The sequence below is a fragment of the Lepidochelys kempii genome, chromosome 21, assembly GCF_965140285.1.
Source record: "Lepidochelys kempii isolate rLepKem1 chromosome 21, rLepKem1.hap1, whole genome shotgun sequence".
Lineage (NCBI taxonomy): Eukaryota > Metazoa > Chordata > Testudines > Cheloniidae > Lepidochelys > Lepidochelys kempii.
The window spans coordinates 7,717,230-7,839,125 of record NC_136400.1 but is presented as its reverse complement, the minus strand read 5'-3'; the positions used below and the strand labels follow the sequence as shown (position 1 = coordinate 7,839,125).

The 121,896-nt window shown below is 49.3% G+C and overlaps 2 protein-coding genes and 2 non-coding genes across 9 annotated transcripts; 2 read left to right on the top strand and 2 right to left on the bottom strand.

Moving 5' to 3' along the window:
• Positions 1–4,024: 4,024 nt before the first annotated feature.
• PIK3C2B (phosphatidylinositol-4-phosphate 3-kinase catalytic subunit type 2 beta) lies at positions 4,025–82,464 on the bottom strand. Of its 3 annotated transcripts, XM_073319542.2 has the most exons (34): positions 82,277–82,464; positions 78,684–78,869; positions 53,961–54,981; positions 48,788–48,888; positions 47,272–47,426; positions 46,199–46,319; positions 37,857–37,968; positions 36,896–36,975; positions 36,583–36,646; positions 33,178–33,324; positions 32,261–32,294; positions 31,546–31,741; positions 28,269–28,391; positions 24,340–24,507; positions 23,594–23,699; positions 20,664–20,812; positions 16,718–16,906; positions 15,934–16,027; positions 15,725–15,819; positions 15,293–15,473; positions 14,548–14,655; positions 13,742–13,834; positions 12,765–12,894; positions 12,148–12,284; positions 11,275–11,444; positions 10,759–10,915; positions 10,020–10,129; positions 9,553–9,754; positions 8,833–8,957; positions 8,041–8,158; positions 7,478–7,559; positions 6,971–7,077; positions 6,735–6,863; positions 4,025–6,276 (listed from the first exon to the last, which is right to left on the bottom strand). In XM_073319542.2, exons 3-34 carry the CDS (start codon positions 54,891–54,893, stop codon positions 6,088–6,090), a joined length of 4,905 nt encoding a protein of 1,634 aa, XP_073175643.2. In that variant the 5' UTR covers positions 54,894–54,981; positions 78,684–78,869; positions 82,277–82,464; the 3' UTR covers positions 4,025–6,087. The 3 variants fall into 3 exon arrangements, with proteins under 3 accessions (XP_073175643.2, XP_073175642.2, XP_073175644.2); XM_073319541.2 differs by lacking the exon at positions 82,277–82,464 and having other exon boundaries at positions 78,684–79,016; XM_073319543.2 differs by lacking the exons at positions 53,961–54,981; positions 78,684–78,869; positions 82,277–82,464 and adding an exon at positions 48,099–48,201 and having other exon boundaries at positions 48,788–48,869.
• Positions 82,465–83,064: 600 nt separating this feature from the next.
• On the top strand, positions 83,065–83,137 carry TRNAK-UUU (transfer RNA lysine (anticodon UUU)). The gene has a single exon. It is a non-coding gene; the product is annotated as a tRNA-Lys (tRNA).
• Positions 83,138–83,438: 301 nt separating this feature from the next.
• TRNAK-UUU (transfer RNA lysine (anticodon UUU)) lies at positions 83,439–83,511 on the bottom strand. The gene has a single exon. It is a non-coding gene; the product is annotated as a tRNA-Lys (tRNA).
• A 2,270-nt stretch (positions 83,512–85,781) lies between these two features.
• MDM4 (MDM4 regulator of p53) lies at positions 85,782–119,914 on the top strand. Of its 4 annotated transcripts, none has more exons than XM_073320261.2 (11): positions 85,783–85,947; positions 93,887–93,993; positions 98,501–98,575; positions 101,764–101,897; positions 104,309–104,358; positions 107,807–107,874; positions 108,654–108,753; positions 110,197–110,357; positions 111,002–111,139; positions 111,712–111,792; positions 113,665–119,914. In XM_073320261.2, the coding sequence occupies exons 2-11, from the start codon at positions 93,919–93,921 to the stop codon at positions 114,223–114,225; spliced, it is 1,443 nt and encodes a 480-aa protein (XP_073176362.1). In that variant the 5' UTR covers positions 85,783–85,947; positions 93,887–93,918; the 3' UTR covers positions 114,226–119,914. The 4 variants fall into 4 exon arrangements, with proteins under 4 accessions (XP_073176365.1, XP_073176364.1, XP_073176362.1 ...); XM_073320262.2 differs by having other exon boundaries at positions 85,784–85,947; positions 108,657–108,753; XM_073320264.1 differs by lacking the exons at positions 107,807–107,874; positions 110,197–110,357; positions 111,002–111,139; positions 111,712–111,792; positions 113,665–119,914 and having other exon boundaries at positions 85,782–85,947; positions 108,657–108,732.
• Positions 119,915–121,896: the final 1,982 nt, after the last annotated feature.

The following is a 121,896-nucleotide window of genomic DNA, read 5'->3' as shown; positions in this document are numbered from 1 at the left end:
AGAGTAGGGCTCCATGGGTTAAAGCAATTGGCAACCCACACTCCTTGTTTTTATCCTGGCTCTAAGAGGAGAGATGGGGTCATTACTTACTCTTGTGAAACCTGAATTTGTTCCCCCAGTGTCTGTTGCTTTTGTCTGCACGCCAGATGGGTTGCAGGAGCACCCTTGTATGCTACAGTTAATTGTTTTTGGGCAACTTCATGTGTTAACACATCAATTCTAGCTGTTAAATCACTCAATCTCAGTTTTTCACTTTGAAATTCTTTATTCACTCCCCTGAGATTAAGTCACAACTCCTGTCTCCTAATGTGCTCTGTGAATTGTTCCATTTTTCCCTTTATCTGATTTACCAATCCAGTGAGAGTATTATTTGCTACTTCTCCCTCCCGTGCACTTACTTTTCCCATTGTGACAGGCACCAGTCTAGGTCTCTGTTTCAGTTTTACCAGAATCTGGCTTGTATCGTACGGTAGTGGTTCCAATGTGGTGGTCCCTGTTTCATTTTTTAATTTTGCTAGGGCCACCGTCTTCCATTTCTGTCCCCATTCTTCAGGCACTATATAGGTACCTGAAGCCCGTTGTTGACTACCAGTATTTATAACAAGGGACGCACTTCTCTTTGTTGCAGATTCTTTACAGCTGTTCCCAGTGGTTTAGTCTGTTCCTGTGCTTGCGGTCTCTGGCCTGCTTGCCACCCTGCTAGGAGAGTGGGAGCATTCCAGGGCTCTGTGGCTTCTCTTGCTTCTTTTAACTCTATCTTTGTTTCTGTTATTTGGCCTGCCAATTTTATGGTGTGTTGTCTTAACCATTTAACAGCCAAGGCTATATAGTTTGCAATATTCTACATTTCTTACACTTGTTTTTCAAGGCTACAGTCTCTGCCCTAGCCTTACAGATTCCATTCCATGTTTCTTCCCCACTACCTTTTAAAATTCATATGGACCTCCTTTGCTGGCAACCCAGTGCAGCGTCCATACCTTATTAAACTCTATAAGGATTTGCAAGGAGGGATTAAGGGAGTTCCCTAGCTCGTCACTTTCTGCCAGGTTAGATTGTGATTCCTACAGAGGACGGCTCACTTACATTCAGATCAGCGGTCAGGATCACCAGTCTAGTCAGTCATTGCCTGCATTTGGGTTCTCCCTGCGTGCTTTACTGGCTCAGGCCAGATAGTTCGTACAGCAGGCTCCAATCGAACTGCCCAAAAGACCACAGACTCTGTTTCTGTAGTGAAGGTACTCGGCCAGGTTTATTGGCCACAAAGCAGAATCCTTGCTCCCCGGATCAGTGTCTACAGTTATACTAGGACATGTATGCCCATGACAATGGATGCAGCTCAGTGAATGGCAGGACTTTCCATTCCCCCCTTGTTCGGACAAAGACACAGACCCTGTGACCTCTCTTTTATACACTGATACGAACAAGTTACTTATTGCCCCTCGGAGGTGATTAGTTACCACCCTTTATCTTGTACATGTAAGTTAGATCAAAACATCTATAGTCATCACTTTGTCAGCCTGACATTATCTTTAAGAGGGGTCAGTGTGTCCTTGTATCGTCTTTGGAGAGTGCGTTCACACATAACCCTGTATGTTCTGGTGCTACCCTCCTGGAATGGGTTTATGTGAATATGTTGGGTTTTTGCAACTCCAGCCCTATTCTTGCCAACTTCATGTATGCGGCAGGGCCTGACTTCTGCTCACAGCTTGACTTTTGCTCACTTTGCTTTATATTGGCATGGCCTACTTTAGTTCAGGCCTTAGGCCTTACATCAAGCCCCTTATACAAGGCCTTATGTCTTAGGCTCCTTCTTTCTACACACAGTATCAATAGAGTCCACTAATTTTGGGTGGCCAAATTATTTTTGGAGGTACCAACCATATGCAGCTCCCGCTGACTTGAGCTAGACTAGTGGGTGCTCAGCATCTCTGAAAATCAGGCCAAAGCCATCTCACATTGAGCACCTAGAAATTAAGGTACCAAACTGAGTGACTACTTTTGAAAATTTAGGCCTGAAAGACTCTCTGCCTCGGTTTCCCTGTTTATAAAACAAAGGATGATACTTATTTATAGCTCAGGTGTGTGATAAAGCAGCTACAGCTCCACAGGTGAAAGGTGCCGAGAGTTGGTTCTCGTTAGCTCTTCCTCTTAAGCTTCTGGTGTATTTTCAAGGACCAAGCTGTCACTGCTGAAAGAACATTATGTATCTGCACTAGTGGAGAGACTGCCCTGCTACTCCTACGGAAAGAATAGTCTCTTTGTTCATCCTCCCACAGACATAGTAAAATATATATTACTATAATTTCCCCACTAAAACTCATACTGATGGGGATGACGTTTAATTTTTGTTAGTGAGCAAACTGAAAGACAGGCAGTTACAATGAAAATTCCAATACTGACACAACAAGTCCCAGTGGACAGGAAATAGCCAGTTAATTTCCTTATTTTACCAAATAAGTGACCAGCCAGAGCATTAATAATCCTCGTGTCAGCTGTAGTGTAGGGAGCGGCTAATGTTGAGCCGTGTGTTCATTAAAATTGTAACTGGTAATTAAGAAATTCTACCCTTCAAAATATTAATTTAGTAAGGGTGAGGCATTCAGGTCACTCCAAAGCCAGCATTTAGCAATAGGTGGGCTGGAGAACATCATTAACCCAGCAATCATTGTTTCTTAGGTGTGCGAGGAGAAAAAAAGACCCAATTAAACTATTACATTGTGTTCTCTGTTTGCTCAGTGTCTTTCAACTCCTTGCATGTAAGCGCACGCTTTGTAATCCACATTGCTCCGCTCTGCTAGTGGCACTCTCTGCTGAATCACAGACATAACCTGACCAGGCCTTAGACTCAGCCTGAGGTGCAGGATTAATTTAAACCTTGTTTTTTTCCTGACAGATGAAGGCATAGGAGGACGGAGAGTTGGTGTGGAAGTACACCATGAGGCCTTGAGCTTCTAAGGGTTAATTTGCTGTCTCACTTCCCTCAAAGGGTTAAATCTGTTAGCAGTATCTTGCCGTTCACACTCCTGCAAGCCCAACCCAAGGAACAGCCATCCTCAGCCCCAGCCTCCCTGCAGCAGCTAACATGCATCCCGGCCTGGCATCATGGTAACAGCAAAAGGTTCCTCCGCATTCCAGTTACGCATGGGAGCATGCTGTAGCTATGACTGATGCAGCCCCTCGGCAGTTGTAATTACAGGTGGTAGTTTAAGAACTAAGTATGTTTGTAACGTGGATTGTGTGTTGCTGTAGCAACAGTGTCGGACAATAATAAAGCCGCTTCAGTAAGTGCGGAAGCCTGTGCTGGCCTTTCCATTCTCCACCCAGCACGCTCACAAGGAATGGATACTGTGAGCGAACTCCCATTTCTCCATGAGAGTGGTTTACTTTTTCCTCCTCTGCTCCGTGCCCTATGTTAGGTTTTCATCTTCTCTCTTTTAATATGGTTTCTTTAGACCCCTTTTACATTTTGATTTAGTGTTAGTGAGCACTGGTTTGACAACTAAGGGGACTGGAATCCTCTCTTTATAACAGGCAAAACAGCCCCAGGGCAAGATCCCATTTCCGGGCCCCATCAGTGTGCCTCAACTCTGACTTAGAGGGATGAAAAGGGGCCTTCAGTCCTTGGCCTCTCTGCTGAGATTGCAAGCAAGAGAGCGAACAGCAATGGCAGTTCTGTGATAGGGTCCTCTCCCTAGGAAAGTGGGCTGAGATCCACCAAAATCATTTCGCAAAGGCAAGTAGGTAGCCATCCCTTGGTATCTAGTTTCATTCACTACTGAGCTGGTCGGGATTTGATGTCATAGAGGCAAAAGGCTCCCTACCTCATTCCCATTCTCCAGCGTGTCCCAGAAACACAGAGATACGGTGTCTGCCCCCCCTTCGCTGGGCTGGAGTGCAGTACAGCCACTTTCACAGAGTAGCAGCCTCACCGGCGTGATTCTGAAATGCCAAGATTGCTGCTCAGTGGGCAGGTCCACCCTTATGACACTGGCTTTGGGGATTCATGAGGCCACACGTTCTTCCATTGTATTTCATTTCCTTTTATTTTAATGCCACTATTTTACAACCGAGCGAGATGCAGGTATCTGAAAGGTGCCTCTTCAGGAGCCCGAACTGCACCCCAACACAGATTGTGGGGGAAAGAGCGTTGACTGAAGAACTTGGCTATATTTGAGGACATCTCCTTAATGCACCTCTCCCAAACCCACCGGTGGAGGTTCAGAGATGCCACCGCCCGACACATCTGCAACTAGTCAATACCATGGCATGGAGGGGGGGATCCTTTCCTCAACCCCAGCTTATTTAAACCCATTCACCTACTAGATACAATATTTAAAACTTTTAATATAAAGATAAGTTCATATTCTCGATCCTGAGAAATGTTTCATCTGTTTACGGAATTCTCACTGTAAACAAAGCACCATTGACACCTCGGGGGGGAGGGAGAGAAGAGGGGACAGGGGAGGGAGACAGCTGCTTGGGGTGGGAGGTGCCTGAGCTCTTGAACTCTGCAGTTTAGGGCAACCCCACTATTCTGCCTGCCCCATGGACGGAGCCCTATCGCCTGCTCTCCCCTCTCTGACACCAAGTGGAAACAGGCATCCTTTAAAATCATTTTTACAATGGGAATTAGATCTTTAAAAACCAAAAAAGGTTAAGAAGGGGGTATTTCCTTTCCCCTCTACACAGACACACACAATATGAATGTAACAAAAACAAAAAAATCATATCTTCTACAAATGTTTCTCTCCCCTGAAAGGCTGACGAGAGGAAGAGCAGAGCCTCTCTGCTCTTTGCGTGACCATCAGTGGCTCCTTCTCCTCCAGGCATGGAAAAGTCTCAGTAGAAATGGCATCGTGCTCAATACCAGCGTAATTCTGATCAGTGAGCAAGCCCCACCCTTCCCAGAGGGGCAGATTGGCATTGCACAAGCCCCACCCCTATTTGGTACAAAGTGGTGGAGCTCCAAGTGACCAGCTCCTTCATGTGGAATCTCAAGCTCCAAGGAACAATTTCCAGAAGTCACCTGAATGAAGGATAAGATCATCTCCCGCTTCCAAGATTTGACTGCCTCTACCCCTAAGACTTAGCCCAGCCCAGCCCCTCGCAAAGTCTCCGCTGCTGCTTCTCCCTTGGAACAATTCAATCTAGTGAGCAGGGGACCCGGGGGGGGGGGGGGAAGAAAAACATGGACAGCCAAGTATGGTAAAAGTCATGCTTCTGAATGTCCAACATCGCCACAAGGCCAGAGTAAAGGGCCTTGGGGAGTGAAGCACAGCTGGAATTGAAGTGAATATTGCTGGCATTTTTTCAGGGGGCAGGGGAGATAATCAACTGTGACAGTCATTCCCCAGGAGCAAGGTTCACAGACTTGCATGCTCTCTGGCGGGAATCCAGAACAGAAGGCTCTACACATTCACAAATTATACAGCTCTCCTTTGGAAGCAAATTCTCTGAGATGGACAGAGGAGGCAGCTTGGATCCTAGCATACCACCTCCTAAACCAGAGACAAGGAGGGCTTATCTGCTGCTTGTGGCCTTTAGGTCCCCCCTGCCCCCAGAAGTTCCTATGGATATATACATTCTTTTAAACAAACTCCCTAGAGACAGTCCAATAAGAACCTTACTGATGAAGTATCTCTCCTCCCTCCACACCCACAGGTCTCTTCTCATCAAAGCCTCATGTCCCATCTGGACACAAATTACTTTTCATTATTTTTTAAAAATAAAAATCTCAAAAAAAAAAAGTGTCCCCGATATTCCCCCCTCCCTCATTGTTGCTCCCTTGACACAAGGTAAACTTAAAAAAAAAAAAAAAAAAAAAAGACTGCAGCCTTTTCAAGTCACAATAGGATTTCCTATTGCGATGTTGAGTTCCCAGTTTCTACAGGGAAAATGTAACAAAAAACCACCCCCAAAAATGAACACCTTCATCTGCAGAGAGAGGGTTTGTCTCTAGGTCCTGCTTGCAGAAAACAAAATCCATCTGGATCCAGGATACAACTCCTGGGACTCGCGCCCATTCCCACGGCCTAGCACTGCAGGGCTGACGTGGTTCCAAAGACACTGCCACTGCTGTTGCTCTCCTCACATGGTCCCTTGGCTCCTGGAGCCCAGCTCAAACCAGCCCATCTTCTCTTGGGTCAGGTCCAGGTCCCGTAGCTTAATGCAGACCTCCCCGAGAAGGATGTTCTCCCAGAAGCTCTCCTCGCTCAGGATGCTCAGGCGCAGTTCCCGCTGCTGAAGGTCTCCTCTGGGAATCCCGTCGTAGACGAGCTGCAAGACAGAGAATGGGGAAGGCCCTTACCGGTCCGAACGCGGTACCTTGGCAGCCTGGAGAAGGAAGTTCTCGGTTACGGAATGGGGAGTCCCTGCTGTTGCCCCAACCATGCTCTGGAGGGAGAGTGTAGCTCAGTCTCCATGAGCCATTCAGTGCTTGGCCTCTCCGCTGAGAGGACCAGATAGGAGATGGGCCCTTTTCCCTGGAAACTGGTCTGAGACACCAGCTCATTTGACAAACTGCTGAACGTTCCTCAGTCAGCGGCGATTTTTGATCCCTACTGACCCAAGCAATCCAGCCAGTGCACTAGTAGTGGCAGGCAACTGGAGTCCACCCTCGTCCGGGAAAGATGACAAAGATTCACTTAGCTGGCCCTAGATCTAACCTAACCCCATCACAGCTGAATGCTCTTTCCATGAGCCCTATATGAGGGTCAAAGGGAATTGGACGGTACCATTTCATTGTAAGTGGGGTTGCAGGTTTTCCGAGCCACTTTGGTTTTTCTCTTGGTGGTTTTCTGGGGGTCAGGCAAGAGATAGATCTTGACGTAAGGGTCAGGGTCATTCCCATCCTGGAGAGGCTGCTACAAGAGGGAGAGACCAAAAAAAACCCCAGTCATTTCCACGGCACCAGGATACAGACAGAGCCTGCGCAGCAGCCATGGCTGCTGCTGGGATTACAGGCACCTACCAGGCCTCGGATGTGCATCACCATGATGAAGAGCTTGTTGTTCTTGTAAGAAATGGAGAGCTTCACCTCCCCTCCCACCTTCCCGATGGGCCGGGACCACGTGGCATCTGGAAAGAGGCAAAGGAAAGAGATAGGGCGCAGTGCCTACCAGCACAGGGGGTGAGCTACAGAGGCCAGCACAGGTTAGAAACCGAGCAGCGACACAGCGGTGCAGCAGCAATTCGAAACCACATGCCAGCTTCTTAGGAAGAAGCGTAAAAGTCGTGCTTCTAAATACCCAACATCACCACAATGGAATCCCCTGGAGGGGCTGTTTTTCCTTTAGGTAACCACTACTTTGACCCTCATTCTCCTGCTCCATCAAGGGGTCAGGAAGGAATCTGCCGCTGTGGTTTAGTACAGCATAGTACAGGTACATTGCGTGGGTGTGTTACACCTTCCCTATGACACGCCTGATATTGGCCTCCATACCAGACTAGATGGACCATATACAATGAATAGTGATACCTGCGGGCTTTGGAGCTGGATTGGTGCCTGCAGCCTTCTCATCCCGCGGGAGTGGTTGGAAGAACGTATACACAAGATCACACTGCAAGGCAAGAATAGCACAAGTCTGGCTTGTATTACACAACAGAGGTAACAGGCTCTTTTCTCCATCCGTAAGCATGTTCCGCAAACTTCAAAGCAAGATATGTAACGCCACCACCAGTTATGAATATAGCACCTTCCATCCTCCAGAATCTCAAGCCAGAGGAACAACTCACCACTTCGATGGCGTGTCTGATCTTCAAATAACTTTACAAACTGGAATTAAGTTAAGACTTGCAAGCTCCCTGAGATCAAAGCTCATGTTCCTGTCCCCGTTTTACAGATGGGGAAACTGAGGCACAGAGAGACATGACTTGCCCACTTCTCACTAACACAGTCTGGAAAAGGGCCCAGGAATCCTTTCCCTTAGTCACTTGCTATACTCACTAGATAAGTTCTAGAAGGGAGTGTTATCTATTAAGCCGTGTATGCTAGATCCCTTCTCCACCGTAGACTGAGAGGCGCTGAGAAGAGAATCTTACCTCAGCCACCTCTGGGGCTGAGTGGATCAGATGCCAGATGTAGCCATTCAGCTCCTCTTTCCTCCTGTCGGCCATTGCCTCGCCTCGTGACCGGCCGATCACAAACCTACTGGGAAAACTGACCAGTTGTGTGGGTGTAGGCGAGAGAGAGAGAGAGAGAGAGAGAACAGTTAGCAAGTCCCCAGTTGAGGGCAGCAGAATGCACTGCTGAAGCAGTAGTACCCCTAAGTCAGCTGCTCTTGCCAGAGGCAGCCAGTGTTGCACTGAGGCACATCACACCACAATGGTGCCGAGTCGATTGTTTCTCAGCAACAGAATCTAGAGGACTTTCCGGGCCAATCTGGACAGGTGCTGCCAGCAAAAACTGGAGGATGGGTGGGCAGGGAATACTGGCAGGGTGAGAGGGCCCTAAAGCCAAGGATAGCTGGATCCTGACAGGTGTCTCTCAGCACCAAGAGAATCAAGAAGGGCTCAGTCTGGGTGGGTGCTGTCTGGAGCCAGGGACAGCTGTAGTGGGCTGAGTCAAGTTACAGTGGTCTGGGAAAGCCAGGAAGCAGCATGGGGGAAAAACAAACAAACAAACAAACAAACAAACAAACCACGGGGAGACTTGTCATCGTGGGTGCTGCCTGGAGGCAGGCAAAGCCCATGAGGGAGGTGCATCCCCTCCTCCCAGCATGCACCTGCCCAGAGATGAACCAAGCCCCAAACCAGCTGCAGAGCACAGCCCCTTTTCTCTGGGGGTGGGACAAGAAGTGGCGCTGAGGAAGAGAGGAGGGGCAGCAGGGCTACCTGGGCAGGTGGGAGGAGGGGAAGATGAGGCGTAGCTTGTTGTGCAGCTCCTGGAACTCCTCAAAGGTACGCTGGACATAGGTGACCTCGCAGGGGCTCTCCCGCTGCACCTTCACAACGTACGTCTGCAAGACAGGGAGGCAGAGCCTGTTACCGCTGGCATGCCTGCGTCTGATCTAACTTATTACCAGGACAGATCGGGAGTAGCCCAACTGACATCCAGATTAGCTCAGAATCAGACCCACCGTGCATGCACTGAAATGCAAGAAGTTTGAAAATCAGACAGAGGTTAAATGGTTTCTTTTGGCATCACTTCAGACCCTGTTAAAAGCTGGGGAAAGTTTTCAGGAACATGCGTCTGAAGGGAGGCAGACATTCAAGTCAAGTCACCTTTGAAGGCCTCATGGAAGGGTAAGTGGAGAGACCTGGGTTCTAATGAAATCATACATGTGAGGGCAGCCATCCACTGATAGGTCCCACATTTCCCTTCCTCCAGAGGACTGGGTTTGCCCCCTCTAAACCACTAAATGTTCCTAGTGAGGCCAGAATCAGGAACCACTGCAGCAGCCTTAATTTGGTTTGTCTCTCTGCCCCTAGGACTCCACTGAATGGCAGTAGACCGGGCCTTCCTCCAAACCCACCCCCCAGCACAGAATCCCTCTCCCAGATCTCTCATCTCCCCCGGCACGTATCCGGAAGAAGCAGAGCTGCAGTGCTCACATAGCCTTTGCTGGGGTTGAAGACTTTCTCATGGCGGCAAAGGAAGACGTCGCGGATCCGGCCAGCTGTCTTGAGTGTGTGCATGCGGGGGGCGAAGGAAAGCACAGGGCGGGTGTCCGAGCCTGTGAACTTCATTTGCGCCAGGTTGTGGATGAAGAAGTTGAGCTTGGTGGCCACGCTGCCCAGGCTAGACTCGATCAACCTGCAATGAGGGAGGGCAGCGTCACAGTGAGAGAGGGGGGACGCCATCCTGGGCCAAAGGCAGCTGCCATTCTTGGCACCCAGGCCCCTAAACTCTCCTGAGTGCACAAAGGCCCCTCAACCAGGGATGCTGAGACACAAAGAGCCGGGCTCCTTTCCTAGGAGTGGGGTGTACAGCCACTGAAGGCCCTTCCATCTCTCCCTGGTGACAGAGGGGCGCCTTCCCCTTCCCCACCTGTCGCCCAGCACCAGGTGCACTCTTTTACCTGGTGAAATAGGTGGTGGCATCAGCCTCGGAGTCCTGCGGCCGCAGGGCGTCGTAGACATACTTGAGGTCCTCGAGGTCGGAGAGCTCCGGGATACCACAGGACAGCATCTGGGGAGCAGGGCAGCCAGGTCAGTGCCAGGCGCCCAGAGGTGGGGAAGGAGCAGGGAGAGAGAGATGGACCAGCCGATCCTGGGGCCTCTATGCTAAACATGGCCCAGGTGCGGGTCAAGATGGCCTGTCCAGCATCCCCACTGAAGTCTCCTTCAGTGGAGAGGGACAGGGGCCTTCTCCCCATCACTCACATCCACACCCCATGAGATGTACTTAGCGAGCCCAGCCCAGCGCTGGGTGTGTCTGCCTGGATCCAAGTCACTCATGTGGGTGAGGACAGCGGCGTGAGTTCCGTATGATCAGGCAGTCATTGCCGCACTTCAGACAGCTGGAGGGGGGCTTGCATGACACTAAGCACATGCCTCCCCCCAAGGGTGGAGCATGCTGCTTTCATAGCGCTGTCAGATGGGACCCAAGAGCCCAGGGTAGGGGGCAGAACCCGAGAGGCCAAGGGGCAGCTGTAGACTCAGAGGGGGAAGGGAATTTTCCCAGCACTGAGGGTGGGAGGCATCTCAAGGCCTGGGCACGGAGGGTGGCCTGCTCTTTGGAGATCCTTTGGTAATGAGGCCCAGCGAGAGCAAAGCTGCCGCGGTGCCTGGACCAGGGCAACCCTCCCGTGTTCTCACCAGGCCTAGCAGGTTGAGGAAGAGGTGGGTATGCTTGCGGATCAGGTTGTACGCCTGGCAGCAGAGATCCACAAAGTCATGGAAGCGGCTGGAGGGCTTGTCACCACCATTAATAACATAGGCCATGTCCGAGGTGAAGACGAACGGGGCCCGGTCCCTGCACCAGAGAAAGAGACACGCATGCCCAGATCAGCACAGGGTGTGGAGCAGAGGGGTCGACGATGGGAAATGGAACAGATAGCCACTCCAGTCTGTCCTGCATCCGACAAAAGACACCCTGATCCAGCTGGGAACAGCCAGGCTCCCTGACAGCCGCACAGCAGACCTTCCAAACCACTGTATCCACAGTACAAACTGTAGCCCTGTAGTCTCACAGAAACATGGCCACCCCGAGCACAACAGCTGCAGGGAGAAGATATTTGGTAAAGGGAGCCAGGGCTAAGTTCTGCTCCAGCGTGCACCTACAATCCCATTGTATTATCACCCCTCTGCCAGGCGCCTGTGGGTGACACCCACCTTTTGATGTTGCCAAACATCTGGGCATGGCCCAGGAACCTGCCGAAGTCGATGTGGAACATGTGGCCGGTGGTTTTGAGCATGATGTTGTCATTGTGCCGGTCGCAGATCCCCAGCACATAGGTGGCCACGCAGCACCCGGCGCATGAGTAGATGAAGTTCTCCACTGCCTGGGAGAGGGAGAAGGGGTTAAAGCAGGTGAGAGGGGAAGAGAGGGAGAGATACTTCAAAAAGGAATTGAGAGGAAGGGGAGAGAGCATGGGAATGTTTAGTCACTCTCAGGAGCAAGCTTGGTCCGTGAGGTGGAGGGGGGCACTTAATGCTGCTCAGCTCCCCCACCTGCTTTCACCAGGAACTTGTTTTAAGTAACAAAGCATTAAAAAAAAACAAAAAAACCTTTGCACTCTTGCTGTAGGTCCTACATATAAACAAACCTGTGGGTACAGAATCACAGAAACGCAGGGCTGGAAGGGACTTCAAAAAGCCATCGAGTTCAGGCCCCTGCACCAAGTCAGGACCAAGTATATCTAGACCATCCGTCCAGCTTGTCCTTAGATGCAGGCACAATCCAGGAGCACAGGTGCATCTGGCTGGCTTGCTTTATGCAAAAGGTCAAGATCAAGTTCACTTACCAAAGGGCCTAAACAAAGCCCAGCGCCATGCCCGAGCCAGGCTCAGGGTGCATCTGTCGGCCATTGTTTATGTGGAGGGCTTACAAGAAGTTAAGCATATTGGAAGGTGCATTCGTTTGTGCATCATCCCAAACTGCAGAGGCTATTTGCCTCCCTCGGACCCCTGCTCCCTTCCCTACAGAGGGATTTGTACGACCCCTTTCCATTCCAAAGTCACCCCGCTGCACTCCCACGTCACTACCTTCTCGTACTCATCCTCCGTGGGGTTGTGCTTTTGCAGCCAGTCTGCCAGGGGGCGATCCTTGAAGGAGCCCGTCACCCCATGCTCCACCTGGATCTTGCGCAGAGTCTCTGCGTTGGGGATCATCTCCACCATGCCTGGAAGGGGAGGCAGCAGGTACCAGGGTCAGCACCCAGAATCGCCACTCACTCTGTCCGTCCAAACCCTCCCCCTGCCCCGGGTGGCACAGAGAGATCCCAGCCTGGGTCCTCAAAGTCTCAGCAGCCCTCTGAGAGGTCAGCGTTCGGGGCCAGCCATCACCAATCTGCATGCCTTCATTTGAGAGCCTGACTTGAGGCACTTCGGGCCTGATTTGCAGAAGGGCTGAATGTCTGCAGCTGCACGGACCAAAATCCGCCTCTGAAAATCGGGCCGTAAGAGTCTTCCGCAGCATCTCCCTCTGGTGGCAGCACAGAGACACCCAAAGGGACAGTTGCTGGGTTCGAGCACTGTTCATCCTGGCTCTGCAGCCGCTGGATTCCCGACAATGGCCCCATGCCGAGAGCATCACAGCCCCAGAGGAGCAGCAACTTCCTGGGAGGGAAGCGGGAGACAGTCACACCCGGGCTCTGACTTACCCCGGCCCCGGCCAGTGGAGAAGCAGCGGAAGATGACCATGCGCATGTCCAGCCCCTCCTGCACCCAGATCTTATTCATAATCCGGATCATCTGCAGCGTCAGCATGTCCTGCCGGAGGTCGTCTCCACACTGGCAGTCACAGGAGGGAAGGTGCATGGTCACAACTGGCGTGTTTCCATGAAGGCAACAGCTCACTGTTCCCTCTCTGGGGTTCCCTCTCCCAGGAGCGATCTCGCACCCTCCCCACAGAGGCTCTTCTCAGATTTAAAGAGGGCACTGCCAGCTCTGTCCCTGCCCAGCAAAGCCTTCCCAAACCCCACGATTTATGAATGCAGGACCAGTCTCTTCCACCATGTGTCTGGGGCTAAGGGGGTTCACTTTTTTCGGGGACAGATGCGATTCTGTGGGAGCTGAGCAAGTGGGAACATCAGGGAGAGGTGCCAACAGTCAGGTCCAGATTGTGGAATAGGGAAGGGGTGGAAGCCTCCTCACTTGGGACACTGAAAGCGGGACTGAGCACCAGCCTGGGGGAATAGATTGTAGGGAACGACACTGCCCATGAGCTACATGATCCAACTGGCTTTTTAAACCTTCTGTGGCAGGGACTTTGTGGGTGAAGAACTAGACTCAAGTGCCTTCCATTGACGGTATCCAGAGGGCGCCCCCCCATCTTGCTATTTAGTGAGGGCATTTCTCGGGGAACTAGGTTCGTCACGCAGCCATGGCTTGCGGTGGAGCTGGTTCCCATCACCGTTCGGAGACCTTTGCTCACTTTTTGCTTGACAAGCGGCTGGTCTCACAGCTGCTGCAGGGATGGGAGCAGCCAGAGAGGAGGACGTGCCCTACTGGCTACTACTCTGCAATGAACTCCTCCGCACTTTGACCCAGAAGCCTCAGCAATGGCTGTTTGATCAGAACCGCGTGCCAGAGGTGCAGACACAGAGCCAACCGGATAAGCAGCGGCAGCAGGGCTCACCTTAAAGATCACGCGGATGTTCTCCCCGAGGGCATCCACGTTCTGGAAGGAGAGCTTCAGGGGCACGGCGTTGGAGTTGAAATAGGAGCAGTCCTGCCGCCAGGGAGGGAAGGAGGAGACTGTCAGAAAGAACCAGAGCTACCTGGGGATATGAACATTGCTGCAGCCCTGAGCATCCTAGGGTTATGATCTCAGTCTGCCGGGGGACACAGGCTCCCACTGGTCCATTGCCTGTCAGTAGGCCAGCAGCATCGATCAACCTGCCCGCTGCAGGGATCACCACCTCTGGGCCCTGGCTATCTGTGATGCGTAGAGCCACCAGGCCCAACACTCGGGCCAGAGGATTTATGCACTAGCCAGTCACCAGGCTTCTCTCTGCCTCGCTCATGCAAGGTCCTTGGAGGCATTTGACTTACGTCCCCAAATCCACACCAAGGTTCAGCTAGATTGGCACTGCTGCTCGGGGGAGGCAGAGAGCTGGACACACCGCACTGAGGCAGGTGCGGGTGGGTGCGTGGGGATGGGGTGCAGATCAGGAGACAATCTGGAATGTTGGGGCAGGTGGAGAGGAGACACAGGGCTGGTGGTCAGGAGCACATGGGTCTGAGGTACGCGGGCAGATACTGGTGCTCTTTGCGGGGTACGTAGATTAGGGGGAAGAGCTGATGGATGGACAGTGCAAAAGGTCTTCTCATTAGAATCCGTTGTCTTGGAATTCTGTGCCTCTGGGGGAATTAGCCCTACTACAGCAGGTGGGCCAGCAGCCCGGGTCCTGATTCCCTTCTCACCCCGGCTCAGTCACTCACCCTGGGCACGATCCCCTTCACCAACAGGCTGGGGCTAAGCGGCAGGCGGCAGGAGCCATTGGCACTGAAGAACTGTTTCACATGGACCAGCCCGTCTCGGAGAATGGCCTGCCGGAGACGTGGGGAGGGGTGGGTCACAGCCTTGCATGCACATCCCTGCCAGCATGCCAGCCCTGCCAGCAACCCACTCCAGCATCAATGCCCCCCGGAGGGATCGACTGGCTGAGGGGGAGCTGCAGCTCTGCAATCCCTTTGCAATGACAGCTTCTCACTCTCCAGCTGCAATGCGGATGCACCATGCCTGGGAACCCTGCTTTGCGCAGTGACCCCTGAAGGAGCGGCGCTAGGCAGGCCTGCCTAGTCACCCTCAACTGGAGGGAGGTGCCCGTGACCTCAAGGAATTATGGGTGAGGAGGTTGGGGGAGCCTCGGCACATGTGTAGAGTATGGAAGGCCCCTCAGTGGGGGATGGGAGTTGGAGGAAAAGGGGGAACAACGCTCCTATCCCATGACCCTTCAGCAACTCCGGAAGGGTGGGGCTGCAGCCAGCACTCCTACATGGCTCCCGACAGCGCCTCCCACTGGGCGAGGTGGGAACTGGGGCAGCTGGGAGGTCCCCTGACAGCCAGCGCTCTTGGCCTGCTCCCTGCAGACAGAGGAGTGCTGTCCGTAAGCAAAGCAAGCAGCTTTCAGTCGGACCCCCCTGCCGCTCATGCCCCTCCCAGAGGTACAGGCTAAGCACCAACCTGTCGCGAGGACGGAGCGGCCTCCCGAACCTGCTGGGCCAGCTTGGCCAAGGTGTTGACCAGGCAGCACTGCCGGTCGAACTCCTCTCGCAGGCCTTTGCCACAGCAGCAGAGCAGGGCTGCCAGCAGGTACTGGTAGCGGATGCTGAACTGGGAGTCCTTGAGTCCGTCCTTCAGCAGCCTGGGGGAAGAGGGCAGCATGGAGATGTCAGGACAAGGGGCCCCCAACCCCTCTCATTCCTACTCTCCCCAGTGCAGGAACTCCAGGGTGGGGAGCTGGGGCTTGTACCTCACAGGCTAAGAGGGGGACAAGTCATGGCTGGTGATGTTAAATGGTGGGATGCCCACTCCCCAGGCACCTCCCATCACTTGGGCAGGCCTCAGCTGAGCACAGACCCCTCCCAAAGGCTGCAGCACCCACACCAACATTACCAGAAGAAGTAGTGGGTGATTCTCAGGTCACAGATGGCTCGCTTCATAAGGAACCGCACCAGGGGGCTGTCGAGGTAGCACTCATACTTCAGGGCCTGGGAGGGGAGAAGCAAGGACATTTCTCCATCAGCAGGCAGGACAGTCGGACGGGCCTGGCCCTAACCATAGGCCATGCTGTGCACATTGGGCCGAATGACTCAGTGACTCACCTGCACCAGCTGCGGCAGGTAATCCAGCAGCTCTGCATCCGACATGGAGTCGATCCAGTGTACAGCTGTCCTCCTCACTTCCTGATCCGGGAACCTACAGCCACAAGCCCCGCATCACTGGGAGGAGGTCACAGCAGGCTCTCTCCAGAGGACCCCAGCCCACCTGCCTGCAGACGAGACCGCTGGGGTCCCTGCAGAGGGTCTGCTGCTGCCATCACAGCATCTCATGGGCGCATTGTGGGGAAAGCACAGCCGCAGCCTCCCAGGCAAACCACATCATCCCACTGGGAATGCCACAAAACATGGGAACGGAGATGCTTGGCCCATCTCCAGAAAGTCTTCTGGTCCTCTTATCCACCCTCTTATTTTCTGGGAGGGTTCCTGTTAGATCGGTTCCCCCAGCTCCCCTACTGTGCTCACTACCAGGCAGTGGGTCGTGGCTGCCATATGAAAGAGAACACTAGTAGGCAGTCGCCAGTCTGTGTCCACCTCCCCCATGCCCAACCTGTGGGCAAAGATTCTAAACCCATGTGCTAGATATGCCCAGCCCACGCCCCATGTCCCCCCAAGCCCCATTCTTCCCCCTCCCCTCCAGCCTGACACAGCACAGCTTTAGGACTGTTTGGGGTTCAGATGTTCACAGGATGTGCCTGCATCTTAATGCGGCGACTGGCTGAGAGGCAGAAGCCACAGCCCTCAGTGAGTGGCTGGGGCGAGGGAAAGGAGGGATCTCTGCCCACTGCACCTCCACCCCCCGGGACGGATTCCCCAGGCAGTGGCTTACGTTGCATGCAAGAGCCCGAGGGCATCCTGGTGGTGCATGTAAGTCCATTGCTTCAGCAGGGCGTAGATGTCAGGCAGGCAGGCCCACTCCCAGCTGGGGGCACTGGTGAGCAACAGAGGCAGCGATCCAGGCTGCTCGTGGCAGAAATAGCGCTTCTCCCACAGTCTCTTCCGGTCGGCGTCCGTCAGCCTAGGGCAGCAAAGGTCACAAGACACAGACCTCAGTCCCCTGGGAGAACAGTGTGTTTCCATCCTGGCTGGACGTCCCAGGGCCCTGAGGCCTGGAGCGGGGGAGTCAATTGCCCAGGGTCAAAGTGCCCGGAAGACAGGGCTTGACACTGGTGTTACTGGGAACAGAGTCTGGCTCTAGGAATCTCAGGAGCGGGACAAGAAATAAAAGGGTCAGTGCTCTGAGTGGCCACAAGAGAGCAGGAAAGTCAACCCTGGGACAGCCACTTTGGCTCCTGTTACTCGGGCTGGGTAGGGCTGCCTAAGAGGAGACCTGCAGCTTGTCGCTTTCACCTATGGAAACTGGTCCTATAAAAGATATTCCCTCACCCACCTTGTCTCTCTACTGTCCTGAGACGCATGCGGCTTAGTGGCTTCTGAATCAATCCCGTTTTCTGAGGAAGGCAGCTGGATCAAGTCCTGATCAAGCAGCATAAACCCTTTCACCTCAAGCCTGAGAGATCCAGGGGTCAGCTGGCTGGGCGGAGGCAAGTGACATGGATTCCTCCGGACACATCTCAGCTGATTTTCAGCTTGCATTGAAATTGAGGAAGGTGAGACAAGGGGAATTTCAAACCCCCTCTGTTCTCTCCCCCTGAAAATCCTGATCAGCAGGGTAGCAGCCTGGAGCCTCTGGGCTGCACACGATTTTCCATTCCAGTGACTGCAGGGAGTGACAATCCCTCACTCCTGGGCCTGGATCTTACAGAAGCACTAGTGCATTGTGGCCCCGGTGAAATGAGTTGGGCAGGTCTCAACTTAAGGTGTGTCTCCACTACAATCATGGGGTGCGCTTGCAGCTCTCGTAGATTTACCTGAGCTAGATTCGATCTAGCTTGGGTCCCGGAGCAGTGAAGCTGCAGCAGCGTGTGCTTTAGCCACCTGAGTAATTTTCCGGCTGCAGGCAGGATTGTACAGACCGTGCTGCTGTGGCTTCAGCACTCTGTTACCCAGGCTAGCTGGCAGACATAACCTGCGTGCCTAGTGGACATTTCTCCATATCACAGACCAGTGCACAGTCCAATGTGACTGGCAGCTCCGGAGAGCTAAGAGCGGCAAGAGGGCAGGCTGGGGGCTGGCACTGAGGTGCATCGGCAGAGCCTGTAGGGGGGAACTCAGGGCTGGGGGCTGCAGATCGGTACTGAGGGGCATCAGCAGAGCTGGAGGTGTGGGAAACCGACCCTCCCAGCTCCCAGGCCTGGGTCCATTCCCAGACACTCCCTTTCACGATGACTCCAGCGCTCGCCCCAAACAAACAAAGGCAAAGGAAAGCGAATGCACTGCCTGCGTAGGAGAAGGTGGGAACGACCCACCCTGGCAATGAACCTGCGAGCTGTGGAGCAGGCAGGCCGGGCACTGCCCTCCCAGAGCACAATGCCAGGAAGGGCTGGGTGCCTTCTGCCGGTTCCCAGCACTGCGCCCTGTTCCTCTAGGAAGTGTCCCGTTTCAAGCCAACAGCTGCAGCGTGTGTGGGGTGACCACGTGGCCTGGATCAGCTGGCAAAGGAACAGGGACAGCAAGGCCCCTTATTCCCATTCGGTCCGAGACTGGAGCATACCTGGCTGGCAGCATTCCGGCCAGCAGGAGTGGGCTCGGACGCCTCATGTCCAGCCCTCCAGCTGTTCTCTGCTGAGCCTCTGTCTGTCTCTTCTGCCAGAGGGGGAGCACCCAATGCCACCTGGAGTCGGGACTCCGGGGGTGTTTTGCAGGGGATGGGGCGGGAAGTGCAGCCTGTGGGTTTGGGACCCAGCTCCACAGCCCCAGCTGGGAGTGACGAAGATGGAGGATTGAGCTGGGCCTTGCTTGCCCACTTCTGGCTTTTTATTGCTCTTCTGGACCCAGCTGCTCTGGGAAGTTCGTCCCTGCACTAAGGCCCAACCCGCCCCACAGCTGGGGGACGGGGTGCTGGTAGAACAGTCTCTGCAGAACTTAATTCCTCACCCTCCTACTTCTCTCTCCCAAGACAATTGTCTCGGTCTCCTCCTCCCAGCACCAATATCAAGTTCTGCTGCCTCTTCCCCTCTGATGTCTCCAAACCCCCCCCTGCCCCAGCTGCTCCCAGCTCCCTAGTCTCTCGCTTGCCTCCCCCGCCCACCTCTCCCGGGCCTTGCTTAGCCCAGACGCTCTGTGAGCACCTCTCTGTTCGCAGAGCACCCGGGACAGCGATGGTCATAAGGATCATTCCGAAGAAGAAGAAGAAGAAGAAGAAGGCTGAAGCAGACGCTGTGCCCAGCACAGGAGCAGCTGGCAGAGAGTTTGTTGCCTGTGGGTGCCAGCAGGAGGCGTGTGGCTGTGGGGCAGATATCGCACCTGGCAACCGGGATGTGCCTGTGTTCTGGATTTGGCCTTAGGGGGCGGAGCTATTGTAGAGGGCACACAAAGGCAGGGGCAGGAGCCAGGGGTACATGCCTACAGGAGACTGTGGGGAGGGAGCAAGGATGCAGAATGGCCCCTGAGCTTGGGGAAGAGTCAGCTCCCCAAAACCACAGGGATTGGGGGGGAGCAGGAGAGATGAGATGGGGTTGGGGGGGGGTGCCAGGGCTCTGTGGTGCTTAGAGATGGAGAACTGGAGGAGAAGGAGGGAGAGGTGGGCCAGGTGCCATATGAGACAGGGGCTGTAATGAACCTTAGATTGGGGGTGGACCTCCCCGCTTCAGCAGGCACATGCGGGGCAGCCTGGCAGGAGGTGTGGACGCCCTGTGGAGCCATGTGTGGGGATGACTGACAGAGGGAGAACGTTGCTGGCTCTTCCCAGCCTGGCTCCAAGACACTGGGCCCTACCAGGTCCCCTGGGACCTTTCCATTTCCCACGGTCCATTAAAAAAGAGGTACAGATACTGCCCCCCTCTCCCTGCTCTGCTGGTCGGGATCATGCCCTAGGAGTGAGCTGCCTTGCGGGTGGCCAGCGACACCCGATCCTTCCTGTTTATAGACATGTCTGTGATGCAGAGGCATGGGCCTCTGGGCGGGGAGGGGGGGAAGCGAGGTGAGGAGGAGAGACGGCTGGAGACACCTTCCTTGTACACACGTCTGGAGAAGGCAGTTTCTTCCCTCTCAGCCATCTGCCAGAGCACGAGGCAGGGGCGCTCCGGGGAAGGACAGGTGAACAGCCTGCGAACAGCTGCCTTCAGACAGGGAGAATGGGGGGCAGCCGCACACGCGGAAGCATCAAACCTGATCCCTGACCCTCAGCCCTCGCCACTCGCGAGGGAGCTTCCCAGCTCCTTGTGTGGTTCTCAGGACCAGCACTGCCAGTATTGGGGCCCCAGCCTGTCAGAGATGAGGGTCAGGTCCTCACATGACTCCCCTCTGGTCCTGCTGCTGACAGGCAGCACATGTGTGCAGGGCAGGGGTGGGGGGTGGGAAAGAGTGTGAGATCGGGCTGGCCTGAGAGTCACAAACCTGCCTGGCCACAGACCCTGATCCAAAGGCTATTAAGGCAGAGGGAGCTTTTCTGTTGCCTTCAACTTCTCGATCAGGACCCAAGAGACCCCTCCTCCCACAGACAGACTTCTGAGGACAAAACCCAGTGGAGATCCACCCACCCCAGCGGGCCCCCCAGTCATGGATATCCACGTGTGACTGCTTCGTTGTGCAGTGCCGTGAGCTACAGCCCCCGGCAGCTGAGCTGGAGACACCATCTCGGCTGAGGTCTCGCCTCCCCATATGTCATCCCTGTGGAGTGTGCATCCCCCCACCACGCGGGCACGGCCTCTCACCAGTACAACGATTCCTTCTGCATCACCTCCTTCAGCTTGCGCTGGTCCTCCTCGCCCAAGCTGCGGAACTCGTACTTGGGGCTGAACTCGGCAGCCGGTGGGCTCGTGAACTTCACGTTGAAGGCAGAGGCTGGGAAATCGATCTGCAGGTCGGGAGGAAGAGCAGGTCAGAGGTCACCCAGAAGGCTCTGTTAAGATGCTGCTGCCCTCCTCAAGGGCACCTGGGACACTCGGGATGCTCTTGCCTCATATTACTGACCCCAAGGCACATGGTGTTCTCAGGATACCTGCATCCCCCACCCCATGTTACTGCTCCCCCACGGCAGGTGGGATTCTGGGAAGGCCGACACCCCCTCGCCCTGTGCTTCTGCTTTGAAGCAGATGCCCAGGCTTCCTGCAGCCCCACGTGCAGTGCAATTGCTATGTATTCTCTCAACTGGCCATTGCAACGCTCATTAGTAAGGCTGTGAAACTCGTCACACATGGGGCCCTCCCAGAGGGGAACGTGAAGCCGACAGGGGCGGGATTGCCCTTACGCCTGCCTCACTGCCAGGCCCTACTGACCCAGTGAGCCACGAACTGGGAAGTGTTGGGAAACTTCCAGGCCAGGTGCACGAAGGGCCATTAGGAATAAGGACCTGTGAGAAAAGAGACACACCGCTCACCCCACTCTGCGCAGTCTCTCAGTCTGGAGCCCAGTTAGCCAGGCCAGCTGACTTGGTCCCTGCCACTCCCAGCATTCCCTACTCTGGATCCAACAGAGCAACTGCTTCCTCTCCCCTGCATGTTCTGGATGCCACAGGCGGGTGAGGGGCACACAAGGACGCACAGCTGGCTGTCCCCATCTGATTGGCGTGACCAGACACAGAGTCCCAGCTGCATGGCTAGTGACTGGCTGGTGCAGTGAGATGGAGGACCAGTCCTCTCACCCCTCTGCTGTGCTAAGACATTGCCCTGGATTTGAGGGGTGTGTATACCCCAGAATGTGAGCCAGTTAATTGCAACTATATTATGTGCATTCAGCCACCCTGAAGTAATGAAATAGAACACCACATAGTGAAGAGTTAATTTGGAGACAAGCTCTCAGAAGCAAGGTCATATCGAGCTGGCAGTTTCTATTCATCAGAATAGGAGGAGGGGACAGACAAGTAAACAACTGAGACTCAAAACCTTGGTGGTTGGAAAACCTCTATTCTAGATGCCTCTGAGATGAAAAGTTTATTGAAAGTTAGAAAAGTGACGACATAGTAGGAGTCATTATGACCTGTGTGTTTTGTAGACGTTAGTTATAAAAGATTAGTGAATAGAGTCTGCTTGGGAGTAGTCCTCTGAAGCCATCTTGAGAGACCTTTTCCCTGACACCCTTTTTCCCTGGGGGGTGAGCAACTGGCCACTGCGAACCTGCTGTTAATTACTTGAGACCGTTCCGGATGTTCTAAACCTATTGCTTATGTCTGTGTGTGCTTAAATCTAATGAACTGCCGTGAAAACACACTGACTTGCATGAATCTTATCAAAGGGAAGTGCTGTGTTCCTGTTGATTTATTCCTTACACCGCCTGGAGTGAAATAGTTACGTTGCCCCTGTTGGGGGTTCTGAAAACCCCAGGTAACACTGCCATTGCCTGTTGGGCTCGGTCAGGTTAAGGAGAGGCTCCTGCTGGGGGATCCTCTCCTTCCTGGCCTGGAAGAGTTTGGGGGAAGAGTCCCACTTTCACAGCTGGGCCATCGTCTGCTGTGGCTCTAACACATTCCCTTCTTGCACTGAACGCTGGTTCACCCCAAGACCAAGCTGGGACAAACGGGGCCAGTTTCCATTCTGATCCTTCCTCAGGGAGGAAGAGGAGGTGAAGCTGCCCCAGCCCTGGAAAGCTGCAGCCTCACCCTGCCATTCCTCCTATCTGCAAGAGGAGCCGACGGGGCAGAGCAGGAACATGCTACAGCCAAGGCAGGCACCTTCACCGACAGGTCACGCAGGACCCACCCAGCTGCCCCATTTTCAGTTGAAACTGTGATGGATTTGTCAATGGCTTTGGGGAAGCCCCAGTGGCTTGGACACTGAAGCAGGAGAGAGAGGAAAGACCAGAGCCGTAAGGACAAACAGAGCAGAGAGAAGGCAGGGCCGAGCGCTGTTTGCACTGCAATCCTCCCCCTTTAAGGCCAGCCCCAGCAACCCACAGGGAGGAGATTCTCAATCCATCCCAGCTGGAATATTGGTCTTCCAAAGCTGCCTCCTTCCCCTCTGCTCCGGGCCACAGCTGGCGCCTTGTGTGCGGGGCTGGTTTTGCCGCTGAGCACTCAGCCGAATCCTCGCCAGCACTCACAGGAAAGAGAGAAAGAGAGGCACAGCCGAGGGTGGAGGGAATGCAGACACAAGCTGGAGGGGGGGAAGAAGAAAGGAAACAGCCCAGGGGAAAATACAGAGCATCTATGGACCTGCCAAGAGGGTTTTTTTCCGCCCCCCCCACGGATGACGAGCTATTAGGTTGGCAGCTCCTATCACAGGTGACATAGTTATGTTTTGTATCTGACTATTGACTTGGCAGAAGCCCAGAGCATAGCATCCACTTCCTAGCCCACTCTGTGATTGGGCCACCACCTCCAGGTCCCTGACCAGGCCTTTGGGACGAGCAAAGAAGAGACCGGCCCCCACAGCATCCACCCCAGGTTTCACACCGAGCCCAGCGCATGTTGGGACAGGAGTTTTCAAGAGTGGCCAGAGATGGGAGGATGTCCAGCTTGAGACCCCTTGGGCCTGGTTAGCAGAGGAGAGTGCTGAGCCCTGCCAGCTCTACCTGATTTCAATGCCCAGCTGCCTCCGAGAACCAGGCCCAGGGCGGCTCTAACTGAGTCCCCCAAAACTGAGGGATCCAAAACCCAGAGTCCCATTTGGAAGATTTTTGGCCCAGAGAGTCAGACACTCACCTGCAGGATAACGCTGTCGGGCTGGTTGAAGTTGGGGGCACTCGACCTGGCACTGGAGTTGTCCTGAGTTGCTGGCCACAAGCCCAGGAGCTTCCGCCCACACGTCAAGACCCTGGAGAAAGGAAGGGGATAGGGTGTTATGACCTTCCCTAGCAGAGAAAAGTATAGCACCATCCAATGGCTGGAAGTTGAAGCTAGACAATGCAGATGGGAAATAAGGTGTACATTTTAAACAATTTACCAAGGGCTGGGGTGGATTCTCCATCACCGGCAATTTTTAAATCGATATTGGATGTTCTTCTGAATGACTTCCTCTAGGAATTATTGTGGGGCAGGTCTCTGGCCTGGGTTACACAGGAAGTCAGACTAGATAATGACAGTGGTCCCTTCTGGCCTTTGCATCTATGAATCTAGAGCCTTGGGCATTAGAACCTGCTTTGTTGAGGCTAAGAACAAGGAGAGGACCCAGGGGACGGTGGTTTCCTGAGTACGGGTGGCTTCATTGCAGAGCCCCTCCAGGATGGGAGCAGCCCATAGTGGGTTGGGTTTGACAGCTGCTGCCAGGCTCAGCAACAAGCCTGACACAAGGGCCAACTCAGCGACCTTGGTGCCAGGCGGGTGGGGCTCTGGCACCAGGAGATCCCCTGGGTTTGGTATCCCAGCTGAGTCGGTGCATTCGGTAAACACCCTCCAACATATCCTTTGTGCCCAGCCCCTTGCCCAGGGGATGGGGACAGGGAGGGTGCACGTACTGCCTGAAGTTGAAGAGCGGGGTGGTGACCCAGCCCAGAGCCTCAGGGACCCGCCGCTGCTTGTTGGTCTCAGAGGAGCTCCCCGGAGGCGGGATGGGCACAGCATAGAGCGTGGCGCTCAGCAGCGTCTCCCGCGGTAGCCGGTTCACTTGGATCGGAAAGCAGATCCTAGAAGAAATCACCCGGGGAGCTGCGAGTCAGAGCCTTGGCTTCACAGCTAGGGGATCCCTCTTCTCATAGTCAAGGGGCTCATTGTGCGTTATATCAGCATACTGCTCCTGGTAGCGCATCCCAGCCTAGTGCAGGCAGACAGTCGCCTTAGCTCCACTCAAGCGAATGTGCTAAAAATACCCAGTGGGTCCATGGTGGCATGGGCAGCAGTGCAGGCTAGCCAGCCGAGTACAAACCCACCTGGCCCCCTGGGTACATACTTCAGTGTGCAAGCTCGAGCAGAGCGAATGCATCTGTCTACCCAGGCTGGGAAGCACCCCCCCAGCTGCTGTGCCCTCAGCAACATCAGGCTCTCCAGAGAGGGAGCTGCCTTTCCCCAGTCTGGACAGGGCTTGCACTACAGTGAACTGCTACAGATTGTAGGGCCCAACCCTAAGACTGCAGAGCAACCTCTGCAGCCACTGAAATTCAGGGGCGTTCGGGCATCGGTGCCTCTTGGTACTGAACCCAGGGGCTGGTGAGGGAATTTCCAGCCCCCGCTCAGAACCAGAGACACCAGATCTGACAGAGTGGTTTCCTCACTATGTATCTAGGTGCTTATACGCTGCCTCCCGCCCCATTACGGTCATGTCTGAGCACCTCATACCAATGCACAGGTCAGGCCCCCAGCTGGTTGAAGTCACTGCAGCGCCATTGACTTGAATTGAGCTGTGCTAGTTCACACCAGCTGATGATGGCCCGATGTACCGATCCTCACAACATGCCTGGGATCTCCATTGTGCAGACAGGGAAACTGAGGCAGGGAGCGGGGCTGAGACCTGCCCCAGGTCATACAAGAGATCCCGACTCCTGATCCTAGGCTAGCCCAACAGAGGTTGCCCTCAGGAACAGGACCCACCAATGGAAGGAGTGGGTTCTAGAAGAGCTTTGAAGTAACATGGAGATGAGGCAGGGTGGAAGGCAGATCTGTTCGGAGAGAGCACGGCTGCTCTCCCACTGTTCATTGGGACATTGGGGATCAGAGACACTCCTGCCTGATCAGCATTGCTCCTCAGCACTGCACGGGGAAGGGCAACAGCGAGAACTGCCATGAAAGCTAGAGCAACAGGCCAACAGCTACACATGCTGCTGTCAGGGGAGAGAACCATGCCGACCCTTTACCTAAGAGAAGGGATCGGTTTAGGAGCATTCAATCCACCCCCTGCAAGGGGGGAGTGTTGGGAGGGAGATGGCCATGGATCCTATGCAGGAAGCAGCTGGGTGGCCATGGTCCCTACTACCTCTTTGGTCTATAGAGGGAAGAAGGGGGTGAGTTCCCCCTCTATAGGGGATTCCTTTAGATCCTGCAGGGGATGGGGAAGAGCATAGAATGAGCTCAGTTGATCTTCTATTGGGGAAGCCCCGCAGGCCCTACCAGAAAGGGCTGATCACTATAGATACCCCATAGGCATCAATGGAGGGGGCAAACGTATTCTATAAGGAAGCTCTGCCAGCCGACCTGTCTTGTCAGATTGCATGCTGGTGGATTTCACCTGGTCCTAGGGGACTGAGACAACAGCTCTGGGGAGCTTTCCTCACACCGGGGCTCAGAGGATCACATTTTACTTCTCCCCAATCCCTCCCCTTCTTTCCTCCCCCATCCTGTTCCCATGCCAAGGTCTGGTGGGGCCACCACCTGCAGGACTGGACACACCACCCTCTGGAGTCTGCCAGTGCTGCTCCAAAGCTTCTCAGCAAGGGGGATAGGGTGGGGGGAGAGGACACAGACACACACACACTAACCTCGACCCAGCTTGTTTGCCCAGCCCATGCAGTCACCTTAAAGGGCGGTGGCCCCCAGGGTCCTGGAGCCAATCCTGCAGGGCTAGCAGAGCCCAGGGGTGTGCCAGACCAAAGCAGTATCATAGCTACCAAGAGGGCAATGCTGGCTGAAGCAGCTGACTCCCATGGCTGAGGTCCCTCGTGTAGCCAGCAAAGGGGACTCAGGGAGGTGGCTCAGAGCCCAGCCCATGCAACCTGGGTGTTAACCCCTCTGAACATGCAGTTTTCAGGGGGCAAAGATCCACACAAAGGGAGTCATCTAATAACACCGCTCCATGCCGGCACTGCTGTGTCTCTCTCCCTGGGTCCTTCTCAGGGGATGGGCTCCTTCTAAAATTAGCCCTTTCCCCTCCCCTTTGTGGGCTTAGTACACATGCCCTCTCAGCTGCTAGGGCTATTTTTAGATCAGATCCCCTTTCTCTGGAGTAGCTAGAGCCCCCAGAACAAACAGCCCCTGCACACAGGGTTAAAGGAGAAGACCCACCAGCAAGAGGTGAAGCAGGGAGCGCTTAGTTCTACCAGGGGATCCGACACCCCTCAGAAGTTATTTCACCAGGACCTCAGACGCTCCCACTGGCTTTATCTTAAAATTCTACATCTGCTTAGTCCCTGCAGGGCTTGTCTTCTGAATCACCCTGGATGCCAGTGCAAAAAGCCAGCACTGCTTTAGGTCATGCTTAGACATGCTGGCAGGTGGGTCCAATTAGCTCCAACCAGGCTATAATTGGGGCCAGGAGTGTCTCTGGGAGCTAGGAGTAAGAAGGAGGAGAGGCGGGGGATGATACACCAACTGACGGTGCAGGGGAGTCCCTGGAATAGCCGGGCTTTGGGAGGAAGCTGAAGCTCATGCTGTGTTAGAGTCACCAGTAGAGAACACCCCAGGGTTGGGGGTGGGTGGTGTAGATACTAAGGGCCACATTTTCCCAAAAATATTACCATATAATCTGGCCACAAGGGTCCCAAAGGGAGCTGCTGGGTGCTGAGCCCTGGGACACCAGGCCCTGAGCTCTTTGGCAAAGCTGCACGCACTCTGTGCGCTCTGCTGAGGGTGGGGTTGGCACTCGCCCCTGTTGTTCCAGAGCTGCATTCACCCCAACAGCAAGGAGTTGGGCTGACTATCGTCAGCCAGCAATGGTTCCAGAAGAGCCCCAGGGGTGATGAGTGTATTGTAGAGATGGTGCTTGTCTACCGGGGGAACTGTGGTGGTATAATTATACAGCTGTGATTATACCAGTGTTGCTCCTGGCGAGGACTATACAGTCCAACTGTAGCAGTAGAATTAGACTGATATCATTTTGCTGGTAACTTTCCCCCTATAGACAAGCTCATGGAACAAAACCTCATTCCCCTGGGCTTCTGGTTTTCCAGACCAGACCAGGGTGCAGTGTGGGTACAGGGTCCATTTCCTCAGTTCCGGGAACTCAGAGTCCCCTGAGTTCCGGGGGAACAAGTGGTTGGTATATGACTTGGGTTTGACCTACCCCACAGCTATCTCCCTGGGTACTCATTACAAAGCTTCTGGTGCTCTAATTCACCGGCAGCATTTCCCTCCAACAGAGGGTTTAAGCCCCAAGTGCTGTTCATGTTTCCTGCTGTGAGGACACCTGAAATGCCATCGCTCCCTGGCAGGGAGTGTTACAAGGGAACTCTGTGAATCCAGTTCTCATTCCCCTGTGAGATCTGGTGGGGCACTGAGCAAGAATGGAGGTAGGACCGAAGGGTGCAGCCGGTTTTCCCTAGCTTCCCCTTCTCCCCATCTCATTCCACGGGTTCAGCTCTGCCTCTGCCATAATTGCCTAGCCATCCGCATTCAGTCCTTGGCAGACTGCATCCAGCCCCCCTTCAACAGGACACCCGGCCTGTTGGGTGTCCCTCTTCTCCCCTCCCCACCGGAGGCCAAGGGAAGCAGGTCAGAGCTAAGCAGGGAGCTGCCTTACTGCTGGTCCCAGATGATGAGGTGGAAGAGGTACTTGTACACATGAGCCTTTTTGGTCTGCAGGGGGCTGCAGAGCTCCTTGCCGCCATGGGTGAGGGAGCAGGAGAGGTAAAAGTCTTCGTAACTGCAACAGGAGAAAATAAAGTGGAGAGATAAAGACATGCCTGCAACTTATAGCAAAGAAACAAAGGGGCCTCACCTCCGCTTTTCTCCAGTCACTGTGAGTGCGTCTACATGGACAACTGGTGCACTGTAAGCTGGGTGTGAATCTACAGCACATTAGCCTGCCACGCACTAACAGGCCATGTGGACCCTGCAACCGCACACTAAAAGTTCCATAGTGCACATTGACCTGCTCCCATTTCCATCTCCCCCTCCTCCAATTCCTCATCTCTTCCTTCCTTCTCTCCTCCCTGCCCCTTTCCCTCCTCCCGTCTCCTAGCAGTACCCAAAGCAGGAGCAGTGTGCGGGGGGAATGGCTTGGTTGATTCCAAATCCAGCAGGTGACAGGTAAACCGAAGCCTTTCAAATGCACCTGACCTCTTTCTAGGGGCCCCAATGGGATTGGACAAGCCATGGACTGAGCTCGGACGAAGATTCAGAGATCTGGATAAGTCTCCCTCCAGACTCGATTCCCCACTACCATGCACCTTGGGTCTGTAAAATGCTACCAGGTCAGACTTTCTCCACTCACTTGCATTGCTGTAGGGTTTGGTGCTTGCTTTGCATAGGGGTAAGTGATACCACCAGCTATGAGGCAAGGGGAGAACCAGGCCTTGGATCCTTAGCCCAGCTCTGGGGCCAAATTCTCAGCTGGTGCAATGCTCCATGGAAATCAGTGGCCCCAGAATATGGTCCGTGGGTCCATGAAACTGGGCTCAGAGATCTGGGGAGGACAGCTTCCCTCACCCGATTTCTGGAGCCTATCCAGAAGGGTCAGCAATGCTGCCCGGGGGTCCCCTGCTGTGGTCTGCGGCTGGAATCCAGAGGCGCGGGCACCTCCATGATAACGCAAGACACTGGGGAGGGGTGACACTGGACAAACGTTTCTCAGATTTGGGTGGCCAGCAAGGCTGGAATTTCAGGCCAAGGTTCATGGCAATCTTACTGTAATCCAAACTGGTTCATCTGCCCTGAGATCAGATGCACGACTCTCCCCAGAGGAGGCAGCTAAATCTGAGCGCAAACTCCATGTCTCCTCTTAGCCCATTCCCCTCCCCAGAACATTTCAGCGCAGGGTGGAGGATTTTATCCCCTTTTCTCCACCGCCTCTCCAGATCAGCCATGGGATCTTTCTCCCAGGCTGTTATCCCTTTGGGAAAGGGGTGGGAAGCTACCGAGAGAAGGCCCAACTCCTTCCACACAGCCAGATTGACATATGCCACCCAATGCCATCACATGGGAGTCTCCCAGAAGGACACGGCCATGTGACAGGTGCTGAGCGTGGATCCAGGGAGGGCCATGGGGTAACAAAGGTCAGAGGATGCCTGGATTTCCCAGGCTACTTCCTTTGTTTGGAGTCAGTCACCAACTGGAATACATTAAGGACGGGACAAAGGCGAGGGGTCCCTGGAGGGGCGGCTGCTACGACTGCTGCTGCCTCCTACCCCCGATGCCACCCCCCTTCGCAGGCTTGTGTTGCTGGAGCTGCAGAGCTCTGTAAGGCGGCCAGCCATAGCCAGGAGCGTGGTTTACCAATGGGCATCCTCCCTACGTTGGGTGAAACACACATATCTAAGCCCAGGCAGCTAACAAAGGAGCATCCCCTTCACCCCCCCTCAGCCCTCCCCACACACCACACACGTCTCATTGTCCCCTTATCCAGCCAGGATAAAAAGCCCAGGCAGCCATTGGCCGCCAGGGCCCAAGCCCTCGCTGAGAACGGGCCCATCTGTCACGGCCTGTAGGGCTGCAGCAGGCAGGAGCTGGGGGGAGCCTGCTGCAATGAGCTCTCCCAGCGCATTCCAGCACAGCCTGCGCAAATGGGGCTGGGCTGGGCTACGGAGAGCGCTGCAGAGCTCAGCTGCCCCGGGCCCCCACGCCGGTGCCACTCGCTCTCCGCAGCCTCTTTCAAGCCCCGCTCTCTGACTCCTCTCCCTGCGGCAAGAGGGAATGCTCAGCTGCCCTCCCGCCCTGCCAGCGCTTCCTCTAGCACCCACCAGCATGGCACCAACGGGCTGAATTTCCGGGGCCTCTGGCCTCCCAAGTTTTGATCCGGCCAGGGCCCATATTCCTGGCGTATTCTGTATTATCATTATGGGCCATGCAGGTAGGGAAGGGAAGGTCTCTTTTTGCTTCTAGATTATGGCAGGGATGAGACAACCATTCAGTGAACTAACTAACAGCTGCTGCAGCCTTTCCAGCTAGGAACGAACCCCTCAGCCAGCTCCAATTCTGTCTCTGACCTGTCTATCCCCAGGAGCCCACTGGCTCTGATACACCCCTCATCAGGGCGCTCTCTGCAGCCCTGCCAGGGCTGTGAGGGATGGACTATGAGCCGATATAGGCCTTTACCAGCTCTGAATTCTATGGTCCACTGCAGTGCCCAGGGCCAAGACACCCCCCTGTGCATTCCCTGCAGGAATCCAGCTGGAGCTCTGTACACATCTCACCACACAGGGGTGAGAGTAACATGGCATGGAAGGGCTGGGGGGAGGGGGTAGACACACATTATATGTTCACTGCAGCCAGGTATCCACATGGCTCAGTAATGCCTAAGCTGGGGCTGGAACAGAGCCCATCAGTAGTGCTTCTGGTCCTAAGAGTGGCCTTTGCCAGAAGGTCCAGAGGAAGTTGTGCTAACCTCTGGCGTGAGATACCCATACTCCACCACAAAGGGAGATATCTCCCTGACCTCAGCTAGTGACGCCCTGGAACATGAGGACCGAGTGTCCTCGTAAAGGATGCTAAAAGCCTGTCATGCCGCCCCAGCTCATGTCTTGTCCCCTCCCAGCCCTGCTGCAGACTCTTCCCAATGCTGCCTGTAGGATCCCGGCCCAGAGGAGGCGAGAGGGCGACAGGGATCGGGGGCAATCAGCCCAGATGCTCTTTGTCAGACTAAGGCAGGGCAGAGAGCCTTAGAATGAGGGCGGGATTCCTTACACTGAACATGCCTTTGAACTCTGGGGAGAGTCCCCATGGGCTAGACGGCCGCAGAGCAGACGGAGTGAAGGGGTATCCTGAGATGTCACTCCAGACAAGGAGCCAGGCGCCAGGGCAGGGATCTACCCCAATCAGCCGTCACCGCCCAGCAGGGACATGCGGCTAAGCCCTCGTACCTTGCTGCCCAGGTGATAGGGATGCGGTGCGTGGCGTAGACAGTGAAGGAGAGGGGACAGGTGAGGAGACAGGCCTCCTGGCTCAGGTGGTGCTTCCTGTTTCCATGCACTGCCGTCTGGAAGTCGGCGTTGAAAGTGTTGCAGTAAAGCTCCACCAGATCCAAGATGGCAGCCGTCAAGGTCTCCACGACCTTCTCTGTAAGGGAGCGCAGATGAGGCATGAAACAGGGATGCTCTGGAAGGCTGCCTCCCCTCGCCCCCCATCTCCCCTTCCTCCATGCTGGGCCTTGGTCTCCAGTAGTGCCAGCCCATGATGAAACCTGCGGTTGCCTCTGTCCTGCTACAGATGGCCATGCCCTACTCACACCCTGCACAGTGACCTGCCTAGGGGCTCAAGCACATTGTGGGACGCTTTAGGGAGCTGATTAAGTTATTTCAAGCCAATGGGACTCTGCATGTGGATCTTTTTCAGGGGGAACAAACTGGGGGCGTAAAACCCCTGGAAACTGAAGAAAAAGAGGAAAGCTTATGTTCTAAGCTTTTTCTCTGGAAACAGAGAAAAAGTGATAAATCCCCTCCCTCAAAAGGCCATTTTTCCATCTAAAAAAGTTTTTTTTTTTTTTTAAAGATTGTCCCACTCTAAATAGGGGGAAAGGGTCTGCAGATCAAAAGCACCAAGAACTCTGCAACAGAATGAGCGGAGAAGAGAAATTACCCCGATTTTCCCTCACGGTCAGAACATTTGGATCCTGTCGAGGAAAAAGAAACCAGAAAAGCAATGTTAAGGTTATTCCAGTGCCCTCAGACACAGCTGGAAGCAATTGTCCAAGCCAGCTACTTTATGTAACAGCCTCCCAGAGCCTATCCATTCCCTGCCACTCAAGCTGCAGCAAGCAAGGAAATACAACAAAGGCAGTTGCACGGTCTTGGCTGTTCAGGAATTTTACATGTGGTATGCTGGCGAGGGGGGGGATAAAAACGGATGAAAAGGGGCCAGATTCCCTTCATTTGCACCCACTATGCTACCTAAATGTGAATAGATGCCTTCTCCAGTCTGGGAAGCTGGGTTCTCACATATGGGCTCTTCACTGTTAGATTAACCAGCTCTTGGGAGTCCTTAAAATGAGACCGGATCTCTGCCTAGGAGATACAGTCCAGTTCAGGGGCGAGCTTTAAGGCTCAGAGTTTTGTAGCAGGGAAGAATGACATCTGCAGTGGAGGGAACCACTAGGTGACACTCTCTGGCCTTGGGCTACACAAGAGGTCCGGGGGATCCTGATCACTAGCTCATGGTAGCCTATCACAGCCTTGCTGGCTTTGAAATCTATGGGCCCTATCCAGTGTCCACTGAAGGACTCCCGCTGACTTTGGATCAAGCCCTATGAAGCCAGCCCACGGAAGGACTGCTCCCCACTGTCCTGTCTGTTATGTAGGGCTTGGCCAGACTCAAGAGACGAGGCTCACACCCTTCCCCAGGGAGATTATTCCACAGCCTAGAAAGATCTCCCCAGCCAGAAGCTCCCCCCGGCTCACATACACCGCTAATGCTCAGCCTCAGTTTCCCTTTAATTTCACCCCTTTCCTCCAAGCTCAGCCCCTGTGCTGAGGAGCTTCTGGGTCCTGGCTTCTTACCTTCTGGATTTTGGGCTGCATGCGAGCAGGGCAGGCTGGCAGCTGGTTCAGGGCTCCAGTGATTTCCTGAGACTCCACAGCAGCCAGAGCATTGCAAATGGCCATGACGGACTGGATCACCCGGTCGGCTTTCAGCTGAAAGTCTCCCTGGAAGGGAAGGCAGGAAGAGGCTTACTGCACTGTGTGGCGACGCAGCCAGATGGCTTCACCTGACCACCATTGCTGAGGTATGCTGACATGACAGTTATCTTAAGGACGTACAGCAAGGGCCATAAGGAGATCCACTGGGACTCTGGCCCAAGGACGCCGGCGTTTTAGCCACCTCTGTTCCACCACAGCACATTCTATCTGACTCCGGGATAGCATCCAGCCAGTCGCAGCTCTACCCCGGCTCAGGCATCCTGGGAGAGACAGACCTCTCTCTCTCTTGGGCCAGGTGAGTGGTGGCAAGGAGGCTGAGCACAGAGGGATTATGCCTGAGATTAAGCAGCAGCCCAGGAGGAAGGGAGTGGACCTGCCCAGAAGAGGTGGAGAGAAGGGTCCCATGGCAAATTGCTGCCCATGCTTCTGCATCCCAGCTACCAAAAACAGAGTTGGGGTGGGGGGAATGAGACCCTTTCCAATCTCTGCACTGTGCTGTCCCCCGTTTCTGTACCCCCTCCACCCTCGGGAGGTACATGTAGCCAGAAGGTGCCAGGAGAGGGCAGGGCGAAAGAGGAGACTCTGTGGCACCTAAAGAAAGTCACATGCAACAGGAGGTGGTGGGAATAATGTCCTGTAGGTACCCATCTGCACCTGCATTCTCGTGTACCCTCCAACAGGACACCCCAAAAGGAAAGACACAGCCACTGCAGAGCAAGTTCCCAGCCCAGTATCTGTTGCCTCGCGGTTCATCGTACGTCCTTGAGTCTCTGCAGACCTGGCTTTCCTGGTTGGGAGCAGGCCTGCTGCTAAGCAGGCAGGATCCTGGCACCTTCAACGTGTGGGTTTGGCGATGGGAGAGCACCATCGGCTCCACAGAATCCCACAGGAGCTTGAGGCTCTTCCTCGCCTGGTCACATGCAAGAGATCCAGTGGCCATACCTCATCAGCTAAGCAAGGCTATGGCTCGTTCCCCAGGTCCCAGTGTCACAGGGAGGTGGGACTCTCAGCACTCTTTAATCAGTTTGGCTTGAGACTTGATTCTCAGGACTGATTTTGGACTGGGTAGGGAGCGGATACCTACACTTATTGAAATGGAGGTGGCATGGTCTAACACTGAGGTTCCCAAGCTGAGCACTATGGACACTCATGATGCTGCCAGTTCCACTCCCTTATATGTAACTCCAGCCAGGACACCTCAAACCATGGAGCTGGAGTTGCCTCTAGGGGCTGCTGCTGTCCATGCTATGACAAAGTTTGGGAATCCTTGGTCTAGTGCACCAAGCTGGGAGCCAGGAGACCTGGCTTCCGCCCATGGCCCTCAAGTGTGACTCTGAGCGGGTCACTTCACTGGTCTGTGCCTCGGTTTCCCCATCTGTAAAAATGGCGATAATGGCCTCTACCCTCCTTTGCCAAGCACTTTGAGATCCACACATGAAAGGTGCATATAGAGCAAGTGCCTGGTCTTCTTATCAATTAAAGACTGTGTAAAAATTAATGACCAAGAATAAAGGGTCAGCTTTTGTTTTGGATCACAGTAATTATACACATTCTATAGCTCCTTCCGTCATGGGATCTCAAAGCACTTTACAATCATTAATGACTTAACTCTCACAGCCATCCCAGCAGGTAGGTAAGTTCTATCTTCATCTTATAGATGGGGAACCAAGACACAGGGAGGTGAAACGACTTGCCTGAGGGGAGTCAGTGGCAAAAACATAAAAGAACCCAGGAGTCCTGACGCTCAGTTCTCTGCTCTAACCCCTAGGTGGGGATCACTCTTCTAGACTTATTTCAGCCTCCTGTGTCTGCGAAGCTGGGCTGGAAAACTGGTGAGCACTGGCTCTGATGAGGAATCCCTGACTGCAATGAGGAAGTAGAGAGTCAACACAATGTGAAATAAGGCGGACAAGGTTCAGGTTCAGGATCAGGTCAGCAATCCTTTTACAGGCGTGGCCATGCCTAGTGAAAACAAGAGAGGCTTATTGGCCCTAGGGTTTAGCAGGAAAAACCTGCATGTGGGTGACTGGCAGACATGCACCAGGTCCCAGAGGACAGGACTGAAAATGAAGTAACTAAGTAACCGCCCCCACCCCAAAAACAGAAAGCCCCATGGGACCTTCATTACAGGAATCAGCATTCCCTAGTGGTCAGAGCAAAGGACTGGAAGTCAGGAGATCTGGGCTCTGGCCCCACTCCCTTGAGCCAGTCCCTTCCCATCTCCGTAGAACGGGGAGAACACTGACCCACATATGGAGGGTGCTCTGAGATCTGTACATGAAACGTGCTATGGAGTGGCAAAGTATTGCTAGAAGCACTAAGACTGGCATTGTGGAGTCCAATCACACTCTCAACTCTGGTCTTCACACACAAATTGCACTGGATTAACTAATGGTGTGGTTTTAAACTGATTTAGTTAAGCTGTTGCAACTGTGTGTGTGGATACTCTGAAACCAGATCTACTCTACAAACTTTTCCTGGCACCACTATGTTGGTCAGGGGTGGGAGAAGATGTGGTCCGTGACTGACACAGCTGTGCAATTTTGCTGGTATAAGCTCTATCCACACTGGGGCCTGGTCTACACTTAAAATATAGGTCAACATAACTATATGGGTCAGGGGGACACAGCTATGCTGACAGAAGAACGCTTGTGTCAACCTAACTACCATCGTTCAGGGAGGTGGAGTTCCTACAGTGACGGAAAAACTCCTGTCGGCAGTGTCACAGAGTAGGGTTATGCTGGCACAGCTATGGCTGTAGCTATGAGTCCCTAGAGTGCAGACATGGCCTAGGAGCGCTTTGCCGGTATATTATACTGACGTAGCTATACCAGCAAAGTCTTCCAAGCATGGACCTGAGCTTAGATCAGTTTAAGAGTGGTTTGTTTTGCTTTAGCTTAACTACAATAAACCCCATTAAGCAGAAATGTGTGTCCACACAGCCGTGTGCACGGATTCAATGAAATCAGATTAAAAACCCATTTAAATTAAGCAGGTGCAACTTTCTCACGTAGACAAGGCCCAGTTTACAAGTGCAAGCAAAACTGCTATACGCCAGGTGGAATCTAATAAGCTTGTCCACACTGGGGTTTGCACTGGCTCTGCTAAAATTGTTTATACAGCTGATTTAAGTTAAACTGGAGCAACTTCTGTGTATAGACAAGCCCAGTCATGCCCCTCACCCCCAACTGTTAAATTGCTGCACTCTGTACCGGCGTGGGTCCAAGTACAGGGCCCATCCTGTCCCAGGCAAGCCACACTCACCTCGGCTGCTAGGAAGGTGTCAACCTCATTGTGGAAGGTGTCGAAGAGGAGACTCAGGGCCTGCCTGGATTGGAGGAGATAGGTGAGAGCGATGGAGGTGCCTCTGCACCATTTCTCACCGGACAGCCCATCCCTCTCACGCAAACGGCATGCAAATGTTTGCAAAAAAAAAAAAAAAAAAGTGCAAGTGCCTTGCTGCCTGGATCCACTTATTTCCCTCCACCCTCCTGCTCAGCACCCCCGCATCCACACCCCTCCACACCCCCAATGGGAGCTGTACACCTCACAGCACCACCTCTCCCCTCCTCTTTACCTGCTGATGGTCTGCTTGATTGGCCTCTCCTGCAGGTGAATGTAGTGGTTGAGCGTGGAAGGGCTCTGGTCATCGTTCACCTTTAGGAGCAAGAGACCTGTTAGGTGCATCTGATCTGCTAGCGTTAACCCCTCCTGGTCAGGGATGCTGGCTGTACCTAGTAGCACTCTCTGCTGATACTTGAAAGACTCTGGCTGACATCTGCAAAGTCACTGAAGTCATTTGAGATACCAACTTCCCACTGAAAAGTAAGTATCTTTGAAGATCTCAGCCGCGAGCTCCATGTCCGTTGAGACGCGTGTAGGGGCTCTTGGGTTCGGTGGGATCACTGAGGAGGGCCAACGGGTTCTAGCCAAGAGTGTTGTGATTAAATTAACATAAGGGACAACCTATGCTGACAATAATCGGGGAACATTTCCTGACATCAAGATCTGCAGGGCTGTGGAGTATTACCCCCAGAGCCCTGTTGCTTGGTACATTTAGAACTAGCAGGGGCCTGATGCAAGGAAGAATCTCACACTTGGCAAGGGATAGACTAGATGTATCGAATGGGTCTTTTCCATCTCTTACATTCATGGTTTCCTCTGTAGAGCCATGCCTAGCAAATCTCTCTGCATTTGGGAAGGATTCAAGGATGAATTGCTGGAGCTTAGAAGCTGTCCCAAAGGAAGCCCTGGTTGCAGTGGGAAAGGCAGGGAGTAGGGAACTTTTAGCTGGTGGTGGGCAGGGGTCGAGGTGGCAAGCAGCCGCAGAACTGAACCTGCTGGAAGGGAACTGGCGAGGCAGCAATTCGCAGGGCGTCACAGTCATAGCCTTGTCCCCTCAAATCAGCAACCCGGGGATAGCTGGTGACCCTCCCCACCCCTGCCCTGACAGCAGTGGAGATCAATGCAACAAGCAGTGGCAACAGCATGCATCAGTTCAGTGCGTTCTCAGTTCCCCCTCGAGAGCAGCTGCTCACCGTCCTGGCAAGGTCACTGCGCACTGCCTTCCTCTTCATCAGCTGCAGCCGGATGTCAATGTCAAACTTCCTGCAGTGCTGGATGTATTCGTGGCTGCCCAGGGCGTGTTTGCTGGAAGGATGAACAGAAAAAAGACAGCTGTGATCCGAGGCCCCACTCCAACCTGTGGCACAGGCTTCAGAAGGGAAAGGCCTGGAAATTCAAGACCTCCGCTTTGATAAGGATCTTCCGGGCCTCTAGCAGATGGAGCATAGCACTGGGGAGCAGGAGGGGCTGGGTTTTAACTCTAGCTCTGCCAATGCCTGGCTGGCTAAACCTGGGCAAGTCACTCCACCCCCCTCCACACACACCCAGTGCCTCAGTACCCTCCCCCACCACTTTAAACCAGATGTTATGGGGATTAGTTAGTAAGTTCTAGAAAGTTGTTATTGAGGCACTTGCCCTCTCAGCTCCTCACCCACCGAAAAATGGGCCATCACTCAAGAGTGCCGTGCTGAGAGGGTGAAAAGGGGAGATTCCCCAGTTAATATACACCATGGGGATGCAGCAGGGGTGAAGAAGAACCTGGCTACCAGGGTGTCTTGGCCTCATTCTTGGTTACACATGGGCAGCCAAGGGATGCATAGCATAAATAAGAGCAGCCCGGAGCTTGCACTAACTTACCGTGGGGGCTGGGCAAAGCCCTACAAGACGGAAAGCCCAAGTGGCGACTGTCACGTACAAACTCAGTAAAGACCAAACTCAGGTAGAACCAAACTCTGGCTCCAGCCTGGCCTGGCTGTAGGGCCTTATCTGGAAGCGACAGGAGCTGAAGTGCTCTGGCGGCAGCTTGCGATACAGAATCTCTCTCTGTCAGCTGCAGCAGAGGATCGCTTAGCACGGCTTTCACTGGTGCCCCCCGAAAGCAGAGTGCCAGGTGCCCAGGGAAGGGGAGACAGAGTTAAAACACCTGCAAGCTCACGGACAGGATGGCCTGGAAATAGCAGGGTGTAGGAAGGAATGTGGAGTAGGAGAGATGGGAGCACATGGGGGCAGTGCAGGTACAGATCAAGGGGGGGCTGGGGACAGCATGCTGGGAGGTGAAAATATGGCACTCAGAGAACAGGGAACAGAGCTACAGATGGGATGGGAGCAGGAGGATGGTGTCTCAGCTCCTTTCAAAGCTTTACGCTGAGGCTTTCAGAGATGCCCAGGGAACACGGATGCCCAGTTCCTATTAAAATGAATGGGAACCAGAGACCGAGCTGGGCCGGGCCCTTGCCTCAAACTCCTCTGACAGAGGGAACAATGCAGGAGTGGGGGGAAACTGCAGCAGGAAGCCCTGCCTCTCCCAGGCTGCTCCAGCAGGAATGGCTGGTTCTTATCTCAGCACAGCCTGCATCCTGACCTGCACCCCACACACAGCTGGTACAACTGCCATAACATAACCAGGCAAGATCAGGAGTGGGGAAGAGGAGGGACTTTGAGGTGGTGAGACAAAGTGCACAGTGATATCACAACCCCCTGGAGGGGGGTTGCGAGTGGGGTCGCTGGGGCAGAAGTGCCCAGACTCTGGTCCTAGTAAGAGGATTTTTAATTCAGGTTCTCTGATTTTCTCCACATCCTCAGCACTTCCAACACACCTCTTGCCTGCACTCTGTCTACAACAATAGATCATTGGTTGATTCTGTTTTCACCAAAAAGGTTAGCGGAGATCAGATAACTAACATCAGTGTAAGTGGGGTAGGATCTGAGTCTAAAATCGGGAAAGAACAAGTTAAGAATTACTTAGACAAGTTAGATGTCTTCAAGTCAGCAGGGCCTTGTGAAATACATCCTAGAATACTTAAGGAACTGGCTAAAGAGATCTTGGAGCCATAAGAGATTATCTCTGAGAACTCGTGGTGGACAGGAGAGATCCCAGAGGACCTGAAAAGGGCAAATATGCTACCTAGCTATAAAAAGGAGAATAAGGACAAGCCAGGGAACTATAGACCAGTCAGCTTAACTTTGCTGCCCAGAAAGATAATGGAGCAAATAATCAAACAACCAATTTGTAAGCACCTAAAAGATAATATGGTGATAAGTAAGTCAATATGGATTTGTCAAGAACAAATCATGTCAAACCAACCTAATTTCCTTCTTTAACGGGGTAACAAGTCTTGTGGATAGGAGAGAAGCAGTACATGTGATATATCTCAATTTTAGTAAGTATTTTGATACTGTCTCACATGACTTTCTCATAAACAAACTAGGGAAATACAACCTAGATGAAACTATTGTAAGGTTCCAACTGGCTGGAAAACCATACTCAGAGAGCAGTTGTCAATGGTTCACAGGCAAGCTGGAAGGACATATCTGTGCTAGGTCTGGTTCTAGCATCAATGATTTGGATAATGGCATAGAGAGTACACTTATAAAGTTTGTGGGCTATACCAAGCTGGGAGGGGTTGCAAATGCTTTTGAGGACTGAATTAGAATTCAAAAAGGTCTTGACAAAAAGGTCTAAACTCGAGGAATGATCTGAAATAAACAGGATGAAAATCAACAAGGACAAATGCAAAGTACTCCGCTTATGAAGGCATAATCAATTGCACAAATACAAAATGGGAAATGGCAAATGAAGAATCCAGAAGAGTACTAATAAAGAGTACTGCAGAAAAGGATGTGGGGTGATTGTGGATCAAAAACTAAATATGAGTCAACAGTGTAACGCTATTGCAGAAAAAGTGAATGTCATTCTGGGCTGTATTAGCAGGAGTGTTGTAAGCAAGACACGAGAAGTAATTCTTCCTCTCTGCTCAGTCCTCATAAGGCCTCCACTGGAGTGCTGTGTCCCGTTCTGGGCACCACACTTTGGAAAAGATGTGAACAAATTGGACAAAGTCAAGAGGTGAGCAACAAAATGATTAAAGGTCTAGAAAACATGATTTATGAGGAAAGACTGAAAAAATTGAATTTGATGAGTCGGGAGAAGAGAAGATTGAGGGGGGGACATGATAGCAGTCTTCAAGTACGTAAAAGGTTGTTATAAAGAGGAGGGTGATAAATTGTTCTCCTTACTGAGAACAATCCACTGAGGACTGGATAACAAGTGATGGGCTTAAATTGCAGCAAAGGAGATTTAGGTTAGACCATCAAAAAAACTTCCTAACAGTCAGGGTAGTTAAACACTGGAACAGATAGATTGCCTAGGGAGGCTGTGGAATCTCTGTCCTTGGAGGTTTTTAAGAGGAGGTTAGACAAACACCTGTCAGGCATGGGCTAGATAATACTTAGTGCTGCCTCGTTGTAGGGGCCTGGACACCCTGGTAACTGGTATGTGTGTGTGTGTGGTTTTGTGACCAGCTTGTTAATTAACTGCAGACCCATCAGGGGAGCTAGCACATTGGTAGCACACTGGGTTCTGGTTTGTGTGTTATTATTTCAACAACAGGTTGTTGATGATAAAAAAAAAATAGAAACTAGTTAGGAAGGAAGGGCGGTCCAGTGGTTCGGGCATGACCCTGGGACTCTATAGATGATGGGTCAATACCAAGCTCTGCCACTGATTCCCTATGTGACTTTGGGCAAGTCACTTAGCCTCTTTGTGCCTCCGTTCCCCACCTATAGAAAAGGCATGATAACCCTGCCCTACCTCACAGGGGCAGGACAAATACACTGAAGATTATGAAGTGCTCAGATGCTATACTAATGGGGCTCATAAAAGAACTTTAGATAGATAGTTACGTAGTAGCGTAGGACCAGAAATAGTCACAGGCTCTGCATGTTTGCAGCGGCCTGACGAGAAATCTGCCATCTAATCTAGGCATTTTTGGGGCATCCGGCATGGTAACTAGGTATGGATTTAAGCACAGCCCATATCTAGCATAGTGAAGGGGCTAATGGTTATGGGGTCTTTCAGTTCAGTATCACTGACTCCAACTGAGCACCGGTGAGTGCTGACGGGAGTGAAGTGAGTTTGCTGAGTCTCAGTCAGCCTGGTGCCTCCTTCACACAAGCCACTATTGAAAGTGGCAAAGTTTGAACAGGCTGTGGAGAAGGAGTTCCCCTCTCATCTCTCCGGATCAGGGGCAAAGGACGTTGGCGACAACAGAGCAGGGGAAGCTTATGTTATATCTTCTGAAGAAGGGACTTCAGTCTTCAGCTAGGCACCCTTCCCCCCCACTGAACACTGCGGGCTCTATGTCCCTTTTGTCTACACCAGTACATCTCCACTGACTTTAGTGGACTTGCTCCTGCTTTGCACTGGGCGTGAGTGAGAGAAGAATCGAGCCCAGAGATTCCAGAAACTGACGTGTCAGTGTAGGATGTTTTCTGATTGCTGAGCAGCCTGTTTGGCCAAAACAGCTAGGGGAGGCTTTGAGCACTCCTGATGTCTACTGCATTTTAGAGAAGGGGGGGCGGGGGATCAGAAACAATGTGGCTTTGTTCATGGGCCTTCCTCCAAGGTCTTTCCAGGAGACCAGTGAGATAGACCACAGCATTCCCACCCCAGCTCATTATGGACCTTTCAGTGTGTGTGTGTGTGCGGGGGAAGATGGGGAATATCTTTGCTCTATCCCCAAGACTGCTGTTCCCTGCCAAGAGGGGACACAGCCCATAGCAAAGACGAGCCGTGTTGTTGCCAAATGTGTGCAAAGACTCGCAGTGATGAGCCGGGCATGTCGATTAGATAGCTGGAAAAAAGGACTTATTTGTATTACTCTAGCCCCAACATGCCTGGGCCGAGATCGGCTCCCCACGGTGCTAGGTGCTGTAAATACACATAAGATACAGCCCCTGTCTTGAAGAGGTCACAATCTAAACAGACAATGGATAGGAGAAAGAAAATATTACAACCTCTTTTATAGATAGGGAACTGAAGCACAGAAAGGGATGAAGTGACTTGCCCAAGGTTACACAGGGAGTGAGTCTGTGGCAGAGCCAGGATTGGAATCCCACTCTCCTAAGTTCCAGCTCAGTGCCTTAACCACAAGACCAGCCTTCCTCCCTCCCTGAAGCAAACCTGACATCAGACACCCTCTTGTGCCTGTGCAAAAGTTTTCAACATTGCCTTTCTCTGCCACCCTCTGCAATCAGTTTGTGCTTTGGATGCAAGGATGAGAGAAAAGCTGTCTTCTCTTTTTGTAACAGTACACCAGATTCTTTTAAGAAAAAAAAAAAGCCCCAGAGGAGCCTGCAGATGACAAGTCGGGAGCATCATTCCCGCATCTGATGTAAATTACTTTTTCAGAGGGAGGCTGCTTCTGGTTAAGGCTCATTATACACAAAGGAAGACAATTTTTCTGCTGACGCTGACAGCATCAGTAGAAAAAGCCCAGCAGCTAATGAGGGGAATTTGCAGCTTGTCTTGGTCCCTTAGCTCCGAGGCTGGAATGATCTTGTCAGTTCTCAACTGGCAGAGTTTTCCCCTCAAGGCTGGCCACACTCTGCCTGGAGAGAGGCATTTCCAGCAATCCACTGCAGTTGCAATGGCAATCATCCGAAGAGTTTTTCTATATAGGTCATATTTCTATTTGCTTTGGTAAATATGGCTATTTAATATATATGGTTTGCACACGGCCCTTTCTAAAATACACACACACACACACACACAATCATAGATATTGGGCTGATTCCTCAGCCACGCAGGAGCTCGGGGCTGATGGAAAACAGGGCAAAGGTGATTCTAAGACAAAGGGCTGCTTTAAAGGGCTGGAGCAACTAGGGCCATTCTGCCAGCCGGGCAAGATTTGCTGGTGCACAAGGAGGACGGCCTCACCCTGTGCCCAATCCTAATCACACCCTTTCTGCAGAGGGCAGGGAATGGCTGGAATGGAGCCAACCAGGAGATGCCCCTGCACAAGGAGACTTCTCCACTGCCCCTTTAGGGCCTAATTCTGTGGCCAGTCAAGTCAATAGCAAAGCTTCCAATGACTTTGTTGAAGCAGAGTCAGATCCTTAGGGCAGCTTGTTCTGGTTTATTGTATGTAATTACCAGGAGATACTTTATTTGCCCATACGGCCATGTATGTTACATCAATATGATTTTGCACCCAGAGAACGCCTTTCATCCTAAGGAGCTTTACAGGTAGCTTATCTACAGAAAAAAACTTCCTCCACCCATGAAATGCAGCAACCTCTGGGGTGGAGGCAATGTCAAAAAGCAGGGAGGGGAAGTTTGTATCAGGGCAAACAGCTGCAATTACAAAAAGCACCAGGCGATCTTTAATGCCCATGTGCAGCAGTCAAGGACCTCAGTAGTACTCAACCCTTCTACCTGGGAAGGCTAAAAGGCTGAGCAGCCCTTGCTGGGGCTAAAACCTGTGGTTTCAGGGAGTCTAGTAATGCCAAACCTGAGACTTTGCTCTCAAAGCCATTTACATACAGACTCATCCCTCCATTACTGCAGAGAAAGCCAGTCTGTGGTTAAAGCTACGGTACAGCCTGCCAGGGCTGCAGAGGAACAGGAAATAGCCCTGAGACTAGAAAGCTTTTATTGCTTTCCATGCTGGACAGCAAACTGGTCTGGGTGGTTTATTCCCTTGGATCTGGTCTCCTGCACGCTCCAAGCCATCCTCTGCTGAGGACTCCATGTGGTTTAAAAGTCTGTTCACTGACAGCCCAGCCAGGATAATAGGGGGTTTCACTTGCCAGCTCGCATTCTCCGGCATCATTACTAGGCCACAAGCTCTGAAGAAGCAAAACTAAAGCCACCTTTAAAGTCCCACCAACTATGAGTAACTCCGTCATGGAGAGACTGACACTTAATGGTTATGAATGACAAGAGGGGTGACCTCAGTCACTGGCCAGCCAGTGCTCCAGTGTCCCCCTGAGCATCCTTGTTTTGCAAAATGAGAGTTAGCAAAGGAAAAAGCCAAAGTGGGGGACTGCAGATGGCTCAGGGGCAAGGAGGCTTTCACTACCAGCTCAGGCTGGTACCTGCAGGCTGTTTGGTGGCCCATGCGAAATCAAGAAGGTGGGTCTCAGTCTAGTTCCCAAAGGATACGTGTCCACATCACAAAAACTAGCCACTAGAACTAACTAGCTACCCCAAGAAGGACAGAATGGGCCATGGAGACTGAACGAAATCTCTTCCCTCCTAGACGTGGTCCCACCAGGTGAGACACGTCACAGGGCAGCATGGGAAATCTTGCATTCACACTTGTCCTGTGGCTACGCAGAGGATGTCAGTCACCGTGGCACCTTTCCCCACAGGATTATTTATTACCTGTGTTGCTGTAGCACCTAGGAAACCCAGTCATGGGCCAGGCCCCATTGTGCTAGGTGCTGTAAAAATACAGAACAGAGACGGTCCCTGCCCAAAGAACTTACAATCTCTTTGTTCCTCAGTCCCCACTGGTTCCCCCTTTCGTTTTACCTCAGACCCACCCCTACACTTTATTTGTCCATATGTTTTGCTGGCCTCTATTTTTTTGTGGGCCTTCATCTCTAATGAAGAGGGAAGCTTTGGGGTCGTTTCAGGTGTCCCAGGCCTTCCATAAAGGTTAAACAGGCTCGCACCACAGCTGGGCAAACATATTCCATTAAAATTTCCCCTCCAAGGATTCTTCTTCTTTAAACAAAAAGTTGCATTTTGTTTGACATTTTTCAGCTTCCTAACTGGGAGGAAGCACCAGCACATTTGGGGGTTTTCATCATAAAAGCAAAACATTGTCAGCAGGAAAATTTGGCAAAACCAAGCCTTTTTCAAAATCCCCTTCCCCTTCCAAATTTCTTTGTACCCTGTTCACCTGGCTCCAGCTGGCAGCCCTTTGCCAGCCACTTAAAAATAAATACCAAAAATTAAGCTCTCAACTTGATTGCCTGCCCCAGCCACTTTGCGGAGTATCATCAGGATTTTTATAAGTATTTCAAGAGCTTTTCTTGGCCACTCTCATATTCTCCAAACATGAGCTCCCCAGCGCATGGGGTCAAGGGGAGTTACTTATATCCTGCAGCAGGAGGATAAGGCTCTTGCCTTTCTTGGCAGGAGAGTCCCCAGTGATGTCGGGAGGCAGGAAACGGAATAATCCAGGGGACTCCTGACTTGTGTTCTGATAAACCAGCTGTCGCACAGCCCCGACCCGTTCAGGTGACGCGCTGCCCCAGGGAAAGTGGGAGGGGCTGGGCCCAAGAGCAACCACAGGGCTTGTCATGTGAACATGCAAAGGAGCATGAAAGGAAGGACAAACGAAAGAGGGGACAGAGGAAGATGTTTGGAGGCTCGCTCCCCTTTCCCTGCCCCTAGCACAGCAAGGATTCGACAGCTCTCCACCACCCACCGCTCCCCCGGACACCAGGGAGTGTTCTGGTTGCACCAGGGCAGGCTCGCTGAGGTCCCTATGTGCGGCCGGCTGGCCACCGCTTGCTCACTCACTTTTGCAAGAACTCTTCCAGGCCACAGAGCTTGAGCACGAAGTCGTCCACATCAATGCCGAGCAGCTCGTCGTACGTGTAGCACAGCGTCTGGTAGATGAGCAGGTCCACCGTGGAGGAGCCTGTGGGGGTGGGGAGGGAACAAACCCAGCAGGGTGAGAGCCTCAGGCCACGATTCTCTGGGGCTCCCCATCCCACCCGCTTCTCTCTGATCAGTGACCGAGACTCTGCTCCCCACAATCCCTCTCTGCGCCTGGCTGGAGGTGGAGTCACGCGAGGAAGTGCACGCTGCCTCCACAGTGCCCCGTTCCTGCCTGGCAAGACACCAGGCAGCGTCTAACCCATGCGGCGAGCCACCGCCTAGGGCAGTGGTTCTCAACCTATTTACCATTGTGAACTGCATATGCAGCTCTCTGTGTGTTATGTGGGCCACATCCACACAATATATATAATACTCGTATGGCCCTGAAGGTGTCACATGGGCCGCAGCTGCGTGCTGATTGGGCCACAAGCAGCCCATCCAAGTCAGTGGAGACACTCCTGTTAACTTCAATGGGCTTCGGATCAGCCCTGTAATTGAAGGCTTATCTGCCTTAGTCGTATCCAAGCAACCACATCCAAAAGAGGACCAAAGACCTTGGTGCACATGCAGTGATGGAGAGTAAAAACGAGCTGAGACATCTGCACCTGGATCTTAACCCCCCTCTGGCCTTCTTGGACTCAGCATTTGGTGCTGTCCATCACAGGGTTTTGAGAAATTCAGAACCCAGGGTTTAGATGTGGGGGCCCCATCTCTAGCACATATCTGCCCATGGGAGCGACACAGACACTCTCTCCTCTGGGAGAGGAGCCACTGTCACCAGGATCATGTCTGTCCCATAGGAGCTGGAAGATGAATTTGTAGGACGAGGCAGAAGACACCACTGCTTTAGCTGCTAATGGCAGCCATCTTAGCCCCCTCGTTGCTGTGGGGACGGGCGGAGGTGTGGGTTTCTCGCCACACGAGGATACCGTGTTCACAGGTGGACACGGGGTCAGCATAGCACCATACTGACCACCCAAGCAGGGACTTACAGTCACAGGTGAAAGTGAGCGGTTCCTGCACACTGTCGCACACCACGGTCACCTTCAGGCTGATGCCGTGGCCCAGGTGCTCAGAACTGAGGTTGACCGTGCTCCAGACAAAGCCGGTGAGGGAATAATCCTTGGTGCTATAGCCGGATCTCAAGCTGCAGGCAGAAGAGGAGTTAGAGATCCCTGCCCCATCCCACAAAGGGCTTTATCCCTCACTGTGTGGTGGATTCTCCCAATCCTCTCTCCCCCTTTCCATAGAGGCACCAGAGGACTCTCTCCTGGCCTCTTCTCCTCCCTTTACAACCCAGCTCCAAGCGATCTCACTGGCTCACAGGGCCAACACCAGTGACTCCCACCATCTACCGCTCTCTCTCCAACTCGCCTCCCTCCATGCAGTCCTGCATCTCAGCCTGACTCTTCGATGTCTCCTCGCGGGTTTCTCATGGCCAGCCTGAGCTTGACCTGGCCCAAAATGAGCTCCATCTCCTCGGGCCCATGCCAGCTAAGTCCTCCTACTCCCCTCTTTCTCTGTCACCATCAGCACCACTTTCCTCCAAGCGGTTCAGGCCTGTAGCTTGGGAGGGGTGTGTCTTGGATTCCATCCTCTCTCTCTAGCTGAGATACCTGCCTCTATCACCTGTTTTTCATTTCTCCCATGAGCCATTGTGCATCCTTGCAAGCCACCCCTTATGCATGGAACACCCTCTCCGAACTAATCTGCAAAGCCACCTCCCACTCCAGAACTGAGGCTGCAACACCACTGGGAAATTGCCGGTTGGCAATGACTAAGCTACACAGGTGGCCAGCAGGGATCACCGATATCATACTTAATATTGACTTGAAACCAACTGATAGTGCAGCTAGCCAGACAGCAGGCCTCTGTTTGCTTGCCTTGGTGCATTCAGCTCCTTATGTCGGGAAACCATCCACCTAAGAGAGTCCTAAATTGTCTTAGTTCCCCCTCTTGCTTCCCCCTCCTTCCCTCACCCACATGCGTCAATCTCCTTTGTTAGGGAGGAGAGCCCTGAATGTTAAGAAGATATTTACCATCTCCCCATGCTGTCCCTCTATAAAGCTCTCCCAGCCCCAAAGTGTTGAAGAGAGCGGAAAGGGGCATCCTTATGCTGTCTCCCCGAATGCCTCTTTTATAGCTTTCAAACACCACTAGGCGCCACCCCCACCCACCTCCACTGCACCGCTCTGCACAGAATTGTGCCAAGGATTCCAATCAGGGCCCAGCACAAATGGGCTTGTTGTTTCTTCATTCGCACCCCGGGAATGACCCTTCCCCGGCGCCACTGCTTGGCTACCACGCAGCACAAACAGCAGAGACAACAAAAAGCATGTCTTCCTTCTCCCACGATTAATTAAGCCACAGTAATTAAATCCCCAGGGCATTTCAGCCACCCGTGCACTGATGGACCTCTGAGTTATGGCCTGTGCTGTAGGACAGGTTAACTCATGGAGACCCCAGAAAGACGGCTTGAATACGTCTCTATCCCTCCCAGATACTTACACATCTAGCATGTGGCAGAAAGCAGCCACCTCTTCATCCCTCTCCTCGGAGACCTCAAACAGCTCATAGCCATTAGCTAAGGAGTGCGGTCGGGAGGCAACCTAACAGGGAAAGAGAGCAAGTGATAGAGAGATAGTAGCAACAAGGCTCACGCAAACAGCAGCCAGTGGAGTGGAAGGGCTCCAATTTCCCACTCCGCTGAGCTCATTTCCAAGTCACTGTGGGATGCTTCTTATTCCCTTCCCCCCCCCCACCCCCGTAACATGCATAGGCTATGTCTTCACAGCAGTCTACCCTCAAGTTGGGTGACAAAGACATGGTTCCTCTCCCTTTTGCTGGATCCAGTTGTGAGAGACGCAAAGATTTCTGGGTGCGCATCCCATGGTTCATGGGGGAGGGATAGCTCAGTGGTTTGAGCATTGGCCTGCTAAACCCAGGGTTGTGAGTTCAATCCTTGAGGGGGCCATTTGGGATCTGGGGCAAAAATTGGGGATTGGTCCTGCTTTGAGCAGGGGTTTGGACTAGATGACCTCCTGAGGTCTCTTCCAACCCTGATAATCTATGACAGCTCACTTGGTCACTCTGGGCTTGCTTTCGCTGAGCATTGTGGGACAACTTGGCTGGCCCCAAGAGGGATTGTGGGCAAAAGTGGTAGAGGCCTGGGAAATTCATCTCCCAGCCAGACACAAGCTGGTGTGGTGTTACCGCCACTGTTGCCGAGACTGTTCCTCTCTGAGCATCGCTGTTACAAACTGAAGAGAGGGGCTAATGCATTTCATGGAAATTCCTAGGAATTTCTCCTTTGACTAGGGAGCAAGGTAAGATGCAGCATGCCAAGGAGGAGTACAGTAATTAGAGTGGGTTGAAATGTTTTCATGGTATGATTTTTTTTAAAAATGGCTTTCCAACCAAAATTAAAGTTTCTGCAGGAAATTTTCATTTGCTTTGAAATTCTAGGGTTTTTTCCAGTAAAAAAGTATTCCCGCACTCATCCCTTTTCCCCCTGGTCACCCCAATTTTCCAGTGGAAACAAAAGTGACCAGGGGAGGAGGGGAACTGAAAAGTGCTCCCATTCACATATATTCTAGGGGCAAAGTGGAGCAAGAAATGGAGTCAGGACTCTTGGAATCTATTCCTGACAGTAATTTGGGTACAGCATTTAGGGTGGATTTTCAAATGTGCCTGTCAGTTTCGGGTGCCCAGCTGGAGACACAATGGCCTGAATTGAAGAGGTGCTAAGTACCCGTTGCTCCCACTGGCTTCATTGCAGGTCCATCACCTCTGAAAATCAGGCCCCAGTTCGCTCATGTTAGGCACCCAAAAACTGAGGGCACTTCAAAATTTAGGCTTATAGGCCTTGGCCAAGCTCCCACAGTGAGTCAGTGGCCGAGCTGAGCGGGGAACCCAGGAGCTCAGGAATGCCCGTCTTTCAGTTTTGCTACAAGACTATGCTCCCACCCGCAGGCTTTGGAGATGATCAGCTGGAGGATGCTAGAGAAATGCAGAATGTTATTACTACTGAACACAGAGAACATCTACTACATGGAGTTATGTAGCTAACACACAAGAGGCTAGATCCTCAGACCTCACAAATGCCCCTGTGCGTTACTGGATCAGCACAGAGGGGATTAAAAGCTGCCTTTCCTTAGGGGAATCTTCAGCTGGCCTAGGACCGGCACCCCAGTACTCCTGGCCAGCGGATGGAGATGCTCTCTGCTGGCATAAGTTAGAACAGTTCTCAAGCTACTCTCACTTGTGCTGCAGGGCAGTTTAGTCTCCAGCAGCCCAACCGGCTGGGAAAGGGCAAGTTGCCTGGCACAAAGCCACCAATGGCCTCCCAAGTGCCATAGAGCCTTGGGCTGGGCTTTACACTGCAGGTATAAGCCTATGAAGTAAGCAGTTCATCCCACCCTGTGCACCAGAACAGTGAATGCTACAAGTGGCTTCACAATTATTTTCACGGTCGTGTTAATACAAAGACAGAGAAGGGGAAGAGAATCAGAGTCACAGCAACTAGGGATAGAAAAGCTCTGACAGGTCCCATCTGACCAGTGGAGAACAGTTCCTCACGAGCATTTTCAGCACAACGGCTAGTCATAGATTCATAGAGTCCAAGGCCAGAAAGGACCACTGTGATCATCCAGTCTGACCTCCTGTATAACACAGGCAAGAGAACTGCCCCTAAATCATTCCTTTGAACCAGAGCAGATCTTTTCGTCTACTTGTAAAAGAGCCAAGCAATGAGGCTTCCCCCGCTTTCCTAGTGGTGACTGTTCCACAGTCCCATATTAGTATTTGTACTATTGTAAAGCCTAGCAGCCCCAACTAAGATCAGAGCCCCTTTACGCTAGGCGCTGTACATACACATAGTAAGAGACAGTCCCTACTTTCAAGAACTTATAATCTAAATAGACAAGATGGGGGAACGAGGCAAAGCGATTTGCCCAGGGTGATGCAGCAAGGCAGAGGCAGGAAGAGACCACAAATAGCCTGGTGCCCTCCCCTCTGGACTACGTGGCCTCTCCGTAGAAACAAAGCACATCCAAACATCAAAAGCTAACGAAGAAAATTCCTGGTGCTTCGAACCATGAACCAAGAGGACCATCCCCCAAAGGGGTATCAGTTCCAGCACGGGCCCCCATTCCCCTACCACCTGTTTAAAATCTCTCTCTCCCTCCCTCCTGAATGCCAGCTGGGCATGCAGCAGCCTGTCGAGCGCCACGCTCAGTCTCACGCCGTGTGTGCGTGTGTGTGCACGGGTCTCAGAGCCTCGCTTGCTCTTTCTGAGCAAACAATGGGCTCGCTGTCAGAGCAATTAACCCGCCAAATAGCGAAAGAGAGGGAGAGAAAGGGAGAGAACACAACCGCCGCTAAAGACAATTTTAATACTCTTTCATGATTAGTGTCTGGCTCTGATTAAACAGAGAGTGACTTACATAACCCCCACGAGCGGCCCCCAGCTGCATCTTTCACTGACTGAGGAGAGAGGGATCCTGCAAGATTTAACAGGGAAGGCGACTTCACTTGTATTTATATCCCTCGAGTCCTGGAGGCATGGTCCTCTGCATCACATCTGAGAAGGATCCTCACTCGCCCCCGCCCCCCCCCCCCCCCCCCGCACACACACATTCCCTGATTAGCCGCTGCCTGCTGATACCCTGTGCTGGGGTGTGGAGGGGATATCCCCAGCCACAGAGTCTTGGGAAGGAATGTGCTGCAGCCCCCTTTCCAGCAGGAATCCAGCTAGGACAGCACTGGGAAGGGCCCGGGAATATATATATTTTAAAGGGGATGGCAGGGGAAGAAAGCAAGGTTGGATCTGAAGGATATTTTAGTACCCTCCTCCACCCCTGGCAGGAAAGCAGTCACACTGCTGCTTACAAGGAGACTCCAGTCTCTTTCCTGAGGATCTTGTGACATTTCACAAGCTGTTAGCCTCACTACCGGGAAGAGCAGATAGAGCTGTCAGGGCTGGAGATGCAGATCCTGCCTGGCTGGGGAAGGCTTTTGCTGGACACCACTTTTAGCTTGGACTTTCCCCCGGACCTTATAAATAGCACAAACAGTTGTAATCTTCAGGGCCGCAGTTCAAGGAAGGACCTAGAGGCCTGTGTCACAACAGGCCACTGACCAGCAGCAATGTACGGGCAGTGCCAAAGTGCCCCGGTCAGAAGCTTTGTTTGTTGGGGTAGCAACCCAAATCAATAGGGATGGATTCCCGAATGATCCTGGGTAGATTTTAAAAGGCATTGTAGGTCTGGGTGCTAGAGACCTGCAGCTGAGTCTTAAAATCAAGGTTTTGAACCCTGGTGGTCAATGGCCCATCAAGGCCCCATGGCAATTTTGCAACAATAAGGATCCCGGCATTCTGTGACAAAAGGTTTATCACCACCGGGTGTGGTGTACCTGGTGGGGGGAAGAGCAGGTACAGATGGGGGAAAAGGACTCTCAGACCAGACTCTCCCCTAGACCCGTGCTTGTCAAACTGCGGCGTGCGGAGCACTTTGCTCAGGATCTGCAAAGACCCAGCTGATCACAAGGTGCCAGTTCCTCATCCTTCTTTCCAGCTGCCATAAGTACAGGAACGCTTTCCCCCTATTGCTTTCTGATGCCAGCAATGGCTGTAGTTGCCCCAGGGAAGTTATGCAAGTGGGAATAGCAGGGGAAGTGGGTGATGGGAGGGGAAGGAATCATGAGACCATCCCTTGGTTTAGCTGCAGTTCACACTAGGGAAGAGTTTGAGAAGCCTTGCCTAGTCCCACAAATTCACTTGGTGGCTGTGGCCACACCCAGAACTGCACAGTGAGGCCCAGACATTGCCTGAACTGAAAGGAGAGAGGGAATTGAGGCTTGGGAAGAGGGGAATGTGCACGAGGTCTCCAGCATCCGGGCGGATCATTTCATAGCAATATCACAACCAGCTGCTGTCACAGGATTTGCATTTCTTCTCCCCTGCTGCTACAAGAGGCTGATCAGCCTCATGATCCAGCACCTCTTGGGCAATGTGTTTTCAGGAAGGAGATCTTATTGACGCCCCCAGGGAAAGGGGCCTGAGCCAGTGCACAGACGTACTTAATAAAGATGCGTAAACAACACATTGGACAACACAGAATGACACCGGGAGCCAGAGTCAAGCTGGTTTCCCTACAGTAGTCAGGGGACAAAGAGAGGGGAGAGAGAGAGAGACACACACACAGATTATTTGCATGCAGAGAAAAGCCTGAGGAGGTCAGGCTGTCTCTGTGCAAGGCCACATCCTGGCTCCCCTGGTATGCATCACTTTCCTGGCTCTTGCTGCCTCGCTGTCATTACGTCTGCTCCCTGGCTATCTATTCTAGCAGACCATCCTCCAGCAGCAGGCCTGGCCTCAGCTGTGCACAGTGCTAGTTCACAGGCATGCCATGAGCCCTGCCCTGCTAAGCCAGCAACTTCTTCCCCCATTGACCCCTGCACAGGGAGCCCGATCAAATCTCACCTCAGACTCAGGTGCACAATGCAGTGAAGACAACCCTGTGAGGCCACTAATGGAGGTGTAACCCACTCCCAGTTGAATCCTAGAGGTCAAGTTTAGAAAGGGCAGTTGTGAATGGGTAGGAGCAGCCTAGGATTGGGGTGGGATTCACACCTGCTTGTCTCAGCCAAGCCTCTAAGGAGAAAGCCAAAAGCCTCTTACCGGATCCACCGAGATCCTGCAGTTCTTGTTGGGCGCCACGTTCTTCCGGTTGCCGAATTTAGAGACGTAGGTCCTGGGAGGGACTTGGGGTGGCATGGTCTTGCTCCGAGCCACTGGCTTTCCAGTGGTCTCCTTCTCAAAGATGCTCCTGCCTTCCTTCCAGCCCCAGGTGGCCTCTCTCGAAAGATCGGTGTCATACGTGGACTTCAGGTTGAGGCGGGTGATGGCGTCATTGATGCCGTCGTAGTCCATGGCGCCATAGGGGTCTTCCTCTGAAATCCTGCGGGCCAGCAGCTTTCCATCAGCCAGCTCGTGGGCCGAGGAGAACATGTTGATGTCTCTGGGCTGGGGCCCTTTGTAGGACAGTGAGGAGCTTTTGAGGGAAGAGTGATTCACCTCAGAGGAGCTCCAGATGGAGAGGCGAGGGGGCAGTGGGGGAGGGGAGAGCTTCTTGGGGGACCCATCTTGGCCCGTGGTCCCGTTGAGTGGCTCGCTGAGGAAGTGTTCCCCTGAGCCATCAAAGATGTACAAGTAGTCACTGGCAAGAGGGCCCTTCAGCCATGGCTGGTTCTCCGGCTCAGGTGGCAGGACAGATGAGGTAGTGTTGTTGGTCCCAGGAGCTCTCGAGCTCCCTTGAACTGAGAGGGAGTTGTAGTTGAGGGTGGGATCCGAGCCAGAGAGACCTCGCATTAATTTGATGCTGTGGCAGTCATTCCTGACAGCGGGTTTGTTATAATCCAGAGCCGGGTCATCCCAGGAAATGAGGGAGCGGTCAGTGTTTTGCTTGGCCTGATTCTCCTCCTTGTCCTGCCTCAGGCGGGACAGAGCGTCATACTCCATCTGCAGGGCTTCAGCCAGAGCCAGCTCCTTCGGGCTGATCCCCACTGACTCCAAAGACTTCCAGTGCTCTCCATTGCCTCTGGTCGCAGACATCTCTCAGGGGAACAAGTGCCAGGGACCAGCTGCTACTTCCTGCTGGGCTCAGGGGTTAGGAACAAAGACATACTGCACCACCAGTGACCTGCAGGAGAGAGCAACAAAGACAGGGTCAGTGTACCAGCACACTGGCTGCTGCTTCACCGAAGGCTTCGCTATAATAAGGATCTCGCGTTTATATAGCGCCTGACTTTGAGAAGTACTAACCACAACTCTGATTAGAGACAAGGGGACAGCCAGGTACCCAGCACTTCTGGAAATCAAGCCCCTGTAGTCTTGGAACCTATAGCGTTGACCTGCCCCGTGGCAGTAAGGGAATTAAGCAGAATCTCAGGGTTACTTAATGGCACTCACTTCCCCTTGCCTCCTAAAGTGCTGTCCAGATTAACTGATCCCACAAACCATAGTGGTGATTCTAGATGGAGGGATTGCTGAGTGGAGGAGAGGCCTAATGCATTCTAACCCTCAAACACTGGGGGTTGATAACTTTGACTCAGACAGAAGTATTATTGCTTATCCACTGCAAATGGATTTCCATCCCCGCTGCAAGCTCCTTGGGGCAGGATTGGTCCATGACTCTGCACAGTGCCCAGCATGAGGCGGCCCTGATCTCAGGCGGTGCGTTATTCCATTGTGAGTTCTCTCGATGTAAAATCCTACCGTGGGGACAAGGCGCACATAGTTTTTGCCTCACCGAAGGTAGCTGAGGCCAACTCCAGACGGAGGGTATAGAGGTGACTTCAACTAGCTACATCGAGGTAAAAACTACCAGAGCCCTGGTCTCCTTTACCTGGATGTAAAAACACACCTGTTGTGCAGTGAAGACTTGGCCCCCACGCACTCCCCCCATACAAATAATGATGAAATGGCTGAGTAGAAGGCTACCTGAGCATCTTAGATAATCACGGATCTCCCACAGTTACAGAAAGCCGCTACAATGGAAGGGAAACGTAACAAGGCCACAGGAGATTCTGGGTTGGCAGGGTTTCTATTAGTCATTATAATCGATGTACAATGTGGGCCTGAATTACCCCTGCGTCACCCTGTACATTGCTACCAAGTCACAATGGCCACTCAGGGAATCCTGTCCTGTAACTTTAGACTTAACCTCAACCCTTCAGCCTGGGGGAAATCTCATGGCTGAAATTGTTCAAAACCACCTGTGGGATCTGGACACTCAGTTCCCAGTTGTACTCAGTGCCACTTTTTTTAAGGGCAGGTTGAATGATCTCAGCTCGTTGGCTCCGTATTGGCTGGAATGTACCTAGCACACTTGCAGCACTCTGTGTCAACCAAGACTAATCAAAGCCTGTCGCTAATGCAGGCTGCTCCCAAGTGTGCTGAGCAGTTTGCACGAGGTGCTCCTTGGATCGCAGAGCCTTGAAAACACAAGTTACTTTCCCAAGTTCAGATGTGAAAGAAGGAGGCGAAAGAGCCAGGGGGGAAGTCAGATGCAAACCACCTTCCTCCTTCTTGGCCCCAGCCCAAAACATCTAAACCACAGTGACCACAGAACTCTGTAGCACAGAGCCAGATTCCCCTTTTCCTCCAACTGATCTGATGCCCTGGAACTCTGGTCTCAGAAGTGCAGACCGCTGAGGTCTCTGCTGGCCAACACGACATTGCTCAGAGGAAGGATATTTCACCTCCTCTTCCCTTCTTAGCAAAATAAATAACTACATGGATGTTAAACAGCAGAATGGAGTGAGACCAAACCTCGGGAGACACAGGCGTCCGGCTTTTTTAATCCCTGGAGCTGACGGCCAGGTCAGTATTTTCACTCTCCAGTCGAGGGAGTCTAACTCTTGATTTCCATAAGGGGAAAGGCAGAGGATCATTAACAGAGAGACTACTATGAAATAGAGCTGCTCTTTATCCACACTCTCACAGCTCTGCAAGGAACAGCATTTGCGGGTAGGTTAGTACAGTTTGAAAAGGGAGAGTTGGATATTTTTCCCTTTATCCTGATTTCTGGGGCACGGGGAGAAGCAGATAATACATTACAACTGGGAGAGAGAGAGAGTGAATGTGAGTGAGAGAGAGAGAGAGAGAGTGTGTGCCCACACAACTTCTACTGGATGGAATCAGCAATTGTGTGTCATAAACCTTACACTGCTGCTAGCTAACAGAGATTCTCCTTTTGCGAAAGCAGTAGGGCCCTGTACTTTTGGAACAGGAGATCTGAATTCTGTCTCCACTGCTTCCATGAAGGTGTAGAGTACATGGACAATTAGGACCTGTTACACTATTTTGTCATGGATTATAGGAAACCATATCACTGAAAGCTCTGAGCCTCTGGATGAGTCACTCCAGCGAATAAAATCCGTGCACATATTATGCCCCTTTTCATGGCTAACCATCGCTTTCATGGCTGGGTGTGCCAGTGAGTCACAGGATGGTCACTCCGCACCCCACCCAATGGGACCTGGATAGTTGGATGGTAACATGGGATGGGCACGTTCTGATGGGAGAGCATTCCCCTGTGTGTCACCCTGTCCCTGCCACACCACCCCAGCACCTTTCCGAGGACATGGTGATGGAACCACTGGAAGGTGGAGGTGCTCATTATGGGGTGAGAGAGCGCTGCAAGTCATTTGAAAAGAGACCAATCCCTGACCACTTTGGAGACAGACAGACAGACAGCCTTCTTATTGCAATGTGCCCATCAGAAGCCTGGGAACAATACTGAGTTTTCATTCTACATCACTATCATCCAAGTTTTAACTACATCCCATTTCTGCTGCCTATAAATTGGCCCGCAGTATACCACCACAGCAATGAGTTTCATTTTGGAGGTGCTAATTAGCCCAGCATAGAGGGAATGTAGCACCTACAGTTTCCCCAATTGCAAGCCCAGCAGGTCCCCATCTCCAAATCCATGGTTCCGTAGTATGGAAGACACTTTCTCACAGCTACATACCCCATAGGGTTGATGTTTTGTTCCCTGGGTCTCCTCAGGGTCATGAGGAAAAATTTTCTTGAAAATCTCATTGCAGCGTAATTCAGTAAAATCAAATACCAGCGGCTCCACTTCAGAGGGCAAAGGCCTGTTCCGGGCTCGCGCACATAAACATGTACATGCAATTCCACACACACATCAGGCAACAGAGCCGACAGGCAGGTAGGGCATTAGGCACCTGAGCCACTTGCATGTGCAATCTTGCTAATTGCATGCACATGTCTTGCACCTGGACCTCAGCTTTCCATTGCTGCAAATGTGGCCCACCCTCTGAAAGAGAAGAGGGCAGCATCATGGAGTCACAGTGTCTTTCAGGCTGATGGGGTTTCTAGGAGGAACAGAAGCCCAATTCTCCTTTCACTTCCAGTAGGTGTAACTACATTGACTTCAGTGGAGTTACTCATGATTTAAGAAGAGAATCAGGCTCAAGGGATCCAACGGTCCAGTGCAGGATGCCCTTCTCAATGAGAGGGGTCCGCTCCCGAGCCTGCTCCCCATTAGCCAACCAGAGCGCCACACACTTTAACATGAACAGACTGCGTTGAGAAAAGGGGCTGGCTGCCATCTGCATTGGAAACAAAGCGGCCATCGTTCTGTGGGTGCCAAGCTCGGAGCGTCTGAATAGGAGGCAGTAACACAGCACCGCTCCCTCTGCCCAGAGAAACCCAGCCAGCCAGCGATTAGCAGCAATGGGAAGAGGGGGCCAAACGTCAGCAGGAAACAAAACCAACAAAAAATATAAAGCAGTGACTGAAATGATCTCACACCCTGCGTCAGACGGGGAGGACGAGGTTAGGAGAGGTCTCCCTCTGGACGCACCAGTACAGCGGTGAAGTCACATCTTGGAAATACTCCTCTTAGAGCTCCTGAAAAGCAACCAGAGGTGGAGGAGGGGAAATCTGGCAATGGCAGTGACCATATGCCCAAGGTATCAGGGATACGTGGGAGCAGTCCAGGGACATGGTCTGAATTTCAGGCCTTGCAAACTCTGGTCAGGGGGAAGCTTGGAATGAAGAGTTGCAGCAAAGAAAGTGGAATAGGTGTGGGGGGGGCGGGGAGAACCCGTCCTGGTGGCAGCTCAGTGTCGTCTGTGCTGTCCTATGAGGCAGGCGGGTGCACCGAGATGAGAGAAGAAGAGAAGGAGAGAAGGGCTATAAAGAGAGGGAGAAAGAAAAGGAAGAGCATATGCAGACTCCCAGGTAAAATACACACACCCAGCCTCATTCCCCTTCCTGGACCCTGCTTCTCAGTGCCCTGCAACGGACGCGGGCTGAGCAAAGCAGCTTCCTGGGCACGTACATAAGCCTTCCCTGGGTGGCAGACAAGCCTGCCCTGTCCCCACAAGATCCCTTGCTGTGGTGAGTGACGCTCCAGCAGGATTTCCACTGAGTTATCGGTGGCCAGCCGGCACCGCGCTGAGCTGACCCCGGGTGGTCAGCCTTCCCTGTGGCCTAAACAAAGAAGCCCACAGACACATGACTACAGCATGAGAGGCGCCAACGACGCTGTGAAGCCCTGCCTGGGCTGCCGTCTGCAGTTCACTCCTACTGTGAGGACAGCTAAGGGGTGCCGAGGGGCATTCAGCCGCCGCAACTGTCATTTATCTAGAGTGCGGATACTGCGAGCCTCCCTGACATGCGGGGCCTGTCCTGTGCGGCTCAGCCCTGAGCCGGAAGGACCCCCGCAGGGTGTCAGAGCGGAGTTCAGTTTCCACAGCCTGCCGAGGCCTGTGGTAACGCCATGCCACTGAAGAGGTCTATCAAAATCAGGCAGGTAATGAGAACCGATGACAACAGCGATATTGAAACCGCAACACCTTTGCCAGCGTGGGAGTGGGCTACACAGGCGAAGTGAGCTAGTCAGTGACACAGAGCTAGGCACCGCCTGCTCCTGACGGAGGGCTTGTTTCCCAACACACAAGCGCTAGATTATCCCATCGCTGCATGAGTTTCAGAGAGTCTGTTTGTTCCCTCTGCCGCCCACGTGCCAGAGTCCTTTCTTTCCATAACGTGCCGCTGAGTGCAGAGCTGCTCAGACATTTTCTGTCATATTGTTTTTAAATGGAAAACGGCTTTTCCACAAAACAAAAGTTCACTATGAAAATTTTCCATTTCGGTTGACAATTTGGGGAGAGAGGGGGTTGTCAAAAAACCGAAATCACAGATTTCTAGATGCCAAGGCCAGCAGGGACCATTGTGGTCATCTAGTCTCACCTCCTGCAGGACACAGGCCAGAGACCTGCCCCACAATAATACCAAGAGCAGAACTTTTAGAAAAACCTCCAATCTTGATTTAAAAATTGCCGGCGAGGGAGAATCCACCACAACTCTTTGTAAATTGCTTCAGTGGTTAATTACTCTCCCCGTTAAAAATGTATGCCTTATTTCCAGTCTGAACATGTCTAGCTTCCATTTCCCGCCACTGGCTCATGTTGTACTTTCCTCTACTAGATCGAAGGGCCCATTATGAAATATTTGTTCCCCAGGCAGATAGTCATAGACTAATCAAGTCACTCCTTAAATCTTCTTTTTGTTAAACTAAATTGATTGAGTCTTTGAGGCCATCACTGTAAGGCAGGTTTTCTTAATCATTCTCATGGCTCTTCTCTGACCCCTCTTCAGTTTATCAACCTCCTTCTTCACTTGTGGGCACCAGAACTGGACACAGGAGTCCAGCTGCCAGCTCTGGAATATGGAACATTCTGGAGCTTTGGCAACTGAAACGTTTTCAATTTTATAGCGAAGAACAATTCAGCCTTTTGAGTTTTTGGGTGAAAACCTGAAAAAAATTCAAAGAAAAATGTTGACCCAAAAAAGTCTGTTTTGTCCCTGTTTTTCACAGGAAAATAACATCTTCTCAGCCAACTGTAGTTGAACATTTCTGAAACAGGAAGCGGGCCAGGCTCAGAAGTGTCAGATGAGCAGCCAGGAGTCTGGATGCTGATCTGAATAAGAGATGGGCAAAACTCCATCAGCTTTCGCTATCAGTTGTATCCTGGGTGAGTGGGGAGGTAAAGGAACCTTCATAATTGGTGTGTAGCAGAGAGGGAGATGTTACACTATCAGCAGGGCTGAGCCCCGGCACCTCTGGGCTTGGCAGTTCAGAGCCCTGGCACCTCTGGGCTGGGCAGTTCAGAGCCCCGGCACCTCTGGGCTGGGCAGTTCAGAGCCCCGGCACCTCTGGGCTTGGCAGTTCAGAGCCCCGGCACCTCTGGGCTGGGCAGTTCAGAGCCCCGGCACCTCTGGGCTGGGCAGTTCAGAGCCCCGGCACCTCTGGGCTGGGCAGTTCAGAGCCCCGGCACCTCTGGGCTTGCAGCATCAGTTATGAATGTAAAAAAATGACTTGAGCCCCAGCCCCTAATTGCATGAGCCCTGGCACCTCTTTCCTTACAAATCGAGCACTGACTACAGGTAGTCTCTTCATGCAAATAGTTGTAGAGCTGTCAGGTAAGGGCTCCTGGAGGACGAGCATGATCTCATTACACACGCGGCCCGCCCTCCTCCCAGGCTGTGGGGTGGCACCCATCAGGCACATATGCTACAGGCAAAGCACAGTGTGAATGACTATGCAGGGGACAGTGGGATACAGTGGTCAGAAAGTCAGGGCTAAAACCTGCCTGGAGCGGTCCTCTGAGTCACAGCCAGGTGCAGCGATGAACTGCCTGCACTTCGACTTGGTGTTGAAGCAGGGGAGAGAACAGCAACCCCTCGAGAAACCCACTTGAAATCATAGAGCTAGGCCATGCCACATGCAGAATAAACTTCCTCCTGCAGCCAGTAACCTGGCCATGAAGAGGATCGTGTGGGATGTGACATAACCAAGACCGTACCCCCCAGCTCCTCAGACTCCAGTGGCTTTCTACGGATGCCTTCTTAAAATAGTTTGTGTAGCAGCTTTCCTCTGCTGCCGAGTCATAAGCAAATGCAGAGCCGGGTCAGTAAGATCAGTGTAAGAGTGTCTGCCGTTCTGTGAGAGGAGCCCTGTATAAAGCAACATGCACATGTGTGTGGGCAACAGCAGAGGATAAAGGGAACTGAAAAGCCAGACAAAAAACTGTTCTAACACCATCTGTGTTCTGGTTGCCTCAGCATCTTTCCTGGTCACCCTCCAGACCGCAGCTAAAGCAGTGCTTAGTATTTATCTGAAGACGCCCGGCACAGGCCTAGCAGTATGGGACAAATCTGGGGGGACTGATCCAAAGCCCACTGCACTCAGTGGGAAAAACTCCCAGTGGCTTCATTGGCCTTCAGATCAGGTCCAGTGAGATCTCACAAAAAGAATCAAGAGAGGAGACATTGCTGAAAGAAGCAAGGTGGGTTCAACCCAGTCACACCTGCCCTCACAGCAGAAACATATGGCCCCCTCTCCTGTTTCATACATTGCTCTGGGGCAGAGCTAGTTGGGAATTTTTTTGACAACACGTTTTTCCATCCGAAAATGCTGATTCATCAAAACCGAAACTTTTCACAGGAAAGGGTCAGTTCTGGTGAATTTTTTGACTTGAAAATGTTTTTGCAAAACATTTTGAAATTGTCCAAGTGTTTCAGTCTGGAATTATTTAGTTCAAAAAGGGATTGTTTTGAGCAAGTCCCCTGGCCTGTGTTCTTCAGGGAATCTGACGAGATGATGACACCAGTCCCTCCAGGCCCTGGAATCTATGAATATAATGAAAAAGTCCAGTCTTCTGGTTCCAAATGACTTTTTGTTTTGAAATTTAAGGTAATTATAACATCCAAAAAATCTAAATAAAAAGTTATCGAATAAAATGAAACATTTCAAAATTACAGAAACATTTCTACGGACCCAAACTGAAGGGTTTGGGGTTGTTGTTTTTTTCCAATTGGTTAGTCTCTAAGGTGCCACAAGTACTCCTTTTCTTTTTGTGAATACAGACTAACACGGCTGCTACTCTGAAACCTGTCTTTTTCCAGATTTCCAAAGTACAGACAGCAGAATGAAGTATTTGAGGGCTGCTTTCAAAAGCCAACCATGAGCCGGTGAAATTCACCCCTGCACAGAGGGCCAGAGTGAGGCCTAAGAACCAGTAAAGTGTTCAGCATAGTGGTGCTTCAGTCTTGTGCGAGCAAAGCCCTCTGCATAGGGGTAGATCTCATTGTTTAAAAGAAGGTGGCCCTAGATAGGCTTCCATTAGACATGGGAGCTGGCTCCTCCTCCACTAACTCCCCTGCTTGCCCCCCATGGAAAGCCAATGCCTTAGAGATTCAAGCAAGTTCTGCACTGCCGAAGTGATGGGCTAGAAAATCTAATAGGTCTTTTTCCACCTCCCATTTCCATTTGTTCTCTCCAAGTCTCAGCTCTGCTGAAAAAGCCTGTCATTTGCCTTGCTTATTCTTTGCCAGTTAGGCAAGCATCCGTCTGCATTTCCATTAGAAACTCTCTCTCCTCCCAAAAAGCTATTTAAAAAATTACATAGGTCTGAAATCTGGCTGGTGAGGTCTCAGCCTAGGAGTGAAAGGAGCTGGAACCAAACTGCAAAGGAACAGAGAAGAACAATTTTTTCCTCCATAAAAGAAAATAACAATAAAAGACTAGATTTCTGACTTTGAATTTCCTAGCATTTGTCAGGGTCACGTCAGATCTAGGAGAGTCTTTAAATCAATACTTTCTGTGCCCCCTCCCAAAGAATTACTCCCCAGTGCTTGCATATTACCATGCAGGCCTGTGGCCTGGCTGAGAAGGGATAGGTACTTAGGGTGAAATTCACTCCTGTGCACTGAAATCCCTCCCACGTCTTATGGTTAAAGTTTAACCCCATTTCCTTCTCGGCATCCGCAGCTCAGAGCCAAGCCCAGCGACTAGGTTTGAATCTCATATCAGCAGCACAAGCACAGCGTTACTGAGATGCCCCATGAGGGTCTAGTCCTAAACTTTCTCTGACGAAAGACTACTGGGAGATAAAGACAAACTAGCCCATGCTGCTATCCAGCTCTTCACATGAACAAAGCATGTTGCAAATGTTCATTAAGATGGTGTCGTACAAACCAAGCCTGTTAGCAGGAGCAAGGCCCTGAGCCCACAAAGCATAGCAATGAGGGGTCAGATTGGGCTTCAGTAGAATTACTTGCATGCTTAAAATTAAGCGCACGCCCAAGTGCTTTGCAAGTTCAGCATCTTAGGACCCCGGTCGAAGGTCTCCAAATTTAGTGTTGCCAACTCTCATGATTTTATCATGACTCCTGCAATAGTTGGTATTTCTCTTAAATCCTCAGTGCCCGGAGTCATGTGATTTAGGTGAGACTCTCAGCTATCATTTAGCGGAAAAGGGAGCTCCTAGCCCTCCTGGTTGTGAGGAAGATCTTGAAAACATGAACCCTAAAGGCTCAAAGCCCAGAAGGCCAATAAAAAGAGCTTAAAATGCACTTTCCTGTGTAACCATGAGAGAATGGCCAATGGCATTTTTGAAGAGACCCACAGGTAGATTTAACCCCTGGAAAGATACATGGTTAAACAGATCAGGCTCAGGAAAAGGGAGAGGAATGGGAGACTTTAGTGTGGGGTTTCAAAATCCCATCTTTCAAGGCCTGGATTTTCGTGGTTTTCAACAGCAGCATTGAGTCTGAAAACAAACATATGGGATTTTAATTGAACAATGACAATTAACGATTACAATAAACGATTGAACGATAACAATAAAACCCTTCTGAAAAATTGTAAAACATGTTTACGTTGATTTGGGTTTTAAACATTTTGAATCAAATCCAGTCCTGGTGTGAACTAGTGCAACTCCAGGGACCTTAATGGAGTTCTGTTCATTTGTATCTAGGATGAATTTGGCCGTTCATGTTTAGAATTCTTATTGCAATTCAAATGCAATTGCTCTGGGCCACCGGGGTGGTGGGGGTGATGGGGAGGAATTACTCATTGGAGCTTTAAACTAAGTCTATCATAGCTTGTCGGCATGCAGAAGTTGTACCGCTTCAACTACGCTGGTGTAGTTAAAGCAATACAATTCCCTGAGCGTGGATGCAATTCTACTGGCATAAAAAAGCATTTACCAGTATAGCTTATTCCTGTACAGGAAGCGGAATGAGCTATGCTGGTATGAGGCATCTTTCTAATCGTGTAGCGGCGTCCTCCCTAGGGGCTGTACTGATAACTATTCCAGTTAAAAAACTAACTAACTAACTAAATAAAAATCATCCTCGCTAATAGTTCTACCAGTACAAAATATGTATAGAGAGCAGGTGTAAGGCTCTTTGTTATGCTATAAAAGGCAGTTGTTTGTTAAGTACCAGCTGATTATGAAGAATAACATGTTTACTGAGGTTTCGAAGCTACTGAACATGTATATTTATGAGCGGGTTGTTAAACTGGAATGAACTGGTGTCACTTACAATTCCTTGATTGAGTGCAATACAAAATAGCACATAACAAACATTCCACTCAGCACTGGGGCACCATCACGCTAGGACCAGTCCGTGCCCGGAAGAGCTTACAGCTAATTTCCCCAGTTATACAATGGGGATATTGATACTAACGTGCTTTGAGATCTATGGATGAAAAATGCTTGGTAAGCAGTAGGTATTATTATTATTTCATATACAATAACTGAAACACACCTAAGTGCTGGGCCAATAACCATACCTGGTACCCTTCGGACGAAGCGCACCTGCTGCCAGGCTAGAAAAGTGTGGGCTTGATCCCCATCTCATTTGAGTCAACGGGAAAAAACAACCAACCCTTTCACTGATTTTAATAGAGAAGGATCGAGACCTAAGTGTTTGATGGTTTTTTGCCCAAGGGAAGGGAAATTTCATTTCCAGCACCAGCCTCTGCTGAACACAACAACAGGTTGAGAAGCAAAAACCAAGGGCACTGAAAGCAAAGTGGATGCTGCTGCCGAAGTGCAGTTAATGGGGACTTTTCCTTTCCAGCCCAAGGGATCCCCGAAATATGAAAACTCTGTCTGCCAGTCAGAGAATACAAACTCAGCCCTCCCATCTGGCCCATTACAGGCCTGCCACAGAATGCACAGGGCAGGGATGCGTTTATTATTACTGGCCTTTCTATTACAAGTGAACTTCCCCCAACAGGGCTGCTACATAAATAGGACCTGATTAAGTGATCCAATGAAGTCTTTCCATTATCAACATCAACAAGCTTTGGATCAGGCCCATAACGTTGCCATGCTGGATCAGGCCCATGATTCATGCAGTCCAGTATCTGCCTCTGATAGTGCCCAGCACCAGCTGTTCATGAAACCTCTTCATGGAGCATTAGGGAATAGACTGCCCAGATGACAGGTTTCAGAGTAGCAGCCGTGTTAGTCTGTATTCGCAAAAAGAAAAGGAGGACTTGTGGCACCTTAGAGACTAACCAATTTATTTGAGCATAAGCTTTCGTGCATCTGATGAAGTGAGCTGTAGCTCACGAAAGCTTATGCTCAAATAAAATGGTTAGTCTCTAAGATGCCACAAGTCCTCCTTTTCTTCTTATTGCCCAGATGGGAAGTTTCTTCCTGACCCCACTCAGTTAGTGGTCAGTTTAGCCCTGAAGCATGAGGATATCTATTTTTTATCCTATCCAGTGCAACTGGGGAGGTTGCTATTATTGGTAGAAATGTCTAATCCAAGGAGCGGAGACCATACCATGTGATTTAGGCAGCGAATAGCGACTCCGAGACTGAAACCCATCGGCATGAACCATTTGTGGCATCAAAATCAAGTGGTTAGATTTTCCAAAGAGTGCAGCCCTCAGCAGCCCGCATTGTTCTCGCTGTGCACGGGTCAGGGGGTGGGTGGATTCTCCATTGTCCTCGGCGGGAGCTGCTGGGGGCTGAGCCCTTTTGAAAATCTGACCCTAAGTCTGTTTGTAGGTAATTAGCGAATGGAGCAAGGGGCTGAGGAATTGTCTAATGAGCTGTTCGCTGCTCATGGTTCACCCAGATCTACAGCAATGTTTGGCCACCCAGCGCCGCGTCACAGGGGACCATCCAGACCCCACCCCCATCCCCTTGCGTGCAGATGGATTCCTCCTAGCACACATGATACTGTAAATTAACAGACAGATACCCTCAAGGGTTGACCAAGGGCATAGGCAGAGGGGCTTGGTGGGGAGGCAGTGAGGCAGACAGAACCATGCTGAAAATCTAACGGGGCAGTGGGGGGGAAGAAAGGCCCAGCCCCCTTTTCTCTTTGCTATGCATGGCTGAACTGATTGCTTTGCACAGCTGGTGTGATGCACAAGGAGGCAGCCCTATGGCTTGGAGCAGCAGGCCTTTCAGACACACGGAGGGGAAAGTTCACCACCACACACCCCACTCCTCTCTCTCTCTTTCTCTCTCTGTCACACACACACACACACACGCTCCAACAGGAGCATTTCCTTTCTACATCTTGGGTGTCTCAGAAGAGTCAGTCCTCTCCCACATGTCCTGCAAGGAGATTTACAGAGAAATCATTTCATGCTGATTAGAGGTCCCAGATCTGCAGCCCTGGGTACTGACATCCTCTAGACCAGTGGCTCTCAACCTTTCCAGATGACTGTACCCCTTTCTGGAGTCTGATTTGTCTTGCGTACCTCCAAGTTTCACCTCACATAAAAACTACTTGCTTACAAAATCAGACATAAAAATACAAAAGTGTCACAGCACACTAGTACTGAAAAATTGCTGATTTGCTCATTTTTACCATGTAATTACAAAATAAATCAACTGGAATATAAATATTGTACTTACATTGCAGTGTATAGTATACAGAGCAGTATAAACAAGTCATTGTCTGTATGAAATGTTTGTTTGTACTGACTTTGCTAATGCTTTTTATGTAGCCTGGCAAATACCTAGATGAGGAGTTGATGTACCCCCGGAAGACCTCTGTGTACCCCAGGGGTACACTTACCCCTGGTTGAGAACCATTGCTTAGCTATCCTCCGGTACAGCACAGATGGCTGCAAGGCAAACTTCCCCCACACCGCCTTCTGCCAATACGCCTGCGCCTTGCACTGCCGGGGAAAATGACCAAGAGGGACGTGCTCCCTCCGCAGCCAGCAGTCATGGCAGTGGCTTTGGTTCCATAATGTACTTATTAGAAATTCGGGGGCAGGGGGGTTGTGAAGATGGGAATTGGACCGACACCTGCAAAGCTGATTCCAGATGGCTCACCCCACAGTTATCCGATGGAAATAATTTTGCTTGCCACCAACATGATCCTGGATTCAAACCAGCGACCTACTGGTAAATGGTTCTAAATCCCCATCACCAAAGTCCAGAATCACCCCATTTCTTTAGACCTATGGCCTGTTCGACGTTCACTTTGATTTTCCTCTCCTGCTCCCTTTTGCTATCAATCAGCCCAACCAGGAGCCACTTTCCCCCCTCATAGTTGCTGTCTGTGGTTGGAATGTGGGTGCATCGTAACAAAGCATTAGGAGCTGTTATCCCACCAAAGATATTGTGTTCACGCTCTCTATTTCAGGACTTTCTATTCCCGCCCCCACCTATAGTATCCAAGCGCATGGGGCCAGGTCAATGGCAGGTACAATTTTAAAAGGACTGGAGAGACACTTTTGTTCTCTTTCAGCCTTTCTTTACACCCTGCTAGCTGCACCTGCTGCATTAGTGATCCCATTGTATGCCATGGCATGTCTGCCTTCCAGTGGGGATTACGGAGATGCCACGGGGGGGAAGGGGGCCAGGGGGGGGGGGCAACACATAGCTGCGTCCCTGGAATAGCAGCAAAGCCAGAAGGGCAGAGGTGGGATCGCAACCGGAGTGACATTATCCGGTTTACCAAGCAACCCAGCTCCTGGTCAGACAGCACAGAACCAGGGAGGATGAGTTTAACCCTGTCCAAAGAGATGAGCATCAGAGGGGGTGGGGGATGAGGATGGGTGTCACCCATCTGGTACACAGACATGCATCTGCACACGTTAAGGGTTAAACCAGCCCAAATGCGAACAGCCTGCTGTGTGCCCGCTCCGCTCCCAGCAACTGAACACCACCTGCTCCACTCCGGGGAGGGACAAGGGAAACCAAGCAGAAAATTGTGCAAAAATCTGTGGGAATTCACAGCAGAGTGAACTCTCTAGCGAGTCCCCACGCCTCTTGCTCAGCCCTGGAGCAGATGCAGCACATACAGCGGATGGAGGCTCTGGTGTAGGGACTGGGAGACGATGCTCATGTTGGCTTAGCTAGGAAGGGGGAGTCAATGCAGGCACATCTGCCTGGAGAGAGCCCCTGGATGCTTGCAGAGCGATGTGCAACGTGGGCTTTCCCCTCTCCCACAGCTGCTGTTCAGAGGCAGAAACGTTTGAAGCATCTGAGAAGGCATCAAACATCCAAGGTCAAGGAGGCAGAGCAGGCCCCGGAGGGAGGCCTGTGGGAGTCAGGGAGATGGAGGCTATGCCTATAAAGAGGGGACAATTCACACCCATTTATAACCAGACAGAGGGAGGAGCAAGCCTGAGAAAGGTGAAGTCCAGTGCCTTTTCCATCAGGCTCCAGCTTCCAGCTATCCTACAACACCCACCTTAACTGCATCCGCGCAGCCTCATTCCCAGCCAGCAGCTTGGAGCTGGCGGCATTCTGCCTTGGCTACTGCATCTATAAGGGTCATTCCCAGGGCAGGCCTCTCGCAGGCAGTATGGCCCAGTGGATAGAGCACCAGGCTGGGAGGCAGGAGAGCTACATTCTAGTCCCAGCTCTGCCACTTGCTCACTTTGTGATCTTGGGCAAGTCACTTCACCTCTCGGTACCTAACCTGTGACGTTGCGCGTGTGTGTAGAGGGAATGCTTCCTTGGTCTGGCTCATCTATCTAGATTGTAAGCTGTTCAGAGCAGGGACTGCCTCTTACTGTGTGCATGTACAGCACCTTGCACAATGGGGTTCCAGTCTCTAGAGTCTCTTGTAATATGAATAACTGGAGAATGGCGAAGGAGCAGAGCAAGCAGGAACACAACGCCTCTCCACCAGCCAGAGAACCCTGACATGGGATAGAGACTCAGAGTTAGTGATGGGGCTGTAAGCCAAAGAGCAGCTCCAAACTCCCTCCAAGGTGGAGGGCATTTAGATTCACAACCCTCTGTACCCGAAGTGAAGGACCCAGCTAAACCTGCTGGGATTTGCTCCTTTAGCATAGGCAGCATTTCCCATACCTTCCTGCTCCGGATCTGATTCAGCATCTCTGGGGCTTGGAAATGCGAGATAACCTTAGGTTCACGTGGGACAGACACTAGTAGTCATATTATTTGTATTACAGGAGTGGCGTAGCACGTAAAGACCCCACCTGAGAACAGGGCCCCAGTGTGCTAGGCACTGCACAAATGCATAGTAAGAAGCAGTCCCTGTCCCACAGCTTAGAATCAAAGTAGACACAGGCTGGGAGAAAAGAAGGGTAATTCTCCCCATTCTGCAAATGGGGAACTGAAGCAAAGGCTAACTGGTCACACAGGCAGAGCCAGGAAGTGACCACAGATTTCCTGAGACCTAGCCTGGTGCCTTAAGCGTAGATCAAGGCGAAGCCCTGTGGGAAAAGCCACAGGACAGGGACAGCACCTTGAGAGGGGGATCTGACTTGTACAGAGCAGTCTGCTACAGCCAGAGCAGCTAGGGTGACCAGACAACAAATGTGAAAAATCGGGACACGGCGTGGGGGATAATAGGAGCCTATATAAGAAAAAGATGCAAAAATTGGGATTGTCCCTATAAAATCGGGACATCTGAACACCCTAGGAGCAGCTCACAGACCTCCTGCCGGAATGTCCCCTCAAGCAAGGAAATAAACAAATAAATAGCAGGAGCTTTCAAGGAAGAGATGTATCCAGGCCCGTAGTTTAACGTGAGTGTGGTTTAGCAGGGCAAGCACTCAGTGCCCAGGTGGCCTTTGCTTACATACTCCCTGCATTTCATCTGCAACCGAGAGTGGGATGCATGTATTGGTAGGGTGACCAGATGTCCCGTTTTTAAAGGGATAGTCCCGTTTTCGGGGACTTTTTCTTATATAGACACCTATTACCCCCCACCCCTGGTCCTGTTTTTTCACAGTTGCTATCTGGTCACCCTATGTATTGGTAACACATGGAAAAGTTGCACCTCTGGCTCAAAAAGAGGTGTACTGTGAGGGTGGGGTGGGAGGGAGAGAGACAGAGGGAGTCGGGGAGGGGGGCAGGAAGGTGAGAGGAAATGAAGGCCTGATCCAAAACCCATGGAAGGCAAAAGAAAAATTTCCATTGATGGGCTTTGGGTCAGGCCCTGAATGGGGAGAGCAAAGAGAGGGAGTCTAAGGAACATCCAGTGTAAGGAATGATTTGAACTACATGAAGGGGGCCCCGGACAATAACAACAACATCTGGAGGACTTGGGGGTGGAGCTGGTCAAAAATTCTCCATCCGAATACTGAACAGAAAACGGCCTTTGCAACAAAAAGGAGAATTTCACCCTAAAAATTGTCCATTCTTGGGTTTTCACTGACATTTTTCAAGTCTTTCAGTTTTTTTAAAAAACAAAAACCCAAATATAGAAACATTTCCGCTTCTGGCAACCAAAATTTTAAACAAAGAATACAAATCAGTTTTCAATGAAAACACCAAAATGTGAGAGAAAAATGTCAGTGGAGAGGAAAGAATTTTCCTTTCGGTCCAGACTTTTGGCAGCAAAAAAGAAATTCCGAGCAGCTCTCCTCCCAACAAATTGTACACTCCTGACCACCCCTCGGGGCCAGCTACACCCCAGAACGTCTCAGTGGTAAGCCCCTGTTCAAAACTGGATCAGAGATGGGCCTGCCTGCAGCTGGTTGTTGCCAACGGGCTTCGCTACACAGAGCTATTTCTCTGAGATGAGCACCGTTACACTGAAAACGCATAGGGTGGCTGTTGGTACGTACAATAGAACTTAGATTTTGCAAACCCCAATGACCAGTTGTACAAACCATTTTTCCCCAGTTGGTGTGTGGGGCCCATGTTACTGGACAGTGCTCTGGCTTCAATTATTCTGACTGTGTCCACTGATCAATGAATGCATGATTGTAGATTTCTAACGGCCCTGCCCAGCACAATCCCTCTCCAACAGTGAAACTAACAGGATCTGCAACAGGGCCACCTGCCTCATGTCAGTTTCTATCAGAGCTATTTAAACAGCACTGATCACTGCAGCTATCTAGGTGCTAATTGCCACTCTGGCAACATCTCTCTGTGGACTGCAGGAAACCTTCTGAATCGATGAATTACGACAACATTTCAGAGGCTCACGTGAGTGTGGAATAGATCCAGCCTTAGCAGCCATCCCCTGACCCACCTGTGTCCCTGACACCTTTTCCCTCTGCCCTACATACTCTGGCCTACTTTTCAAAAGTGACCAGGGATTTTCAGGACCCCACTTGTGACACCTTATAACAGACCTGATTTGCAGAGGGCAGGTGCTCAGCACCTTGAAAATCAGGCTCCTTTAAATGGTCTCAGGTGGAGCACCCAAAATCACTAGCTGCCCTTTGGAAATCTTGGCCCATGGCTTTAGACTCCCTGCCATGAGCCGGAGGCCTTTGTGTGCTATCCGGCAAGGTGTAGAGCTCCCTCTGAAGCCACGAGGCATTGTGAGTGCTGACATCGAGCAGGATCAGACCTTTCCGTTGGGAACTGTGCTATGCTAAAGCAATCCAGATATTCTCCTGCATTGCGCTATATATGCACACTGACGGGAAGGTGCCCGGGGAATAGAGAGCAGTTTGCCTCCAATCTGGAGCATTATGTGTTTCTTCCTCTTTAAGGCACGATGTTTCCTATTAATAGCGGTGCTGAGTCCAATTCAGTCCGAGGCCCTCTGGATCAGGCAGGCAGGATGTGGAGCTGCTGATGACACAGGCTCTTCCATCATTTCTCTACGCATTTCCACCCTCGGGAGGAAATCCTGCTGCGGGAAGGTGGGTAGCTGGTGAGGACAGGACGGGAAACCCCTGAGCGATGGATAGACAGAGATGGGAGGCTTCCAGCACATCTGGATTGGACTCTGCATCGCCCAGTGGCCTTGCAACTGAGCAGCTCCCTGTGATCAAAGCCAAACAAGCCTGAAAGCAGAGTGAGGGGCAATTGTGACTAGGCAGGTGGAGCAGGGTTTATATTTATATATAGCCCCACGTTCGGTCCAAGTCTCCCACCTCCTGCTGTGGTGAGGGTCCATCATATGGTTTAGGTCAGTCACTCAGGGGAGACCCTACTAAGTTCTAACTACGAGGTCTCTCAATTTTGTAGCACAGATGGGGGCTTATGCCACCTACCACTGTAACTAATAGAAGACACAACTTCCGGGCCCCATCGCTGGAAGGCTTTCAGTCAAGACAAGACTCCTTTCTCAAAAATCATGCTCTAGCTCAATCACAAGGTATGGGCTGGATGTGGGAGTCACTGCAGGAGGTTCTCTGGTCTGGGTTATGCGGGAAGTCAGACTAGATTATCAGAAAGATCCCTTCTGGCCTTCAAACCTATAACTCTAGACAGAGGGCCATCTCACCTACTGTTCGGTGGGCTGGGGGGCTTCTTGGGAATGTTGGATGTTCTGCCCACCCACTCAGCTCCGGTAAGGTCAGTTCTGCGCTGCACTGGTGCAGAATGCTGCACAGACAGGTGCAAGGTGCAATGTGCTGAGCAGGATGGGAAGCACGGGGGAACCTAATCTTGCATTAGGGAGATGCTGCTGCATAGCGATCAGGTTACTGCAGCCTAGGAGAGAGTGCCGAGGAGGGGACCATTTGCCAAGCCCCTCATTAGTACGATGGGGATCAGGCGAAGCCCATTTCCCTCTGAACCTCCCTTCCCCCCAGTTTGACTCTGCACCCTTGCAAGGAAGGGAGCAAGTGCAAAAGAGGAGCCGTGACTTCACCTTAACTTACATAGCCTCCATTTACACTGGGGTACATCAGCCCCAGGAGCCTGGTGGCACATCGTGCAAACGTGACACGTCAAGACCTCAAAGGTGTCCAATCTGTCATGGGGCAGGCCTGGCTAGAATCAGCAGAAACGGGGCCTTCTCCCCCTTTCCACATTTTCTATACATTGGCGGTCTCTCATCTCTGTCCTCAAGTGCGCTGGTGCTGCAATGACACTTGGTGTCTGAAAGCCCACGATAAGCCAGAACCTTCTGCAACGCACCCACTTCCATTTCCTGTGCAAGGGTTTCGGTTTGGTTTGTAGCTCCACGGCATATGTCAATTCATACAGCTGGGGAAGGCCCCTTCCCTCGACCGTGGCCTCAGGCAAAGGGCACATCCAGGGGGCAGAGGCTCAAAAGAGCTCTGGGCCAGATTCTCAAGTGATCAGCACTCAAAATCAGATTGGGATTTTCAAGACAGCTCAGCTGCGATTGTGATGTGTATGGACAGATTGTCAGAGGAGCTCAGCACGTTGGTTGCTGGGTTCTGATACATCAATAGTCACCCTTACCCCTAATTACTCTTAATAAATCAGATCTACGTGTGGCTGTCTGCACACATACACATACCCCAATGGTATTTCCACTCTCTGCAGCCCTCAGCAGTCTTGTATCCCTTCTCAGAGCCCCTCTGGATTTTGATAGAGCCGAGTCCTTGAATGTTCAGGAGGTGCTTAGGACAGAAAGGCTATTAGCCATTGAACTGTAAACAGCTCCCAAGCAGTTGCATTAGCTATCTGGGCTACACCCCCCTCCAGAAGCATGTTTACATAGCTGATCCAGCACCACACGGTAACAGGTGCCGATTAAGAACAGGCATCCAGGAAGAGCCAGAAGAGCTCACCTGACACAAGCAGCAGCTGCAAACTGGGTGCACCTTGCAGGCCTGTTCCCTCCCCTACAAGGGGTTTGAAACCTTGGCAGCTCTGAGCAAGACAGGACTGACTCATGCCTGGACTCTGGTGCACTTGCAGTTACTGACTCTGCCAGTACTAGGCCCTGGGGACAGCGTTTACTGTCTGCTGCTGGGAATGAGGCTACTCAGACTCGGTGCTGTAGGATAGATAGAACCTGCAGCCCACAAGGTGAAGGCTGGTGCTTTATGCTTCTCAGGCCTGCTCCTCCCTCTCCCTGAGCACAAATGAGAGTGAATTCTCTCCTCTTTATAAACATAATCTCTATCTCCCTGGCTCCCCTCTGGAGCTCGCTGTGCCTCCTTGCCTTTGGATGTCTGATCCTTTCCTACACACTTCTAGCAAGGACGATGTATCCTGTGAAGGAGCTTGCATTGGAAGTCACTATCTGGTGGATCCTCCTGGATCACCCCTGTAAGGTGAATCTACAGCTGCAGTCCTTATGCAGGTGGAGTTCTTTCTCCCCAAATAAAGCATCCCACAACCCTTGAAGAAAAAGGTACTTGCAAAATCTCGCCCCACCCCCCAGTAACACAAGCCCATTGCCAATGAAATGATTGTTTTATCCTCTCTGCCTGGGTTATAGAGTCACCTCACAGAGCAGCCTGCGGCATCCCACAGAGGAACTACCGCTGGGCAGCACTGAAAGTGATGTAGGAGTTGGCCAGTACTCCTTCCTTCCCTCTCTGCCCCCCCCCCCGCCCCTCTCCAAGTTTCTGCAAATACCATCGCCCCTCTGCAGCCCTGGGGAAAGGCCTGTGCAGTTAGCACGGTGCCAGGGTAAGGGCCTGGGAAAGGGAATTTTGAAGCTGGGTGGCACAGCTAGACCCAGACAGATCTAGTCATGGCAAGAGTGTGAGAAAAATCAGCTGAAGCCAAGTTTAAACCACAGTTACAGAGACAGTCCCTTCAGCTGTTCTCCAATCTCCATTTCCTGCTTGTACAGCGCTAGTCAACCTCTCCCTGGCACGTTCATTCTTGCAGCAGAAATCAGCTGGAGAATGCTCAACAATTAAACCATTCATGATTCTCTTGGGTTTGATGGTGGCTGCAGTGGCAAGGACCCTGCACAATCCCCACGTGCCTTCAGACATCCCAGGCCTAAGTCAGACCGAGCAACCTGGCCAAGGGCTGGACACACATTGTTATGCATCAGCAATGCTGCGCCAAGTGCAGACCAAACGGAGCTGCTAGAAACCAATCAGGGGGTCGCTCTCCTTTCATTTACACCAGTGACTCCATGGCTTTGATGCAGCTATACCCGATTGACATCAAGGGTAAATAAGAGGAAAATCCGCCTTCCGGTCTGTAAGTGGGACCATCTCCTAACACTTTCAGGCCCACTCTGTGTATAACAGTGAGGATTTTCATCTCAGTTTCAAACTGGTTACTCCTGATCAAGACTGGTGTAAGTGAGAGGAGAGCAGGCCTAGAGGGACTCTGTATTATGTGTGCACACACAGGGCCAGATGCACTGATGCTGACATAGGTAAATTACAGGGGGCTTCATCCCAAAGGAGGGCAGGACCCTACTACCCCCAGCCTCTGGGCTTCTGCCAGGGAGATCCTTAGCTCACAGCTGGTGCCCCATAGAACCCTGCCTATCCCACCAGGGGAGGCTGCTGAGATGGTACATTGCATTAGCATACTCCATGCTCCCCGTAAGGAGGGTGAGGCTGCCTGGCTATCTACTGTTACAGCCCCCACCCCCACCCCTACCCCTACCTGCTGCCCCAGGAACTCTGCACAACGCCCTGGGAGTATCTGGCCCACTACATGTATGGAGCTGATGGGAGCACACCTTACAGTGACACACACACACACAAATGTATCCATTACCGGTATTCAGATTATACACACAAACTTGATCTATTTATCTATAAACATATGACGGGGGGGGGGGGGGTCTGTTCTACTGGCTGCCCACAGAAGTACAAGGCCAAAGGCAGACACTTTTAGGACCCAGAAGCTCTGCTGATGTTCTCCCTGATCCCACTTTGCCTTTTGTTTAACATTATCCATTCACAGTAAGGTGGCTAATGAGTGTTCATCTGCCCTGTTGTTATATTGGTGGGGCTAGAAAGCCTGGTTTGCCAATCACGTTTTTTCTCTCTTGAATAGCTACACTGCGGTTGATATTAAAAAGCAAGGTTGTATTTATCGGATCACACTGATATCAGCTTGCTATAGCATAGCTCCTGCAAACAGTTAAGCGCATGCTTACCTTTCTGCACATGAATAGCCCCATTAAACCCTGGTGCTTACCATTAAGCATATACATAAGAATTTGCAAGAGCAGGGCCTAGGATATTCCTTTCCAAAAGCAGGAAAACATCACAGTTTACTGTGACATGATCAATAAAATGACAAGTGCCTTCTTTTTAAAAATGCAATATCTAACACACACATACACACATTCCTTCCCCAGGCTAAGAACAGGAGCCCTGTCGAGCAGCACAAGGAATCTGATCTATGCCCCTTGTGAGTTAGGAGAAACACATATATACACCCTGCTCCAACCCAGCAGAAATCTGGAGCAGCAGGGGGAGATTGACATCATGGAATAGAACAGAAAATCTAGAGCTTGATCTCTCTACCACTAAGATCTTTGCTGACAGGCAACTTTATAATTTGATGCAGATTGCTGTATTGTCTGGCTAATAAAAATAATGCAACTTTTTCAGGCTGACTGTACACTTAATGGTCAAGTTCCAACATTTTGTTTTCATTCGATTCGATTATTTAGTGCACTATCCAGCTCTCCCAAAATCCTGTTTTATTTTGCTATTATTTTTAGGGTTTACAGTTTGGGGAGGAGAGGGGGGAGAGGCTGGGCTTGATTTTTTTGGACTGCACACAGGAAATGAATCACAATAACTCTGTATATGATCCAATTTAGCACCAAAACTTTCTCTTAATAGGGCAGGTATGATTTTTTTTACGAGGAAAAAAGCAAGAGTGTCTCTTTCATTATGGATTTTGCTATGCTGATTATCATTTTAACCAGGCTTACAGTAGGATCCATATACATTACAGATAAAGCAGTCTATACATACAATGCATAAATAAGTTCCTTATGTCTCCCTTAAATGTAATATACAAACAGTCTTGTCACGCAACAGGGGACCAGAATGAAAATAAACACAGAAACGAGTGTCGTTAACCAATGGGAGACTTCAAGAAGGAATGGAACTCTACAAGTTCCCTACTGGGGGCCGAATTCCCCTGGTGTTTGCACATCACCTTTTAAAAAATATAATCACATACAGGAACAGATCCCAAATCCTAAACCTCTTTCAAGGCCGCCATGCACTTTCCCACTCCTTGGAGGCTTGTTTTATTGCTTGCAAATAGGAAAAAGAAAAATCTTAACAAAGGGGGAAACATTTTCTCAATCCTGCCAACTGGAAAAGTCACAGCAGAGGGGAAGATACCAGGATCCGCTCTGCTTTGTTGTGAAATGTATTTATTTTTTGTGGCCCGGTCTCCCTTCTTTCTGCTGGGAGCAGAAAGAGCCTTGGAAGGAGGCTGGAATGCAAAACAAATGTCTCCAAGGAGATCCTGGCCATTTAGTCACATGTTAAATCCACTGAAAGACCCGCTCCCCGCTACTCCAAAAGGGGAAGGGTGGGGGGGAGATTAAAATAAAAACCGGTTTCACTTATTTGAAATAACCATCTCAGAACGCCCTGCAGCTAGGAAAGGAGGTTAAAATAAACCAGGGATTTGCCTTGCACCCCCACAAACATTCCCCTGCAGTTGGGATCAGTCAACAGCCCCCCTCCTCCAGCAACCTGCTACCGACTTCTGGCTTTTGCTGCTACATTATATCTAGGGCTGGGACTGCAGTGGAAGAACCTTTTCCTTCTCCCTGTATTGTTGCACCTTCAATGTTTCCATTTTTTCAAACGGGAAATTCCTTCCCCATGTTAATCCCAGGCTCTGCCTAATCAATGTCAAACAGCTCCGACTCAATTTCACGTCCCCCCTCCAGCCCAGTTCCACTCCCGAGAGCAGCCGCTGGTCAGTTTCTTACCTGATGTTCGCACTGCGATTTCCTGGGCTGTGAAAATAGTGCACGTGTATTATTTTGTGTGCTCCCTCTTACTCTTCCTCCCTCTGAGTCTTTCACACACACACACACACACACCCCTCTTCCTCCTGTGGATGGTTCTTCCAAAAATCCTCAGTGTGATCTTGTCCAGAATAGATGCTTGTGCATCTGTGGGACAGACAAAATCAAAGGAGTAAATGCAGAAAAGCGTCCCTCCTCGGATGGTAGATGGCAGGAAGGGGTGAAGCCATCAGACTGCAAAATCCCCACAGAGCAAAGCGAACTAGGCACAGAAAGAGAGAGAGAAAGCGATGCAGCCAGGGGAAGACAATAGAGAAGAGGAGAAGAAAAGGGATGTGCCATCTCCTGGAGACCTCAAGCATTGCACCCCTGAAAGCTTGCTTTGAAAGAGCCAGCCACAAGCACACTGATTGCTCTCTGAAGCAACCAAAGGCAAATCAGCTCCCTAAACCCAGTGCCTCCCTTCCTCTTTCCCACCCCCTTCTCCATGGGTAATAGGGGTCTTAGATTCGTCAACCCCAGAGTTAAAAAATCATGAATCTGGTCTCAAAAATTATGAGAATAGTTTGCAAATCTTTTTTCTTTTTTTTAAGTTTTGGGTTCATTTTATTTGTTTCTGAGCCCTCAGAGTGCACTTGGGTCATATCCATTAAACTTAAATTTTTTTTAAATAAAAGCTGAGATTCTCACCTATTCACATGAATCCAGGAACTAGGGCTTTAAGAAAAACACCAAATATTGTGAGACTCATGACAAAATAGTGAGAGTTGGCAACGCTGTGGAGTGTACTTTCTATTGCATTCTGTACAGGTTCTTATATTGCCCACATCACAGTAGTATCTGAGCACCTTCCATTATGTGACATGACTAAGAGCTCTCAGTTTGTCCTGTATTTCAGCAGTAACCATGCACAGGATCCTGCCTTGTGACACAAATCTGTGCTTTTAGTGGGGTGCATGATTTTGCAACATGAATAACACATTGTGGGTTGCTGTCTCTCAGGAACAAACTATGTCCCTATATTTAACTTTCACTTGTCCTTTGTTTCACTGACACACAGGTGACCATCCCAGAGGTACGATGGAAGTTCTGTCTTTTCCCCTGAGGCTTGGAGAATTACAACATTTTTAGAGTCCAAACTACCATGCTAATTTTCAAAGTGCTCCCCACTGATGAGGTGTTAGAGACTACAATAAATATCTGTAATTTCATATAATAAAAGTATTGTCCAGTTCTAGCTGAATGGTACCCATGGGGCAAAACTGCCAACCTCAGTCTCAGCAGCAAGGCCAAGAACATGGAGACCCAACTTTGCCATTCAGAGCTAGAGAGGGTCCCCAGGTTTGGGGAGCCTAGAAGCACATGACAGAGAAGTGTGGAGGACACCTGCCTCGAAGCTGCTTATGCCGGACATGCTGTGTGTATTACTAAGAGATGGGCCTTACTCCAGGGCTGTCAATCTGGGACCTTTCACCAGAAATTAATTTTAAAAATATATATTTCAAACATCAGGAATTAAACTCACCCTATGAGATCATAACAAATTGGACATTTATTCCACTGAGCTCACCACCAGGCCAGCTGAGGTTACTGTCACAAGCCCCTTTAATTTATGGGCTGGTTGGGGTCAGCACATCACCATCTGGTTATTCCAAGCGCCCTGCTCCTCCTCCAGTCTCCCAAGACACCTTCCCACACTCAGCTCATCATCTGTGCTGCCTCTGTACCGCCGTGTGTTTGATTTTGTCCCCCCCTCCTGAGTTGCAATGGCCTGATTTTCAAAGGCACCGGCAGCTCTCATTGACTGCAGTGGAGTTTGTGGTGGCTCAGTACTTTTAAAACTTGGGCCACTCTCCTAGTTAGACTATAAAATTGTTGGAACCTTGGCTCAGATTTTCAAAAATGCTCAGCACCCAAAAGTGGGACCAGATTCTCCAAAGACCACAGCTCCCAGTTGGGCATCTAAATGGGAGATTCTGAGAAGGGCACAGTACCCTGAGTTGTTGTTCTGAGTGGGAGCTGCTGAGCCCTTTTGGAAATCTGTTCACTAGATTTAGATTCCTAACTGGGAGCTGAGCACTTTTGCAAATCTGTCGCCTTGTCTTTTTAAGCACTTGGTCAAACACCATGTTAACCCTACAGCACTTTGGGGATTAACAATAATGACGGATTCTTCGACATAGGAAAGAATCTTTCATGAACTAACCAGCCCTGCAGCAGAGTTTTGCCTCACAAAGGCCAGTTACAGACAGTTCTAAAAGGTTTGGGAGAAAACCAAATCATAGAAGCCCATAGTGAATGTCATAATTTTATACCCCGGACCTTGCACCCAACATTAAGGTTTGCACATCAAGTTGTTGCCTTAGTGACTTTTTCAATAAAAGGTGTTTTCTTCCATGCAGCTAATAATCCAAAAAATTTGCTGGTAAAATCTGCCCCCCAATGGAGAAAGATAACAATTGCATTGGAGGAAAGAAATGCAAATGTTGGAAGAGTAGCACTTACTCGACTTGACTTTAGCCCTTTAGCCTTTTAGCTTGACTTTAACCCTCCCACTACACCACACTGAAGCTGATTAGTTATAGCATGGTGCTGTTAAAGCTCCCTAGGTCAGTATTCTTATTGCTGAGGCCAGAGATGCTAGAGACATCAGACCCATTAGAAATGGTCTAGTTACTCATCCTTTCCCCAGGATGGGATGGTTTTCTGCAGTTTATTTCCTAGCACTTTATCCAGAATAATTTGAAATATCCCAAATGATGTGGCTTCCACTCCTACCCTCGGGGAAATGATGCCTCTGTGTAACAGATCTCTTCTTTCACATATTCAGTCTAATTTTTCCTTTGCTTGATTCCATTCCTTCTGCCAGGCTCCCTGTGATAGCCCTATTTGGCCTGGAGGAGGCCAGCCAAAAACAAAGGAGAATTATTCCAGCTAATGTTCCTGTCGTCCACATACCATGTCCCCTTTTGTTAATTTCCTGATGCACAGCTCACTACCCACCCCAGTCCTGGATTCCTGATCCTGGGAGTTTTGGAGAGGAAAAGTGCTGTATACATATAAAGCATCAGTATAACTACAATGATACTAAACATCCATGACTCACTTGATTGGATTCCAGGCAAAGGCATCTCACTGTGTTCCCTTGCACCTCACAGTAACCCTGTCCAACCCTCCTAATCTGAGCCCTCCAAACCCAAGGGCATTCCAGCTGGCCAGCTCTCCCCTGCCTTTACTGATGCTTCATGATTTAATCACACGAAAAATAAACTCCTCTTCCCTAGCTGCCAGGCCCCATCCTTTCTCCTTAAATAGAACCAATTGCTGGATTAAGAGACAGATCTGAATAATCATCAGCTGTATATTGATGCTTTACAATTATATAGCACTTCTCATCCCCAAGGCTCCCAGGATCAGGCACCAAGGACTGGGGTGGGTGGGGAGCAGTGCATCAGGATATTAACAAAAGGGGACAGGTTATAGAGATGACAAGAATGGCCAGCTATAAAAGTTAAAGCAGACAAAGACTTCTTAGAGAGATTAAAAAAACTCACGTTTCAGGGTTTAAACCAATCTTCATAAGGGATTAGGGAGATCTTTTCCTGGGATTATCCTGCATCTGCCACTGCAGGGTTTCTTACACCTTCTTCTAGAGCAGTTGGTGCTGGCTACTGTTGGAGATGGGATCCTGGGCTAGACAGCCCCTGGACTGAGCTGAGATGGTCATTCCTAGGTGCAAAAAGAAAAGGCGGACTTGTGGCACCTTAGAGACTAACCAATTTATTTGAGCATAAGCTTTTGTGAGCTACAGCTCACTTCATCGGATGCATTCCGATGAACTAACCATGCATCCGATGAAGTGAGCTGTAGCTCACGAAAGCTTATGCTCCAATAAATTGGTTAGTCTCTAAGGTGCCACAAGTCCTCCTTTTCTTTTTGCGAATACAGACTAACAGGGCTGCGATGCTGAAATCTGATTCCGAGGTGCCTAGACCCACTTATTTTCAGTGGGCATGAAAATGCAGAAGAGGCTAGAATTGCCATACGAATATTAATTCATTGTGAGCACCAATTTTCACAGTCCCCGCACTGTGCAACTTTAGATCCCCATCCTGCCAGGCCCAGCCAGAGTCTTACTTCTTTCCAAAGGGGGGCAAACCGGGTGGGTGCAAGGATCCCTCCAAACAAGGCATTGCAGGCTCAGGGCCCCCAGCCCTCTCCCTGGCCAGCCTAGCCATTAAGCAGTGCTCCGGGGTGGAATCCCTGGAGCGGCTGGGGCCAAGGCAGAGCTGCGTTTGCCAAGTACCATGTATACGGCAGAAAAAGCCTTCCCTACAAGAGCGCCCGGATAGCTCAGTCGGCAGAGCATCAGACTTTTAATCTGAGGGTCCAGGGTTCAAGTCCCTGTTCGGGCGCAGAAGCTTTTTCGGGGGGGGGGGGCGTGGAAGCTCCTTGGGGGGGGCGGACTCCAAGTGCTGCGTTTTTAAAAGCCCCCCCAAGTCTTTTTACCGAGCGCGCGCCTGCGTCACCCCCCTGCGCGAGCCCGGCGCTGCTCCTCCCGCCCCCCCCCGCGGGGAGTCGAGCCGGGCCCAGGGGAGCGGGGGGGAGGCTTTGCAGCGGCTGCTGCGGGGGGAACAACCTAGGCGGAGGCGGAACAGGGGGAAAAGAGACTGAAAAATGAAGGAAGAATAATAAAAAAAAAGAGTTGGGAGCATTCGCCCGAACAGGGACTTGAACCCTGGACCCTCAGATTAAAAGTCTGATGCTCTGCCGACTGAGCTATCCGGGCTCCTGGCGTCAGCCGGCCACTGGGAGAGCTAAGAGCGCTGAGCCGCAGGCGGGGCGGAGCCAGGAAGCGGCGGCTCCTCTCGCCGGGCGCAGCCCGTGGCAGGGGCTGGCCCGGCGCTGCGCCCGGCGGCGGAGAAAGCGGGGCGGGGCAGAACTGGCCCTGGCAGAGCCGGTGCCGGAGGGCGAGCCCTTGCGCCGGGAGGGGCCCCGCTGCATCACGGGACATGCTGTGAGCCCCCAGGCCTCTCTGTGTGGCGGGCGTGTGGTCAGGGCTGATCGCTCATCGTCCGAACAGACTTTAAAGGGTTTGGTGCAGACAGGACAAGTTTGGTGTCCACACACGGTGTGCTGGCACATTTTGGGACATTGCATTGCCCAGTGACCGTGTGGGGCACAGATCACACCCTGGGGGGCCTTGCATTGCCCAGTGACCGTGTGGGGCACAGATCACACCCTGGGGGGCCTTGCATTGCCCAGTGACCGTGTGGGGCACAGATCACACCCTGGGGGGCCTTGCATTGCCCAGTGACCGTGTGGGGCACAGATCACACCCTGGGGGGCCTTGCATTGCACAGTGACCGTGTGGGGCACAGATCACACCCTGGGGGGCCTTGCATTGCCCAGTGACCGTGTGGGGCACAGATCACACCCTGGGGGGCCTTGCATTGCACAGTGACCGTGTGGGGCACAGATCACACCCTGGGGGGCCTTGCATTGCACAGTGACCGTGTGGGGCACAGATCACACCCTGGGGGTGCCCTGCATTGCCCAGTGACCGTGTGGGGCACAGATCACACCCTGGGGGTGCCCTGCATTGCCCAGTGACCGTGTGGGGCACAGATCACACCCTGGGGGGCCTTGCATTGCCCAGTGACCGTGTGGGGCACAGATCACACCCTGGGGGGCCTTGCATTGCACAGTGACCGTGTGGGGCACAGATCACACCCTGGGGGGCCTTGCATTGCACAGTGACCGTGTGGGGCACAGATCACACCCTGGGGGTGCCCTGCATTGCCCAGTGACCGTGTGGGGCACAGATCACACCCTGGGGGTGCCCTGCATTGCCCAGTGACCGTGTGGGGCACAGATCACACCCTGGGGGGCCTTGCATTGCCCAGTGACCGTGTGGGGCACAGATCACACCCTGGGGGGCCTTGCATTGCCCAGTGACCGTGTGGGGCACAGATCACACCCTGGGGGTGCCCTGCATTGCCCAGTGACCGTGTGGGGCACAGATCACACCCTGGGGGGCCTTGCATTGCCCAGTGACCGTGTGGGGCACAGATCACACCCTGGGGGGCCTTGCATTGCCCAGTGACCGTGTGGGGCACAGATCACACCCTGGGGGTGCCCTGCATTGCCCAGTGACCGTGTGGGGCACAGATCAGACCCTGGGGGGCCTTGCATTGCCCAGTGACCGTGTGGGGCACAGATCAGACCCTGGGGGGCCTTGCATTGCCCAGTGACCGTGTGGGGCACAGATCACACCCTGGGGGTGCCCTGCATTGCCCAGTGACCGCGTGGGGCACATATCACACCCTGGGGGGCCTTGCATTGCCCAGTGACCGTGTGGGGCACATATCACACCCTGGGGGGCCTTGCATTGCCCAGTGACCGTGTGGGGCACAGATCACACCCTGGGGGGCCTTGCATTGCCCAGTGACCGTGTGGGGCACAGATCACACCCTGGGGGGCCTTGCATTGCCCAGTGACCGTGTGGGGCACAGATCACACCCTGGGGGGCCTTGCATTGCCCAGTGACCGTGTGGGGCACAGATCACACCCTGGGGGGCCTTGCATTGCACAGTGACCGTGTGGGGCACAGATCACACCCTGGGGGTGCCCTGCATTGCCCAGTGACCGTGTGGGGCACAGATCACACCCTGGGGGGCCTTGCATTGCACAGTGACCATGTGGGGCACAGATCACACCCTGGGGGGCCTTGCATTGCACAGTGACCGTGTGGGGCACAGATCACACCCTGGGGGTGCCTTGCTTTGCCCAGTGGCTGTGAGGACACAGATCCCTGCACATACTGCAGGGCGGGGTGCACTGCTTAAGTTGGGCCCAGTTCTGGTGGTTGCTTTCCTTCCTCCAGCTCGGTTTCTGCCCCAGTGCCCTTGCCCCCTCACGGTCCTCCAGCAGGGCTGGGACACTCCCTCTCCCCCCGCCCCCTCCATCTCTATGGTAGCCGCCTCGCTAGCCGAGCTTCCCCGACGCCTCCTTTCTAGGCCTGGCTTCCGGTGCTCTCTATGGTCTCAGTCCATCCAGGAGGACTCTCCCCACGCAGTCCCTGCGGAAGTGGCCGCGCCGCCATGTTGGCTGGGAGGGGAAGTGGAGGCCTGGACCCCCACTAAGATGGAGGAGAGGAGCCAAGTGGGGGCCTAGGGCCCCCTCAGGCCGAAGGGCGAGCTGGGGCCCATGGAGCAGCGCTAGGGTGAGCCCGGGGACCTGCCTGGAGGGGCGGGGAGGCCCTGAGGCCTGGGCCCTGCCCCCAGCCTGCTGGCTTGGGGGTCAGAGGGCATAGCCTGGGGCGGGGGGCCGAAGGGGTCAGGGCAGCAGGGGGATGTGGAGGCAGCAGGGCAGGGGGCAGTAGGCAGCAGCGTGCGGGGGCAGGCGGGGACATCCGCCTGCGGGGCAGGCCCTGCTGCGGGGATAGGTGCAGGCAGGGGATGCAGGTTGTGGGCAAGGCCAGGGCAGTGGCAGTGGGAGTGGGAGGCAGTGTAGGGGCTGGATTACCTGTCTGGCTGTCAAGACACCTTGCAGAGGGCACTGGCGGGAGCAGAGCCTCGCACAGCTGCTGCTACTGAAAAGTTTTAAAGTTGTGGGCTTTCGCTTTGATGTATTTCTGCTCCACATTGTATGTGTGTTGGGTGGGTGGGTGGGTGTGTGTACGTCCGTCCATTCATGTAAAAGAAAAATCTCCCCTCTGGCCGGACTCATCCTTGTTCCGAGAGCGAGCACATTCATGTTTGGGCTGCCGTGGTTTCGCGTTAGACAGCTGTGGGTGGCACAGTGCTGCTGTTCGACGTTTGTTTTGCAGTGATGATCCACTCAGTGCGACTTCGTAAAAATAGAGCCCGGGCCAGGAGAGCTGCAGTTGTGCCATTCAGAAATTAGTGTGTGTTTCTGAACACTTTTAAAATATTTATACGGTTAGATTCCTTTTCCAGCAATCAGTTTTAGGGAGCTCTGACAGTTGCCTGACGATGCATGGTTTGCTGTTAGCTGATGTTTGCTATACCTGGTCCATCAATAAAAGGAGCACTTGGCAAGTGTTTCTGTGGTTACCGTTTTCTCTTTTTTTCCCTTTTTTCTCCTAAGTTGTCACATGCCTAACAGTTACCTAAAGCATGACTTGGTACCTTTGACAGCCTTTGGAGGAACTGCTGATAGGAGCATGTTACTGCCAGATTAGGAGGGAAAATTAAGGCGGGGGCGCGCGCAGATTTGTACGTCATCGGATGCGCCGTAATTTTGACGTTGGATACTGGCACGCCTGCCCAGAAATGAACGCTGGCAAAAGCCCATCTGTAGTTTAGGAACTAGCCACTCTGCTAAGTGCAACTTAAAAACAAGGAAGCATTTTAGGAAGGGATTAGTAAGGATTTAAAAAATGAGACCGAAAAGCATGCAGTTTCGTAACTATCTTGTAAAGTGTGTGTGTCCGTTTTTAAAGTGTGCTTTTTTGGGCTTCCTGGAGTGTTGTCTATATCTTCCAAAATGATCAACAGAAACAGTTACTGCCAACCTGGTGCCGAGTTTTTGAAAACATGTTATGCTCATCGGGCTTATTTAAAAGCTATATTAAAATGAGCTGTATTGCAAGTGTCTGGTTAATTGTGACTTGGGTTGATGAAGCAGCTCTAAATACATCAGATTGAGTTTAATGGAAGAAAAATGTGAAGTTCAGATCTTTTTCGGAAAGGGAGTTGGGGCAGATAGGAGAGGGAAGTAGGGAGTGTGATGTTAAATGAGGATGAGATCTAGACAGATCTGAAGTCCTTTTTGTATCTGTGAGAGTGAAGTGTTGTTACTATATTGTGTAGATTTTAGGCTAATTTTGTTTGTGCTAGCATTCATTAGTGTTTCAATGTTGTATTACTGGCTGTGCAGCCCCAAGGTCACTGGGTGGCAGGTCAGGACTACTTATCTCTTGAGAACCCTGTGGATTAGGGTTCAAGACCTTTGGTCCCTGATGCCCACCTTGTCTCACTAATATGCTGCCTATAGTGAGTCAAGTTCACTTGTATATTGATAAGCATTTAAACTGCCCATTTGGTGTAGCAGTTGTAGAAATGCTAATGCAGAGATGGTTCCGCTGGCATTTTAGCCTCTTTAGTCTTAGACCTGGTTGGAGCAGGGTTAGACGGTGACTGTCCTGCAATAGAGCTGCCCCGACTGAAGCTGCATGGGTGGAAGTTGAACTTGGGGAATTCTTAGTAAAAATTTCTGGTCTAGACAGCGTGAGTGACCATGTTTTGGAAGTGTGTGTGTGGAGTTAGACTGGCAGACAGATATATAGCAGAGCCTGGTCATAATGAAAGCTGGTATTTCTAGAAGTGGAACAAAGGTATCTATTTGTAGTATGTAAACTTCTGCTCTAATACGCCTGTATCTGCTTACAGTCAAGTTCTCCATGACTTCAGTTTATGGGGATTCCCTTTCCTATGTCACTGCTGCTGGAACATATGTGGTTCTCAGCCTCAGTTGCTTTTTCAGTGTCTATTAAATGACTAGTAGAATGCATCTGGCACAGCACTGGTTACATCAGTTACAAAGCTATACCTGTTAAGATATGTGACGTGTGATACAAATTTAATCACTTTAATATGCACACCTGATAAAAGAGAGACCTATTTTTAAAATCTAGATTTTCTACTCATTTTAAATTTCTGTTTGGAAATCTCAGTGATTATTGAAACATTTTGTATAAGAGATACTATACAAAACAGATCTCCAAATGCTTTAGAGTTATACTGTTATGGTCATAAATAATATGACCTCCTGAGGTCCCTTCCAACCCTGATATTCTATGAATCGCAAAAGGAGAGAAATTAAGAGCCATAGGGCAAGGAAGAAGTGATTTTGGGGACATGTTCCTCTGAGCATCTTTTGAAAGATACTAGAAAAATAACCCCAGAGCAAATAGAAATGTTAATGTCAGGCACAGAAAACCACCTCTATTTTGTAGCTGCAAAAACCCTCAGCTAAAACGTGACTTGTAAAAGTGAAAGAAATGGGGATAATCTTAGCATGCCTTGTTTTCCATCCCCCAAAATGGAGGAAGCATGATGTAGTGTTTAAAGCACAGGACTGTAAGTCAGAGAGACCACTAGTCTGTTCCTGCTTGCTCTGCCACTGACTAGCTGTGTGACCTCTGTCAAGTCAAGTCAGTGGGTCAACATCAATTTAAAAATCACTGTTCACTTGGATGAGAGTGTGGGGGGAAACTATTTACTGTTGTTGCAAGTATGAAGGTTGTGTGGTCTAGTGCAGTGTTTCTCAACTCTTTGATACCAGGGACTGGCTTGCTGCCTTCCTAAACTGGTCAGGGAGATCTCAGGGGCTGGGGCTGGTCCAGCAACCGGTTGTTGAGAAATACTGTCTAGTGGACAGAGCACTGAGCAGGGAGTCAGGACACCTGGGTTCTACTCCCAGCTTGGCCACTTATCTGCCTTATGCTGACAGTGAGCAAGTCACTTCCCCTCTGTGTCTCTTTCCTCCCAACCTTGTCCCTTTGTCTGTTTAGATTGAAAATAGTTCAGGCAGGGACTGTCTTTTTTTTTTTTTGTCTGTACAGCACCTGGCACAATGGGGTTCTGCTCTCAGTTGGGGCTTTTAGAAGCTACTATAAATACGAATAATAACTTCAAAACCATGATCTTGCAACGGCTTCCTGCGAGTGAACCCCTTGCCTATGCAAAAGTTCCACTGACTTCATATATATGTACTTTGTATATATGAAGTTGGGTGTCAAAAGTTATTTTACAGGCTGTAATCAGGGTGTTCTAGGGACGATAGGGACAAGCAAAAATATAGCCTAAATGAGAAACCCATCACCAATTCATATTAAGGTACAGTAATAAATATGATCAATTTCTTCAGCGTATAGATGCCTTTGGTTTAGGACAGAGAAAAAAGCAGATCTTTGCTGATACTACTTGCATAAATTTAGTCCCTACAGGTCCCTGCTTGTCTTGTAGAAGAAGGTGTTCCGAGAATACAGTGGTGGGTGGGTTATACAATCAAAGATTATGGTACCATCTATTTTTTTTTCCCTTTGACTGTCTGAATCCAAATCAGTTTACTAGGATTTCTGTTGTTCATCAAGTAGTGTAGAGACTCAAAGGACTTACAGAAAGTAATCACTCACAGCCCTGTCCTTTCAAAGGGGAAAAAAAAGCCCATTAGGATAGGATTACTGCAAACATGTTTGTCTACAGTAGATTTCTAGATGTATCACCAGTGACAAATACTGTGTCGGTGGTGGTTGATTTAGGAAGATTTGCAGAGCCATTTGCCAGTGCTTCAGTTTTTATTTTTTTTAATTGGAATAATCAACTTGAAAATAAATCTAGATTTCCCTCCTCCCCCCCCCCCCCAAACCGGTTTTGCAATAAAAGAATGTTGCATCATTTTTTGCGAATCTTAATTATTAATTATCAGAGGCGTAGCCGTGTTAGTCTGCATCCACAAAAACAATGACAGGTTTCAGAGTAGCAGCTGTGTTAGTCTGTATTTGCAAAAAGAAAAGGAGTACTAGTGGCACCTTAGAGATTAACCAATTTATTTGAGCATAAGCTTTCGTGAGCTACAGCTCACTTCATTGGATGCATTCAGTGGAAAATAGAGTGAGGAGATTTATATACACACAGAACATATACACACAGAACATGAAAAATGGGTGTTACCCCTCAGACAGAGAGAAACACCTACAAGATCTCTATCAAGCATTCTTACAACTACAGTACCCACCTGCTGAAGTGAAGAAACAAATTGACAGAGCCAGAAGAGTACCCAGAAGTCACCTACTACAGGACAGGCCCAACAAAGATAATAACAGAACGCCACTAGCCATCACCTTCAGCCCCCAACTAAAACTTCTCCAACGCATCATCAAGGATCTACAACCTATCCTGAAGGACGATCCATCACTCTCACAAATCTTGGGAGACAGGCCAGTCCTTGCCTACAGACAGCCCCCCAACCTGAAGCAAATACTCACCAGCAACCGCACACCACACAACAGAGCCACTAACCCAAGAACCTATCCTTGCAACAAAGCCCGTTGCCAACTGTGTCCACATATCTATTCAGGGGATACCATCATAGGGCCTAATCACATCAGCCACACTATCAGAGGCTTGTTCACCTGCACATCTACCAATATGATATATGCCATCATGTGCCAGCAATGCCCCTCTGCCATGTACATTGGTCAGACTGTACAGTCTCTGCATAAAAGAATAAATGGACACAAATCAGATGTCAAGGATTATAACATTCATAAACCAGTCAGAGAACACTTTAGTCTCTCTGGTCACTCGATTACAGACCTAAAGGTCGCAATATTACAACAAAAAACTTCAAAAACAGACTCCAACGAGAGACTGCTGAATTGGAATTAATTTGCAAACTGGATACAATTAACTTAGGCTTGAATAGAGACTGGGAGTGGATGTGTCATTACACAAAGTAAAACTATTTCCCCATGTTTATTCTCCCCCCCTCCCCCACTGTTCCTCAGACATTCCTGTTAACTGCTGGAAATGGCCCACCTTGATTATCACTACAAAAGGTTCCCCTGCCCTTGCTCTCCTGCTGGTAATAGCTCATCTTAAGTGATCACTCTCCTTACAGTGTGTATGATAACACCCATTTTTTCATGTTCTGTGTGTATATAAATCTCACTGTATTTTCCATTGAATGCATCCGATGAAGTGAGCTGTAGCTCATGAAAGCTTATGCTCAAATAAATCGGTTAGTCTCTAAGGTGCCACTAGTACTCCTTTTCTAAAAACAATGAATCCAGTGGCACCTTAAAGACTAATAGATTTATTTATATCCAAATAAATCTGTTAGTCTTTAACGTGCCACCGGACTCCTTGTTGTTTTAATTATTGTTGTCTATCAAAGATTAGCTTTGTTTGGTTCTTTATTGGCAGTCCTTCATGTGTCTTGATAAACTCAAAATTCCTACCATGTGGCAGATATATCATGACTTTAAAAGACTTCTGCAAACGAAGCCCTGACTCCTTAAAGGAGATTTTTTTTTTAAATGGCAGATCTGAATTTACCTTACAGTACTTTAAAAAAAATTAAATCAAATAAGTCTTAAATGCAGTGTCACTGCCTGTGTTACGGTAAGTAATATATTACATAACTTTTTTGCAATAAAATCTGTCTCTTCACGGTTCTTGGAGGAATGTCATAAATCTTCGTCAAAGCAAAGAATAAAAAGCATGCAACTCTAAATGAGAGTAGGACAGCAAAAATTAATTTAAAGTCACATAGGTTATACAAAATGAAAGACCATATTGTTGCATAACTTTATATCAGTGCTGTACCACTTGAAGCCCTTGAGGGTACATTGTGGCTGGGTAGAGTAGAAAAGCTTACCCTCTCTCCTCCAAATGCCTGTAATCTGGTACCATATTCTGCAGTCATCTTACAAAGATGTGTGTACAAGAGCAGATAAAGCAGGGTTTTTAGTGTGTATTAGTACCTTACAGCAAAAGTCTCACCTGCACAGCTAAAATCTATTACTAGAGCCCTGCACGCATACAAATTTTCTGTCTGCATCTGATCCTCAATTTGGCAAAAATGACCCTCTGATATCCGCAAATTGGCAGGGCTTTAGATATAAAGTTTGAATCTGCATCCATTCACAATCCGCAAAAATGGTCCGTGCCTATCTGCATCCACGAATATCTGGGGATTTGCAGGGCTCTATCTATTATGTTGGTAGGGTGGAGTGACAAGTGTTTGGTTTTGTGGACGGCACAGGTTTTAAAATGGTGTTCCTGAATCGGATTCATCAAAATATTATCGGATGGCAAGACATTAAATTTCGAGAGTTTAGGCGTCTTTGCACTTGCAGATAGATGCCTTTCAACCATGGTACTCAGCAGCTGGATGTGAACACTTAAGCACTGACCTAGCATTGTCTACAGGGTTGTGGATTTTTCACACCACTGAACTGGGTCAAGTTAACTTTTTAGTGTAGACCAGGCCAAAGGGTATGTGCCTCCACTGCAGAGTGAGGCTGTGTCTATATGTACAGTCTTGTGAAGACGCTCTATGCCCATTGGTGTTGAAAAAACAAACACAAAAAAACCACCTCTGCGAGCGGCATAAGCTATGTCAGCAGGAGAAGCGTTGAGTATGGACTAGGACTCAGGAGACCAGGTGTGTCTGTGACCTTGGACAGTTGCTTCTTGCTGGTGTCTCCTTCTGTAAAGGATAATAATCCTAACTGTGCCTAAACAGATGGGCTGTCAGAGAGTCTAACTTCATAGCTCCATACATGTCTGAAGGCACCAAAAAAGGGAACAGTCTTCCCATCCCAGGTTTCTTTAGCATCTGTGCAATATAGAACTTGTTTAGAACTTGGGTGTCGTTTGGAGTGAGGGGGATGGGGGCTCCAATGATCTTTGGGGCTCTTTGTTAAGTTGATCCCATCAATTTGAAGGGTGGGCGTTTAATCACTAGCATTTAGTTCTTCCACCCACTGTGTACCTGCCCTTGCTGACTCATGAAGCTGCTATTGTCTGTAAGGCTTTCCAGTGGGGTAAAACTGTGACTGAGCTGTTACTGTCCATTCTGACTCATTAAGAACTTGCCTCAACATGTCACAGAAGACTCTGTGTCTTTGAACAGGCAGGTCACAACAGAAAGAAGAACTGTCTGGGATCTGCAGATGAGCGTGGGAATATTTTATCCTAGCATTCATCTCCCAGTGAGCAAGATTTTTCTAGAGCATCGTGAAGGTGGGGGGAGGGGTGGGAGTGTCACCAGTGCAGATCAGCCTGAGATGGTTAGTGAACAGAAATTGTAAATTTCATAAAAGCAAATTGAAGACATTTTTCTTGGTTGCTGAAGGATTTCTGCCCCACCTGCTCTGAGAAGGCTGCCTGTTCAGCAGCTAGGTTTAACTTACCTAGGAGAGAATTGGTTTTGGATCGCTCAGGTTATTGGCAAACTATAAAACAATTGCATGGGCGGATGCAGTAACTTTAGATTTTTTATGCTACATTTTAGGATGTACATGCGGGGAAGATGGATTTCCTAAAGCTTCTAAGAAACGGAAGTGGTTAAACTCAGGACCTGCTGCTTCTGACTTGCTACTAAACATAACCTTGTTGTTGTTTTAGTTTATACTGTAGACAGCTATTTCACTGCCAAAATGACATCTTCGACCTCTGAACAGTATCCAGCATCTGAGAATGCCTGCAGAATCGCACTTGGACAAGCTAATCAGGTAATCTCCCCTTCCCACTCTACCCTCCCCCTGTCACACACTCTTGGCTTTCCTCTCTCCTTGTTAAAAATAAGGCCAGTGAAGCCATACTAGAGCAGCTTTGACTTCGAGGCATGTGGCCTCTCGTACAGGTTGGAATGAATAGTCTTCCATCTTGTCAGTGGTTTGTGAACATTAACTAGCAGTGCTGCTGGTATGGATGATAAATCGGTAACATTGGACTGACATTTGAAACAGTGGGGGAAAAGTGAGGTGGGTTAAACTGGCCACACAGGAAAGTGCATAATGTTTGTATTTCCAGGCTTCATACCTTATTTAGGCTATGTCTACATTAGCAAGCTTACAGTGGCACAACTGTACCATTGCAGCTATGCTGCTGTAAGATCTCTTGTGTAGCCGCTCAATGTCCACAGGAGAGAGCTCTCCCGTCAACATAATTAATCCACCCTCAACGAGTGGCGGTAGCTATGTCGGCAGGAGCTTCTCCTGCCGACATAGCACCGTGTGCACTAGTGTTTATGCCGGCACAATGTCCCTAACCTCTGTTTGCCAGAAGCTGGGAATGAGCGACGGGGGGATGGATCATTTGATAGTTACCTGTTCTGTTCATTCCCTCTGCGGCACCTGGCACTGGCCACTGTCAGAAGACAGGATACTGGGCTGGATGGACCTTTGGCCTGACCCAGTAGGGTCGTTCTTATAATTTATGTTGCTCAGGGGAGTGGGCTGTTCGTACCTCTGAGCAACATAAGTGGTAGTGTAGACCTAGCCTTACACGGGACCACACAGAGTTCCTTTTTAAAAACTCTGGACTACATGGAACTGTTTAAATTATGCAGTTCCTCAGAATATGAAAAGACACTCATCCGTGTGACCTAGTTTATAAAGCCAATAACATCTCTCTCTCTCTTGGAGCTACCTTGAGTGAACACTGAACATGTGCTGTTCCCCATACCAATCTTTTCCCAGGGCATTGGTGGAATGAGTGCCAATATGTCATAGCCTTACTGCTTTAGGAAAGCTATCCAAAGCCAGCGTGGCCATTCTTTAGCATTGAGTGTGGGAATCTGGAAAACTGGCACTGCATCAACATGTTGGCTGCCAGTCAAAGAGAAAAATCTGCAGTGTGAGTTATGGCGAGAAAAATGCAGTCTACAAACCATGATGAGTGGGTTCTCCAAGACAGAAATGTTTCATTGGTAAGAGCATGTGTCTGGCTGGGGGTGGGGAGTGTAAAATTAAAAGGCTCTGAAGGGACTCAAACTCCCCTATTTACTTAATTTATAAATGGTAAAATCCATCTGAGTCCCATGCAGAATTGATTAACATCCTTCTTTATTCAGCTCATTCTACTGAAAAAATTGTAAATAAATAAGCAGACTTTGATGTTAGTACAGAAATATTGGCTGCCTACACCCATTATCTTGGGGAATATGGAATGAACGAACATTCTCGTCTCCAATTTGGCTTCATTGTGGTAGCTAAGGTGCTATTTTAAATATTCAAATTAATTTAGGCAATTTTTTTTAAACACAGAAAGGGGAGGGTGAGGAGATAGTTATTTAAAATGAAGAAAAATCCATGCCAGTGGTCTTTAGCTTGGAGAAGTAAAACTGTCTTGTACTTGCATTAATTGTGCTCATAAGAATATTGTATATATACTGGCACACGCTTTTACTTTCATTGAGCTTAATTTGTTATGTCCTAGCAAAATGGCTGGTGTTGGAAAGAAGAATTGTGGCATGAGTTTGGACATTCCTTGCTCCGTTTGATTTGGTCTTAAAAGATGAAAGGTTTTTTTAAGAGTGAATTTAGCAATGATAAGGATGTGGGAGTAGATAGCTCAGATTAGTTTAAGGCGAAGATAAATACATTCTTAGAATTTGAAAACAGTGTGCACAATAGGATGAATTCCTGCCTGAGTATTGTCTGGCAGCTGAGTTCTTGACCAATTAGTTGGTGACAGATAATAAAGCTCCTCTTACCTCAGGCAGGAGCTTGGTGGTTCCAACTCTCCCTGGAGGCTAGGGTGTAGAATTTTGAGTTGTCCTCTTCCCCCTCCTTTCAGGAACCGAGGGCTTTTTGCAATTGCATGTATATAGGGAGAGATCTGAGCTATCTAGACACAGCTGAGCCCACCTTTGCTGGAGAGAAGATATAAAGGGCCAGGTTTCAGAGTAGCAGCCATGTTAGTCTGTATTAGCAAAAAGAAAAGGCGTACTTGTGGCACCTTAGAGACTAACCAATTTATTTGAGCATAAGCTTTCGTGAGCTACAGCTCACTTCATCGGATGCATGAAGTGAGCTGTAGCTCACGAAAGCTTAGGCTCAAATAAATTGGTTAGTCTCTAAGGTGCCACAGGTACACCTTTTCTTTTTATAAAGGGCCAGTTACAGCAGGAAAGAGGTTCAGAGGCGTGCTTCAATAGAACAAGCCTCTGATAAGTGTTCTGAGAACAGTAAAGAGTGTTGTGTACAAAAACCCTTCCCACCACACGGCCAGCGGAAGCATCTCGCTGCTTGTATTCTAACCAGTGAATGATCTCTTACCCATCCGTAATGTGGAATAGAGCATGTGTGTACAGTGTGTACGGAGAGCTCATACCTACTTCTATATGCTTATGGAATAGCAAGATGCCACTAATGAATGGACTGGACTGGATCATTGGTTCTCTTAATCCATAAATCCTGTTTTCTTTCAAAAATAACATTAGCCTGACAGAATCATTGCTTCCAGTGATTTATTTGAGCAGAAATAATTAGAAATAATTAGGCCAGGCTAGAAAAAGCTGTTCCCTGCCACTGCTTTTCAGAACTTTTGTTTTTCCAGCCTTACGGAGCAATTTCAGAAGTGGCAGGTGAAATTGTCCACAGTCTTCTAAAGACTTCACTCGTAGTTGCTGTAGCATTATTGTAGCCCTAATTGGGTTTTGTTAGCGCTGAAATGAGAAGGGGACAGGGAGAAGAAAGCTCTGACAGACAGAGCTAAAATTGTGAAAGCTGCAGCTTACATGCTGAAGGCCAGGTTCTGAGTGCAAATACGTTGCCACTGTCTCCCTGAACACACAGATGATGTTTTCTTTGGAGATGCAGCAATATGTAGTGTTTATCCAACATCAGGATTTTGTCCTAAAGTTAATCAATGTATGTTCAGAAAAATGCCACTGCTTTTGCATATATCCCTCCCAAAACACGCCATCCCCTCTGGCCTGCTGGTATTAAGTCCTGAAGGATGCAAGAGGCAAATGGGGGAAAGGTTTAATGTAGCAATATTGATTGTATTTTTAAAACACCGTAACATTCAGCTACTAATTTGAGCAATCAGGCTGGGGCACCTCGATGGTTTTGTGGAGAACGATACTGGTCTATGCCGTGGCATATCTCCCTAGGATGTTACTCTTTCAGGATTTGTGCGGATGGACTTGAGTAGGGCAGTTGGGGACTGATAACTATTTAAAACTTGCCACTGCTTTTTTCTGTAACATTCGTACTACATTAGCTGTCTCGTCTGCTATTGAGATTTGCTCAGGTGTATAGTGTGGAAGTAACCAAAGGGAAACTACCATGAAGTTGCTTCATGTTCACACTTCTTGTGTGAGTGTGTGCCCATGACCAGAGAGCCCCACTACAAGACCTATTAATACAAAATTCATAACTCTGGTGAGAGATTGGGTGGAAGTTTGGGGTCCATGGGGAGTGCAGGATCAGTCCTTTAATGCTACTTAAAATAAACTTTTATATGCTGCATCCTCTTCTTGTAATTTTTTTCTCTATTCACAAGTTTTTAATAGCCAAACATCACCTATGGGCTGTGCAGAAGGGACCTATTCTGTTCTTCCTATTCAGTGAGCCAGATTTAAACCCGGTCTAATTGAAGTTAGTGGTGTGGCCATTGCATTATCCCTCACATGTCTAGCTAGTCAGCCTCTAGGATTCCCCTCACCTATGGACTAATTATCCAGTCCTTGCTCGCATGACCAATCCCATGCAAGTTAATGGCACAGTGCAGATGACTAAGGTCTGCCGGATTGGGCCTCCTACTTTGCTGGCTGTGCTCATCTTGTATTAGGATCAATATGGTAGAGAAGTTTCACTGACTGACTTTTAATTCTGACTAGTGAAGCATACTACTATTACAGATCCTGATCCTGCAATAAGCTCTGCTTGGGTCGGCCCATATTTATTTCAGCAGGGCTCTGAACAGACACAAGGGTCCATCTGCACAAAGCTCATTGTCCCAGACAGGATTGTCTTCTCTTCAAGCATATCTCAAATGCAGGTCATGAGTCCTTGGGAGGGTACCTCAAAGACTAGCGATGTCCCCCTTGGCCAACAACTCACTCTAGAACCACTTGTCTGGACTTGCTATAATGATTGTATGACCGTCTTGCCATGAGGTGTACCCCCAGCATTTATTAGCTACATAACAGATGTCCATGGACACAGTTCTTCTCAGAAGCTCACCACATTATGTAGCCAATCCAAAACTGTGTGTTCTGTATCTTAGGTACAACCGAAACTGCCACTCCTGAAGATTCTGCAAGCAGCAGGTGCACAAGGTGAAACCTTCACATTGAAGGAGGTGAGTCCAGGACTCTACTTCGGTGGTTAAACCAAGAAAGGAGCTGTAATAATGGCCAGTTAACAGATGATTAATGTGCCACCTTGTGAATTTTATATCCAGGACCTTGAAGATGGAAAATTATTTTATTATGAATTACTTGTGTTAAGATAGTGCCTAGGGGCCCCAATCATGGACCAGGGCCCCATTGTTCTAGATACTGTATAAACACAATCTCTATTAGCAAAAAGAAAAGGAGTACTTGTGGCACCTTAGAGATTAACAAATTTATTTGAGTCACAAATACTCCTTTCCTTTTGCAAATACAGACTAAAACAGCTGCTACTCTGAAATCTCTATTAGGTTAGAGATAACCCTGAGGCTATGTATAAAATACACTAGTAGCTAAAATGCACTGGATTAGGAATTGGGAGAGCTGGGTTTTCTTAGTAGTTCTGCCACAGATTTGTGTTGTGGTCAGGATCTCCTCACTGAGTCCTCGTTCCTGCAAGCTGATTGGTGGGAGTGTAGCCTCACTGAAGTCAGTGGGGCTTCACTGGGACCCGTTCACGTAAATCATCTTGCAGGATTGGGACCATAGGGCCTGGAAATCAGTGGGCACAGAATCGGGTCCTTGAACTCCTGTGCCTTAGTGCCTCTATCTGTAAAATAGGGCTACTTTATTATATGGGGATATGGAGACTTTTGTGAGCATAATGGCTCAGATCCTCAAAAGTATTTAGGCTCCTAATTCCTATTGAAATGAATGGGAGTTAGGTGCCTTAATACCTTTGTGCTTCTGGGTCAAAGTGCTTTGAGATCCTCTAATGGAATCCCTATAAGAGTGCAAAATATGAATTTAAATTATTATATATCTTGAGAATCCAGAAACAGCATTAGGAGAGATGTAATGGATAGCTGCACTCTTGTGAGATTGTCAGAAATGCTTTGCAATTGTTTTATCATCATTCATTGCTTGAAAGTTCTTAAATTGTACTTCAGTTGATATTTTCTCTTAAGTTTCTTTTGAAAGGTCTTGTCAGCTAAACCTAAGACGCTGTGAATTCATTTAAGATTAAAATGCAAAATGTATACAAGATTTAAAAAATGACACTGTCTGTGATTTACAGGGGTATCCTGTCAGCAAAGAATTAAATGCGGCCGTTTTTCATTATGAATGTGTCACATACTCCCGCAGAGCTGTGTGACTTATTTTAAACTCTTATGCATTTAAACAACTTATTTAGAGTCTAAATTTTTTTGCAAAAACAAGTTGAATGCTTTGAATGGGGGGGGAGGGGTGTTTCAATATTAAATGCAGCCAGCTTCAGTACACAGTAGTCAGTCCTTTTGAGTGAATAGAAGTACTGTTAGCAAGTTCTTCGGTTGCATTTATCTTTGTTCAGGTGAGCCCTCTTTTGCTTCTAGTCAGGTGTCTAGTCCTGCTTGTGTTATGCATAAACAATTAGCTGTTTACCTCTTGGAGTCTGATGTGAGTTCACCTAAATATCCTCTTTGTCACCAGTTCTGTGGCCTTAGTCCTCAAGGGACATTTTCTATAGCAGAGAAATCATTTTCTCCCCACACTTCTGTGTGGTTCTAATGCAAAGCACCTTGCATCTGTGATCTTTGCTCTCTACCTGTGCCAAGCAAGTGGTCTTCTCCCACTTAACTTCAGCCTTCCTTCATGTTGTCACCATATTTTCTTGCCCTCCCACTTTGGAGAGAGGACAGTTGAAGACACACTTTGGTGGTTACAGAGAAGTACCAACTCTGTAGCATGGGTCTGCTGCATTGCCACTAGAGAACAATCTTAGGGTCCTTCTGAATAGCTGTTGTTACCGTGTAGGATGTTGGCTGAGCCTTTGACCCATCCAGCTGGGTTCCATTTGGCTGAGAAGGAGCCTTTGCATAGATTATAAATAACTTCAACCTTGTCGTGGTCCCTGCTGTAATCTGAGACTGCAAAGAGGTTTCTGTTTTGTTTGCTGACACTTTAAGTGGCTGGGATTAATGAAGGCAAGGCAGTAGGTAAAATCTTTCCATTTAATTCAATACTGAAGTTGGAGTTCTTGTAATTTGGCCAAGACTACACTTCCCTTTTTTGATGGATCACATGGGACCTAGTGCTTTGATTAAATGCCAGAGCCAAATAAACTGTACTTGAAGTTACCGGAATATTGGTTTTTATCTAGTGCAGAAAACAGCATCTCATTTTGGGAAACTCTGTGGCACCATCTCATTAGAGATTTTGATGGTGCAGAGGGAAAATGGGGAATAGAATGTGATCTTTACTTGTGTTTTATAGATTGTATTTCCTGAAACATTCAGAAGGGCCTCTCCTCAGTAGAACTTGCCAAGAGACTGTGGCCAAACTTTTTTTTAAAAAAACCTGCTTGGATCATGAACCTGGCTCAGATAATAACCAAAGTATACCCTGATACATAGAACAAGTGTAGCCTAGTGGTTTACTGGGATTTGGGAAACCTGGATTGAAGTCCTGTCTCTACCACTGACTCACTGTCTGTGTCACATTGTCGCATTGTCACATCACCTCTCTGTGCCTCGGTTTCCTCATTTGTAGAAGTGTCAGTATCTCCAGTGCTTGAGATGTATGGATGGAAAGCTCTGTAGAAGGGTGACGTCTGTCCTAGATAAAGAGGTGGTTCTTCACTGGCACCGTGTCACGTCAGCTAAAGGAAGTGTAAAGTGGGAGAAGGAAATGGAACACAAAGCCCTGGAGTCCTTGCTGGTTTAGGGAGTGAGCCGGTACGACATTGTACACCCACTGTGGAAAAGAGACTGAGAGGCTTTCCCCATCGGACCGTCTGAACTGGAACCATAAACCCACTGAACATTAAATCCCACCAAATGAGGGTAGACCCATCCCCACCATCATATCCACTCACTATACTCGGCATACAGAACATAGCTGTTGTGTGGATAACTTACCCCATATCTCAATGTCTGTACTCTGACCGGTTAAACTTTTACCCCCAGTCGGGGAGATTGCAAATTATTATGTAATCCTTGCTCCACCAGCTCCTAAATCGAATTTTACACCCCTTGATAATCTGTACCTTATCCCCTGACAACCAGAAACTTCTGTGCTTGAACTCTGTACCATTTCTTATTTCAACATTGTCTTAATAAAATTATTAAATCTGTTCAACTGCAGATGTAACTAATACTATCTTACATACCCACAGGTCATGCATTATCTGGGACAGTATATAATGGTGAGGCAGCTATATGATAAGCGGCAGCAGCACATGGTGTATTGTGGAGGGGATCAGCTGGGAGAATTGCTGGGACTGGAGAGCTTCTCTGTGAAAGATCCAAGGTAGGAAGAGATGCAGCTTTGCAATGTGCTCACTGTGGGGGATGGTTCACCGTAATTACGTATTGCTGAGGCAGGGGACCCAGCTACAACATTGTTCCTTTCTGTGATGTAGATAGGACCTCGATGGTCCACCAGCGTATTGTTAGTGCTCTTGAGTGTCATTTGGCATGCCTGAATTTGATTGTAAGGAACAATTCTGCACTGTCTGGGTGGTGGACTAGTTGGTGTAACAGGTCTTTCTGGCTCTAACTTCTGTAATTCCCAGTCCCTTGTTTCTCAGTTCAGCAGGGGCTTGGATTGCTGTGGAGGCGATATCTTCCGCTTCTCTGGATGTAGGGGAGAGGGCTCAAGTTTCATGGTCACAATCTCAGGATTTTACTGAAGGGAAACTTTACTTTGCCGTGCTTGTTCGTTTGCAGAGATATTTGTGTGTTTTGTCAAAGGCTTTGCCTGTTCTTTGCCAGCCCAGCATCTCTGACCTTTTGAAGGCCTAATGCTAAACTTGTGGCATGAATTCATTTCTGTGACGGGATCCCCGGGGTGCAACCCCACACCTAGCTAGATTGGATGAATGCTCGCAGAGCCTCTCCTGAATCAAACAGAGAAGGGCACGAGCCAAATCCCCCAGCTCCCAGCCTTGTACCTCAGGAATATACTGTCTTGCACTGCTCAAGACGAACTGTGCAAATTTAATTGGTTCACCACTTCATCCATGGAAAGTGGATATATACCAGCCTTTGTAAATCTGAGCAGATTTACCAAATACTTTAGGCAAACTTACTGGTAAAGATAAACAGTAACACAAGTTTATTTACTACAAAAGAGATACGTTATAAGTGATAGGCAAAACATCAGAGTTAGTTACCAAAATATAAGCATGCAGTCTAAACTCTCAACCCTGTTAGACTGGGCAACATCTAGATTAAGCAGTTTTTCTCACCCCACTGGATATTGCAGTTCATAGTATGCAGGTTTCACCCTTGAAACCTGGGCCAATCTCCTCTGTTAGCATCTTCAGTCTTCTCAGTGTCCTTGTTGCTAGTTGCAGCATAGGTGGGAGGGAGGAGAAAAGGTGACGCATGTGGCCACTATGTTCTGTTTTATACCTTAGGGTATGTCTACACTTACATTTTATAGCGCTCTAATGTGCTGGCTCAGGGGTGTGAAAGATCACCCCCCTGAGTGCAGCAAGTTTGAGCGCTTTAAAGTGCCAGTGTAGACAGGCTGAGAGCACTGGGAGCTAATCTCCTCGTGAAAGTGGATTACCAGGAGCACTGGGAGAGCTCTCTCCCAGCGCTTGCACGCAACCACAATCGCACTTCAAATCGCTGCCGTGGGAGCGTTCCCGCAGCAGCACTTTGAAGTTTCCAGTGTAGACATACCCTAAGTCCATGTGCTTGGAGAACACAAGTCCAGGCATGTCTGGGGGCATTGCTGAGTCACCAGGCGAGGTTGAGCAATTGGCCTGGTGTCGCCTTGTGCAAATGAGTCATTGCATTGTAGCTCCCTTGCTGGACAATGGCTGTTGATGGTTGTTCGAAACCCGCCCGGGGGTTGGTTACTTTTCCTTGCTGTTGTCTCTGGGGAGCTGCTGATTCCCCAATTTACAGCATGTTTTAGTGACACCATACAACACAATCTCATAACTTCATATGCACTAATGAAATACATATTGAGATGGGTTATGATCTGCTGAAAGTCATTGTTCTTTCTCCTGATACCTCAAATGGCATGCTTTTATATGCAGTATTACAATTTATATATCAATGAGGAATATGAGGATTACAGGGTACACCTGTGAGGTATAGAGTGTCTCAATTTCTGTGCTAGCAAAATGACTGATGTAAGACAGCAGACTACTACTGGGGTTGATAGATTACAACTGCTTAAGCGAGAACTCTTGAATTCAAAAGACCAATATCTTGATATGAAAACAAATGGCCAAGAAGAGGTTATCTTTCAGATAACTCCAACAGTCTCCTAAAGGGGAGAAGTGGCTAGGGGAGGGGAAAAGGCAGTGTGTTTTTTCACAGTGATTATATCAGATGATATATATTATATCAGATGAAGGCCTGCTGTATACCATGGGTGAATCTGGGCTCGTAATGTTTTCCCCACCTTGGGAGCTCTGCCAGAGGGGGGCACCTTTAAATTACGGTTCATAAGAGTTACCTTAGGAGAAGTTGTTTCAGTACTTCCCTTACCGTGCCTTCCCCTGGCCAGTATTGCTCATTTAGAGAGCTGCACTGGCTGCGAGCAAGGAGGTTCTTGCTGCTTTCTGCTGTTGCATAGTGGCTGGAATGGAGAGGATGTTAGGAGGCATGGGGCAACTGGGAGAACAATGTAGTGATGAGGAAAGGCTATCATATTTTTTGCTGTGGTTGCACTCACGAGTCCTCTTTTTCTTGCAGCCCAGTTTATGACATGCTGAAAAGGAACCTGACTTCTGTTACTATTACAGGTAGGTTTGTCCTAGTACAGCCAAGTGCATTCAGTACAATGTTAATGTAATTTGGGTAAGTAATGATATGTAGGAAAGAGAAATGTTCCTGGAGTGGAAAACTGCTTGTGGAGGCTTTGTGGGGACACACTCTGAGAATACATTCAAGTCACATGTGTGTCTGCAAACAGTTCACGTGGTTGAAAACCAATTAGCCCTTTGCCTGACTTGCCAGTGTATGGCTGGAGCTACACCTCAAAAAGTAGAAGACAGTTTACATCCAGAGGCACATCCTGGAAACTGACAGGGTTAAATGCTAGGTGTGAGTGAACTGGCTTGGCTAAAAATACCCCACTGAAACCTTTGCTCATCTCTCAACCTTTGCTAAGCTACAAAATGTTGAGTGATCTCCACCTGGCTCCTGACTATTGCTTGCGTCTATACATTGTGATCTTAGTTAGGACTACGCATAGAGGTGTTGGAAATCTGACATGATGACCTATTCCCTTAAATAATCCAGTCCAGTGTCAGAGGTCTGAATACCTGACTTACCCGCTCAACATCACAGTTACTCTGTCAGCTCATGGGGAAAGCTGTCAAATCCATCCACATAAAAAGAAATTCAGTCACAAGTTGAAACAAATGTTGTTGTTGTTAACCTAGTCCCTTGTGTTTGTTTTCCCGCATGTCACAATCTACCATTCAATTAGTACAGCTGTTAGCGTCTACTCAGTAGAGAATTCATACTGAAATAAAAGGAGTACTTGTGGCACCTTAGAGACTAACCAATTTATTTGAGCATAAGCTTTCGTGAGCTACAGCTCACTTCATCGGATGCATACTGTGGAAAGTGTAGAAGATCTTTTTAAATACACACAAAGCATGAAAAAATACCTCCTCCCACCCCACTCTCCTGCTGGTAATAGCTTATCTAAAGTGATCACTCTCTTATGGAGAGTGATCACTTTAGATAAGCTATTACCAGCAGGAGAGTGGGGTGGGAGGAGGTATTTTTTCATGCTTTGTGTGTATTTAAAAAGATCTTCTACACTTTCCACAGTATGCATCCGATGAAGTGAGCTGTAGCTCACGAAAGCTTATGCTCAAATAAATTGGTTAGTCTCTAAGGTGCCACAAGTACTTCTTTTCTTTTTGCGAATACAGACTAACACAGCTGTTACTCTGAAACCTGTCATACTGAAATAGCAAGCATGTGAATCGTGAGCAAGGTGCATTGTTAGAATTGTGAGGTCACATGCCATACTTCCTAAGGCTCTAAGCAGTTTAATACCCATGACACAGTTTTCAGAGGGGCCTAGTCTATTTTTTGCATTAACAAGTAGTGGTGCATGCAAATTTAGAGGCCATTTCAGAAACTGTGGCCAAATGCTGTGTAGTTTTCCGCTTTTCAGACCTGGTTAGTGTGCATCAGTGCTTCTGGAGATCACCCATTCCTGTCTGTAATGGAGAACCTGCCTGAGCACTGTCTTGTCTAACCACCTACCTGTATCTGCAGAATAACTGTGTGAGTGCTACTTTCTATGGTGGTGATTCCCTGGCTTACTCACAAGCAGCATATGTGGAAAGTAAAGAACCCTAGGGAAACATTTTCTCCTGCTAGCAACCTCCCCTCTGCTAGAGGTGTGTATGTGCGTGTTTGTGTGGGTGAGCTTGCATTTGTTCATTCCAGTCATGGTGTAACTATTTTTAAACTTGCCAAAGGAAATAATGTTCCTTAAGAGAGTAGGTCACCAAGTTATACCAGTGTGTGTGTGTGTGTGAGGGGGGGGAACAAAACGAAACAAGCTTGGCAGACAGATCCCTTATTTTGTACACCCAGTCGTGAATTCACAAGTGTCTAGGAAGGATGCTTGTGGATTTATTTAATTTTTTCTTAGAACAAGGCAACTGGAAATAGGATTCCATTGCCTGTCATACTTCATAGTCTCTCATACTTCATGTTCGGGGACAGCAAACAATATTCACTGGCCAGATTTCTGATTCTCAGTGCCTCACTCTGCAAATTATTGAGGCCACTTCTATAAAGTGCACTTATAGAAGGAAAAGTGACTGTGGGATAAGAACATATCTCCTTAATAACACCTAGCTGTCATGTAGTACTTTTCATCAGTAGATCTCCGTATTCAGCCTGAGTCATACAACATCTACTTTAGGCTATCTGCTTTCTTTAAATTTTACATTCAGTGTTTTTATTTATGTTGGCAGAGACATTTTCCAGTATGAAAGGTGTTTTTTCAACCATTGTAAGAATAGTGTGTTCTATATATAATATGTTCAGACAGAGTTAGACTTCATCATAAAGCCATTCTTCCTCTTCTAACACTGTGGAGCCAAAGCAAATATGGATGAGTGAGTTGAAGTCTCTTTTGCTTCAGGCAACATCAGCTAATCTCTCATTTCAGAATCTTTACTGCTGATGATGATGGAAGAGGCAGAAGAAAATGGCTGGATTTTCAGATTTGCTTTGTTGGGCATTAGAAAAATCAACCATGGGCTTGTAAATAGAGTATATTTGATAGGGACGTGAGTGGGAGAGAATATGGGATCCAGCAGTGTCGTTTTACAGTCACTTTTCTATCTGTAACTGCACTTCACTGTGTCTTCCTGTTTGTGTTGTGAAGTACAACAGGCATAGAAACCCAGTCCTGCTCTCCTAGAAGTCAGCGTTGCCATGGAATTAAAAGGGAGCGGGAGCGGTCCCTATGAGCCATTCTGCTCATTTAGTCTTTTCTAAAATACGGGTCTTCGGTTTAGTTACAATCATTTTTGTTAACCTGGTTGCTTTGGCTTTTAGCTTAGACTGTAAGGTTTTTGGGGGGCGGGGGAGTTTTGATTAACCTTTGGGGCCTGTGTATTTGTCTGCATTAAGTTGTATTGAGGACATGTACACTGACTGTGAATACCGAGGGAGGAGTCTGCCAGGATGTGGACCTTCCCCTATTTGGTCTGGTTTCTTCTTTCTTCAAAATGACATCTCCCCACAGCTAGTCTCTGTGGCCAGTGACAGAGAGTGTATCCGTCAGGCATTTCCCTCGTGGCCTTGTTTTTCAGCAGGGAGCTGCTCTAGGCTCCATGCTGGAGTCACCACCTCTGCTGCTGCATTGAGCTTCCCTGCCTACAACCTGGCAGCTTGCAGAGGGAGGGCAGGCCATGTGCGGGGTGTTAGGATTCTTACCTGCAATGAGGTGTAAGGTCTCCCAGTGGCCACAGACACTTCCTACTCCCTAGTCCAGTGCCCTCATAATAAGAACAAAGAAATAAGCAGTCCCCCTGTAATAGCCATCTGGGAATTGGCCAGCTGCCTAAGCAACTAGAATCCTTTCTTCTGTAAAGTGCTACACACCTGTCTGCCAAGCCTGGCTCGTTGGTTGCTTGCTGAGGGCCCTCTGTGTTGTGAGAATGGTTATTACCAGGGAAGGTTTTTTCTTTTGTTTTACTTGCCATATAGATGCTGCACAGACTCTTGCTCTCGCAAAGGATCAGAGCGTCGATAATCCAAGCCAAGACCAGCTGAAGGTAAACCCACTGCCTGGTGGTTTCTTTTGTTGTACAGAGCGGCCCCTTCTCTGTACCTGTGCATGGTGGACTGCCAGAACTTTTTACTGCTTGACTGGTAGGTCTTCGCCTTCCTTAAAAGTTCTTGGGAGTCCACAGACCAGGGACAGAGTGACCCTTCTCTGTTCTCTTCATAACAGAGTTCCATTCTCTGGGCGCGTTTCTCTGGGATGTAACACTTCCTGTCCTCAGTCCCTCCGGCTTGCACTGTGTTTGGATTTTTTTTGTGAGTGTGTGTGTGTTGTTTTGTTTCTCCCATTCTTCAAACAACAGATTGAACTTCCTAAAAGCGTAAACTGGTTTTGCTCAGTGGGATCATTTTCGAAAGCTTCCAGGCAGAATCTGAAAACCTGGGAAAAATCTTTGTCTAGTCCTAACTTGTTTTGGGCATATACATGGGGAATAATACAGTTTGGTATGGGAAGTGCCTATGCAGTCTGGAGTGTGGGGGTGGTGGGGGATGAATATCACAATATTACTGCATTAAAGATGGCAACTTTTGGTTTCTTGCCAATCTTGAGATTTTTCCTGGGTTGAAAGTACTCCTCGTGTGCTGATAATAAATCCATAGCAGCCTTCTGGAAAGGTTAATACTGTGTGTTGTGCTCAAAAAACTTTTATTCTTCTATGGAACTCCTTGGTGTTGCACTGCAGCTGGTGACTCAGAGTGGAAGTGCTACATCCCCTTGTCCCTATAAGCTCTGATGGATTAATGGCTGTCTTTTCTGCCTTCCTTCAAGCAGACTAGCACAGGGAGAAGCTCTGACACTGAGGGAATAGAGGACAAAAGTGGTGCTCCTGCTTTGTCTACCTCACAGCTCAACTATGGAAACTACGAAGGTGAGTGCAGGTTGTTTCCACATTGAGGGGCAAGCACAAGCCCACCTACACATTTGTGAATACTGCACATGGTGCTCTGGATGGGAGAAGCCGATCAGAGTAGGATGCTGGGAGAGTAATAAAAATCCTATTGTGGAAAGTAATCTTCCAAAGTCATGATTTTATGTGCAAAGATTTAGAGAACCATAAATATCTGCCGTAGGTATTGCATAATGTACACGCTTTTTAGCCCGGATACTTGGCCTCATAAATAAACAAACACTTGGAGGAAATGGCAGGTTAACACCAAACAGGACATCTATCACTAAGCAACGCCACCAAAAATCTTAGAGGGGTATTTTAAATGCTGAAATTATATTTGTATCAATTTATCTTCCATGGGGACTTTGTCTTCTAATTAATTGGAATACAGACCGAGCTGTCTGCAGTCAGTACCCGCAACCCTATCAGAGAACTGAATAACAATAGTGTTAAGTTTTGCTGTATTTTTCATCCATCCTCATAACTAGAAAATTCCTCTCTTGAAATTTGTTTTAATGTCTCTTGGGGCTTTCTTGCTAGTTCAGTGGCATGCGTATTATGGGATATGGAGGGTTTGTTTCCTTTTTGCTCATTACTCCCAACTCCACCCTGATATCAAAGGGTCTGATGTTCAAAAACTGGCTCCTCTGTTCGCAGGCTCGATTATTAGTTAGTCCAAATGAGGATGGGTAGATATTTACCTGATTGCACGTAGAGGTGGTCCTTGTCTGTGCCTTCAAAACGGCAGGCCTGAATAAAGAGCTGGAGTGAAAGTTCTTTGGAAATGAGGCCCCCATGTGTTTGGGAACAAAGGTTGAATTCTGTGGGCTAAAGTGAGACAAGGAGTGAGAAGACTGACAGATTGCCTTCATTTTGAAGAGTTTCTGGCTGGGAGCCTTCTCATGGAATCAAGGAGCACTCATTGCTGGAAACTGGGGCCAAATCCAAACCTGGTGTGACCAGATCTAACTCATCAGTTTAAGTGTCAGTGTGCCCAGTTTATCGAAAGCTGAATTTGTCCCCAGTGTATTGTATGAGTTTTATTTGTGCACCAGGTTTCACAAGCATGTCCCTGTAGGGAGTGTCACTTCGAATCTGCAGTGTAGTGGTGGTGTTCAAGGGGATGGTCAAGGGAATCAACAGGGCTGTACTCCGTGTCCGTGTGCACATATGCGCAACCTGTAAATAATGCACATGACTGCTCTGCTAAGCAACGTGAGCATCCAAAAGTACAGGAGGTGCAACATGCCAGTGTGATGCTGTAATAAATACAGCCAAGGGCTTGTTAACCTAGCTCAGGCAGAAAGGTATGGAATTAAAGATTCTGTAATACACAATGTATTAGACTTGGATGGTTCTGCTTTGCTGGTGCCACAAGCTGCATATGCCTGTCATGACCTAGATTCTACTTGGCTTTTGCAGACAAAGACTTAATAGAAAACCTCTCAAAAAGCAAGAAGCCCAAACTGGATCTGGTATTTGAGGAGTGGGATGTAGCTGGCCTTCCATGGTGGTTTTTAGGAAATCTGAGAAACAACTACAAGTCCAGAAGTAACGGGTCAACAGACATACAAACCAACCAGGTAAATGGATACTTTAAACAGCTAAAAATGCAGTGTATTCTCTTCCTATCCACTCTTGTGTGGGTCAAGTAAATATTCCTGTAGTCATTTTTTTCCCCACAGTTCAGAGTCTGTCCAAGACCTGCAACTTCTCCCTTCTATCTACCCAGTTAAAAGTCTTTTCATGAATGCAAGGTTTGCTTTGGTATGTCTGGACAAAATGTCCCCGCTCCCCAATGTTTTCTTCTCCATGCCAAAGTGTTGACTGTATTTCAGTGGTGCCGTGTGCATATATTCTGTGAAGGTCATTGGGATCCTTTGGGATAAAAGTCACTAATATATAATGAAGATATATGTAGCATGCTGGCTAGCCTGTGTCAACTGTTAACAAGGGGACTGAATTGTAGAGCTGGTCAGAAAATGGACACTTCTGAAAATGTGTCTCCATTTTTCAGCGTGTTCTACTGCATTGCTTGTCACCCCAAGAGTCACTGAGAGAGTTTGAGTGGGGAGAAGTCTGGTATAAAAGAAGAGGAGAGCATGCATTAGGGCTGCAGTTATGCCCCCTCTCTCCTGTTGAGAGCACTGGAGTTCCGTATACCCACACCTGTTGAATCACTAATATCCCAATACATGCATATTTTTCCCCATCTCCTTTCTACTAGGACATAGACACTGCCATTGTTTCAGATACTACTGATGACTTGTGGTTCCTCAATGAATCTGCGTCTGATCAATTCAATGTTGCTGTCAAAGTGGAGACGGTGGACTGTGAAGAAGTGGGGAAAGAGAGTGAGAAAAAGGTATCTCCTAGTGATACACAGTACGGCTGTGTTAGCTGATCTAATTTATGTTGCAAACCTTTGCCATTCATTTCTCTTCTCCTGCTCTGCTTCTGTATTGGGAACAGTCAGTCCAATGACCAGCCAACTTTGTAAGCCTTCCTTAGTAAAGGAACCCCCCTCAATAGTCTCTTGATGGGATGTCCATTAGAACCATTTTTCTCAGAAGCTATCAGCTGTTGGGAGTCCTACATCTCTGCTCGTTTTGACCCATTGATGTCATTTTTGAAGGCACACAATCAGCTGAAAATCACACTTCTGAATTTTTTCTCTACCATTACTAGAGCCATTACTTTAAGATTCAGCACTGAAAAATATTTTTCTTGTGCTTTTTTGCGAAAACTTTGTGCACAGTCAGTTTAATGGTTTAGGCCTGATCCTGCAAACTTTGTCGATGATCAGCAGGACCGGTCACATGAGTAAAGTTACCCACATGCATGTTTGAAGGATGAAGAAAAATCCACAAATACATTTTTAGAAAAGTCATTAGTGAGTTTTGCATACAATTCTAATAACTTATTTACTCTTCCTAGTTGATTGAGGTTACGTGTACTGATGACCTCGAGGATTCTCAGTGCCTAAGTGACGACACAGATGTAGAAGCTGCCTCTGAGGTATTCATCTTTAGCTCAGCATCCCATGCTCTGAGTGTGCTGTGCCAGCTTGTCTGACTAAAATGTACACTATTTGTTGTGCTAGGAGAATGTTTACTATATCCCTTTCAAAAGCCATGATAAGTGCTCTGTAGCAAAAAAGTACATTCCCTTTGCTTGGTCACCTGTATGAAGTTTAGGGGTGTCTCTCAGTCCAGTTTGCTTTGAAAAGGTGTCGGTTTAAATACTGACACCAGGATTGGCACAAAATGGTCCCCTTGTTGGCAGCCTGAAGAGTAGTCAAGCATTGAATGGGCCATGGAGACGGAACACACCACTCACAACAGAACAGTCCCTTCGCATGCAGGTTTAGGCAGTGTTGCTGGGCAGTGTGGAAGAGTTTGCACCTGCCTGTGCTGTAGCTGTTCCCTGGCTAGATGATTCAGGGCTTTCTTCTGTGTTATGCTACGGCCTCTTTACGCAGCCAGAATTGTGTAAATGGGAATCGGGCCCTCAGTGTCTGGCGCTGTCAAGCCAGCACTAAATTAATTAGAATGAAAAAAAAAAAACCTGGTTTTGTTATGAGAGATGAAAAATGTAAATATGGATGTGTTTGCACACTGTTCTAGGGCCAAGTCTGTATTGCAGTCTGAAAGGAAATCTGGGATATTATCCTTGATGAAAATTCAGAAGTATAAACTAAGCCCCCGGTAGCCAGGGAAATAGCCAGATCAGAGTTAGTCATATCAGAAAACATGCTGCTGAAATATTCTGTATTCCAATCAGAGTTCCAGTGTATCCTGAGAGCTCCAAACCAGCTACTAAACTGCTGGTTGCTTCAAGGTGGTCCCCAGGATGGAGAGAGAATCCAATTGTCACTCTAATCTGTTTTAGTTACACACATGGCTCCTGTCACAGTAGCATCTGGGTGCCTCACCATCTTTAGTGTATTTATCCTCTACATCCCATGAAGGTAGGGCAATGCTGTTATCACCATGTTACAGATGGGGACCTGAGGCAGAGAGGGATGAAGTGACTTGTGCAGGGTGACAAAAGGTGTTTGTGGTGGAGCAGTAATTGAACCTGGGTCACCCACAGCCTACTTAGCACTTGAACTACAGATCCAGCCTTCTTCCGCATTTCGCCCTTCGGTTTCTGAACAATGTGGAAAAGAATTGTACCTTTTGACTCTTCTCCAAGAGGCATCCTTCCTAGTGTATCTTAACTGACACCAGATCTATGTTCTATCATCTGTGCTCTTTTTTCCCCAGTCCTTGCAGGCTCTCTTTTGAGGGTTTTGCTGTATGTCAAAAAAAAATATGTCACACTGTTCCTTGCAGCTGGCAGAGCCAAAAAAATTTTGAGCACACTTTTCTAGACTGTGCTGGCTTGACAAATCTGATTGTCCCTGGCATAGGACAGCAGAATTATAGCTCTAAACTTGAGTAGCCATTGCCCTTGGAATATAGGGTAATCAAGTAAGCCACTATCAATTGTGTAGATCCAGTAGATGCTAAATAATTAATGATTCTGAGAAATACACTTCTAACCAATTCAAGGAGCTATTTACCCTTGAATTTAGAGTGGGGCACTTAAATTTCAATAAACTGCACAGAATGAGAACTTTACTTTCCTCCAAAGACATGAAAGTTGAGAGGTGGGAAAAGACAAAGTAAACTCTTAAGCAGAGGGCGTGAGTCTGTAGGTGTTATGAGCACGGTGAAATGTTTCTTAGGCTCTCTAAGTTGCCACTGTGTATCATGCATCCGGGAGCCTTGACACACTGCCATTTTTGATGACTCTTCTTTGCTGCTTCCCGCACATAAAGGAAAGCAGTCTTAGCAAGAATGCACTGACTTGCTCTTGTTTTTGTCTACTCCGTTCATTCTTCAGGACTGCTGGCAATGCACCAAATGCAAGAAGTTTAACTCTCCAGTCAAACGGTACTGTTACCGCTGTTGGGCCTTACGGAAGGACTGGTACTCTGATTGCCCCAAACTAGCTCATTCTCTCTCTCTGTCCACCATTGATACTATTCAAGGCAAAAAGGATGATGAGGGAATCGATGTCCCAGACTGCAGAAGGACCGTGTCTGCTCCAGTTTGCCGACCCAAAGATCTGTACACAGAGGAATGCGAGTCACATGTAGACCCTGGCAGCTCCATGGAGTCCCTGGGTTTGGCAGAAGAATGCAAGGGCAAGGACCAGGAGCCACAGATGCATTTTGGTGAACACAAAAAGGAGGAAAAAGTAGAATGCCAAGAGAATATAAAAAATTTGTTGAATCCCTGCCTTCTATGCCAGAAGAGGCCGCGGGATGGGAATATTGTCCATGGAAGGTCTGCTCACCTAGTGGCTTGCTTCAAATGTGCAAAAATGTTGAAGAAAGGGAGATTGCCATGTCCAGTGTGCAAGAAACAGATCCAGATGGTGATCAGAATCTTCATGGGATAGCATGCTGCTGCAAGGTGCTTCAGGGATTTAAATGGTCGCTTGTCAGGGGACAGCTGCCACAAGGTTTACGTTGGTGTCTATGGTGCTGCAAGGGAGGCTAACCACGTAACTCAGCTAAAGAACAGGGGTCCCAAACTGACAAAGGAAGTTGCGGAATCCCAGTAATGAAATTAAACAATGTTCAGTTTTTAGTGTCAGTTTACGTTGCTGGGGCCTGACTGATCTGCCCTGGATTTTAGAATTTCTAAATCCTTTTCTTTCCAAGGTCTAGAGATGATGATTTCACCCGGATGGTCTTGTTTTCATAACTGATCCTTACAGAAGCCAGATGGTTAATGAATAAGTATGTAACTCTGGTTGGTTGTATGCTCTGCAGTAAGCTAAACTCTGTGCAGTGCCTCAAAATAGAAAACACAGGGCGGGAAGAGCGTGTGTCTGTGTGTACATGTATGTAGGCTGAATTCTCCAAGGATTAGTTCTCAGAAGAGTAATGGTAAACGGGGGTTACAAGACTTCTGACTCTCTGCAGTATTTTGTAAGATCAGGATGAGAGACTCTCCAAAATCCTTAATGAAAAACAAACCTCCCCAGCGTTTAATCAATATGTAAACCACCCTGTATGATTTAGCAATCATGCAACAGCAAGGTGTCATGTCTTGCTTTCTTACTGGATCCCTTTTAATTAAGATATAGAGTTGGGGGGCCAGTTCCTTGGCTGCTGTCAATCGGCATAGCTCAGTCAACTCCATGCTAATTGACACCAGCTGAGGATTTGGGCCTTAGGTGAGGTGTGCGCTTGCAACAGTTGTGCGTGTACATGTGAGCATTCTAATGCTCATAATTAGCTCCTCACACCAACAGCTGTTTTAACTGCATACCTGCCTTTTTTAAGCTGGCTGATCATTTGAGAAATGTCTCTATTTAAAGTGCTGGAGAGATTTACTAATGTGCAATTTTGAAAAATAAGGTCGTCTTAGTATGCCACCTTAGTATCTGTTGTGTGGTGTTGGTCACATTTGGACCCTCTTAAATTTGATGTAGTTTCTTACAGGTTTTAACGCTTCTCAGAATCCTTCTGCGGTATTCTTATCTGCACAGTGCAATAGAGGGTCCATCGGCCGTTAGAACTCAGCTAGAATTTGTAGTTTTAAACTGTTGTTAAATTCTTTCTTAAAGAGCACATCCTAGTATCTGCCCAGATCTTTCTCAACCCCCATCTGCAGGAAGGAGCTCCAGGGGTTGGAAATCTGTGAAGACTGCCTCATGGAGAGCATCCTCTATTGTCCCTTGTGGAGGTTGGTCAGGGTTTGCCCACATGGAGATGGCTGTGGGGTGCCTGTCCTCAAGCCTGGGGGATCTGTAGGGGAACAGGGTCATTCACATTCCACTGGACCCAAACTACCGGAGACTCCCGCCTGCAGCCACAGCTACCCTGGGGACCCCTTAGGGTTTGAGTAACTTCCACTGGGCAGGTAGAGAATCACTGTGCAGCACAGACCTCGGACCATGTGCAGAGGCATCTGCAGGATGCAAAGGGAAGAGACTGTGCTATGGAAGCACACGATCTTACCAAGTGCAGGGTCTCCTTCAGGTTAGATCATTCCCCAATAGATCTATGCATATCAGTTGGCTGTAAAGCAGGTATATAGCCCTTCTCCTGCTGCACTTTCCCTTCTCTCCTGCAGAGCCAGAGCCACAAATACAGCTCACTATGTGGAGTGAATTTACTTACCCCCATCCCTCCTCAAAACACACACTCCTTTTGGCACCTTTGTTTTATTTCCTACTTATTTTAAATAAATAAAAATCTAGAAAAATAAAGATGGCCAACACCTCTTAGGTCCCATTTAGCCCAGCACTCCTTGGCCATCACAGGTTTGCTCTCAACAATCTGTTATCCAAGGCTTTGTCCAGGCCTGTTTAAAATAACTCTAGGGTGGACTCTGTCACTTCTCTGTTTTAAATACCAAGAAATGTGCATTTGGTGTAGCGTCTCAATACACTGGGAAGCCATAGTTCTGTGTCCATAGAATACACATTGAAGGGCTGCGTCTTCTGCTGTGAAGACTATGCTCTCCTCCAAAGAGGTGGATTATTTGATCTAGCAGGTGTTTACCCTCTAACTGTTAAGATCCACATACCTGCCTTCTGCTGTAAAGTGTCTATCCAGTGCAAGTTGGGTGGGGATTCCTATTACTTGGGTCACCTAGACTGCCCTGTCTCTAGCATGTGGTTTGGGGAAGATTTTGCCTCCCCCTTCTGAACCATCACTGCCAGTCATTGCAGCTTGTGCTGTACATCATAGCCTTATTGCCCAGAGTTCCTGAGGGTGTACAGTTCAACTGGGCCTGAAGAGCTGCGGGAGGCTTTACATATTCACAAAGAACTGTAGTTTCCTCTCTAGCGACATTCCTTTTTGATATAGTATTTTTATTGTAGTCTCTCTAACTCCCTTCATCTCCCTGGTAGAGAGACAAAGCAGGTACAGGCCCCCCACAAGGTTCCTTAGAGCAGCGCTTAGCACACTGCTGCTGAAGCAGCTCTATCTCCAAAGTTTCAAATGGGAAGGGAAGAGAGAATATATAGCATTGATTGATCAGTACCCTCTTAGCTATGTTGTATGCAGAGAGGGCAGTGGCTCTCCTCTGGTTTAATCTTGACCTTGGGAGGAGGAGAGGGGAACGGATCTCTTTTCCATGGTTATAATCCAGGCTTTTCCTCTCTCGCTGTTGATTTGTGGCTTTTAGTTAGAAAGTGCTTCTACTTGGCATAGACTGACCAGCACAGCGCCAGTCCTGGATGTACTAGCTGACTAGCAGTGCATTGGGAGCTATGAGTGAGCAAGTCTAAGCAGAAATGGGAACCATTCCAGGCCACTAAATACTTGATACTCTTTCAGGTGGTTCGCAAAGCAACTTTTTCCTTCCTTTTTTCACTCCCTCTCAAGTCAAAAACCCAGTCTTTACCATGTGTTCAACCCATTCGTAACAAGCCAGCCGTGCGTCTGCATCTGCCAGGGAAGGTCACAAAACCCAGCAGCACCAAAACCACGTTGAGCTTATTCTTCTTCTGTAGGGACATTGGAGGAGATGGGATGTGTGGGATCAGAGCTATCACTGCCAAAAGCACACCAAACCTGTTGGTGATTCTGCCGCTGTATTGACTTGATGTTGTTTTACTGTGTGATGATTACTGCGTCTGTTTTTGTTTGCTGTACATGTATAAATGGAATGAGTTTTGTTTTTAAATCACAAGTTAAGCTGCAGTGCACCAAATTGCAGTTTCACAATATTGTTTTGCAAACAGGCCAGATCACCGACTGGTGTAAATCAGCATAGCTCTAGTGAAGTCAGTGGCGTTATGCTGACTTACACCGTTGGGGGTTCTGGCCCCATATCTGAAGCACACTTGTTACTGTCTTGCTGAAGGGTCACTAAAATGAAGCTGACGCACCTTTGCCTTCCTTTGGGCCGTTGAAGATTCAGCAGGGTTTCCTTACAATCGTATAGAAGTGGGAACTGTTGGTTACCAGCTAGCTGCCTTCCTTTCTTTCGATGTTTGTGCGCTCGGCAAGGTGGATGCTTGGACGTAAACTTGAAAGCACATCTGGACACTGTGAATTTTGTTTGCCCGGGTGCCTTGAAAAAAGTGCATTTTGTTAAGAGTTCTGTTTGAATAGTTTTCAGACCCAACATGTTGTGAAGTGTGTAGTCCATGTTGATCAAAAAAGCCTGAAAGTACAATGTATTGGGTCAGGTGGGGATATAATATCCTTACTGAAACCCTATGAAGATGTGTAATATATACAAAGCTTGAGATACTTGCCTCTACTCAGTGGCTAAGAGTTATAAGGAGTCTAAGCGGAAATCCCCTTGTGTCAAAGGAAAGCCACAATGAACATTAGACAGCTTGGAGATTTATTTTTATTATGTAGCAGATATAAAAGTGGTATTTCAGAAGCATCAGCTTCTTTTTCTTACCAGTATAACTATCTTGCTTAAGGATATGATTTTTTCCCCCCTGAAATAGTTATACTGGTGTAATGCCTCGTGTCGATGCAGGTATACCGGTATAAAGGTACCGTAGTCCGATGTAGCTTATTCCCCTTCCCATAGATGCTTACACCAGTGTAACGGTGTCCACACTAGGGGTACATCTTCACTACCAACGTCAAAGTGCTGCCGCAGCACCAGCGCTGGGAGAGAGAAGAAACCACCCCCACGAGGGGAGTAGCTACCACGGCTCCCAGCGCTGGGGCACTGTCTACACTGCCACGTTACAGCGCTGAAACTTGCAGCGCTCAGGGAGGTGTCTTTTCACACCCCTGAGCGAGAAAGTTTCAGCGCTGTAAAGTGGCCATGTAGACAAGGCCTAAGAGGGTTGTACAGCTATATGTCTTAATAGTTAGAGTGGTACAACCTTTCTGTATAGACAAGCCCTAATTCAATCAGAGCTGCCGTTTTACTGACATTTCCCAACAGGAAGTATGTTCTCATGCCTTAGTTGCAGAGACAGGACCCAAAGTATTTCAATAAAATACCTAGCTCTTGTATAGCTCTTTTGATCTGTAGATCTCAATGCGCGTTACAAATGAAGTCAGCATTTTACAGATGGGAAGCTAATACAGGCACCAGAAAGTTAACCACCTAAATCCAGAATTAGGCACCTTAATTCAGTGCCCTGATTTTTCGGAGCGGCTGAACACCTGGATCTCTTGTTCACTTGAGCGTCAGTTGTGAGCTACTCCACATCTCTGAAATTCTGACTGTTTATAGCGGTGCCCCCTTTTGGAGCCCAGGTTGGAAAGGGTCGGCCAGGGAGGACAGCTGAACGTATGAGAAGCAGTACAGTTGCCTGAGGTCCTGTTACTAAAAGATAATTGGTGAATGTTACGCATGTTAAACGACTGTTAATACATTTTAAAATAACACAGCTGCTTTGAAAATGACTCCTGCTTCCATACATCCCCTGTGTCCCAAATGGTCATTCAGCTTTCAAGGTGGCAGCTTCCTCGTTCATTCTTAACTCTTTGTATTCAGACAGTTTACAAATTATTTGTGATGACCTTTCTCTCTAATAATATAGGGTGACCAGAAGTCCTGATTTTACAGGGTCAGTCCTGATATTTCGGGCTTTTTCTTATGTAGGCATCTATTACCCTCCACCCGCTGTCCTGATTTTTCACATTTGCTGTCTGATCACCCTGTAATAATACTTAATAAAGTGCTATAAGAGCTAAGGTGCTGTGCAAGCAGGAATCCTTCCAACACCCCTGTGTACCTATCTGAGAAAGCGCTTGAAGATGTCTGAAATATTGTGTAGGTAGCAGAAATGTTTTATGCTCTTGAATAACAATAGAAAGACCAATTCCCTTCCACAAAAGGTAATTTCTTACTAAATCCCCTAAGCACCCTTCCCCTGTTTTGCACCTAAATATATTTTCATCCAGGAAAAGTGAAATATCTATGGAATACATGCTCCCTACTTGTATCATAAAGCTCACCAAAATACTTCTATTTATATTTGCACTATTTTACAATGCTTTGATTGGAGTAAATTCATGACTTGTTTGTTTCCCATGCAAAATATAATTGACATTTGAAATCTTGTGATAGGGTAACTTAGAAGGTTTAGTTTTTAATTTGTACTGTGTTTCGGCAAAGCTTAAATAAAACCTTTGTTACCAGTATAGCAACCTTATTTATTTCACTTTGTGTGTGTACATGTGCAGCTTAACAGATCAATAGGAAATCCTCTGCAGCTCAAGACCCTCTTTCATATGAGTAACTTATTTGCTTGTGACTGTAGGAGACTGAATGAGAAGATCTTGGAAACAATTGGACTGGACTAGAGCAAAGTATAGAAAAAGTACCCTGAGACTTTCTATTGCCTTGTATGGTACAGAGTACCATTTTGGTAACTGAGGTGATTATGGCTGGTTAGGGCAGGAGGTATGGGCCAGATTCACATCTCAAATTGGTGATTTCGTTGAATACTGTGGGGTTAGACCAGATTTATAGCAGTGTAACTCAGATCAGAGTCTGGTCCCGAACCGTCTGTGACAGAATGGAATGGGGAGAGAGTTTTGCCTAACCTGAGATGTTAGGAGTGCTGTCCCTTTGTAAATGGGTGGGCATGGAGGAAGCTTAGGTATCTGAAAAGAAACATACTCCTCTATAGAACATGGCAATGTAAATTTCACCTAACTAGGTATCGGGAGCTGCTTGCTAGAGCTGCTCAGTCATAGTGTTAGGAAATCTCAGCTGCCAACTGTGCAGCAAAGCTGGCGTCACTGAGGTACGTGGGTATGTACCTGTGGAGTGTTTACATTGGCATGAGTAAAATTTAACTGTTTGTGGGACATGCAGTCCACTTGATTAGGGTTATCTCCTATTCCTGTGAGTGTCACTCGGTAAAATGATAAAGACACTGGTAGCTGTAATGTGGGTTTAGTAGAGAGACAAGGGAGGGGTGAGGTAACATTTTATTGGACCACCTTCTGTTGGGGAGAGAGACAAGCTTTCAAAAAGAGCTTGTGTAGCTCGAAAGCTTCTCTCTCAACAACAGAAGTTGGTCCAATAAAAGATGTTAACCCCCCCCCCCCGTCTTTCTAATAACCTGGGATGGACACGGCTATAACAGCACCACTGTGCTTTTATTGTGACATGATTATGATTTGTGGTAGCATCCCTGCTGTACTTTTCCAGACATTGAGGAAAAGACAGTCGCTGTTGGAGGAGCACAGTCTAAGTACAGGCAAACAGGTGTCAAGGAAGGGGAAAAGCAAGAGGGACTCTACACAAATTAACCAGATGCATTAGATAGATATAAAATATTCTCAACTACATGTGTTATATGTGTCAGAAACTCATGGGGGTGATTTATCACTAGTCACTGGCCCAGAAGGAGATGCAGCTTCATAATAAACAGCAGATGGAATGCTCCCTAAGAAAAATAAATAAATAAATGCAACCGGTGTTGGTGAAAGGTGGCGGAATAAAAGAACTGGAGACTGAGTTCTTTAGCCATAGCACAAGGATGGGGCAGTGGAAGCTTGCCCACATCATACCGTGCTCTGTCCTCTCTTAAAAGGACCACTTCCTGGGGGTAAAATTATTGTTCAGATGCCACGCTGCCATTTAGTCATTGACCGTTGCCAGGAAGGGAGCTCTGCAGTGATGCTTCGCTAGCGAATACTTGTTGGTTAACACCTGGGCTATGACCACCAACCATTTCAGATGCCAAACAGCTGTCGGAGAGCAGTAATTGTGCTCACAAACTAGCGATTTACATGGGAGAGCCTCCGGATCTCCATACTCAGTCTACTTGCACGGTCTTCTACCTAAGGCAGCTTTTTCTGCACTCTGCCAAGAATTTCATAAGCCTAGGCTTGCAGCGTAAAGCAGGACCTTCAGTGGGAAGATAAAAACCCAAGCTCTGCAGGGGGCCTTCCTGCCTATCTCCGGAAGACTCCTCACAGCCCCATGTGCATGTCTGGTCAAGAGAAATTGTCATTTTACAGGCTGGCAGAAACTTCTCAGATCTTTCTTACATGCCCCCCGCGCACACACTCCCCCCGCAGCATTGCTGGCACCTGTACACAGAGGGTGGGACGCTGCTCTTACCCTGTATGCAGAGCTGCCGTTGACATTTCTGCATGCGGGTTCCGGT

What these genes read in the sequence shown, in the direction of transcription:
- MDM4 (XM_073320261.2), top strand. Translation starts at nt 93,919, where the DNA reads ATGACATCTTCGACCTCTGAACAGTATCCAGCATCTGAGAATGCCTGC. An exon ending in CACTTGGACAAGCTAATCAG is followed by an intron (nt 93,994 to 98,500) that starts GTAATCTCCCCT and finishes TCTGTATCTTAG; the next exon opens with GTACAACCGAAACTGCCACT. An exon ending in TTCTCTGTGAAAGATCCAAG is followed by an intron (nt 101,898 to 104,308) that starts GTAGGAAGAGAT and finishes TTTTTCTTGCAG; the next exon opens with CCCAGTTTATGACATGCTGA.
- PIK3C2B (XM_073319542.2), bottom strand. Translation starts at nt 54,893, where the DNA reads ATGTCTGCGACCAGAGGCAATGGAGAGCACTGGAAGTCTTTGGAGTCA. An exon ending in CCCTCCTCCCACCTGCCCAG is followed by an intron (nt 8,159 to 8,832) that starts GTAGCCCTGCTG and finishes ACAACTGGTCAG; the next exon opens with TTTTCCCAGTAGGTTTGTGA. An exon ending in CAGCCCCAGAGGTGGCTGAG is followed by an intron (nt 7,560 to 8,040) that starts GTAAGATTCTCT and finishes CTTGCCTTGCAG; the next exon opens with TGTGATCTTGTGTATACGTT.